Genomic DNA, 144,179 nt, shown 5'->3' with positions numbered 1-144,179 from the left:
TGAGTTACAACCTAAAATAGGGTTTAAGGACCCGAAATCCCGATTCTGTCCCATAACTGAAAAAGGGGTGGGGGGTTGGATCACCCAACCGGTCGGGTTGGGTCCACCCGACCGGTCCATGGTTGGACACCCATCCGAACTCCGATTTTGAAGATTTTTTGCTTGATGGAAAGGTCTTTCGACAATCTTCGTTTAGATACCTTAATCTCGTCAATCGGACTCTCTATCGCCAGTCTACGAACATTCCAAAATCACCATTTTTACACCATCGTGATTGATCTTCGCTCTTCTCTTAAACTCTAGGAGAGTTGTCGAGTCATCACAAGGTTCATTCACCAACATTGGGTCCATTTCCGAACCTTCGGGCTCGACTTGAATGGCTCACAGTTGTCGCCAACTTGAGGCCCAAGTTCACAGTCTTGAAATTACAGGTTAAAGGGGTAGAAATCCGGAGGATTTTACACAAAGTATACTTACATTGGAGCTCACATGAAATAAATCATTCCAAATTATCTCTCTATACTCTACTTGCGGTTGCCCATAACTTAAAGTCAACCGATATTCTGCATCAAAAGAAACACACTAATGAGCATATCAATTATATGACGTGAAAAAGATAAAAACATTAACATTAACTTGAGCATCCTATAGAATTGCAATCCCCCCTAATCTGCCAATAGAGTCCACACTAAAATAATATGAGTAACCCAACTTTCTTTTTAATCTATCAATTTCAGCATCCCTTTCTTGTTTTTTTTCCAAGAGAAGTACCATGTTGGGCCCAAGTTTCCTGCATAGTTTTCGCAAAGTATCTTACTAGGTAGGAGGTAGTAATTTGGTGAATTCTGGCATGCATGAAAGAGATATTTTATTTTATTATATTTTCTAAGAAATTGAGATTCATTAAGGTCAACTTAAGGGCAGGTCGACTAAGAGATTCGCTCCTAGCCCTAAGGGATTCAAAACTCTTAACCTCATAATGAGGTGTTGCTCTTTTTCCAACTAAGCTAACTCCTTGAGATTATAAAAAAAGAGATTTTACCAAAAAATAAAGAGTTTTTTTTCACAGCGCCCATATATTTCAAGCTAAAACTCTTGACTGCATACTTAAGTGAGAGATATTACAAACTGTCCATATTAGGCCACAGTTACTTTTCTGTTAACTTTGAAATTTAAATGACCATTTTGTCCACGGGATGATGGAAAATATAAGTTTTTCTATTGAGATAATTATTATTGCCCCCTTATACTATACCTTAATTACTACAATAACCCTACTCTTACTCAGGAGGCTAATACTTGGGTGGCTATTCATTCTAAGAATAATTAGTTGACCACTAAACAAGCTTATCTTTCTTTGTTTTGTCAAAGCAACTCTAGCACCAACCAAGCAACTCTAGCACCAACCATAGGTTCTCTGGTGGAAATTCTTTCGGAAACTTCCATTACACCCTAAATTTAATTTATTTTTTTGGCATATTTTTCATGCAAGTCTTCTGGTCAAGGCGCAACTGGCCAAGTGGACAATGGTTGATCCTATGTGTGTACTATGAGATAGCTATGGTGAATCAATTTGGCATATCTTTGTTGTTTGCCAATGGACGCAAAGGATTTGGGCCTCGGGATCATTAGGTCTTTAATTGGAGAATCTCATTATAACTGATATGCGTGACTTCTGTGATTTTATGTTTTCCCAGAATATATTGGATAAAGCTACCCTAACATGGTTTTTCTCTGTTTTTATTATTACCTATTATGGTATCTGGTTTGCTCGTAATGAGACTCTTGCCAATAGAACTGCACCCCAACCTAGTTGGGTTTTAAGTTTTGTAAACAAATGGATCAAAGAGCTTAGCCTCAAACCTCCAAGTAACAACTCTTTGGATACTTCTCATATGACCCCCTACCCTGATGTCTGTTGTTGCACCGCCTTCCCTTTAGTTGAACTTGCAAATGATAATCTCCTCATATGTGCAGGATGTACATCTGATAGAGGTGATTGGATAGGATGTTGTTGGACCATTGTTGTACACGGTACCCTACACCGATGAGTGGTTGGAAGATTCCATTCACGAAACCACTTACAACTGGTTATTTAGGGTCTTATTGAAATATTTTCTTACGCCACCTCTTCTAGTATCCACATCACAAAGATTTGGACAACATTTGATGAGCTCACACAATACATTCCCAAAGCTCAAATAGCATGGCTAATTGAGTTAACAGATGATAGTTTTACCTTAGCAAAGGCGAGTGCTAACGTTCAGAGCGAATCATTTCAAAAGAAGGAAGTCCAAGCTTGGCTGTGTAATCTTGCTCGAAATACCATAAATATGCCAATTTTGAACACATGGGAGGTTATTACCAGTCAAATTATGTAAATGCCCTTCGTAATATCACTTTGTTCATATAAAAAAAAAAAAAAAACCCTACTCTTTATGAAATTACTATTACTCTCCTCAGTTCTAATAGTGTTAAGTGTTAAGAGACCGTTACAGATGCATATTTAATGTCTATTTTGTCCATCTAAAATTAAGAAGGCAAAACACATCACTATCTTCATTTAAAAACAAAAAATAAACCATATCAAGTACTAATTTTAGAGTTGTATCCTTATTATTTTGAATTCCAAAAAAATACTACCTAAATTATTATTTTTTGCTAAGAAAAGAACTTCCTAAAATTGATAATGTCAAATTAGATAGTAAATAAATGAAAACTTAATGAAAGTAAGAATTTATTAAAATTGATAACATCAAATTAAAAAGTAAATAATAAAAACTAAAAAAATAACACCAAATTGAGAAGTAAATATAAAAAAGTTAAAAAAAAAAAAAAACAATGAGCTACCAAATTAGGGTTAATTTTTTCCCTAATTGCTAAGGTAATAATGTAATTTAATATAAACTACAAATAAGTAGAATAAAACCTCAGGATTATCTTGGAATTTTAAAATAAATAAAAATTGTCACATCTATCACTTAACTAATGGAGTTTAACGGTAAGAAGACAACAGTAATTACAGTTAAAGTCTAAGGTTAAATTAATAATTTAAAAAAGTATAGTTAGTAATTAAGCTAGATTATAAGGAGCAACAATAATTATCTTATTTTTATTTAACCAAATCTCACTTAAATTTTTAAATTAAAATAAAATAAAATAACCTTGGTTCCCTCCATTCACCTGAATTCGTTTTCCATATCGATTTCTCCCCCATTGCAGGCGAACTTATTCCTAGACCGCTTCCATGTCTATCACAGCATTGACCACCATCATTGCAAACCATAGGTATTCGCAATGAAGGTTTTGAACCTCATTCGAAATCCTAGTTTAACAGTGACGGATATATAGAGAGTTAGAGACCACCATAGAAAAAACATATTGAAATCCCTTAAAACGAATGCAATGAGTTCATCTAAAACGAATGTATTGTGGAGGGTATGCAACCCAAGAGCTCCTCGTGGAGAACCACACACACCCCCTCAGGGAATTGGAGAAGCCTTTGGGAAGAATCCATTACACCCCTCGGGGAGTTGAAAAACCCTCTGGGAAGAATCTTTTACACCCCTAGGGGAGTTGAAGAACCCTTTGGGAAGAATCCATTACACCCCCTCTGGGAGTCGGAGAACCCTTTGAGAATAATCCTTTACACCCCCTCAAGGAGTTGAAGAACCCTTTGGGAAGAATCCAGTACACCCCTCAGGAGTTGCAGAACCCCTCATGAAGAACCACAAACACCCTCTTGGGGAGTTGGAGAGCCTTTCCCTAAAGGATTCCTCGAGATTCACTCAGGATAGGCTCAGGCAATGAAATAACGACCAATGCTAAGTCCGAAGAGGAATGTTGAAGACAACCAAGTCAAAAGGGTCAGTTAGAAATAACCACCCATCATACCCACTCCGAAACATGGGGAAGTGGATGATGGAGTAACGACTCCATTAATCCAACTAAGAAAAAGAACGTGCTTCCTAAGGCAATTCGGCCCACTCTTCATCTAAATGGGCAAAATCAACAGAGGGGCCGCCTCTAGGTATCCACTATACAACCTCCATCCTAAGATGCGCAAGGTATGAGACTTTATTCACTATTATTCTCTACGCTTTGAGAACTCTCTCAGAACCTTCTATTGTTGCCTAGACTAACTTGGGCGTCGGAGGCGGTCCCTCGACCAACACAAGGTCAGGCCGCACTAATTTCCTTTGTGAGTGCAGGCATCACATCTACTCATATCGAGTTGGAGAAGCCTTCAAGAGGTCGTCCAACTGCCCAACTGACGTGAAAAAGGTATAGACACAACAAAATGTTAACAGATGTTGAAAGCTAAAGCATGAATTAGATGAGTTCACTTGAAACAAGGTTTATTTGAGCACATTTATGATTTCAACTTTCCTGATCGTTGAGGGAGCTGAAGGAAGCGAGACCACCATAGCGTAATAGTTTTTAGGGTTTTTAGCGAGAACGAACACAGCTTGTTGGGAGAAGGCAAAATGATCTTATCAAATTTCCTCTGTTGTGTAGGATTCAAATGGTGAGGAAATAGGATTCTAGTGGCAATTTATTCATTAATTTCTGGGCATTCGTAGGTCTGCTCTACCCCCATCAATGGGAACATGAAAAGAGGAAAAGATGAAATCATCCCTGGGAAGCTCCCATGCCAAAAATATCCTCTCATTACTCTCACATGTATTTCTATAATTGTATATTTAGTTGTATTTCAGATTCATCTGTATTGGAGGGTGGGGTTACTTAGATTGGTGTTCAATGCTTGCAGCCGCGACAGATTTCCAGTGGCTGGAGTCAGAGGAGGAGATCTGCGGTCGTGAGAGAGGAGTTAAGTGTCAATGGTGAGACAGGAGGAAAGTGTCAATGAGTTGCGAGTGAAGAGAGAGACGATGGGAGGGAAATGAGTGAGAGGGACATTAAGGTAATTTAAATGGGTGAGGGGTTTTCTTGTCCATCAACATTTAAAATTGAAAAACTTAATGGTCAAAATGTCAAAATTTTACGGTGAGGATAACTTATAATTTTTTTAAAAACCTAGTGTTAGCAATCTGTAATATTTTCCACTTAAGTGGACAATCAAGACTTTTAACCAAAAATAATTGGGTACCATGAATTTTATTTTATTTTTTGTTTATTATTATTATTATTATTATTGTTATTGTTATTTTTACAATATGAAAACAAATTTTTTGACTCAAACCACGAAAAGCCGAGAGATCCCAGTTACATAACTCGATGATCAAGGAGTACAAACAAACCAAGATGTCTCACATGGAGAAGCCACCACCTAGGAAGAATAGTTTAAGAAAAGAACTTTTCTAATTCTATATGCTTTTTTTTTTTTGGGTAAAGAATTCTATATGCTTTTAATATATAGGGAAACTGGCGATGTGGATATTACATGTGTCGCCGGCAAAGGTTGAACCTACGACCTCTCCACTGAGAAGTGAGGTTCTCAACCATTCCACCCAAAATTCTCACTGATTTAGTTCGGTAAACCAATCACCACTGACAATTTCTTGTACAACAAGAAGAAGGAGCCTCATCCCAACTAAATGGGGTCGGCTAATTAATAACTACTTACTGTTATCATTAAAGAAAGAAGCATATAAGGCTTGCAACAAAATTCAGTCTAAAATGGTGGTCAGTAAAGGCCAAAAATAGCACACCTGTTTCATGCATCTTGGAATTAAGCTACACAGTCGATCCCCTGTTTGCGTTTCTTCTTGTCCTTCTCAGTTGCATCTTGCAGATGCATCAGCAATGACAAAAGGGAGTTGATGTCAACATATATAAAGGGCACTGCTTAAATTGAATAAGGAACCGACCAAAACTCCATCTCCTTCCAAAGCTACCATCTACTTTTAGCTTTTCTGAACCTGAACATAATTTGAAAATGAAAATGTCATCGAATACTCCAAACCTAACAAATCAGAAAAGTTAAACCTCCAGTAATATTTATAAAAATAAACATATACAAAAACTTATTGGGAAAGCCAACAACATCGACCTCCTTAATTGGGGGAAGTTTTGACAGTTCCCACCCTGCCATCCAATATTAATGCTCTAATTCAGCTCTCATGGCAATTGAAATACAAAGCTATGAAAAGATTAAAAACCTCCCGGAGCTTCCCTCGTGTTTAATTGACTTAAATCCTCTTTGTTGCATGACTGCAGAAAACTATTTCTGTCTGAATATCATTGCTGCGGTAAGAGAGGATCTTAAACCCCTTCAGTTATACTTTGCCCCAGGTAAATATTGCTTTTGTATGACAAGAAGCTACTTCTCATCATCCAGACAAGAAATGGTTGTCATCACACCAGGCTAACATAATAATCCTACCAGCAGTAAGTGTAAACAATTCCAGGACCTGTAACAAGTGGTTGGTAAGGAGTAGGCAAAGATAGAATCTGAGGAGAAAGTGAAAGAGAACAACAGGAGAAAACAACTCTGCTACAATGTGTCTCCCCATACCAACCAGCATACATTTATATCAAGTCAAACACGACTACAAAAGGTATAGCTCTTACTAACAAACCTGAAGCCTAAACAGGAAACTTAGACAAGGAAACTAACAACTAAAGACATGAAGCAATGGAAAACACGATAGGTGGACTCCCCCTGTCATGTTATATAACTATAAAACCATAGAATACAATCACATAGCTCTTCCACTAAATAAACAACCACGACTGCTGTTTTATGTTTATCTTACATCATTAATGGCTTGGACCAAGATATTTCCACATTCACCTTCTCTGTTGCTCCAGTTCTAAAAGTGAAATCTGTTCAACCATTAGAGTTTGTACTAAACTGTGTACAACTCCAGCAGAGATTGGATCTGACAGGAACAGATATGCATTAGATCTGCATTTAAATCTCATAATTTGTTTTTTAATTCAATCTATATCTTTAACTTACTAAATGTTATAACCATTTACATCTCCAATTCTTATTAAAAAAAAAACACACATACTCCCTTTTCTTCCCTTTATTTGTCATACAAAACAAATGGCCATGTATATTCAGGTATGGGAAATGTTTGAGTGCACTTTTAGGGTCCATTCTTTACAAGCCCTTGGTGGACCTTATTGATTCAATGGCACCCCAATACCCTCAATACCCTGTTTGATATAAATCTGATTTGACCATTGAGAAAGGAAATGAAAATTCACCATCTATAAATGTAAATTAGGAGTTTAGCCAGGGTGGAGGAAAGATCTGAAGTTTTTTCTATTACATTGTTTTATTTATGTGCTTTTTTTATTTTTCGGTGGGTGGGGGGGAGAGGGTAACTTCGTACTTTTTTCAAAGTTTAAAATGAATTATCTACCCTGAGAACATGGGCTGCTGACAAAACCAATGAAAAATTGCATACGGATGATAAAAAGAGTTAAAATACACTTCTATTCTAAACCCAAGAAAATGAAAGCTTACAATTTGATTAAAATTGGAAAGTATTTAGCTAGTAGCATCCCAGCCCCATCAACCCAACTTGAAAGCAAGCATCCCATCTACTCACAACTTATTAGCAGAGGCAAGAGGTTTCTACAAGTGCATCCCAGTCACAAGGCTCCTGCTACTGCAGGGTCGAGGAGACACAATTGAGTGCAGCAATCACAAGATTCCTATGTAGGGTTTAAAATAAAAATATTCCATGCATTAGGCCCAAAACAGCAATTTTCATGGAAATGTATTGGATTTATCTGCCCACCAAACAATAAACATTCCCACAGCTTCAGCAGAAAAATGAGAGTTAAGGCTTGGACCATCTGACGCTCATAGCATCTCTTAAAGATCAGCGGGATTGGCTTAAAGAGAATCAACTTGGAGGTATCACTAGTATAGTTTGATAGAAGGTTTGACCTAAAATGATTCTACGTATAGGAGCATTTAATCAAACCCATTTACCCCACTGGAGGGACTTTACTGTCTTTAAGAATTGCCTGGGATGAAAATAATGGAGCATAAGCAATGGCAATGGTCCTATCACAATCTAATGCTCACTTAAGATTAAAGGAAGGTTTTATTTCACAAAATGATGTTAATCTATTGCGAAAATGATGTAAGCAGGTGCTAAAACTTACTGAGTTGGGATCAAATAACCAACCACCTCATCTGCAAGTTTTTATTTCTACAAATACCTTTCAAAATATTATTTAATCCATCTTCCAAATCTTACAGGCACCTACCTGCTTCCACTCTAAACTGTCGTGTGCTCACACACAGCAAAGAGAGTACTCCATACACAACACCTATAATATAACAAGATACTGTGTATGCATAACAATAAAGTTCAAATAAAGTCAAGGTATTCTATTATATGTTACTGAAATAGGCATAACAATTTGTGTACTGTATTTGAGGGTTCCACCCTAAAGTCAAGCAACTAGGTAAAGAATGGTTAAATAAAGACATCTTTTTTGCTAATAAGGATGTTTTTGATATTTCATTACTCATAATTAACCAAAAGAATGATGTGCCTGTAACTAAATGCTTCAATGTCTTCATCAAGGTACATAAAAACATACAGAAGAGGGCAGCCTTCATGTATAATGCAGCAGCCTTTCTTTTTACAACTGATATCGACAGTAAGAAAGAACAAAGCAGATAGCTCAATCAGACAGAATATAGAGCTAAAACTAAATCAAGAAATCGACAGCCACCCTAATTTTATTAATAAATTGAGTATACTCTCGCCCTGGAAAACATGTGAACCAGGAAAGACGAAGGAATATGAAATGCATATCTAAGTTACATGGGTAAGCACGCTTTTCAGGAAAATGCCTATTAAATCTTAATACATAAACTACATAAAGTGAGAAGAGAAACATCGGTTCACCAGTATTTCTGTAGTAATACAATCTTAACGCAAAATACCATTTCAACTGGTGTTTCAAGGTCCTTGGTTACTTCCTATTTACGGATTTACCTATAAGATGCAAAGCCCCATATCAAATTCAAATGTTTAGAACAGTCTTAATCAGAAACAGTTTCCAGTTTTATAGTAAAACCAAGGACTCAAGTATGAAGTCAATTTATTGTAATCATGAAGTAAGATAAGTGACTACAATTACTAAGTGGGCAAGGGATTGGGAAGAGAAAGTGCACAATATTAAGTTCTCGTGGACACATTTGACCATATGTTGGGATCATAATGCTGGGCACCATACCTAAACTAAAGCACAGCAGCAGTGGAGTAATTCTTGCATGAAACATTTATATTTGAAAAGTAAAAACTCATTACTATAAATCAGAGATAAGGCAGAAATACAAATTCTGATTTAGCTCTCAGCCCATTTAGAAGCAACAGTAGCGAGGAACGGACAGTTCTTAATAGTTCATATCTTCAAAGAAAGAATATAAAAGGGAGTATCCTGTGCACAAGGCTTCAACCACTACAGGGTCTGGGGAGGGTCATAATATACACAGCTTTTTACCCTATTTTGCAGGGAAGCTGTTTCCAGACTAGAACCCATTACACTTGGTCACAATAGAACAACTTTAATGTTGCAAATCAAGGCTTACCGTCTAGTTTCCATGAAAGAATAATTATGTAAACACCAACTTCCAGCTCTCTCTTCCTTACGTTATTTTATTGTTCTACTTATTTATATCGTTTCTTGATGAATTGGACTGATATCATTCTCAATTATTGTAGCATACATTACTAGAAGGATCTTATCGAAGTCCATAAATGATAGATCATACATCGAATTGCATTTGAAAAAGTTGAAATCATAAAAGGGATGACTGTTGAATGAAACATGCAGAAAGCAAGACTATGATGCCAATACTAGTACAAAATTGGCAGCTTTCAGCAAACAAGATCAATTATGTTTATGTTGAGTTCGAATCTCACTTAGAGTTCTTGATAATCAAGAATCCAAAGCCAAATTTCATCTACTCTAATGTCTTTCAACCTTTACCCCAAAAAAAAAATGTCTTTCAACCATTCACATCTGCAAAACTTAAGTCCTGGATTTTGATAATTGATATGCATTTCACCTTGATTAATTGTTTTATCCTGGTTAAATGTTGATTATTGATATATGTTACTGCCCTTCCCTCTGTTGAATAGAGAAACCGAAAACCCTAGTGTGGAATGTGTTCCTTCCTTCTTTGTTGGATGCTGGACATATGTTTGAGCAATCCAGAAAAATACTTGAGAATTTTTTGTAAAAATTAGAGTGAAACGAAGTGGATGGATGTAAGAAGCAACGGCTAAGGAAAGAGATAACAAAGGGGAAGGGGGAACCTAGGTTTTTTTCTTTTTCTTTTTCTCACCAATTGCATTCAATTCATTCTATTTAGATTCACATCATCAAGATTTAAAAGATCTAGTACCTGATCGGACCAGATATACTGAAACTTATGACGTTGCTTGGAGCTTCAAAGCTCTCAGATAGAGAACCAGTGCCACAAGGTTGATCTTGCACAGAGCTTCTCAGAGAGAGAACCATCTTGAGAGGTTGCAATTTCCATCAAAAACATAACAGTGCTGCAAGGTTGATCTTGCACAGAGCTTCTCAAAGAAAGAGCCACAGCGAGAGATTGAGATTTCCATCAAAAATTTATCAGCTCTGCAACATTGACAATCCCACGAGTTCTGATTAGTCCAAAATAATGGCAATATTAACCAACAAGTGAAATTCATTTCCATGTAAAATATATTTCCCCGCAAATCAATCACCTAAAAGGTAAAGTTTAATTTATAATTCAAAAAATTTGCATCAACCTTGCAACCAACGACAGTCATATTGATTTAACCTTGCAGAGTATCAAATAGCATAAAATAAACAAGGCCAATCAATAATAATAATAATTAAATCATATTAAGAGCTGATAGTAACTCATATACAGACATTATAAAGGGACCAGTCAGATGAAGTAACCCTGAGGTACAATAATTCCTACATTCAAAGACCTAAACTAGGATATCCCGAGTCTGATGGGTCATACAAAGCATCCAAGAAGGGCCTGTCAAATTTCAGCTTGTACAGTACCTCAAGAGTATCAATTAACTATCAGAAGGATTACTTTGCCAGTATAGACAAGAGCTTAGTTACAAAACTTAAGGTCACTACCCCCATTTTTTTTCCTAAGTTGCCAAATTAGAGCATCCACGAAAGATGGAAGTGTGCATTTCGTTTCAAAGTTTTATGGTTGTAATGAGTAAAATAACTTATAATATTTGTTGTTGATCAATCAATCTCAAGTCCCAACCAAATAAAAACAACGTGGCTCCTACTTTAATGGTATGAATAACTTCAAAAATTTAAGCTCTCTGATATGTTGCTGTATCAGCTTACATTCCATTTACCTTATGTAGGTACCTTTAACTTTGAAATCAACCTGCATTGTTGTTGTTGGACATCACCAATAATCCCCACAAGAGCATAGCCCATCTTTAAAATGGTGAAACCGATACGAGTCTCTAACCACAATCTCTCGGTTGACAATCTTGGCTATCAAAGCAATTGCAGCATGACAATCACTGCAAACCCTAAGATTCTTAATAACCTGGATTGTTGTTCCAGGAATTGTGTTCATGATCCCGAAGGCAACAGCTAGTTTCTCACTATGTACTTGCAGTACTGTTTCCTTCTCTTCCTGGTCCACATCATGGAGAACTGATGTGGTATCAGGTACATAGCCAACTTCTTTCATCTTCACAGATAATCTCTCAAGATATTGATAAATCTCTTCATGTTTAGGATGTTCCCTATCACCAACTAGAAATACATGAACCCTACCCTTTGCTTCCACCAAACTGAATCCAGGAGGTTTAGTCAGTCTATGGTCTTTCATATAAATCCTCATCCTCTCCACATCTTCCCACCTTCCAGCATCAGCATACAAGTTGGAAAGTAAGACATAATACCCACAATTATCTGGATCTAATTCAAACAATTTTATCGCTGATATCTCTCCGAGCTTCACATTTTTGTGAATCCTACATGCACTAAGAAGAGCACCCCAGACTGCAGAATCAGGTCTCACTAGCATTCCTTTGATCAACTCGTAAGCCTCATTAAGACAACCAGCTCTCCCAAGAAGATCAACCATGCAACCATAGTGCTCGACACCAGGATCAATATTGAATTCTTCACTCATGGTTTTCAACCAATGCCTACCTTCTTCCACTAAACCAGCATGACTGCAAGCAGCTAAAACAGACACAAATGTTATATAATTTGGCTTGACCCCAGCCCTTTGCATCTCATAAAAGATTTCAAGTGATTCTCTGGCAAGACCATGCATGCCATAACCAGCAACCATGGCAGTCCATGACTTCACATTCTTCTCCTTCATGCGATCAAATGCTCTCCTTGCCATACCTACTCTACCACACTTGCAATACATGTCAATGATCGAAGTCCCAACGTAGACATTGTCCTCCAAGTTCATCTTTATCACCTACGAAAGTAAATCCAGCAGCAAGATTAGAACATTAACAGAAGGGGACTAACTTAAACAGGTAGGGTTTCAAAAGGTGCAGATGCAAATGAATAAGACTGTAAAATCACCAAATGATGGGTTATTTCAGCTATTCAACACAAATAAGCAACAGAAGACTAAATAAATAAGGAAGAACCAAAATATCTTCAATTGAAGAAATTCCAATTACCTGATCATGTATACACTTCCCCAACTGCAGTGCTCCTGAATGCGCACACGCCAACAATATGGCTGAGAGGGTTACAGCGTCATAATTGAGATACCCATCCTTCAACATTCCATAAAATACATTAAGGGCCTCTGTTGACAGCCCATTCTGAGCATACACTGCAATCATTGAGTTCCATGAAACCGTGTCCCTCTCAGACATCTCATCAAACATCTTCCTAGCAATAGTTAGATCTCCACACTTTGCGTACACATTTACCAAAGTATTCACGACACCCAAATCTCCCTCAAATCCCCTCTTTATCAAGAATCCGTGAAACACTTGAGTGATTCTATTCTGTGAAATATGAGAACAAGCTGACAGAACCGAAACCATGGCAATCGAATCTATAAAAATTCCACTTTCTCTCCCACCATCACTCTCTTCCATTAAGAACTCCTTAAAAAGTAATAATGCTTCGTGGGCATCTTCATTTTGTATGCACCCAGTAATCATTGAAGTCCAAGAGACTACATTTCTTTGAGGAAGTTCATTGAACAGTTTCCTTGCATTGCCCAATTCACCGCATTTTGAATACATATCAATGAGTGCAGAAGAGACGAACAAATCAGGTTCAAAACCAAATATGATAGCTTGTTGATGGGTCTGCTTACCTGAAGTTAAATCGATAAGGGCAGAGCAAGCTTTAATGGTGCAAGGAAAGGTCGAACGATCGGGTTTTAGGGAGAGCTTTCGCATGGATGAAAAGGCTCGAAGAGCTTCGATAGAGTCCCCGCCCCGGGCTAACTCGGCTATGACTGAGTTCCACGATGACACGTTGGTTTTGTCGACATATTTGTTGAATAAGGTCCTGAGGTTGGTGTTGGTTGAGAACCATTGTTTCAGGAAAATTGATGAAACTGGTTGCAGAAGTGGTGTTGACGCTGAAATCCTCATATGATTCAATTATAGAATCTAAGGCAAGAACCAGAAAAATGACTTTAGGGAAAATGGTAACGGACATTATTTAATTTTGCGAACAATTCATAAATTATTCGACCAATCCGAATGATACGCTTTATTCGCCCAAATACGCACTTTTATCATTGATTCGATGAAATTCTCAGTTTTTAGCCACATAAATAAATTCGTGATTAATTCTACCTGAATCGAATTATACGCAAATAATTCGGCCTGTTTAATGACAATATGAAAAGAAATAAAGGCCCATCGGATTTTCATTGCAAAAATGTTTAGGGTTAATTTTTCTTCTTTTACCTTATTAATATCTTTTTCCATAGTACACTTTCTGCAAACAATGGGTCATTCCAAAATCATTAGTTTTGCACCAAGCCTACAATCTCATCCATTTGTTCTGTGATGATCTCTTCATCTTTGAGAAGGCCACACCCCAAAATGAAGAGCATATTAAACAAAATCCTTCTGGACTTCACAGAAAATCAAGCCTCCATGTGAACAAGATTAAATCGGCTCTCATGATGTGCAAACTAGGGGTGCAAGTTCGGCGTTGGCGGCCCTGACAGCGCTAAGCCCACCCTAAGCCCGAATAGGGCTTGTGCTAAAGATTTTGACCCTAAGGGCGGGTTAGGGCCAAAATATTCTGGCCCCGAACTAGGGCCAAGGGCGGGCCTGTGATTACTCTTTGGCCCGCCTAGCCCATCCCGGCCCGTCCCGTCCCTGATTTTGGCCCTAATCTTGGCCCTGAACTTGGCCTTGATTCTGGCCCTGATTCTAGCCCTGATTTTGGCCCTGATTTTGGCCTTGATTCTGGCCCTGATTTTAACCCTGATTCTGGCTCTTATTTTGGCCATGATCTTGGCCCTAATCCTGGCCCTAATTCTAACCCCTGGTCTTGGTCCGATCTTGGCCTTGATCTAGGCCCATGATTTTGGTATTGATTTGAGTCTGGACCTTCCACCCATTATGGAGAAGAATTAATTATAATCCACATGGAGTGAATATTTGACACGTGTCAAATTTTAAAAATATGATCATGTTTTGTAAAAAATTAATAAAAATAAATTATATATTCATTACCAATGTAATAAGCATCCACCTGATTTTGGTCCGATCCTAACCTTAATTTTGGCTCTAGTCTTAATGTTAATTTGATCCTGATCATGTATTAGATTTTTACCCTAATCTTCACATTAACATTGATATAACTATAAGTCTCAACTTTGACCTTTAGTCATTTTGATCATATTAGACTATGAGTTCACTTTTTATATTATTTTTAAGATAATTTTTATTTTTCGAACTAAGTCATTTTTAGTTGTTAACAAATGCGAGATAATATATTATAAATAATAAAAGCTAGTACATAGAGAATTAAAATCTCACAAATCTACACCCCAACGTCTCATCATGAATATTGACATCTTTCTTTTGCCTCCAATGTGATATTTCAGGAAATTTTTTTTTATTAAAGACAGATAGCTATATTTGTAACTAAAATATAATTTTCTTTAACTACGAAAAAAATATCAATACTAAATTATCGTTGATTTACTTGTTAACAAAGTTTTGAATATGATTTTTTTTTTGTTGAATAAGGATATCAATGGGAGGGGTTTTCAATTTCCATCACCAAAGTAATGGAGAGGTTTTCAATTTCCATCATTAAAACAATGAGAGAAATTCAGAGATCAATATAGAATTATGGAGTATAAATTTATTTATGTTTAAAGCAACACTATCAACTTATTGACTATTTTATAATTTTGTATGAGTTTGAATCATCTTATATTTCTATGTATTTTATTTTTAGTTTACTTATGATACTTTTATTTTTATTATTATTATTTTATGAATTTACATTTGATATTTTAGGTCCAAGGATAGGACCAATTAAGGTTAGGGCCAAGATAAGGTCAATCAGGGCCAAGGACAAGGCTAATCAGGATCAAGGCCAATTAGGGCCAGGGACAGGGCCAATTAGGGCTAGGGACAAGGCCAATCAGGGTCAGGGCTAAGGCCAATCAGGATCAGGGGTAGGGCCAATTTTGGGCTGGAATGGGCTTGGCTTGGCCCTGTAGGGCTTAGGGCCAAGGACAATAATCCTTGGCCCTGAACTAGGGTCAGAGCGGGAATGGGCTCAGATTACACCATATAGGGCTGAGCTTGGGATTGCAAAAGCTTGGCCCAGTTGCAGCCCTAGTGCAAAAAACCTCAGATTATGTCTTAAATATTTTCTACAATATCTAGGGTATGCTAATGGCTCTTTTCCTATCAGATATTTGGGCTTTTTTTTTTTTTTTTGGCTAACAACTAACAATCTTATATCTGTAGCAGAGTTTGAAGATTTGCTTACACACATAAAATGAGGTGGGACAAAACACCAAAACCTAGAAAGAGCAAACAGATTTGCTCCACGAGTAATAGTATCTGTAGCAAAGTTTGAAGATTTGCTAATAAACTTGAATTCAACAGAGGAGAAATTTCCAGCAAGTTGCTGAATTTTTCTAATATACTCATACTCACCCAGTCAATGGGTTGATTACTACCATTCAAAATATAAATAATAGACTGACAATCTGAAAATAAAATATCTCGATCAACATAAGAGTTTAAAGCGAAATGAAATATGTCTCTAATAGCTTCAACCTCCACAGTAGTGGTTGATGAGCTATTGTAGATCTTAGCCTGGGAAACTATAAAGCATCTAGTCGAATCCCATAAGATAGCTCCACGACCTCCCTGCAAAGTAGTTTTGTTCCAAGCCCCATCTGTATAAACTTGATGTATATCAAGAAAAGATATAGCATGAGGTTGATTTTTGTTTTGAAGATAAAAGTTTCTTGGTGTAGAAGAAACACTATTGAGCTTCACAAATATCCAATGTGATATCAGTCGAAGATCCCGAGTGGTTCTATGACTGAAAACTACAGTTGTTTTTGAAAGATTGATGTGTTGGACAGATACTAGTTCATAATCTTTGAGAAGCACATTGATTAATGACGCATTTTCAATTGAGGCTGGGGAGAATAACATGCTATCATCAGCAAAGAAGAGATGATTGATCATTGGAGCCTGGGGAGCTAACTTAATGCCCGGAAAACGAGGAATTCCTTGGTTGGATGTAAGTCTTTGGGTGAAGGTTTCTTAACATAGAATGAAAATATAAGGGCTAAGGAGGCATCCCTGACAAATTTCCGTTGGGGGGGGGGGTGATACATTAAGTTAAATCTCCATTAACTTTGATTTGATATTCCACTGTGGTTATGCATTGCATGATCCATTGTATCCATTGATCAGCAAATCCAAAATTTTCCATGATATGCTTAATAAATGACCATTCAAGCTTATCATAGGCTTTGCATAAATCCAACTTGATAGTCATATACCGAGATCTTGATTGAGATTTCTTAATGAAGTGAAGGTATTCATGAGTTAGGTATATGTTATAGGAGATTGCGCGGCCTAGTACAAAAGTGCTTTGAATTTGACTAATGGTGGACCCTAAAATGGGTTTAAGACGATTAGTCAACCACGTTGCAATAATCTTGTATGGTATTGTGCATAAGCTAGTAGATCGGAGTGTGAGAGCTCTTGTGGATTATTATTTTTTTTAGAATCAAAGTGATGATGGTTTTGTTTAGACTTCAGAGCATGTAGCCTCTAGAAAAGAAATGTTGAATGCCTCTAATTAAGTCTTGATCAACCGTATCCCAATTTTTTTGAAAAAATCTAGCAGGTAATCCATCAAAACCAAGTGCCTTATCACCCTTCATTTGGAAGAGAGCATTTTTAATCTCTTCAAAAGTGAAGGGATGACATAGGGTGGTATTTGTGGTGTCATTCATTAGCACAAGAGTACTAGTTAGGAATTCCTGAGGCTGTGTGGGAGAAGAGGAGGAAAAAAGTGAAGTGAAGTGAGAGTGGATTTCATTTCTAATCTGATCAAGTTCATGAAGCCATATTCCAGTGCTAGATTTTAGTTTGTGGATCGAGTTTTTCTGCCTTATGTGGGTTGTTGATGCATGAAAAAACCTGGTGTTCCTATCCCCTTCCTTGATCCATTGGATTCGGGATCTTTGGACATACTTATTACAACAAAGAGACCGACTCCTTTTGACTTGGCGTCATTAATTTCAAAAGTGGAAAGTCAACTCTCTTCCTGGAAGGCAAAATGCTATCTTATGCTAGTCTAGAACTATGAATAAATATATCATATATGGAACTATCTGTTATTGGATGCACTGGAACTCCGTTCCCATGTCAATCATTCACAATTAGTGACTCACCTCACTTGGCCGAATGTTTCATGGCACAAAATTGTTTGGTTTTCATACACTCAAAAGTGCAGGCGACTTCTCTCATTACGTGAATACCAACACCGAACTACTCTTCCTTGGACTGAGAATTGCATTGCTCATTGAACACTTTAAAGGGAATGACCCAATAAAAAATGTTCGACACTTCTTTTTCATTGTTTTTATTTTTCCATTGGTTGAGATTGTATGTGTTGTCATTGTTGGCAACCAAAATACAATGTGTTCTTAAAGGACATGACTTGTATTGAAGTGAAGGTCCCATAGAAGGCTTTGGGCATTCGCTATATTTTTAGAGGTTATTAACATTATTGCAATGGTTTTGAGTGTTTATGAGAAGATTTAAGTGTTATGGGTAAAGCTAAGATTCCTTAGGATAGTGGATTTCATAGGTGATTGCACAAAGATCATCTTTGATGAATTTTTGGGTAGTCATACAATTGTTTTATGGTTTCACCTTCAACTGAAAAAACGTAGTTCATGAAGTCTTATTTCCAATGCATTTTTCGGATTATGATTATGATATCAAATGAGGAAGTTATGATATTTTTTTATGAGAGTGTGTGATATAAAAGCAAATATGAATAGTGTAGACATCTGCTGAAATTTGCTCTCACATCTAAGGAAATTTGCTCTTTATGATGTTATATATATTCTAGGGTTTAAAAATAATTTTTAGAGAGTTTGGGGGTCTTTTTGAAAGAATTTCTATTCTTAGGGAGGAAACTGTAATTTTGAAAATATTGAATGGTGTGAATCTAATGATGATTAGAAGGACATGGATGAAGATTTGATTTTAAGGTCTGAGATTTATGCGCTTGGTTTTCAAGTGTCCATGACAAAAAGGATTCCATCTTGAGGTGTTTGGTTGGCCGAGAGTGCATATATGGTACACTGCAAAGTATAGTCATTAAAATGATCCATTGTATTGCATGTTTAAGAGAAAATCAAAATATTCTATCGAAATAATCTTATGAGGTCTTATATAACCTAACATCTAATGGCCTAGGTCTCACCCTCCATTTTAAAGTGGATATCCAACGACTGTGAGATTAGATTCTCTTTGGGACTCATCCAAAAAATGAAAACCAATATACATCAATGTTCATCCTCTTTAAAAGCCCAAATTTGAGCGAAACAGTTACGGTTTTTTAAGGTTTTTGGCTTGTAGATACTAAAAAAAACAAGGAGGAGAAGCTAAAAGCAAGATTGGTATGGAGAACAAGCTCAGATGCATATTTTGGTGAAAACATTAAAGAAGAAGATGAGTAATCTATTGTAATCTCCCTCATTTGAAAAGTTTCACCTTTAAAGTAGTTGCTTGTCAGGTTGATCTTTCTTAGGTTGTAGCCTTATACTTTTGTGGGTGCAAGAGTTCATCCTGGAGTGGGTGCTCCATGTTTTGAATGTATTGAGAGTGGGTGCTCTCTGACCATTGTTTTGATCAAGATTTAGTTGGAAAGTATTGAGTAAATTCGAAGCTCTATTTAGGGCATTACTCCATGGATGTAGGTAGTTTGGCCGAACCATGTAAATTTGGTGTCTTATATCTCTATTTTATTTTTGCATTGCATATATTGGAGTGCTTTGATTATAGAGTGGTGGTACATTGTTTGATAGACCCAGCCACATTGTAGTGTGTGGTGGACATGTCCTTGTGTAATGATAACTACATAATTATCTTGATCAACCTTGTCTTGAGATTAAAGAAGCGTCATATGAAGAGAATTTTAGAAGACACTGACTCACCCCCCCCCTCTCCTCTCAGTGTCAAAGTGGAAATAATAATTTCTGTCTAATACATATGGGGTGAAAAAGAACATAAGAATTTTTCAACAGAAAGAGCGCTCACCAATGACTTTGTTCAACCAAATATACAACACAGTCAAGTTTAGAGACTTTGCAAAACTAATCATTGACTCCCCTACCCTTCAATTCTTCTTCTCATCCTAGAATTTTCAAGCTCGTTTTGTGGCTAGTGAGGAGTCATTACATTACAGGCACCCTCCCCAACCAAGTTGGTATGTTTTCAATTGTGACAGACCACTTAAGGAAAATTTCAATGGGTTTGATACTATTGGACACTAGGTGCGAAATCTTGCCAACTTTCTATGTGAGTTTCGTGGAGTTCGTTGGCGCTGCTGCTAGTATGCAGAATCTGCATATGAATCCACAAGCTTCGATATTTGCTTTGCTATTCGTTGTTCCTTCTGCCACTTCTAGTGCTACTTCAGCTACACTACCTGGGTCTGCACGTGTTTCATGCCCACCTCCTTCAGTTGTTCCTCCAAATGTTGCCTCTGTGAAGCCTTTAGGCCATCTACCTGCTAGCTTAAGGCTACCACCACCTACTATGTTATCATCTTTGTCATTGATGACTGGGCTAGTTGTGCCACCATCGAGTGCACTGTGGATTTGACTGGTTTGTCATATTCTTTGCAACTCCTCCCCAATAATCGATTTTTGCCAGAGTTGCAACTTGCAAACCTTGAGGATCTTGAACCTGAGATCACAAAACATACTTCTGGCAACTGAATGTTCAAATATTTTGTCGAAGATTCAGATCTTCTTCTCTCATTCTCAGCACCACCACCACCACAGGACTTTCTTGCCATATTTGCTCATTTTTATTACATTTTCAGTTTTCTGATGATTTTTGTAAAGCATGAGTTTAGCATGCTCTAACTTATGTAAAGAAACTTAATTATATTAATGAAAATTCCCAATTATGCTTGTTTCAATTAATATTATTATCTATTATGCACTTTCTTATTGTTCATTATTGTGGTATGTGTTTCACTTCATTTATGGTAACTTATGCATATTCAAGGTTCATTTCACTTTATTGTTTCATTTACTAATACCTATTATTCACTTCTAGTGTTGTGGGCTACTTTTGGATCTATAACCAAAATTGCTCAGGTATCATATGTATTATTTTATATTGAGTCGTGTAACATTTGGGCTCAGATACCACCTCTATCACACAACACATATGGTATTGAACGTGCCCCAACACCCTTGGGTGTGATCCGCAACCACAAGATGAGGTTATGCTATCAATAATAAATAAGGCACACAATCCCATAATCAAGAGCAAGAATTAACATTTCATCAATTTCTAATAATAAAAAAGGTTTCAAAATCCCAAAATGAATACTAAGAGAATCTAAAATAAGAATACACGAGCAAAAGCAAAGTCAAAATGGTCTCATTAATGTTTATAATTCTTCTATCCCTAGCCATTTGAAAAGTTTAGCGACCCACCTAACTTAGCAAACAAACACAAACATAATCCCAACCAAGGCCACTATGCTTCCATAAGTAACCTATATTGGCTAGACTCTGTAGGAATAGTCCCAGCAGGAGTCTATGTGTGCCTCAGGGTATTCCCTTGAGGGTTCATAGCTTAGTTCTGTCAAAGTTGAACTCTTCTAGAGAAAGGTTCCCTCATGACCTGCAAAGTAATCTAAAGGACAACAAGAAATCCATAAGGAATGAGTTCTAAAGAACTCAGTACGACAACAACCACATACACAACACAATCACATAAATATAAGGAAAAGAATAATGAAATGATATGCTAAGGATGCATCTAGTGAATCAACCTTGCAAGTCTCTATCTAGCAGACATGCATTAAGATATACACTAGCCTTCTTCAGGGTAGGTCTCGTCACTCTGATCCCTCATGGACTGTCTACGTCTGTTAGGATCCTGAGCAAGCGGTATTGTTCACATCATCCACCATGGCTGGGGTATAGGTCCACACTCTCTCACCAAAACCATTGGTCTAAGTATGAGCATGTCGGGGATTCTAAATTCAATGCAAAGTCAAACAGTAACACACTACATGTGGTCCAGATACCTTTCCTCATACCTAGTGCCCTATTGGTCCAGTATCCTTCTCCACCTGGGAATGCTAATCCTCATGGACTAGTTACTATGTTGAACAACATTCTTTAAACCTATGGTCATCCTCATATGCTAGGGTGAATACCATTCATGTCTCCTCACAACACTTGAGCAGTCTTTTGGACACCCATGAGCCCAACTCTCAACATATGCAACCCTACCATGACATGATAATAGTGGGTATGTGTCTCTCACAGACTGGTTGTGAAATCCAGTCCAAACCTAGCCGTGATACCCTATTTGTTTTGAGATAAAGAAAGACTTGTTTGATGTTAGACCTTGATTTCAGTGTTATTATCTTTGAAAGCCTTAGGAGGTCATGTCCGACATTTTTCTTAGGGTAAATCCAATGTCCCGAAGTGAAGGAAGAAGTCCTTGTGGGCCCTCTTTATGGAAGACATGGTGTTTGACCCGAAACCCATGGACATTGACGATGATGCCCCTTACTTGAGTACATTGTCCGTGTTTAGTGAAATTCTGTGCATCGAAGAGGGTTGAATTAGTTGGTAGACCTAATGAGCTCTCAAGCCCGATCCAAAGGTAGTTCTTGAAACTAGACTTCTTGATTGACTTGTAGGAGAAAACCCCACTCAATTTGACCCCGTATAGCCCTCCGAATCCCTGTCCAAAGTTGTTGAACTATTGTTGAGTTTTCTGCTGAACTGTCTTTGGTTGATCCTCTTTGGTCAATCCCATCAACCAAGGAGCATCGACCAAGGCTGCCCAGATTCGAGTAAAAGATGCTTTTTGGAATATTCTCTCATCTATATATGTTAACCTCGTGTTTTGAACCGTATTACATTCATCTAAGCCACTGAGAACGAGAGTGGAGCTTCCCAAGGCACTCTCTTGGTATTTGTGAAGGATTCTTGCCCCCAATCATTGCAATCATTGTCTCTCTTCTCTAATCATCATCTACAAGGTATGATTCATCACTCTCACTCTGTATTCTATTCTTTTCTATTCATTTTCTTGCTATTTCAACCTTGGAGTCGATGCTGCAACCTTGCAACCATCACTCCAAGTGTTCACTCTTGCTTAACCTATAATCCTCTCCCATTTCCATTGATGTTATGCTCTCATTTCAAGCCTTGCATATGCATTCTTTTGATTCTCTTCTTAACTTCATACATTCTTATTCTAAACTGAGGTATATAGTGTGTTATGTTTATGTTTATTGCTAGCATATGATTCTAACCCAATTCTATTAGTTCCCCTAGCTAATTCATACATTTCCAATGCAAATGCATTTGATTTCAAGCCATCCTTTGATTCTTGTCTATAGAACTTAGTAGTACAATTTGGGGCTTTCTAATTAGACCTTTAGATTGTGTTGATTTCTTGATTTATAGTGTTCTTATACTATTATTAATTATCCCTCCAAGTTCCGGATTGATCAGAGCCCCGGAAGACCGATTTCGGACCAAAATCCCCAAATTCCAATATGCAGCCTGAGACTGTCTTGGTTGATCCTCCTGGTCGATCCCATCGACCAAGAGCATCGACCAAACATGTTGTTGAACTGTATCCTCTGCCATTTGGAGCCGTTCGAACTCCGATTTCCCCGATTTCTTCTCTAATATTTCATTTATGTTTGTCTAGGGTCTTATTGCCATCATTGGATCATTCTTGTGTAACCTTTGGATCATCATCACATCACAGCTTAAGGTAAGGATGGTTATCGCCATAAACACATAGGCTATGTGATTATGTCTTGATGTTCATAACTTAGTGAATATAGTTCCTTTATTACTTTTGAATATCATAGGACTGTTGTACATGCTTTAGAACAGTAATATTGTATTTATATATATATTCTTGTTATAATGATTAGTCGTTCTTGTTACTTATATATATGATGAATCATTGCGATGTTATGACTTAACTTCTATTATGATGATGTATCATTTGTATATGGTATGATGGACTTGAGCATGTGATTGCTTAGGTATAATTTGGGATTGGGAAGTGTCCTATTGACGCTTTTGTCCTTGGGCATCGGAGGGAATAGTATGGGATGTTCTCCGAAGGTGCCCATCGACACTTTTCCGAATTATTGGATGACATATATAGGGCTTGTCTAGTGGTGTTTAGCTAGGATGTCCCTGTCTTATTAGACCCGAATCGGAAGGGCATTGAGACTGAATGATCCGTGGTAAGGTATGGTTTGATGGGCGCTCAAGATTGGTAACCAACCCGTGAGAGGACATAAACCATACTACGGATACCCAAAAGGGGCCATTTATTGGTAGGGTTACAAATAGCTAGACTTGGGCTCACGGGCGCTCGAAGATCGGTGGGTCATATCCATGAGAGGACATGAGAGCTTCCCGTCTACTATTTGTGGATGACCAATAGGGTTGGTGAGTCCGGTGGATAATATCCGTGACTCTAGTGTGAAGGATACCGGAAAGGATCCTGGGATGGGAGGAATGGATGTATTTGGACCTGACATGACATGACATGACTGAGTAGATGACTTGCATTGGGCTAGCTTTACCTTGACATGCTCCAATACTTAGACCAAATGGTGATGTGAGAGAGCGATGGCCGAAACCCCAGCCATAGATTGTCCGAGAGGGATGCAGGACCCAATTCCCCCCGGTGTTGAGTGACTGAGACTTACCTAAAGAAGTATGGTGCTATGACTTAAAGCATGTCTACCTTAGAGACTAGCATTCATAGAGTTAGAATCATACTTGCATCATGTGTTTCATATCATATTGCATCATGTTATGGTTTGTATCATATGGCTTATGTTTTATGGAATAACTGCCTTGCTGAGTTCTTTTGAACTCACTCTTTTTTGCAACATCTTTTTTTAGACTTTATTGCAAGTACTACTACTGTTGACTATGACAATCAACACTCTGAAGACCAAGTTGGTGACTCGTACCACACTGGTTACAGAGAACAAGTTGATAAAGACTAGTAGTCTGAGATTGAGACTTATCTGTAGCAGATCGATTTTGCACTTGTGTGCTAGAGATGGGATATTGACTCATTCCCTTTTTAACCTTTTATTTGATTCATTAAGACCGTAGTTTAGTTTGTTCTCTTGTCATTTTGGGAATCGGTTGTAACCCTTATTTTAGTCAATCTACCTTCCGCTATTATTATAGGATGGGTTTCCCCCTCCTTTTCACACTTTGACTATTTATCTAATTTGTATCATTTCCGCACTTTGATGTTCTTTGTGATTCTTCTGAGATCCTTTATTGATTTTTATTATTAAATTATTTGAATACAAAGATTTGTTCTTGCTTTTGATTATATTATTGTGCTAAGTGGCTATGATCGTTCCTAAACTTGATCTGCGGGACCGTGAATCACTCCCCCGGGTAATTCAGATAGGGTACCCCTTGGTGGATTTAGGGCAGGATGTGACACTGGTTACCTTTATTGGACGCCCACAAGACAACATCTTTGCCATCACAAGTCACTCAACTTTAAATACCCCTGCCGAAAGGGTAGTAGCATGTAAAGAGTAACCTAACCATGCATCTAAACATCGCAGTCATGAAGGACAACAACTAAGGAAAGTGCAGGAAGCACGAAGGACAATGGTCTAGACCACAGTCCCTGATGTTCAAGGATAAGGATACTGTTGGAAAATGCCATGTCAGCATTGCCACATCCACCTCCATTAGTTTTGATGATAACAAACACAAATTACTAATGTCTACATTAAGTTGTGATTGTCCATGTCATTACTAAAACAAGCGGATCAATTCCGACTCATTGGACCAAACTTACTGGATGCTCAAGCCCAAGTCAATATCAAGTAATCTTGGATAAGGAATCAAGGTCAAGATCAAATCACAAGAAGATGCGAAAATCAAGTCAAGTTCAAGACTTAAATGGATTCGGGACTTGGGACACATCCACATGCACTCATATGTAATCACATTAAATTATATACATATCATGTCACTAGACTGACCTAGAACATACTAGGAGAGTGTATGAGGCTTTGGGTTAGCTATAAATACCAAAAAATCCAATCAAGTCACTATCTACACTTTCTTGTGCACTTTATGCTACAGACAGATGTCCGTCTGGTCACAGGAGTCAAATGGAATTTTCGTCTAGCTATAGCAAGTAAGACGGACGTCCTTCTGATCCTGACTTAGCCCAACGACTATTTTTAATGGTTAAATCTTTTAGACGGATTTGCGTCTGATCCAAACAGACGTCCGTCTGGACTGAAATTTCTATCCGATGGGAGGTTAGACATAGAAATTGAATGTCCTATTGAGCAATTAATGTCTCACAACTCTCAAAGCTCTCAAATTGGTAAACAACCCTTAATCATTTGCCTTCCAACTTCACTCAACTTTGAAGGACATTCCAAAGTTGTCAATCAAGTTCATTGGAGTAAAGTTTGAAGTGATTGAAGGCCATTGGGATTTCATTAGTGGTGCATCTCTTCCATTGAACATTTGTATCATTGCATCACACTCTCACAAGGAGTAAAGTTCACACCCCTTGTTAGGTAATGTCTTCCAATTCTTCAAATTGTATTGATTGTTCAATTATAGTCTAGATTGATTAGAATTGGTAGAGGGTGCTCTTGCTCTACTTAGAACAAAGATTGTAAAGAGTGCTATTAATCTATTGAACATAGATTATAAAGGGTTGATCTCTATCCATTGCATTGAAAAAGAATCATTAGTGGAATACTCTCTTGAGGCCAAGAGAGGAGTGGACATAGACTTGCAAAGTCGAACCACTATGACATATGTATTTTGTGGATTGATTGCATTACTTTATTATCATTGAAATTTACAATTTACTTTGTATTTGCAATTAAACCGAAAAATTAGGCAAGCCCACTAGTTGCAACCTATTCACCCCCCCCCCTCTAGGTTGCTTTAATAGATACCAATCCATGTATTCTCCAAGTCAAAGCCACACCATTCAACATCTCTCATCATATATTAAAGTAAAACACAATAAATATCATTTATAATTCACAATTAATGATTGATCATGCATACCAATAATTACGACAAGTTAAAGAGTTATAGACATGCTTAAAATGATAATCAAATTAGCACATCAAACAATCCAGCAATACATGTAATTGTGTCCTTACCTGACTTAGCAAAAAAATACTGATAAATAACCTAGATCCTCGCTATCAAATACTCCAGTAGGTCCCAGTAAACCCTAGAGTTATGTTCATAAAGTTAAATTTAACTTTCGGAACCAAACTGAGAAACAACCACTGTGAACCAACTAGTCACTTGGGCCAATTGTTTGAACTGGTTGGTTTTAGCGACCTCCTCAAGCAATCGCTAAGTTTTCTAGCAGTTTTTCAAGTCCGAATTATTGGTATGCATGATCAATTGCTAGACCTAAACCTAAATCACATTCCTAGAACACTACACAAGCCTCTCCAACCACAAGGAACGAAAGAATTGCTATGAACATTAATATCTTTATCTAAGAGTAATCACCATTGAAATAGATATGAGATCTATTCTCCTAGCAATTTGATAGGAAACGAAGTAAAATAATTATTCCCCATCTCCAATCATCTTCCAACAAAGATTTGTAAGAAAAACCACTCTCCAAAGATAAGAGAGTTAATAGAATAAGAGAGTAGTTAACTTACCTTCTTCTAAAATACACAAGTCAACAAAATCTCCGCAAGATTCTTCGTGAAATGAGATCTCCCTCTCCCACACGTGTTCTCTAATGTTGTAGCCGTCCTCAACCTACAACATTAAAATAAGACAAAAATAGGGTTTAGGGGGCTTAAATAGAGTGTCGGGGGGGCAAAACAGGCATTTTTCCCATACTGTTCCAAGTAACCACCCAGGGTGGCGGTGGCTTGGCCAATCAACTGCCTCAGGCAACCGCCCCTAGTACTTTTCAATACATGGGCGCCCAAGTGATCCCTAAAACTATTGCAAGCTTAAACATCATGTAGGAGGCTCTTACTTGCTCATTGACACCTTCCAACCTTGACTCTCTTGCATTGGATACCCACCTGCCCAAATCATCCAGGTTTTGACTAGATCTTCTTCCGATTCCAAATAAGGCAAGTTCTTCTCCATCTTCAACAAGATCCATGGGTTCTGGGGGTGGATGGCCCACAACTTCTTCGACTACCAGGCTCTAGTACTTGGACCTGCAATTTGGATTTTGGGTTAGGAGTATCGGGATTGTTACAAGCACATTTTGACTAGCGAGGTCTCTTGCATCTCCCTTATAGTGGCCTCCAAGGCCTGTTCTACCTCCATGACTGCAACATTCTTAGGGTCAAAGGGATCAATAGAGATCCCAAATTCCTCCCTGGGTTCCAGTTAATGGCAAGGGTTACCTGGCTCATTATATTTCTTAACCAACTTTCTCCCCATGGTGTATGACACAAAAAGACTCAGGATCGCTCAATGAAAACAAAAGAAGAAGGAAGGGAAATACTTAATGAAAGAGATGAGAATTGGGAAACCATCGCACAAAGAGCTTCGAAGCTGAGAGCACAGCACTTTGAGTTCATAAACAACAAAAGTGGGAACAATGGCTTCAAGATTTCCCTTACTAAAGCCCCAAGAATGATGGTTCAAATTTTAAATATATGGAGGGGATGAAATTGTACAAACGATTGAGATTAATCCGTCAATTTGTATTAACTAGAGCATATATAATTACTTGGACACGTGGCGCGTTTGGGTTCCTCTCGAGCCTTGCGCATGTCTCTTTAACTTGCAACAGTCTTGTCATCAATACAACCCTTTCAGTCCTCGGCAATCGTTTAGTTTTGCAACTGTTCGAACGGGACGCTTTGAGTGTCCAAATAATTTGATGATTTTCTCGCCTTGAAAAAGTCACTCCATGGTACCAGCTTGACAAAGGTGACACCATGGAGTGGGGGGCTTGTGTTGTGCGAATTTTGCACAATAGTCCTCAACTCAACGAACCCAGTTTGACTAGATAACTATAGACCACTTGATAGTGAGCGACAAATTCCTTAGACTATCCCATGCCGAGGACATCCTGAAGACACCTCCTCAGACTGAACCAGGGACATATCCAACTTCTATCTTATATGGCCTCAAGCGTACTGTTACATTAAATTCGACATTTATTGATAAAAAACAAACGCATTTAATTTGCCATACATATATTAAATGCATCGTACGTATCAAGGGATCCTAAGAGCTCGAGATATCTGCCTAGAGACTGCTTCCTGCCAACTTGTCAGGAGTTCAAGGAAAGCCACATCACATCCCCTTCTAGCTTTACCAGGTGCAAGTATGTCAACATGTTTGACGTGCCTATCTCATTGAAAGAGGAAAATTAGCACTCATGCATCCCCCAACGACCAAGGGATCTGGTAATGTTTATTAACTCTTGAAACCTACCCAGTAGTCATTATGTTTGGGTAATTACCCTCCCTACGAGAACTTGTGTTTTCCTTTGTTTGACTTAACCTTCGAAGGTAGCTAACCGACCACAGAGTTGGCCTCTCTCACTTGTTCACTTGGTGCAGATCATTGAGCCAACCGCAGGAGCAAGTATTAATCATGGGTTCAATCGGAGGCGGTAGATTCTAGAACAAAGGTAAATTTCTAAAGCCCAGCATGGACCAAGGGTGAAGCCTCATTTTATATTTAAAATTTTATATTAAATCGTACTCTATCCTTTTACTTTATCTTACAACCTTATTACTTGTTCCCCAGTCTATGATTAAATCGTACTCTATCCTTTTACTTTATCTTGCAGTCTTATTACTTGTTCCCTAGTTTATGATTAAATCGTGCTCTATCTTCTTATTGTATCTTGCAGTCTTACTCATCATTTTTCTTTGTTGAAAATCCTCTTATTTTTAATATTTAATAGGGGGAAGCAGTTGTGTTGCACTGGAACAAAGACAATTCCAATTTCCAGACTCAACCAATATAAAAGGCTTAGGAATACATAACAAGCAAAAAAAGTATGTCTATTATGCAAAAATAATACTACATGGTAACACGAATCAAGCACACCATATGCAATTAGATAAGATCCTCACGTCTACCTCTAAATATTATTAAAAATAAATAAACAAATAAAATAATCTTCATGTTTAGACATAGTAGATTAGGTCAGTTTACTTGTACTTCGAATAATCCATGACAAGAATTACTTGTACTTTCGACCAATCAATGACGAGAGAAAGGTATATATTAATAAGTTCCCAATGAGTTCAGACGAGCTTTTCATGCTAATAGACGGTCACATGACTAACAAGCATTTTCTTAAAAAATAAAAATAAAGTTTATAGATGCAAAGGCAAGCATTGCCCAAAAAATCCCATTTTGCTATTTCTAGTGAATTGCATCCCAAAAACTGATACCAAAAGATTTCAAACACAAGTAAGGAGCAATTTTCCTAAGCAGTATTACTAAGCTATTTTTTTTTTTTTTTTTTTTTGTACCGGTGCTTTTTTAATACTAGAAATGAAATGCCGTCCACAAGGGTCAAACCATGACCTCTCCACTGAGAGATATGGATCTTTACCATTCAATCAACCCTGCATTGGCAAACTACGCTGAACTTTTGCTGAGAAATTTTTTTTTTTAATACCTTGACCTCAGGCTACAACAGTGATCAAAGATCATTGCTATCTTTTCGTAGGGTCACCACCCTCTTCCCTTAACTGCATTCATATCCTAATGCCCCATAACTATATGATTTTGGAAGTCAGCTTGGACAGGAAAAATACATTTATAGTGAACATACAAAGATGCATTAGATGCTGGAGCTGCTTTCTTCTCAGACTGCTCTTTAGACATCATCAAAAGATGTCTGCTCCTGCAAGACAATACATTCCGACAGCAAAATCCGAAAGTCAAAAACAGCGGATCCTCCTTTCACTTTACTTCCTTCGTCTGCCTTTTCTTTTTTTCTGGGTCCTGAAGGTAACCTCGGTAGAATCCTCACCCTGGATAAAGTGAATAATAGGCCTGAATGGGATAAAGGAAGAAAACAAGGCTCTTTTCCCAGTTTCCTCTTCTGTGAGTGGGTCAAAGAAGAATGCCAGAATTCCCATGTTCCCCTTTCTTCCCTTTCTTTTCCATTGAAGCCTTTCAAAGACATTCCTCATTAAACATTCAAGAAATGCTCTTCATAAGGGGCCAAATCCCACTGAACACCATACGCAGACAACAGGATTTCCAGGGTTTTGTTTGATCTTCTTTATACAAAGGACATCAATACTTGGGTACAGAACAATTGAAACTCTCACCTGCATGAGCATGGAACCTATGCAGAATCAGATTTACCAATGCAACCCAAAACATTGCCCCTACGGCCGTACCCGACCTCTCCCTAGCCAAATCTCTCAATCCAACCTATAGCTTTCTCGGTGAATCAACCTGAGACAAGAAGTATCCCTGGAAACAAATGCAGCTGATTTCACAGTACTGTGTTAGAAGAGTCTGGCCATGTTCAGGTCCAGAAAACAGAGAAGATAAGCCATGTAAGCAGTATTGATGTTTCTATAGTTGTGAATGAAAACGTGCCTTTCAACAAACCAACTGCCGCAGAATAGGAAACTGGTAGCAGGAAATATGAACCACCTTCCATAGATTTCTGTAGTCTACTTGAGTAAATTAAAAAAAAAATTACATGCAAAGAATATGAAACACAGACATACATTATGGGATTTACCACTCCTATTCTACCAAGAAAAGAAAAAAAGAATTCACCGCTCCAGTTAGGGAAAAAAGAACTTCAGATATAAACCAATCCCTAAAAGGAAAAAAGAAAAAAATCCTAATTTTATCTGACACATCCTCTATCATATTCTCGTTGCTATTCTGAAAATTCGGAGGGAGACAGAAATCAAACACCTAACAGTGCGAGATTGCAACACGAATACCTGCTTCTTTAGCATGGATTCAAGTCAGGCTGAACTTGAACTGATTGGAATTTTCCTACTTATTACCATTGGTTGACTTCTTCTTTAACAGGCTACTAAACTTCTTAAGAAATGGCTTCTTCTTTTTTAGCAGCTGCTCCTTAGATGGAGGGTTTCCCCCTTTTCTCATGCTGTCCATTTGAGGTGACCCATTTACCTGGTCAAAATTCTCCCCATCTGCCTTTGAATCAAGGTCATCTTCAAAGGATTCCTGATCAGGCTCTTTCTCTGGTGAGAGATCCCTCTCCTCAATCTTGCAGTTATCCCACATCTTCACTTCCACCTTTATTGAATCATTACCTTGCTCTTTTTTCTTTTCCTCCTCTTGGGGATTCCCTTTCCCTTCGTTGTGGTTTGCATTCCCATTCTCCACCTTCAATGCCAGAGGAACCACCATACCCTTTTCCTGATCTTTGTCTTCCTGGGGTTTCACAAGATATGGAAATTCAAACATGTTCTTATCCTCTTTTCCTCCATTTCCATTTTCAGCTGAGAATTCTACTACCTTTGGTAGCAGATCATAATCTTTCTCACTATCAGATAGCTCCCCATTTTCCACCGGGATGTTCTTGGTAGAAGCCTCTTGAAGCCACTTTGACAATTCCTCAGCTTTTACAAGAGCAGCAGTTTCTCTAGTCCGGAGCTCCTCATTCTCCTGAGTGATATTTTGTAACTCATTCTCTTTGTCCAATAATCTCTCCCTCAGTGTTATGTTCTCAGCCTTAGCTTCCTCCATACCCTCTTTCAAAGAAATCAACTCTGATTCAGTTTGCTTTAGGGTACCCAGGATCCTGATTCCTTCCTCCTTTGCAGATTGAGCTTCATCCTTGGCTTCTTTAAGTAGACGAATAAGCCTATCATTTTCTCGTTTGGCAGCATAAATTCCTTCCTCTGAATTCTTTATAGATCTCATTAGATTGAGCTCTTTTCGTTCCCATTCAGCCCTGGAGTTCTTGAGTTCATGATTGGAGTAATCAAGAGCTTTTGTAAGAAGATCAATCTCCTGTTTTGACTCCTCAAGCATGGTTTCATTATTCTCCTTTTTTTTCACTGCTAACTTCAAATCTTTGATCTGGTACGCCGCATTTTCAAGCTCATATTTACTGGACAAAAGCTTCTCTTTGGCTTCTCTTGCTTCTGCAGAGACTTCATGCATTGCAGAAGCTAAGCTTTCCAATGCCTTCTTACTCATATCCTCCTCATTCCTAGAAGTTTCTAGCTCATTTATTAGTTTGTTCTTCTCAGCTAGAAGGTCTTGAACACTAGAAGCTGCAAGCTGCTCATTGTTAAGTGCCTGCATTTTCTCCTCTGTCATGGTTTCAAGCTCAGCCTTCATAAATTCAACCATCCGTTTCATTTCTGATGCCTCTTTCTTAGTTGTCTCAAGACGCTGTTCAGATTCTTCAAAATCCTTTCTCTGTTGCCCAATTGAGATCTCCATTGAATCCACTTTTGCTTTAAGAGAAGCAATTTCAGATTCTGCATCCTGCAATAAATTACTCTTCCCTTCTAATTGTTTTATCAACAGATCCAATGATCCCTCCATTTGGCCAGCTTCTTCAACTTTACTTTTTAAGTCTCCGGCCTTCTTCTGCCACTCCACCACCAAATTATTGGCAGTTAATTCAGCCTCTTTTGCAGCCTCCACTTCAATCCTAAATTCTTCAACCAACTTCTGCTCAGTACATTTTGCTTTGTCAAGCTCATGTTTCAGAGACTCCACTTCAGACTTCAGTTCTTCTATCATTGTCTGAGCCCTCTCATCAGCATCCCTCTCCGACTTCGAGTCAAGGATCTCCTTCACCCGAATCAGCTCTGCAGACAGAAGCTCCACCTTCTGGGCATGCATTTCTGCAAATTTAGCGGCATCGTCAGCATGACTAAGAGCCTGGTCTTTTGCATTAGCTGTCATAGCTAGTTCCTGCTTCACCTGCTCGAGCTCCTGGGTGGTAGAGAGCAAAGTAGCAACATCCACAGCATGTTGATTCCTAACAACCTCAAGTTCTTTCTGCCACTCTTCTCCTTGCTTTTGAGCTGCATCAATACCTGCCTGCTCCAACTCAACAGCTCTGAATTTCTCAATCTCAGAATTTTCCTCTGCTCGCTTCTGAGCAGCAAGGGCCTCACAGAGCTTCTCATTTGCCTCCTCAGCCAATCTCTTGGCTTCCTTCAAGTCCACGAGTACACGAGCTTTCTCCTCCTCTGAAGAGTCTAATTGCTCCTTTGACCTCTTAAGATCTTCCTGAACAAGATTCAGCTGAGCCTGTAACTCTGATCCCTTCAAGGCTCGTGGTATCTATAATCAACATAAAAGATAATGTCAACGAGATTTCACATAAAAATGGCAGGAACAGAATAGCAAAATCAGAAATTTTTAGCACTTCCAATTCCACTTACATCTGGAGGAGTACTAATCTTTGGCTTTGGGGATCTGCGATCAATGGCAGATTTTGAGTCTGCTGCTCTAGGGGAACGGTCGACCAAAATGCGGGGGTTTTGCAGGGGGGAAGGCTTTGCATCAGCTGATCTTGGGGAACGGTCAACTGAAACTCGAGGCTTTAGCAGGGGAGAAGTCTTTGAGTCAGTTGATCTTGGGGAACGGTCAATTGAAACTCGAGGCTTTAGCAGGGGAGAAGTCTTTGAGTCAGTTGATCTTGGGGAACGGTCAATCGCAACTCGAGGCTTTTGCAGGGGAGAAGCCTTTGACTCGGTTGATCTTGGGGAACGATTCTGTAGGGGCGTAGGATTTGCGTCAGCCGTTCTTGGGGAACGGTCGATCGAAGGTCGAGGGTTTTGCAGGGAAGAAGGTGAATCAGTGTCCGATTTAGCAGCGCCCCTGCTTAGTCTGCCAATCCTTGGAATTGCTGATGAGCTTTTGGGCTGTGAAGCTTCAGGTAAACTGGATCTGTTCATTACCCAAACAGTTACAAAATAAGATCAACGTCGATCAAGAAAACAGAATTGAACCCAAAAATTCGAAGACCCAAAGATGAGATTACCAAAACGTCAACGACATAAATCGAGCATATATCACCATGACAAAACAAAATCAAAAGAAAAGCAGGTAAGCCCAGATAGATTTCATGCCACCAAAAATGTAAAACTGCTCAACAATTTCTCAACAACGAGGAAGCATCGACGTGGAGCGACGTCAAACGGAAAATTTGTCATACAGATCGTCCAAAAAGAAATGAAATAAAAATTAAAAATAAACCCTTTCATAACTCCCAAACAAGAAAATAGATAGAACCCAGAAAAGAAATTCATCAATGCACATCCACCATACCGAACCCAAACTAATCAGAACAGATACAAACAGAAAAGGAAGGAAAACACTTCGATATATACAAACTCAAAAGAAATACATCATTCAGATCGGTAAGGATGAGATTACTTACTTGGATTTCGAAGAATTCATGGCTGCAGTGCAAAGAGCAACTGAACCCAAAAAGTTCTTGAACAGAAGAGAACCCAACTACTAAAATGGCAACATTTAAGAGATATGTTGGTGCTTTACAAGAACAGAAACATCACATAGAATGATCTTATCATTTTACAGGTATTTTCTCAGGGTTTGGCACTTGGGTTTGTCTCTGAATTCCCTCTTAGTTTTTGTCTTTCTCTCTTCCACTCTCTCTCTCTCTCTCTCTCTCTCTCTCTCTTTCTCCGTCTCTTATACTTTAATCATCATTTTCACAACAAAGCAATAACCATCGTGCCAACTTTACAACCTGGTCCTACAGGAAGAAATGCCCACGTTTTCCGATTTGAACAACCCCCAAACTGCTTAAAATTACATAATTGCCACTATACAGATATTCTTTTTTAACCGTCTTTTCTTTTTATGCCATTTTGGTAATAAGGTCATTAATAAGAATCCGTCAAGGTTATCTTCTTTAACATTCTCTCTTTAATTTTAGGTATAAATTTTTTTTTTCTAGGTTCCAAATTTTTACGGTGAGATATTAAAATTTTACCCCTTAAGAATTTTGGGTAAAAAATTTACTCCAAATTTTTTTTTTTTTTTGGTAAACCTCCAAAATTTGAGATCAAAGAAATTTATACATTCTTCATTTACTTTTTTTTTTTTCCTTCCAGGTCATGGTGTAAGGATTTTTATATATTTGATGAACAGAGTTATAAAATCAAGTTTCTTGAAAAGATAATATTATTTTAAATATTTTAAAATTTTCAACTTTTTTTTTTTATTAGATTTAGTTTTATTAGAAGATCTTTAAATAATCAAATGAGTTTTCTTGCCAGGAGTTTTAGAGTCTTTTAGTCTAGTAGATTCTAGTGTTCATTCCTACCAGCTTGCACTGTAAACCTTTTTTTACTTGTTTCAGGTCTTTAGCTGGAGAGCTTAGTATAATTTCAGTTTTGTAGAAAAAAATATATATATATTATCCTTTTGTCACATAGTCTTAATTCAATCAATCGTGACTTCAAAGTCTCTAACAAATCCGAATAATTTGAAATTAATAAATATATTTCTGTTGTTATTTATAAAATTAATAAGCTAACTAAAACCGTTCGAAAAATATCTGCTCAACACCAAACAAAGACTTCAATTTGACGTTATTACCCCCAACCCAAAACTTCCAATACTGATTGAATTAAAATCTATATTTGATTAAATGTAAGTGGGGTTGGCCTATGTGTCTATTTTGACAGCTCCTCAATGGCATTTTTCCAGCAGCCCAGGGCCTCCATTAAAGTTTTGGGACACTTTAGGACCAAATTGTTGACATCTCTTGATTGCAATTCTAGTTTAACCATGGTAAAACATGTTCGATAGACTTACCCCCTAAAAAAAAAACGTTCGATAGCTGAAATGTACAATCTTAAATGAAAGTTGATATTTCTGAGTTAATCAAACCACAAGAAGTGAGGGTATACTCAAGGAACAATATATTGGCGAATTTCGCCAATCTCGGTGGTGGGCGAATCGAACCCACCACCGAAACCAAAATTTGTTCTGTAGCTGTAAAATCGCTGGAAAAGCATAGATTTACCAGCGATTCGGTGGAGTTTAAAGAAAGATCTGCTCAAAACGATCTCTTTTGAAGTTGTGTTTTATAGTTTTCCTTTTCCCTCTCTCTCTCTTTTGATTTTATTTATTGTTGATGAGTTTTTTGTTCAATCCGATCACGAACCAAGTTACAGAATTCTTTATGCCTCTAGAACAAGATTCATTGCCTTGGATCATTTGAAATGACAGCGTCGATCTACTTCTGTGGTGAGATTCTCGCCTAAACAGTTTCATCTTGATTGGAATCAAAAGGCTTCAACGACGACTAAAACGACAAAACTTCTGCTTCAATACTATCCTTCGTCGTTGCTAAAGCGGTTCCTTCTGCACCTTCTCTATCTCAGGTGACCCACTCTACTCGCCTGGTTCCTTCTACACCTTCTCTGTCTCAGGTGACCCACTCTACTCGCCAAACACTTGCAGCAGTTTATAATCTTCTTTGTCTTCTCCGTCGCGACTTCTCTTGGTGGTGGGATTCTGAGAAACAGAGCAGTTGAGGACCTTTTGTCCAGCTAAATAAATGTCGGCGAAATTTCGGCAAGACTTCGTTCTTTGGGTATACTCTTCTGTTTTTTTGAGGAAAAGGAAAAGTTAGTTTTATTAATAACAGAACTAGGAGAGCATTCTCCTGTTAGGAACAACACTAGAACAACTAGAAAAAGAAGAATCCACCCAAATTTTGAGAACTGAATCCAAAATATGTTTGATCATGAGGGTTTAATTTTATTAGTCTTTGCATAAGACCGAGTGAATCCAATACATGAGCCATTTGAGAGTGCACTAATTTTTGCTTTTTTTTTTTTTTTTTGTTCTTGTAGATTTAATATTTGTTTGATTTTGGTTTATATTATAAAACTAGTATTTTTTTTGTGTGTGTAAAATATAAACTAGTATTGGAATATAGTGTTCTTTATTTTTCTTTTCATGAACCTTGGGCTACCATTTGGTCTTTCGGTCTACTTTGTTCTAGATATGGCTTTCATGTCATAAAAGCCCAGCTTAAACACAATGCAATAAGCAATATCGGTTTTGGTCCAATTTGATTTAGTTGGATAAAGCCTTCGTAACTAGGTTGGAAGTGAGAACAGACTCAAAAATGCCTTCGGATTAAGATTTAAATTGGAATTGCTCCACAGAATTATGTTAAGTTAAACTTTTGTTATGTCATATTTTCCTAAACCCACGAACCGGGATGAATCGTTTGGTTTGGTGAACGTTGTTTCGGTTTCGACCCAGTTCAAGGAGCATGGGAGAACTAGTGTGCATATTTTTTTTCCGCCAAATGACTTTTGTTGAGGCCACCATTACAACAGTGCCATGTGGACATAGAGATGTGACGGCATGGACGTTTAAAATATATATTTCTGAATGTTACTTCTCGGCAGAGATAGCGGGAAGATGGAGGACAGCTGGTGTCTGGCTAAAGACGCATCAGAGTATTTAACGTTCATCATATGGGTATTAATCCATCCTAATCTCTTTGGGACTGCTTCTTGATTATCTATCTAGAGTTTACAAGTGAACACGTCAAATCAAGGAGTTACATGGGTTTGGATTCTTGATAATATCTAAGCCAAGTATATCAAGCACGGAACTTATTTTCGCCGAAATTCGGTGATATCGCCCCTTGGCAAACCAAAACCAGGGGGCGAAACGAGATTAGTTTAATATTGCTGGAAAATCCATTCAGCAAAAAGTGTCGAAAAATCGCCGATTTTCCGGCGAATCACAAGAAAATGGCCGGATCTGAAGGAGAAGAAGAAGGAGAACTTCTACGACCTCTCAAAGCCCTTCAGTCTCTGCAATTGCAAGCCACACCCTTACAATTTTCCAGCGAATCACAAGAAAATGGCCGGATCTGAAGGAGAAGAAGGAGAACTTCTACGACCTCTCAAAGCCCTTTAGTCTCTACAACTGCAAGCCACACCCTTGACCCTCTCCGGAGTTCTGGCAACTCGCATTCCACTGGGTATTCCAGCAAAATTTTGCCATATCGCCAGGTTCATTGGGCAGTGAACTAGCGATATCCGGCGAACTTTCATTCCCTGATATCAAGCTCTTAACTTCTCCAAGCAAATTTGGACTGGGCTTCTCCAACAAGTTAGGCATCATGATCAATCTAGGCACTTTATTCGCATATGCTAATCTAAGGAGGAAAGAGAGCCTTCTCCAGGGGGGACATGAAACCTTAGTATAAAGGTCAAGGATTAAAGCAAGAAGGTAAGCCAGGAGTATTAGAGCATTAATTTTCCTGCAATTACCCAAGGAATCAAGAGTTTTCTTGGAGCTTTAACTCCTCACTAGGTGGAATTGTGTTATCCAAAATTTGACTAAATCGTTTAAGATGGCTTTCTATCCACAGAGGCAGCCCACTCTTTCGATTCTTAATGTTTGCAGAGCTTTGAAGCTGGCACAAATTATCTTTGAACCAACCTAGGAGCAGATCATATTTAGGAACAACAATTTTGATGCAACATGGTATGTGAAGGGAAACCAAGAAGTCTTTAACTCAGGAGACATCAAAGAAGTCATTATTGTTACTAGCTAGAAGTTCCAATGTTTTGCTACAATGCCTAAAGGAGAGCTTGTAGCTTTTAGTTTGCTAGGAACTCATAATCTTAATATTTTTGTCCTTTTTTTGGGTGAAAACAATAAATGATAAGAAATGCCCAACTGAATGATAGCAAGCAATCAATAGCATGGAGAAGAAGAATGGGCAAGCTATTAGACATCCAATTGATAGGATCCTTTGCATTAGAGAGTCACTTGCATCTGAATTATAAGTTTGTCATTGTATGATCTGATACGAATGAGGCAATCTCATTCATTTTAGACCCCTTGGTAAGTGGTCCAACGCATCTACATCCATTACTTAAAGACATGCAATTGAATTTTTGGACCCAACAAGAAAAAGGCTCTTTAAAAAAAAAAAAAAAAGATTAAAAATTCTGAAAATTATCAATGGTTTTGCTTATAATCTAGTTTGGAGAGGTTTTGTTGATAATTGAATGATAATTTGACTTCCTTCCCTTTTTTAGGCTGGCTTCTCTCTAGTTCTTGACATCTCAATAAAGTTCAAGTTTGTAATTTTTTACTTTCATGTTTGGATTACTGTATCTGATGTACTATTTTCTTTTTTTCTTTTCCATTAAACTGGAAGGCTTCCCATATGATATGCATCAACGCTAAAGAAGCATTTGGTAAGGGCACCCTTGTAGGCATTTGGCAAGGGCACCCTCTTAGTTCTTACTTGTTCATTTATGCTTTGGAAATCCTGTCTCAAATTTTGGAGGATTATCATGACTTGAATGGTTTCAGAGGTATTAAGGTGGCTTGTATTGCTCCTGATCTTACACATTTTTTGTTTGTAGATGATGTTTTGATTTTTTGTAGAGATTCTTTAGATGATTTAAATACCATTAAGGCTATTGTAGAGTCAACCCTATGCAATTTTATGGCAAGTATTTACCCCCAAAACAGAAAATATCAACCCTATGCAATTTCATGGCAAGTATTTACAAATGCATCTTATTCACCATAGATCTCATCTTAAGGATTTGCAATATGTTATTGATAAAAGGGCCAAAGTTTAAAATTTGGAAAGCTAATTGCTTTAGTTTTGCAAGAAATAGAGTAGTCATTCAATTAGTTTTGTCTTCTATTCCTTCTTTTTTTGGCTATGTTGTCCAATCAAGATCTGTGTGAAGCTTGACTGCTTTTCTAGCAAATTTTGGAATGGTATAATACCTTAGATTAATCTAATTGCTCATCAATTCCTTGGAATAAAGCCTATTTTTCTATTGAATTTGGAGGGTTAGGTTTTAAGGAATCTCAGGATCATGATAGAGCTTTATTAATGAAACTTTCTTGGAGATGGCTTTTTCATCCTCAAGCCATTAGAGTTGGACTACTTAAAAGTAAATACATTTTCAGTTGCTTTTTCGATTAAAAACTTTGAATAACTTAGGATCATGTTTGGAATAGTGTCTAATCTGTGGCTAGAGACATGAAATCAATTAATTGTAGGAAACAGGGGGAGGGGGAGTTTCAATCATGTTCCTCGATCTGAAACGCTCACTCCCCACTACTAAACATATCTCGTGGAAACTTATATCATAGTTATTGAAATATATATATGCTTTAACTATTGTTCTACCTCGTTTGTTTATGTTATTTCAAGAACTCAAATTTCTGCCTCTCTTAATTCTCGGTCTTGTGCTCATTTGTTTGCTAGGGTTTTCTCCAAAAAGTTGCATATCAAAGTATTAAGAATCTTGTGTCTTCTAACCCCTTGAAAAAGAGGTGGTGGAAATTCTCCTAGGCACATCATCTTCTTTTTAAATATAAGATGTTGTTTTGGAGAAGGATTTATTATGGTTTATAAGTTAAGGCCATGAGGGATTAGTTTTTAATTGGTGATTGTAAGTGTGTGTTTTGTTCTATGGAGAAGAAAACTTGCTCGCATCATTTCTTCATGTTGATTAGATAAATGTGTTTGGGTACTAGCCCCTTGGGGTTTTAGACTGAGTCATTGAAGGCTCCTTCAATCCTACATCTTTGTCTACAATTCCTTTCCAATTTTAGGTGGAAAAGAAAGTACTTGACTTGGTTTTTTTTTTTTTGGCTACTAGTTATTATCTTTGGAAGCTAAAAACAAGTAATTATTCAGAAGGAAGAAGGTAGCTCCTTTGATGACTTTAACATGTGAACTTGCATTGGATAGCTTTGTTGAAGTTGCAATAATCTTTGGTATGGGAAGATAGTTTCTCTTCCTCTTTGTATCCTTGTCTTTATAATTCAATGACTTAATGGCCATAGGTGGGTAGTTAGGACATTTTGATTGCAAGTGGAATAGTGGAGGGGTGCAACAATTTGGTGGAGTTTTTGCCTAAACCAAGAAGGTTGTGGCCTTATTGTCTAACAAATCTACTATTGTTTCAACTTTTGAGTCATTTTTTCAATGGAAAGGAAATATACTGAAAAAAAAACTAAATAAATAAACATATGAAACAAAACACGAATTATCTTGGAGAAGACATAACCCTAGGATATTCCAAATAGGAAATTTTTAAGGTTGTACCAAGTGGTTCATAGGGGATGCTACCAACCAAAATACTAGACATGTGCAGAAGTACAAGGAGCAAATTTGAAACAAGCTTAACTGACCTTGTTGTCTATCACAATTAGTCCATACTTTTTTAACTATAAAATTCCTTTGTAAACCTATTTTCCATCTTTTAATTAGCTCATCTAAGACAACTTTCAAGCACGATTCATATTTTTGTTCGCCAACCTCCTAGTACCAACACATTCCTTCTTTCACCATTACCATTATCCACTTCCATTCTTTTCGTTGAGGTTTCTTGAACCTTGCAATAATAAGAGTTTGATTATGTATTAGATTCAAGTCGAAGTGTTTAGGCAAAATTGTGTTCTCTGGTTGATCTACAGGAAGATCTTACTCCAAATTCAAACCTGTTGTAGGGAGCTTTATCTGTAATTCATTGACCCAATAGAGCATAGTGTCAAGTATCTTACCAAGTATCATAGATTCACAAAAGATGCCCAATATTGAGCACATCCATGACAAAGAAGCTTTATTCCAATGAAACTAAGCACGTGGACTAATATAAAAATCCAATATAGAGTTTAGCCCTTAGACATTCAACTCTAAGACAAAGAGGTCTAGCAGCCAAGATGTGTTTTGCATGATTTCAAGCCAAAAAAAAATGCCATATGGTTTCTTACGCGGAGGAGCAAATACAATATAAACCATTGGATTTTGTCTAAATTTTGTTTAGAGGATAGCACTAGGAATCCATTATAGGTGAACTTTCTATTGAAAAGTCTTATACCTAGGGCCTGTTTGGTTACATGAATCCAGAGATTTCAAATTTCTGGATTCATGAATTTGAGAATTATACCCGTTTGGTTGTAAAAATCTCTAGATTCATGAAATCTAAAGATTCACCTTTTTACACTAAAAACGTGAATCAGTAGATTTATGGGTAAGGGGTGAAATCCAGAGATTTCAAAAAAGCTATACATTTGCACATTCACAAAAATCACGTCGATCAAATAGTCTTTTAGGATGAATCCACAGATTTCATTCCACAACCAAACATCTAATTTTATAAATTATAACTCTATAGATTTGAAATCTCTAGATATTTGAATTCTCTAGACTCATGTAACCAAACAGGCCCTAAAAAATTCCCAAAATTTTATTTTCCTTACGTCTAAATTTGTCAATTCCAAAGACAAATGAGCAACAATTAGCCTAGTTGAGAATTAACCTGATTTGGTAATTGACCAAGCCCAAGAGTCTTCCACATCTTCAATTCTATTTTTGAGAATTCCAAAATAAAATGTGAGGGAATTAGAAACTATAATTGGTTGAGATCCCATTCCTCATGATTCTTACTTTTAGCAATCGAATGGATAGAATTGGCCCTATTAAGAGGGGAAGGACAAGAGTAGAAAGGGATTGCTTGGATTCAAGTGTCATGCTAGACTCTACCAACTTTTTTGATGAAAAAAGTTTTCAAAGAGGAAAGGACCCCTAGTGATACTATTCCAAATCCAAGACCCTTTCGTTTTCCAAATCTTGGGGTCAAATGGATATGAGAAAGGGAAGTACTTCCCCATAATTACCTTCTCCCAAACAGATGAGCAATTATTGATAAGCCTCCATGGAAGCTTATATAAGAGTTCCAAATTATGCACTCTAGCATCTCTAAACCTAGCACCCCTCCCCCAAACAAGCATGTCTAAAGAGGGTCTTTTTCTTTATTAAAAAAGGGTTATTGAACTTACAAATGTCTATTCCAAAACCTAAAGACTATATAATCTAATTTTAAGAAACAACCTTAGGGAATTCAAAGCAACCCATTCGACAGGAGGGATCGAGGCCAACACAATTTTGATCCTTGCCTTGCTATGTAGGAGAGGCAATTTGCTTTCCAAGCAGACAGGGAAGAATGCACCTTTATTAATAACAGACTACAAGTCCTTGATTTGGGATTTAGAGTTAAAAGATATTTAGTAGAGTTGCTCATTTTAGAAATCCCATAATCATTTCTCACCAAAGACCTCTCTTAAGGTGGAACATTAGAATTGAAAAATAAGCCACTTTATCAAACTCAATTTTTTACCCATACAAAATCAAGAATAAATCCAAAGCAGCTTTCATAGTGGATAGATCAATTTCAAGAGCACAACATAAAATAAAAACATCATCAGCCCATAAAAACACATACACACGCACAAAAGGTGAGACATTTCTGGGCCCTTCAAGTTATTTTAATTCCCTTAAAGCCTCTCAAATCCCTGTAAGCTCCTAAAATGTGAGACAACACCTCAATTACACTCACAAAAAATATGGACTCAAAGGACACCCTTGATGGAGAGGGGAAAAAAAAAATCAAATCTTGCATTTTGAGGGAGAAAGTTATGGAGGAAATAATGAAGGGAAATCCAATCCTAACCAACCCAAGGAATTGAAAAACAATAAGCAACAAATCACACTCCACTCGGTTATAAGCCTTGAACAGATCCAACTTGATAGCAACAAAATCAGTTTTTCCTTTTTGTTTTATATGTTTTAGGAAATGAAAGATTTTATGTGCCAACACAATATTGTGGCAGATTTGTCTACCATAGACAAAGGCTCCTTGATATAGAGAATTTAAATTGAATAAAGTTTTAGCCTATTTGCTGATAATTTTGCCATAATTTTATAACTTACATTACACAAGCGTATGGTTCGAAATTTGAACACCTAAGAGAAATTGGCTTCCTTGGGGATTAGACATATAAAGGTGTGCTTTACCCCAAAAGGCAGGGGCCCTTGATTAAAAAAAGAATTGACAATATAAAATTGAATGGTGTTCTAGAATCTTTGGTAAAAAAACAACTTGAAAACCATCGACTCTTAAGGCTTTAAAAGGGTTAAGAGAGTTAATAACCTCTTTAACTTCTTCCATAAAGGGGGAAGAAAAAAGTGTTAACCTATCATCTTCAAATATACAAGGGTAAAATAGACATTCAACAAAAATAGGATTTAGAGGGATTGAGGAAGAAAAAATATTTTTAAAGAAATCAGCAAACACAAAATATAATATCTCGAGGATTAGGGATTTCATATCACCACTAACATTAATAAAAAATATATATAAAAAAAAAAATCAATCTTATTTTTATGCAAATGAATTTTAGAAGCCATGGTGATAGAATATTGTGCTACTATCATCTTTATTGATGAAATTATTCCTAGTTTGGAAAGTGTCATAAAATCCACTCAAGTTGAAAGGCTAAAGGGCAAACTTTCCCTTCATACACATCCTCCTCCAACAGGCAATCATAAAACAAACAATCCTTCAACTTTTCAATTTTGCCAAAGATGTTAGAATTCCATCTTTTTAGTAAAATAGCCATATTAATTAATTTGGAGGGGAAATATTCATTTTGCAAATGATTACAAGCATTTGAATAATTAGTTGGTAAGACTTTCACCTCTTACTGACGAGGTCTTGGATTCGATTCTATTTGATAGTATATTATGTAATACCCCAACCTCAATAGATGTAGAAAATGATTGTTTATTTCTATTAGATGAATCGGGGTTGAGAATAAACAAAATAATGGGTCGTGGATTGATCCTAATGAAGAAAATTTCAAGGACTTGGTTAAAGGGAAAGCATTTATCCAATCAAAAGAACTGAAAAATCGATCCAATTTTTCTCAAATAAGTTCACATTTCTGTCTCTTTGACCAAGTAAAATAAGACCAAGGAAAATGAATTTCACTTATAGCAAAATCAAAATTTAAGTTTAACAAATCAAAGAAGATGAAGATAGAGGGAGTCCCTCCTTTCTATTTTAAAGAGGATAGGACTTAATTAAAATCTCCAATCAAAGAAAAATGTTTTGATAGGGATCTTAAAAAGCACCTCAAATCATTCTAGACCTAAAGCCTTGTAGAGGGTTAGGAGGGGCATAGACACCGACTACCCAAAAGATCCAAGGGTTTTAGGAGATATTCAGATGACAATGAAATAGACAAAGAGATTAGATTCTAAAATATTATAAGAAGGCTTGCATAAAAACTATATTTCCCCTTTTAGACCAGCAGATCCCTCACTATAAACTTAAGCAATCAAATTGAAAAGACAAAATTACAGATAATCAAAAGGAAGGAACATTTTACATTTGGTTTCACATTGAGAGATGAAATCTAGAGGCTTATTTTTAATGTGATGACTAAGGTATCAAAGAGTGAGATAGGAATAAATCCCTCGCATATTCTAGGTAACACAACTCAACAAAGCAACCAACACAATAGACAAAACCAGTATATACATCCAAACAATAGCTAGCATTCAACGATATAGAAAAAATGACAAAGGAAGCACAAGCAACAGATGCTAAGTGAAGATATAGAAAGGGGAGTAGTCACTACAAAATATTGCATCCTTAGCTAGGAATTTTGCTATGGTTTTTTTCTAAAAAGTGCAACAAAATGTTATTTTCTCCGGTTTTGAAACTGCGGTTCAATTGCGACAAGTAACAAAAAAAAAATTACCACGATTTTAGAATCCATGTGTATGAATGAATGTTCATTTACTGCACTTTTGTATAACCACCCTAAAAGAGAGCTTATTAACTGTGGTTTTCTAGAACCGTGTACAAAGTGCGAATGCATCACTTCACATTTGCTACACTTGCATAAGTGGTAATAAATATATTATTCTATTTTTCATGATGAATACTTTATAATTATTTAACTTTTGCTACAATTTCAAAAAATGTGGCAAATATCTTGTACATTTATTTTTGAGTAAATTATAGATTGCACACTTTAGTGAGGCTTAAACTCTAGGTTGCACACTTTAGTTCTATAAATTACAAATTGTACACTCTCAAAATTACAAGTTGCACGCTCATCACTTTCCATCCAAAATTTTGTCAAGGTGCGAACTTTTGGCAAATTTCGCCGGTTCACTCCTGGAAGAATCCGGCAAAATTCGCCAATATTTGGTGCACAATTTGTGCAGCATGAAGGGAAAAATTGGTATCCATGAAATAAAAAAGCAAAGCTACAAAATCGGTATCCGTAAATGAGAAAATCAAAGCTTAAAAGCCATTGACGTGTGACACTAACACCACATCATGATGAAATGCTTTTAATGGACATGTGTCAAGTGAGGAAATCAAAAGCAATAAATTTAATTACAAAACCAAACCCTAACATGGTATTATTGAAGGGTTTGGTGGTGGTTTTCGGTTTCGTCAATCCACTGTTGCAGACCAAGGTCGACGTTTGTAGGGCTTCTTCTTCAATTCTTCTTCTTCTTGTTGGTGATTGTTAGGAGTTTGGTCATGGACTCGTGGGTCTCTTTCTCTCAGTAATTTCAATTCAACTCTATGTTTGTTATTTTCCCTGCTGCTTCCATGGCGGATCTGCAAATCCTTCTCTTCTCCTTGCTTCAACATCGATTTCTTCTTGTTGGGAAACATTGACTAAAGCATTTCATTTTTTCTCTTTGTTTAGCTTTTATTGGGTTTGTTTTCTTATTCTATCTATGATTGCAGATAACTAGTAATAATGGAAGCTTGGATCAACGGAGCTTCGGTGATTCACCAGTATTTCAGGCGATATATCGCTAGTTAAACAAAAAATGACAAGATATCGCCGAAATCTCGAAGATATTTTGCCGGTTTGAGGTTCGCTTTAGGTTTCGGTTTGCCATGAACTGAAACCACCGAAATTCGGCGATATTGCATACCTTGGACTATGTTAAGTTAGGAGTGTAATGTCCATATTACCCTCATTATGGTAAACTTTCTCACACCATGCTTCTTCTACCTACATTTCACTGGACCACCATTGCTGGAAACCACCCCAACCCTCCCTTGCTGGAGACCACCGCCCTCATTGTCCTTGCTAGAAAATCCCTCTCTCTCTCCCATTTGCGTTGATAGCTAGATTTGGAGATTGGTTCTGTAATAGGTTGTTATTCTCAAGATTTGGATTGGCAACAACTCCACTGGTTCTATTTGGCTGGAAAAATCCAAGAGCAAGACCAATGTTTTCATTAGAATGTGAAAATTCTCCTCCAAACCCATTGTAGTCGGTCTTCCTGCAACCAGAGGATCTTCTCTCACAACCCTAGCTCTCACCAAGAACTCCTCCACAATTATCTCCCCTAAAGTCTGTTGCCTCTGTAGCAAATTCATTACCCTGATGTTGCTCCTATCATTGCCACCGTTATTATGTATCCTTCAACAACTCTCTCCAACTTCATCAATGGTCTTTTGATTGAGAGTCCGAGACAGAGTTAAAGAACCTTGCCTCTACAGATTCCCTCCAGGTAACACAGATTCCCTCCAGGTAACCCACCTTCACCAAAAGCAGAAGCCATGGCTTGAATCTCTTCAAGAATTCATCCATATTCATTGAGCCAAAATCCTTTCCAAGTCCACCCATGGAGTTCTGAAACTCATTGAAATAGATGGAAGGTTGCCATGATAGTGGAAATTTTATGGTAATTTAATTTTCCAACACCACCACCACCACTTCCATTCGGTAGTTGTCCATCGACAATGTTTTTGAAGTTCAAATTATCTCTCATTCTCAATTAGATTCAACTCTTCACTGCAATGATGCTCACAAAACCAAGATCATACAACCATTAGCCGGATAGAAGGGGAAACAAGTTTGTTCCTCCTCTCCGCTTTCAAATCCAGAAAACACCTAACCACGAAGCCTTAGAGTGGATGTTTATGATCCTTGCTCACCTTGAGCTAGAGTTTTACCAATGGGGTTAGATGAGTTGGCAACGAGAGCGAAACTGATCACCGATTGAGATAAAACCACTAATATCAAAATCAAAAGAAGACAGCTGGTCCAGGAGAGCAAGAAAGAAACTAAGAGACATAACACCTAAAAACATACATATCATTGTCAAAGAGTGGGGGGAGTTGAACAAGGTCAATCGATCTTATGCTTCTTGAATAGAGGAGGCACAACAACAAAACCCTTAGCAGAGGCTAGCTCTAGCGAGCCCTCCTCCTAGTTAGCCACTATAGAGAAGAAAAGGAAGGCACCACCATTATGAAACTAGAGACCCCAAGCTTTGACGATCCTTCCATGTCAAGTGCTTCCAGGGTTCTTTCAATTGAATAAAGAGAGTCCTCCCCATTAGAGCTACTCTTACTGGGCCTACCTTCCACAAAGACAAATTAAACCTAGGCCTAGATAAAATGGGCTTGAGCCTCAACGTGCCATCAAACAACTGAGGAACAAAAATGTTCTCAAAGTTAATTGAGCCCACCATCTTCTCTAGATCTTCTTGGACCATCTCTTGAGGAAGGGTCCTCCTTAATATTGAGGTCAACCAAATCTTCTCACCAGCACTACCAGCAATGTTTCTAGCAAGGTTTTGACCTCCATCACCCACGTTTGCGGGAGATATCTAAGTTATTTTCTACCAAAACTTCATGTCATGATTGAGTCATGAAGATTTTTTGGCATTATGACAAAGGATGAAGCTTGGTTGTAAATCAAGAAATCTGTTGTCAGTAAAACTTTGTAAATTGGTAAATCTCTATAAATACGAATTGGGCAAATCTTTTTCTGGGGTCTCAATTTGCAACTCAAATTGTTAAAACTTAACTGAACCAGCTCAAATTGAATCTTAACGGGCTATGTTTGAGCTGAGGGGGGCAAAGCCCGAATGATTTGGACTAGTTAGGGCCAGTCTGTGTGCAACCCATTAGCCCATTAGCTCTACTAAGATATTGTTTCGGAGTTTTTTTTTTTGTTACTCAAAATTTTGGAGGGATTTTAGTGAACTGCTTCTACCAAGCCCATTAATATATATATGTTTTTCTTTTTTGTTTGGGGATTAGTCTTAGTTTTTTACTAAGATATAGGTTGGAGATACCATTTTTCATTCAATAACATCCAAATTTATAAAATATCCATAGGTTCAATTTGAGCTATAATTCTCTAATATATTTCAAGTTCAACTAATTCGACAATTTCATAAAAATACATTTTCCTTCAAATGCTTTTTATTTTCTATTCAAAATCTATTATTGAGAGTGAATAACAATATTTTGCAAATGGGCTGTAAAGGTTTGCTAATGGATTAGTAATGATCTCAAAGCCACCCTAACCCAAATCTAAACTATTAGCATAAACCATTAATGAACCCAAATCCAAACCCAAATTACTCCAAACAAAAAATGGATTGAAACCATTATTTTGCAAATGCGCTGTAACGGTTTGATTTTTTTAATTTTTTTTTAATAAATGAAAAAATGGGAGGAAGCCAGTATATTCATGACCTGCTGACCACCACACAAAGGTTTTCATCACAACGGCTGAGATTTGAACTATAAAATGGGATCTAGTATGGCCGTGTGGGCCAATCGGAAATGGTTGATCTCAGAAAACCCTAAAACCTCTTTGAGATGACAGAGGTCAGACTCAGCTTATGAAAACCTCCGAAGAACTGCAGCTTCCCTTGCTCACTTCAGATCCCATGGATGAAGATTGCAATCACGGATCCACCTCCAAAGATTGAAACCACTATTGAATTTAGATTCTCATATACTTGCAACTGAAATTTTCAATTTTTTTCAGAAGTGGATTGATTCACACTAATGGCCACTAAGCTGCTATGTCCTTGGCAATCCAGGTTTTTCTCTAAGATTTCTGGATTGTCTAGCCGTCGAGCTTCTCTCACCTTCTTCCGTGGTTTATCTTCAGAAGATACCTCCTCAGTATCAGAGATCCCACCTATCGAGTCTCAGACTCAATCTACGGAATCTGATGTAGTCCCGAATGTAGTTGTGGAGGAAGGAAATGCAGTTGGAGGAGTTGAAGAAAGCATTACTCGAAGAACCCCACGTGGTAAGTATCCTCCAAAATCTGAAAAGTTAGAAGATGTAATCTGTCGAATGATGGCTAATCGGGAGTGGACATCCCGATTACAGAGATCGATAAGAGAACTTGTTCCTGAATTTGATCATTCTCTTGTCTGGAATATTCTGCACGGAGCTCGTAACTCTGAGCATGCACTGCAGTTCTTCAGGTGGGTCGTTAAGACTGGTTATCGCCATGACCGATCGACGTATCTGAAGATGATTCAAATTTTGGGCCGAACTCGGAAGCTCAATCATGCTCGATGCATTCTCTTTGATATGCCCAAGATGGGTGTTGAATTGGATGAAGAGCTTTTTATCGTTATGATCAGTAGTTATGGAGATGCTGGGATTGTTCAGGAGTCTGTAAAAATGTTTCGTAAAATGAAGGAATTAGGTGTGACAAGAACTATCAAATCTTACGATGCTTTGTTCAAAGTGATCATGCGCCGGGGGAGATACCTAATGGCGAAGCGCATTTTTAATGAAATGCTGCGTGAAGGGGTGATGCCCATACGTCACACCTATAATGTTCTGCTCTGGGGTTTCTTCCTTTCTTTGAAGGTGGAAACTGCACAGCGATTCTTCGAAGACATGAAGACCAGGGGAATCACTCCTGATGTGGTGACATACAACACAATGATTTATGGGAATATACGGGTGAAGAAGATGGAGGAGGCAGAGAAACTTTTTGTGGAATTGAAAGGGAAGAATTTGAATCCAACTGTTGTCAGTTACACTTCCATGATCAAAGGATATGTGTCCATGGGCAGGGTAGATGATGGTTTGAGATTGCTTGATGAAATGGCTTCTTTTGGAATCAAGCCAACTCATAGCACTTATTCAACCCTGTTACCAGGGTTGTGTGATGCAGAGAAGATGTCAGAAGCTCATAAACTTGTCGAAGATATGGTGAAATCACACCAGGCTCCTGAGGATAATTCGATCTTCTTAAGATTGATTTCTTGTCACTGCAAATTAGGTAATTTGGATTGGGCTGCCGATGTTCTCAAAGGGATGATTCGAATGAACATCCCAGTGGAGGCAGCACACTATGGAGTCTTGATTGAAAGTTTCTGTAAAGCAGGGGCATATCAGAGGGCCATCAAGCTTTTGGACAAGGTTATTGAGAAGGAGATCATCATGAATTCGTCAAGTTCGTTAGAGATGGAACCAAGTGCATATAATCCTATAATTGAGTACCTATGCAACAATGGGCAGACGGTGAAGGCAGAGGTCTTTCTCCGGCACTTGATGAAAAAGGGTGTTCAGGATCCAGTTGCATTCAACAATTTGATTCGTGGACATTCAAAGGATGGAACCCCAGATACTGCTCTTGAGATTCTTAAGATCATGAGTAGACGTGGGATTCCTTCAGATGCTGATGCATACAATTTATTGATTGAGAGTTTCTTGAGGAAAGGAGAGCCGGCAGATGCTAAGACTGCTTTAGATGGTATGATTGAAAGTGGGCTTATACCAGATCCTCTACTCTTTGGTTCAGTGATGAAGAGTCTGTTTGATGAGGGTAGGGTTCAAACTGCTAGTAGAGTGATGAAAAGCATGGTAGAGAAGGGCATTTTGGAGAATATGGATCTGGTTGCAAAAATTTTGGATGCCCTTCTAGTAAGGGGTCATGTTGAGGAAGCCCTGGGAAGAATTGAGCTTTTGATGAATAGTGGACATGTTCCCAACTTTGACAACCTTTTGGCTAGTCTATGTGAGAAGGATAAGACAATTGCTGCTCTTAAGTTGTTGGATTTTGGACTGGAGAGGGACTGTAACATAAGTTTCTCAAGCTATGATAAAGTATTGGATGCACTTTTGGTAGCAGGAAAGACCCTCAATGCTTATTCCATTCTGTGTAAGATTATGGAGAAGGGTGGGATCACAGATCGTAGCAGCTGTGAAGATTTGATCAGGAGTCTCAATGCAGAGGGAAACACAAAGCAAGCTGATATTCTTTCAAGGATGATGATGGGAGGGGAGAGTATCCGCAGTGGCAAGAAGGGGAAGAAAGTTGTGTCTAGTATGCATTGAGTTTTGTTGAATCACTTTCATCAATTTTCTCTTGTTGTTCAATCTAGTGATATACTTTGGGCTGTGGGTTCTAATATGAGAAATCATTATGGGCAAAATAAATTTGTAACAAATTTGATTTCCACCCCCCCCACCCCCCAGGGTTATGGTTCATTTCCTGTATCCATTTCTCTTGTTCTGTTTGAATCTTTTGTTCCTAACAGAGGCGTGCTCTAAAATTTCTAGTTATTGACCAAAGAATTGAAGGGATTTATCTTCATACTTTTTTTTAAACTCAATTTTTATCATCTATTACTCTATCTGTCTATATCATGAAAGATCAGATCTTATAATGTTTTAGTGTAAATTTTAAAGTCTGGGGGATGTTATACTGATTCTTTCTTTAGAACCTTCATTAACAGAGGAAATTTTCACCTGAGTGAAACAAAACAAGCAAACAAACACCTTCTTTGCAACCACTCCTCTGATGTATAATGCCTTGACATGATCCATCCCTTCCGCAGGGTGTTCTGTTTCGAAAAAATGACAGAATTCACCATGTAGACTGCCCCTGCTATGTGTGCTGGTTGTGCAGGGCCTGTTTCTACAGAACATAGACTCGAGTCAGAGCTTTCAAGACTGTCTCGGTGTGCCTGTGATGCCATGAACAAATCCCTAGGTGGATACATGAGCAATTGTGAGTGAGGTTGCAGGCAATTGATTCAAGCTCGGAAATGGCAATACCATGAGTATCACGGCTGGAGAGCTTGTTGGGAATACTGATGGTGAAACTACAAAGGGGTTTGCGTGTCGCTGTTGGCTAAGGAGGTTACTTCACCCACATCTATTAGTTAAGAGCATTTTGGGTAGTTAACAGGAAATGAATGAAAAAACTAACTGAGATCAACAGTGTTACTTTTATCAGAAATGCTGATAAATTGATACATTTTGGGGTCTGGCATTAATTCTGGAGGGTAAGTCAGGTGGTGGTGCTGAAAGTTTCCCTTGATCTCTTACATAATAATCTCCATTTCTGTGTTGATTATTGATTGGCCTTGATTGAGTGTGTGCTCAATTGTTTCCATCAATGTTGTTGTTCATATCTTTTAACAAAAATAAAAAATTGCAGTTTCTGATGGTATATTTGACTGAATTTGAGCCTGGAATTTACTCTTTCCCAGTCCATAACATCTCTATATATTTTTGGAGCCAGAATTACGGAATTCATCCTTCCATGTGGCAAAAACTAGGTGTCAAGACCAGGTAAGATTATCTGTTCTGAGTTGAGTATGGTTCTCATTTATCATTGGTTTTTTCCCCCTAAAATAATTTTGGTCCTGACCAGATGCATGGGAAGCTTTCTTATTGGTTTAGAAGATCTATTATTGTTGCTAATAGGTTCTTTTGTTGGTTTATTTTTGATGATTGTCAGTGTTGCAAGCAAGAAACCATTTGATGATGGGGGGCCTCGCTCCTGAAGATTTGCATCAATTCAATGGTCAATGGGAAGTATTTCGGAAGCCTCTGATACCATTACGGGTAAATTCCTTGGTCGAGTGTGCAATTCTCACCTACTTGCTCTTTTTTTTCGTGTTTGATCTGGGGCATCTCAGGGAAAAAAAGTCTTGCCTCTTCTTTGTTTTGGTTCAGTATTTGAAGTTATATACTTCTATTAGAATTTAAAACTTCAAGTCTGAAAACCAAGTTTGTGGACTTCATTACACCTTGGGGAAAATTAGTTTAGGTTCATTGAAAATATTAACAAACTAGTGGTTTGTTTTGGAATAAGGTGTGTTAATTCTGCATGATGATCTTAGATTATTGTTTGTCATATGTTTAAGTAACTGAATTTATTAGTCCTTTTTTTTATTTTTTTATTTTTTTAAAGATTCAAATTGCAAGTGGATATAAATTTCTACCCATCTAGGTGTATTTCAGCCATAGTTTGAGAACTGTCGATATCTTGTGAGACATCTTGCTATTTTGATAAGGTGAGATGAGATGGTGTTTGATGATATCTTGGTTACCTTGGTCATATCTTATCTTGGTATGATATTGCATTCGAAGTTTTCTTCAAGAAAGGATAAATGCATGTGCATTTACTATGGGAAAGCCTCAGGGTGATAGTATAGAATTCATACTGTTGACACTCTCCCCATCCATGACCCTCAGCAGTCCTCTAGGGCTTTCTGGCTAACAAGAACAAATCAGGCATCGTTAAACATCCCTACCCCTGAAGTTTGATCAGCAACAAGAACATTCCTGACCCTCAGCAATCCTCTAGGGTTTTGTGGCTAAGAAGAACAAATCATGCATTGGCAAACAGCCCTACCCTTGAAGTTTGAACAGTGCCAAGAATATCTGCTGAGATTAAATCAACAAGATCAGACATATATCCATCTCTGTTGAAACCCATCATTATTCACTTGAAGAGAGATTTAGTAGTGGTTGTGTCTAATCGTGAAATAAGTTTGTTTTGGGAACTATTAATCTCTGTGTCCATCCACAAGATATGTGTATGAATTGTTAGGGCCTTGAGGAATGGCTTTGAGCACTCTTTTATCCCAACTGCTGCAGGTATTTATCTTTAGTTAATTTTTATCCCAACTGCTGTGAGTTTATATCCCAATTCTCTCTCCCCCTACTCCAGTCTCTCTACTTCTCTGACCGTTCCCAAAGCATTCTTCAACCCCCTACTTTCTAACCCCATTCTGACTCTCTTGCGGAACCTGCCCTCTATCCTTTAACCCATTGCTTACCCACCCATGACCCTTTCTCCTGTCTTATCCTTCTAGTGCCCCATGCTTCATCCCCAACTGGGCATTGTGCTCTACACTTCCCTCTGTTTTGTTTGCTCGACCTGAAGGTGCTATAAGGTCAATGAAAGAAGGGCGGCTGAATCTCAGCATAGCCTCACCTCCCCCACCAAAATAAAATAAAATGAAATAGAATAAAAATCATGACTCTCTCTCTCTCTACTCCCTCCGTCTCCAGCGCTGATGCTCCACCCTATACCTTACCTCCTCAATACACTTCTTTCCCATCCTTATCCCAGCAGTTCCCTACCACAGCCAGCTCACCTGCATAAGTTGGGAGCAAGGACCATAAATAACCATGAAGATATTTAATTATGATAGAAGAGCATGAGATTTTTCTTTTGAATCTGGAAGAAAAAGTGGGTTTGTCCAAACTCAAGTGCTTTGCGTGTTACTTTTCAGATTTCAGCTAAACTTTGGTAAGTTTTAGTTGGCATGAATTGGATCGAGTTCGTCGGTTACCCTTGTCTTTGTTGCGGTAAGCCGGTAATGTCTTTTTACTTATTTTGGTAGGGTCCTCCTTGTAACTTGCTTTATATGCTGCTCCCTTTCCTTCCTTACTAGTTGCTTCCTTGGTATCAATTTTGGAGTTTTCAGCTATTTATTCCTGTATATCTATCATTTACTCTGCTTTGCTTGTATATTTTGGATTTATTGATCTGATGTAACAACTATTATCAATGTACATTACTGCATAGTTTTGATCTTTGGTTCGTTTTTCCCTTCCTGATATGGTTAGAACCTCTATCTGGATTCAAAGTATTACGCATATTGCTGTGTGTGCTTTTAATGGTTGACTCTGTCTACTAATGGAGATGAACATGATTCAATTAATATTTGGGTTATTAAGATATTTGATTATTTAAGATTTATTCATTGACTTTATCTTGTAATCTTCATTTTAGAATTCCGTTTGGGTTTTAATTAATAACAGGACTGTTTGGTTTTCTATTTTTTGTTTTTTTGTTCTTTTTTTTTTTTGGGGGGGGGGGGGTGGTTGACAATCATTGTTTTTATGCAACAGAATAGAAAAGATGATTGAAGCTAAAGCTTGTTTGATGTGCACTCTTCCCCTGTGTATACTTATAAGATCTAGTCCTTTTCCCCCTGCATTTCTTCTTCTCATTGGGGGGTTCACTCCTTTATTTATTTATTTATTTTCTCAGTTTTACAGACTGTGAAAAGCATGAAGAAACTGTTATATATTGTTCATTTTCCACTTCCCAACTCCCAATTCTATAACTTTTTGTGCAAAGAAGCATAGTTTTGGATGCATTTTTTGATTTATCTGGGAATGAGTTGTGATAATGAATAAATATAAAACACTTTCCTATGAAGCAAATAAGCATCTCAAGCATTAATTTCACCAAACAAGGTCTATATGGCTCTTTGATTACCCTTGACCTCTTTTTTTTTTTTTTTTTGAGGGGGGGGGGAATTATTCATGTTTTTCTTTTCAAACTATTTGTTGCCCCTGCTATGTGAACCGTTGATGTAGGACAATAGGGAAACGCCACAGATCTAGAAAATTCAGAGTTTTCATGCAGGAGATGTCACAATTGATACTACATCGGTACATCTCAAAAATAAAGTTCATAATCAAGGAAAGTTAAAATAAAATAATAATCAGTTTTCGATGATGTATCATTGATTTGTGTTTTGATTTCCTGTGGCCCAGCTTACCTTTGCAAGCATAAAACGACACCCATAATCTCCTCGGCGTGTATCCACATCAGAACAAATTCTAAGAACAGGAACAGCCAAGATCAAGGTAAGTTGTTCTCATAACATATTTCTTTGAAGCTGATTCAAGCTACCCGGCCCAAAATTATTACCCCAGGTCATGCTTGTAACACCATGATGATGGTGATCATACCAAGGAGGGCATCAGCAGAAGCTCAAGTACTAATTTCACTCACTTTGAAATATTTAAACCAGCAGATATTTAATTGACAAAGCTACAAGAAATAAATTCTATGAGATATTTTGCAGAGTGACTAATTCCTGCACTTCTATACGTTGTCTCATAGATGATACTCTTTAGGAGGAAACTAAGCAGCAGAAGAAGAGGAAACAAAAATTCTTCTGACTATTTTATAAACCTAGCAAACCTTTCAAGTTGATGGCATATTGATTCTTCTCTCTAGGCAGCAACCAAGTTGATGGATTATTGATTCCCTGCATATCAGAATTGGTCATAATTTAGGTGCACAATGTTACTTTTTTAGCTCTGTTGAACTTGTTGGACTGTTAGTGTGGAAGACTTGAATATAATATTAAAAGGGAGAACTCAGAATCGTTTAGTTTCTCTTGACTGGAAAAATTGAAGGGCACTACTCAAGAGTAATTATATAATTACCCCATGTGTCCTAGACTCTGATCTCACACTTCTTGAGCCACTTTTTTCTTGCGTAAATCTATGTTGTTTTCTTCCCTTTCAAACTATGTTCTTTTACAGCTGCATACATATATATATGTGGATGGAGGTCACCTTGATTCACAATTTTTGCTCTTGTCAACAATAACTCCTCCCTTGCTTCTTAGGTTGTTCAATTTCTAGGTGAGGGATGAAAGAAGCCTGCCTGGTCACACAAATGCAGAGGAAGAAAAGGGCCGCTCGAAGTCATGCAGTATGTATGGTGATGTTTTCTAAGTTTTCTTTCTGGCAATATTCTTTGATTTAGAGAGAAATTTGGCAGCTTCTACCGGCTGAAGTACTCGTGATAGATGGATGCTGCTTCATTAAATGAAGTGGTAAGTAGTTTGCTTGGTTTTTGTTTTTACATTTTTTTTTTTTTTGATACAGGATGCATGATTTTATACTGATTTTGTCTGTCATCTTTATTATAAAATATATATCTTTAATTTGAATTTACAAAGTTGGAGTTAGCTTATTGCTTGCTTGACCTAGATTTTCTGAAATAACTTGAACTTTTAGTTGGAGCAAATAAGAATGATACAAGAGAGAGGTGAATTGACTGGACTGAGATTTGATCCAATAATCAGTAGTTATATAGTGTACTCTGGTAGTCTGGTGTTAATATCCAATTTTTAATAAGAGTGATGCATTATTTGCTCCTTTCTGTCGCTAGGTTATCTGTTAGGAATTACCACCAAATGGATGGAGATGTTACTGACAATGCCAGGGCATGTGATACTTCATTTGAATGAGAGTCATCAAGGCCCCTTTGATCTGTTGCCTACAAGTTGAAACTATGTCTGAGTCCTCCTTGATTATGAATTATCGATCTAATGACTACCCTAAAGCATGTGAATCTAAGACTAAAACTATGTGTCCACTGCCCACTCACATCCATCCACTGCAACAGGGCTATAGTGTGCTTCAATGGCTACCAATTTTATTACGGAAAGTACCAAATTTCCTGAAATCCTAGGATTTCATCAAGGGCATCTTGTGAGATGGAAAGTCCTCGCAGATGAGTACAGACCAATGAATCCAAAGTGAAGAAAACAGTTGATCATCTCTGTTCAAGTTGAAATGTTGATGCATTTCATAGAACTTACAGGACAGATTTAGGGAACTAACCCATATGACAATTTTGCGGTGACCCAGATTTAGAGAACAATAAGGAAAAGTAGAGAAAATCAATAACTAGAATCAGCCAACTGATGAGACTAGAAAACTAATCGAAGGCTGGCCTATACCTGCTGTACTTGTGGCTAAAATATCATAGAAATAGTAAGCTTTTTAAACAAGGAAAACGAGGATACCATTCATTTTTCTGTCCTGACAAACCTACAAATTTGGATAAGTGTGTTCCCAGAAATGAGGAACACCTTTTGAAAGGTTGGCCTTGAATAAATAGCTGGATTGACTGAGATCTGATATCACTTAGAAATCACTGTTGCAGGGAGTGAAACCGAGAAATATGGGGTAGCAGAAAGATGCAGTAACTGATCTAATTCACTAGGAGTGGAAGTAATAATGGTATGAATCCAACCTACAAAATTCGAGTTTCATTACCTTGGTAGTCACCCATGCATTCCTTGTATGGCTTGCTGAAACGGATAATAAGTAGAAGGGAAGAAAGGGGATGTGGCCTGTTTCATCATCAAGGCCTGTTGGAGGCTTGACCACCATGGATTTTCTGCAGAATCACCAAAGTAGTTTGCATTTCATGAGAGAAACAGACTACCTTTAAAAAAATCGCAGGGCATGTTTGCCCCTGCTTGTGATTATAAAGTTTGAAGTGTGCCTACATTTTCAGGAACTCTCCATGTGTAGAAGAGACTTGACTAACAAGCAAATCTGAAATTAGTAATCTTCTAGAAAAATATCTACTAACTACTACATAAAAATAGAACCCAAAATAGTAACACTTAGAAGCTATCGACTAACTGTTAAGTACAACAACAATACAACAATAAGCCTTGTTCCCAACTAAATGCGGTTGGCTACATGGATTCTTGCCTTCTAATCGGTTTTTTTTTTGAGGCCATGCTAGATACAGGGCCTAAGCTATGCGTATGTTTTCTCGCCACTTATCTTAAGGTTATCTTAGGTCTACCCCTAGCTCTTCTAGTTCCTTCAATTTGGATTGTATCACTTTTCTGTACAGGGGCATTTATAGGTCTTCGTTAAACATGGTCGTGCCACCTCAAAAGACTAAAGAGATGCAAAACCATATCAAATACTCATAGAAGGTTTCCTAGCAAAATCTGAAAGACTTGTCACAATGCTACTCATGCTGCCTGGCTCTGATTTGAATCAGAATCAAATCCATGGAACAATTTGCCCTTTTTTCTGTTCACTTACTGCAATATATTTGCATAAAATGTTTCTAGCTTGTCTAAGTCAGCACCCTTTTGAAGTTTGTTGGTGATCTTGAACGTTGGAAATTTGGTACCCACATTCAGCAAGCACACATCTATATTGCGTTTTTACATTTGAATTTACTCGGTCATAATTGTAGATAGGGTGTACCTATCCTGATTTTCTTTGGTGAATTTTCTTGTTAATAAATTTTAGAGCAAATTGCACTGGCACCCCAAAATGAAGGCCTTAAAGCACTGACACCCCACTTTATGTTTAGAAAGCACACAGGCCCCAAAATTGGATTTTCATTGGATATATTTGTCCAATTTATCACTAAAAACTAGACCTGTAAACGGATCGGATTTGGCTCGGATATACCAGTATCCGAATCTGAATCCAATTAGCAAATCCGCTATCCGAATCTGAATCCGAATCCAGCAAAACTTTAGAGAAGGCATCCGAATTCGAATCCGAAACTTTATCGGATATCCGATAATAATCTGATCCGATAAACTATCCGATTATTGATTGATAATTGTCATTTTTTTATATTTTTTATTATAAATTTCTAATTTCCAATTACCGAATACCACTATCCGAATCTGATTACCGGTGTCCGAATTCGTTTATCATCCATTTTTAAAGGAAAAAAATGTTAAATACTTTACTCTATCCGGATAAAATTTTATCCGGATATTATCCGATCCGATAAGAAATTATCCGAATCCGAATCCGGTTGTTTAGTGGACGGATACGGATTTTTTCCGGTAATAAAAATTTCGGATACGGATACCTTTAAATAAATACGAATGCAAATTCGGAGGCGGATTTCGGCTATCCATTTACAGGTCTACTAAAAACCTTCCAGGCACTGTTTATTAAAGGGATATTTTTTAAAATAAACAGTGATTTAACTGTTTTCAGTGATAAATTTGACAGATATATCATATGAAAATCCAATTTTGGGGTCTTTGTGCTTTTTAAACATAAAGTGGGGTGTCAGTGTCTTAAGGCCTCTATTTTGGGGGTGCAAGTGCAATTTGCTCTAAATTTTAAGCACTTAGGGATTTAAATGATATAGATTTCTTTTTGTCAAAGTTTACTGTGCAGATTTTTTTTTGTCCCTGAATAAAAATTTAGCTATTTCTATGTTAAGAAGTGATGCATAAAATTTTAAAGTTTCTCCAAACTCATGATACTAACAAAAAATGGAAGACATAACATATATATGTTTTAAGCCTTCTTTTGGTCTGGAAATTGCTACACATAATTTGATTTGCATTTTTGAGTTGGTTGACCATTTACAATCATCATTTGCATTCCTTTAGACATACAAGCCAATTATTTGACCACAAATTTTTTCATGTTCCAGTGGTTATACACATGATATCCAAATAGCAGGATTGGATTTGGGAGTATTTGTTGGGAATTTGGCTTTTGAGGAGGATGCAAGCAGGTGTAGATACTGTAAAAATCTTGTTTATGATGAAGGTTTGCTGGGTTTGGTGATGTCTATTTGGAGAGATCCAATCTCCATAATTGCATTTAAGAAGTAAAGAATAAATACCGACTGTGCTGCTGTATGGCCCACATAGAGATGTTTTAGAAGGGGAATGGAGATTTTGCCATCTGAAAGGATTAATGCAACTGAAAGAAACTTTATAGAGAAACCCTGACCCAGAAATCAAATTTCCTTCTTAAAAGAAACCTAAATGACTCCATGAAATTTGCTGAATGTATTTAAGGCTTGTAGTGATCTTCTTATTGGGATATCCAAATCAAATAATTTCTTTGGCTTGCAGAGTTGATAAGTATTGTTAATATATTTATCATCCTAAGTATAACAGCCCGAGATAACCATTGAATTTACCTCTTCTGTAGTGATGAGGTGTCATTGGATGGACTACAGGAGGAGCTGGAAGAATGTTTGAAAGATGAAGTAAGTGCCTCTTGGGTATACTTCCTCTTTGTTATGTTCCAATGCCTTTTCATGCTACACTAATTGTTTGGTAGTACATTGGTAATGCTTTTTTAAGCAATAATCTGGTAAAAAGCATCCACTAGATGATATTGAGCTATACGTAAGATATTTGATGATATTAGTGGATCCTTCATAACTTGGGCCTTATTCAAAACTGGAAGCTCCTGTAGAACATTACAAAATGACAACTGACTGTTTTAATCCCATATAGGGTTGAGTCCCTATTATTTGGGTGATCCAGTTTGTCCGTTAAAAAACAGCCTCAGGTGTAGGGTTCCTTGATACACTAGCACCACTAGAGGTAGAGTAGGAGTAGGGAGGATCCTGAAACCGCACCAAAATCGTGGGCATAGTGTAGAGTGTTATAATTTTAATTTTGTCATTTATTTAGGTCACATTTGAAGTTGTAATTCCAAGCATATAGATATAGTTACTCAGTTGGGTAGTCGGTACATGATTTGATGAGTAAGATTTTTATTGTTGTTGTTATTGCTATTATTATTTTATTTTTTATTAATCCTGAGCATTGCTGCCTCTTGAATTAGAGATTCTAATTCCAATCCCCATTGCATCGAACTCCACACTTTTCCCTGAGTCTGCCGCAATTCCCCTAGATTACCCTCCTGTCTCCAAATCAGGTTCCAGAATCCCGTTGCATGTCTTTGATGTGTGACCGTTAAGTTGTTTCAATTCTGAGCAGCCAAACCTTAAAATTCCATCTCATTTCTTCTCCTAGGAAATCCCAAATTCCACCTAGATCAGACTAGCCATCAATTTTCTTGAATATTTGGATCGGGCAACCCTCTCTGCTCTAGGGAAACTTGATCCAAATCCCTGCCCCAAATTCCTATTATAAACCCTAGATTTCCCCAAGATTTTGTTTTCAGACCACGAAAACCAAATCCAAGTTTTCTGTTTCTTCAAATTAAGCAATACACTGTCATCCATGCAACAGCAAGCCTTCATTGATTGACTCCCCTACATCATCACAACCTAACACTGCCATCAACCCTATGTCCTCCCAAACCCTACCCTACTTTTGACCCAAAATCCTATTTTGATCTACCTGAGTTTACCAATTCATGCCAAATACTGGATATCAGCTTCTAGTTTTTCTCCTACCAACTTAATACTACATTATTGGGCTTTGAGAATCTGCCACACCTACCCATTGGATACGCAAGTTGCGCATATAAGTCCATTAGTCCAGTTTAATGGTCTGTTTGTTTAGGATTTGTTGTTCTTTAGAACTCCATCACTTATCCTTAACTAATGCAGTGGCAGGGACTCACGGAGTTGACCCTCCATTATAGTCTAGTGTATATTTCCCTTATATAAACATTGGAAAAAAGAATGCTGCCTGCCATGTGGTTCCTGTGCCCAGACACAGGAGTGTACAGAAGTGCCGACCTGCCTTCCATAAAATAAAATTGCATTTATGTTGATTCCCTTAGTCCCTTAAGTGCAGTCTCATGGGCCCCCATTCTGGTGCAGGTGGTACACTACCAGACAATGATCTCTTGTTCTAAGCACACGACATCAACTAAACCATAAAAGTATGTACCAGGAAAGAACTGCAAAACCGGCAAACATTTATCCAAATGTAAACCATTTATGATAGAATGATATAAATTGCTTTAGATGCCAAGGATTGAAGAGCCAGTGTAGTGAAATTTAGACCTAGTGTGAAACTGAACAAAGCCTTCTAGAAAAATGGGGTGAAGTTGGCAGAATTTCGCAGAGTCATATATTCGTCTTAATTCAATCACTGTTTCATTTCAGTTTTTTAGAAACTGAAGGGGAACCCTATGGAGGCTATTTACTTAATTAGGAGACTTATGGAAAGATATAGAGAATGTAGGAAAGATCTTCATATGGTATTTATTGACCTAGAAAAAGCTTATGATAGAGTCCCTAGAGCGTTAATTTGGCAAGTACTAGAGAAAAGAAGTGTTGCAAGTAAATATATAGATATAGTTAAGGATATGTATGATGGTTCGGTGACTAGTGTTCGAACAGTGGGGGGACAAAGTAATGAATTCCCGATAACAGTTGGGCTACATCAAGGGTCAACTTTAAGCCCATATCTATTTGCACTGGTAATGGATGAATTAACCAAAGACATTCAAGATGAGGTCCCCTGGTGTATGCTTTTTGCGGATGATATTGTGTTGATTGATGAGACCCAAGTGGGGATTAATACCAAATTAGAATCATGGAGATTAGCTTTGGAATCAAAAGGCTTTAAACTTAGTAGATCGAAGACAGAATATTTAGTTTGTAACTTTAGTCATGATCGGCCAGATGATGAGGTGGTGATACTTGACGATAAAGAGATTTCTCAGAGTGATTGTTTTAGGTACCTTGGTTCAATCATAAGTAAAAGAGGTGATTTGGAAGATGATGTTTCCCAAAGAATTAAAATAGGGTGGATGAAGTGGAGAGGTGCGTCCGGGGTCTTATGTGATCGGCGTATTCCATTAAAGCTTAAAGGAAAATTTTATAGGACCGTTGTTCGACCAGCTGTGATGTATGGTGCAGAGTGTTGGGCTGTTAAAAAGAATCATATAGATAAACTCAGTGTAGCAGAAATGAGGATGCTAAGATGGATGAGTGGCAAAACTAGGATGGATAAGATGAGAAACGATCATATTAGAGTTGGGCTGGGAGTTGCTCCCATAAGTGATAAGCTTAGAGAAAGTCGTTTGAGGTGGCACGGCCACGTTCAACGGAGACCTATAAATGCTCCTTTACGGAGAAGTGATATAATCCATATTGAAGGAACTAGAAGAGCTAGGGGTAGACCTAAGATAACCTTAGGAGAAGTGGTGAGAAAGGATATGTATAGCTTAGGCCTTGTATCTAGCATGGCCTCGAATAGAACTGATTGGAGGGCAAGAATCCATGTAGCCGACCCCATTTAGTTGGGACAAGGCTTATTGTTGTTGTTGTTGTTGTTGTTGTTGTTGAAGGGGAACCCTATGGAAATTGACTAAAGTTATAACCTTGACAAGGGGAGCAATGTAGAGAAGAATCCTTCTGTATTAGGATTCTCAAAACCCTGACAAATTGAAAAGTCAATGGACTGATTTAGAGGTTTAAACAGAATTTTGTTAGGGCAGTGATTATAAATTATAAGAACTATAGTTCCATAAGGATTTCAGAAATCGATTTGAACTTTTCATTTGCATTCAGAACTGAATCCAATACCGGAAACAGAGATCAATTAGTAGACTGAGGGGAACAGTCTGATCTTAAACCACAAAATAGTGTTTTAGCATAGCAGCAAAGAATCAAAGAAAGTAGGAGAACTAGTAGTTGCCGGGTAGAGAAAAGTTCAGAAACTGGCCTTTAACTCTCTGGAGAAGAAATAGAGAAGATAGATAAGTGACCAGAATTCATTTTATTGGGCTTGGAATTCCTTCAGAGTCTCCCTCCCCCCACCAAAATAAAAATAAAAATAAAAATCATGACTCTCTCTCTCTTTACCCACCGTCTCCATCGCTGATGCTCCCATCCTCTACCTTATGCACTCATTACACTCCTTTCCCCATCCTTATCCCAGCAGTTCCCTACCACAGCCAGCTCCCCTGCAGAAGTTGGGATCAAGGACCACAAAAAACCATGAAGACATTTAATTATGATAGAAGAGCACAGATTTTTCTTTTGAATCTGGAAGAAAAAGCGGGATTGTCCAACCTCTTGTGCTTTGCGTGTTACTTTTCATATTTCACTTACACTTTGGTAAGTTTTAGTTGACATGAATTGGATGAGTTCATCGGTTACCCTTGTCTTTGTTGTGGTAAGCTGGTAATTTATTTTGACTCATTTTGTTAGGCTCTTCCTTGTAACTTGCTTTATATGCTGCCCCCTTTCCTTTCCTACTAGTTGTTTCCTTGGTATCAGAGTTTCAGCTATTTATTCTTGTATATCTATCAGGTACTCTGCTTTGCTTGTATATATATATATATATATTTGTTCCCTTCTTGATATGGTTAGAACCATGGAGAAAATTTTGGTCAAAACCTTGACCAAGACCAAATTTCGATCGAAACCTAGTACGTTTTTGCTGGAAGTTTTGACCCTAGGTTTCAGGCCTTATGTGACCTCCAAATGGTTTGAATTCTTGCCTCCTACCTATTTAAAGCATAATAAACTCAGTGGAACTACTATTTTATCGGAAAAAGACCACTGAAAAGCTAACATCCAAGTATATACTACCACATGACAAGAAACGAGAAGTACTCGCTATATTAGCTTTACATAGTATGGTAATGGTTAGAAGTTACAAGTTAGAACTTGAAACTTACAAAGTTTCAAACTTTCAAGTACATAGACAAGTAGACAACAAATGAATAAAAGTGATAGACTGCCATTTTGCTAGCCTGCTAGTGCTAGGTCTAATACATTTGACCCTGTAATCTCTGCTACCCATAACAAGCACAATAGATATCCCATGACATGGACCATATGGTTGTCGAGGTAGTCGACAACTGCAACTCTATATGTCACCTCATCCACATGGCTAAGAAGTCCTGATGGTGGGAAGTCTGAATAAAATAAATCCTAATAGAGAGGGTGGTGGTGGTGGTTGAATGTTGAAGATTTGATCCACAAATGTATGTGACCCCAAAGAAGAACCCTAGTAGTCGGAAGGGACACCATAACGAGCATAACCATAAGGTCCCACTAGTGTTTGAATTTGATAGCTGAGGGAGGGACACGATAAGGTCCATAACTGGAACCAAAAGCAAAACCAACACTCTTAATAGCACTATTATGTGACTGGGAATCGGCGGGTCTATGCCATTTTGATCCTCTAGAAGTGGAGGCTTTGGAATCATCTAAGCTCATGGATCCCATAGGGCCCACCAAGCTTCTTGCATCAACCGAATGGTAAGACCCATATGATGATGTGTCTTCAGTACTATATCTGTGCTCTTTCCTCTTCCCTTTCTTGGTATAGTCGAAGTAGTACAACCTCTAGATGCAACTCCACCATGGTCTAAATCTTGTGTCGCATGAGTGAGCTAACTCTCATTTTTGAATCTTGGTGGTAGTCTTCCCCATCCTTGACTCTCAGATGGTGGTGGTGGTGGTCTCTCCCTAGGATCAGTCGAATCCTGATCACGAGGTCCATCATCATCCCCTCCATCACTTTCATCATCATCATCATCATCATCATCATCATCATCATCATCGTCATCATCATTATCATCATTATACTAGGGGGATGCCTGAGTTGCATCATCCTTGGTGTCCGACCACACAATCAAATCCTCACTCTCGGTGGATCAACAAGGTGTTGCTTGAAGGGATGGTTGGGCATTGCATGTGCCACCCCTTATTGGCCAAGAAGTCATCCACATTAGCCCCCATCTGGCTCGCAATATGTCTATTGGGACGACCTCCCTCCTCGTCTAGCAAACGACTCTTGACTATTCTTGATCTACTGAACTAATGGGTTGTCATCATCATCATCAATCTCAAAGATGTTAGCCAACTCGATCATCTTACTCTCTTTGTCCATCCCTTGTCTAATATGATTCCCCTCAGTCTCATATAATAGCGTATGTACAGAAGGTCCTCTAGACGCTTCACACCCAATCTGTTGTGCCTTTTTGAGTGGATAAAGCTGACGGTGCTTCAATTCCGCTCACACATGGTGGTATAACATGTATGTGAGAGCACTCCACATGCAATTGCACTCAAGTGGGTGAGTTGTGGCCATATTGTAACCACCATTCAGCTGCAACAAACATAGACTTGAAGTCAATACTTAATTATCTAACTGCAAGATAGCATATAGATAATTAAATATAATGAATTAACTTACCCTCAGTGGTGGATTCTCGTCCCGATATGGCCATAGAGTGACTGAAACTCCCATTAGCATCCCGAAATGCATTTATCTAATATATAAAGTAAAAACAATATCTAGGTTAATACTTAGTATGCGTTTGGTAACATTTTTGTTCTGGAAGACCAGTTCTAGTGTAAAACCGTTTTTACAAGTTTCTATGCTGAAAGATTGTTTTTTGTTTAAAAATGGGCGTTTGATAAACCCATTCTGAAAGTATTTCGAGAATAATATTAGAACAAGTTGATGTTTGATAAACTTGTTCTAAGAATGAAAGAAGAACATTTACAAAACATATTGTTGTTTGATAAACCTGTTATGTAAAACATGTTCCTACTATAAAAAATTTATGATTAATATCAAAATTACAACTTAAATCATACCTTGTACACATGATATAGATATAAAATCAAAATATCTGTGAAATAAATAGAATTTTTGGATTAAAATATTATTGCTTGACATATAACATCTTTTCAAACCAAGAAAAACTTAACGTCTTTGGTAAATTGATAGAATTTGTCTTATATATTTTGAAGAGCATTTCCAGTCATGTGTTTGTCGATCTATTGAAATTTGACAACTCTGCTGCATTGGTCAAATTTGTTCCAGAAGGCAGACCTCCACTGAGTGTTACAAAGTCCATATCAGGGCCTGCCATAGCAGATCTTGCAGCAACATTTTTAAATAAAGGGGGTAGGTTACCACCGCCAAGCTGACCTGTAACCATGGAATAACCAGCTAAACCATGATCAACGAATGTTGAATTTGAGCCATCTACAAGCTGACCTAAACGGCTAAACCGGAATGAACTATGCCTACACATCCTAACCTTGAGTTCCTTTGCAAAGCTTAACTACCCAGGGAGAAGCTTTGAAAGGGGCCAGGATTTGGGATTTGAAGCAAGACCTGCAAAATCAAGTGTGTTCTAAATAACAATGGTCTTGACCTCCCAAAAAAGGGGGGGGGGGGGCTTTAGTAGATGTATTTGAGGCCTGGTGGATTTGAACCACCATATCTTGGTTCTTTTCCAAGTGCTCTACCATTTTGAGGTAAGGACTCAGACACAGATGTAATACCCTATACAGTACAAAATCAACATCAAAAGGTAGAAAGAGTACAAGTGAAGATGATGAAAGAGTTACTATTTGTTAATGTGGCAGCATGAGGTGGTAGAAATATTGTTATTTGACCAGTATCTGTGGATCATTGGGGGAATAATCCTAAAATCCATCTACTTGTAGTGCATTTATCCTTTGGAGTGATGATTTAGACTTATTGCTTCAATAGGTAGGTGTGTTTTTTTTAAAGGAATAAAACAATCACTTCAATTTAATTAGATTCATAGTGGAACTCATTATCATTAAATAGAATCATTTTAGTCATTGTTTTAGGGTTTTCTTTAAGAGCATAGTCAAAATTCATATTTAATGGGTAGTCTTATAGACAACATTAACTAGTTGGTGGCTTTGGTTAATGAAGCAGGCCATAAATAATGCTTTGTCTATGGAACAGGAATCATGGTCAACTTCATCTCATTGTTGCATTCTCAGTACTGCAGCATAGTGACTTTGTGTTCTCATTGCTAGCTTTTTATTCTACTTATTCTACTTGCTGTTTTTATTTTAGATATTTTATTTTACGAGTGCAAACAAGGTGCCCACATAGGCTACAAGGTTAACAAGATGTCTTGACAACCATGCTAACACCCCAATTAAGGCTGGATGATCAATTTTTTGCAACATTACATCAATTCCTTCATTAAGTCATCCTCATCAGCCTCCAGTTATAAGGTTACCCCCCCCCCCCCCCCAAAAAAAAAAAAAAAAAAAAAAAAAAAAAAAAATAAATGGAACAAGAACAAAAAGTTACATCCAGGATAGGAACCACAAACTTGATATATCTAATTAAGGGAAAGAAGAATCCAAACAGTAGTCCAAACAACAGCAGAGAACACGATAAGAGAATCACACCAATCTGAAGATTAAAGATACCTGAGACTGAGTTCTGTAATCAAATGTCCTCATGGATGCCTTCTTGAAATGTTCATTACCAACTAGTTCCAAGGCAGGAACCATATATGAGATACCAAGGCCAATTCAGCTCAGAAAAAGAGCAAAGAGGGCTAAAAAGTGAGAGCAAACTAATTATCAGCTTAGTTAGCAGAACAGGAAAAGAAACAGGGGAAAGCCCTTGCGAACCACAGCAGAAATCGGTATAGGAGTTGCCTATTAATGCTTGAGAGAAAGGAAGGAAAAAAAATCAGAGGAACCCAAAATGAAAGGAGGGGAAGGCTCAACTGAAGGAACAGTGTCAAGTTGATCCTTCTAAACTGGAACCTGAATCAAGCCCATAACCTCCAGGGCAACTTTGGAGTAAAGGAGAAAGGATTTAATAATAAAGAAAACAAAAATCCTTCACAAGGTAATGAGAAAGAACAGGGATATTCACAAGAATTTTGAAAGGGCAAGCACAAGGGTAGAAAAAACTGAAGCTAATCCTTGATGGTAGGAGGATCATTCAAACTCGAAGGCTCACAAAACCAAATAGGTTCAAAAGACACGTGTAGGATCAGAAAGAAAAAAAAGCAGAGGCCAAGGGTTCGGCTGGCTCCAGGGTGGTATGACAATTAACTTAAAGCTTCTCTGAAGAGGACAAAGCCACATCAATCATGCTCAGAATGTCAGTAGACCCAAGGCTTGAAAGGTTCCCAACAACCAAGGAAGCACCAACCGAGGTGAAAAAACACAACGGTATACAATAGCATCTTCAAATTGGAGCCAATGCCACAGAAGATTTAATTTAGACTTCCTGATAAAATAACTCAAACTACAGAGCAATGTTCTATAGATTATCTTTCCACACCGATAACATATTACAAAAAATTCATATTAAAAAGTAGCAGGAGAAGCAGCTCTAGCTGCACATCAAATGGAGGAAAGCCGGAAAAGCACTTTTCTTATTAGCATGCAACTTAACACGAACAACAATAGGAGGAAAATCACCAATCTGAGCAACTGGGAAGGAAGTGGGAGAAAGGGATAGAGACATCGAGGATTTAGATGCCAAAGCACCATGGGTGCTCGAGACCTCCTTCTGCTCTTTGCTTTGCATAAAATGTGTGTTTTATCGGGACCAATTTTATTAGTTTTGTTTCTGTTCTTTGGTAAAAACATCTCCTATGTATTATCCACAATGCGTTCTTGAGACCACTTTTCTTACTGGTTTGTTCCTAAAGAACGGAAGAACAAACCGTTTTATCAAGCGTCTCTAACCCGTTCTTCTGTTCTCAGAGACCAGAAGAACGCCATAAACATTCTTTAAAATCTTTTCCAAACAGACCCTTAATGACTTAATATGAAATTCTGAATTGTGAACTATGAAATCACAATTTCACCTTTATAATGATGACTGCCTGTTTAGATGGATCTAGTTCCATCCTCTCCACCACAGTTTGGACAACATTTATCAAATCTTGCCTCATCCCTAGCATGTTTGTAGTGGTACTTGAGATTTAGATGGTATATTGGGTAACAAAAAGCAAGACTACAAGGGAATAGTGTGATAATAAAGTGAAAACTAAATCCACCACTAGACTTAATAATTCACCAACCTTGTATAGTGGATGCTGCAGCTGCCTCTCCCATCTATTTTGGATGATGTTGAAGATTTTCTTGTTGCCCTTTGGGTAGATTTAAGCAATCTGCTGTTTCATCTTATCTATTGTAGGCTATATGTGTGGTGGAGTAGGTCTTCTCTACTGATCTACCATTCTCAAAACATGCATCATGGGCTCAAGCATCTTCACAACAGTCCTCACATTAGTCTAGAAGGTGTCACTCAGTATTGTGTTCTACGCTCTCCCTCTTGTATTTGAAAAACCCTCCCAATTAAATCATTGCTTTGATGCAAACATGGTCCTAAGGCCAACCTTCTTACTCTCAAAGCTCTATAGTGCATTCCAATTGGTTGCAAATCTGGCTACGCCTGGCCTCACCAACTCACCATAACATTGGGTCCCTAATCATCTTTAGTGCATAGTTATGGTTATAGACAAAGGTGCTGACATGTTGGGCTTGCTCCACAATCTTCTTCACAAGATTGATGTGACCTATGTCCTTTAGCAAGAGGTCAATGTAATGAGCAGCACCTGGATCCAAAAAAGCTTATGTTTGTTTTGCTAAGAATGTCTAAATTACTAAAGAACCATCATCATAAAGTATGTATGTAAATGTATTATGTATTTAAAATTAGTACTAGAAGTAGAAGCATGTTTTGATACCTAGGGTTCTCCATCATCTTCGAACCATCTTTCTTATAGTTGGAGCCATTATCAGTTACAATTTGGACTGCATTTTCCTCTCCAACCTCCATCACCAATTGCTTTAACAATTTATAAATTTATTTTGCATCCTTCTTCTCACTGGATGCACCCACTGACTTGAGGAACACTGTCCTTTGTAAATAGTTCAACCTGAAATTGATGGTGAATTGTCTAGTATCACACATAATAGTCACTCCGTAATGAGCCTACATAGGCTTCAATCCCTCAATGTAGTCATTCAACTCTTGTTTATGCTTAGTCAAGTATACATTGTATATCTCATGTGGGGTGGGCCCTTGTATATCACTCCCAGCCATGTCTGTCTCCTCAATCATATTTTGTAGTAGGGCCCTTGGGTTGCATGTGTTGGATTGCTGTGGTATAATGTCCATTTGGATAAAGCCATCCTACTTTCTCCTTCACACTCCCCCACAAGTGCTTCAGCTTCTTTTGCTTATGCTTTGACCTCCTAAATAGTGTCGCATCATTACAAAGACTCTTATGATCAGTATCTATAGCATGTGCTGATGAAGCTCTACCCTGTGCTGGGGCCTATGGCATAAGAATCTCCTCCCTCACACTCTAACTCCTCCTCATAGGGACTTGGGAGCTACCCCCATACCTGCTGGCTCTCTAAAGGAGCCACAACCAATATCTCTCTGCTGCCTCCTCATATCATCTATCTTACTGCTCTATACTCATCCTCATCGCTCTCCTCATCTGTGTTGCCTCTGGGTCAGGGTCGATTCATACTCTGAGAGATCATCTGGATCAAAGTCGTGCTCTCCTAGATCTAGGAGGTCATCAAGACAAGCATCATGAAACTCCTCCTTCTATGTTTTCTTCTCTTTCCTCTTTTGCTATCCACCAACCAAGTATTGTGCCATTGCCTTCTTGATTTCTAAGGGCATCTTGGTGCAACCTGTTACATTCCTATCTTCCTTAGCTATATGACCCTTCAATTTAGTAGATCCACCTCCTCCTATTTGTTTCTTGCAATAATTGCACTCACTCTTTTTCCTAGTAGCTGTTAGTGGTCTCCCGTATTGCCAAGCTATGTCTGATATCTTTCAAAGTTGATATATGAAATACACACTAAGTATCTTAAAAAGCATCACAACATGCTCCAAAAATTACATTCATACTTCTACTAATATTCTCCTATTTTTAAATATAAAATAGAAATTAATTAGTACTTTAGTATTTAAATAAAATTTAATATTTTTCAAATAATTAAAATAAATAGTTAACAACCGAAAATATGATTCAATACCATCACAACATAGATCAAGTGATGGTGTCTCACATACATTAAGTTGAAGCTCATACGTCATGTATATATTTATTTATTTTAGTAATATACTTAATTTAGAAAATAATTTTTAAAAATAGAAAAAAAAAATGGTAGGAAGAACAAAAAATTAATTTTAACACTACACAAGCATGGATCTACAATCTAAACTAAACAAACATTAATTTGAAAACAATCCAACATGATTTGAGGCATAAAGAAAACAAAATAAAAAATGAGAAAGTTTGTTAACTTACCTTGCAAGAATCTCAAAAAGTCACCAATAGAAGACCAAATGTGGTGTTTGAATGCAATGGAGTTTCACAAAATAGGTGAAATGAGGGAAGAAAGCAACAAAAAGTGAATTTTTTTTTCAAAGGGGGTTGAAATCTCCACTGGCGATATTGGGAAACCTATAGAACTTGTGAAATAATGCAAGTTCCGATCGAAAGATGGTATTTTATTGAGGCCGAAACATGTCAATAGGAAAAATTTGGCCAGTTTTGACCAAAATTTCCTAATGTTCGGGTTGAAAAAATTACTGGGAGGAAATTTTTGATTTGGTTTCGTTTTCAAAAAGTGCAGGCATTTCGGTCGAAATTTCCCTAGTTTTGACCGAAATTTATTCCATAATTAGAACCTCTATCTCATTTCAAAGTATTACGCATATTGCTGTGTGTATTTTCAACGGTCGACTCTTGTCGCTAATGGAGATGAACATGATTCAATTAAAATTAGGTTATTAGGATATTAAATTATTTAAGGTTTATTCATTGAGTTTATCTTGCAATCTTCATTTTAGAATTCCATTTGGGTTTTAATTAATAACAAGATTGTTTGATATTCTTTAATTTTTTTTTGGGGTGGGGGGGGGGGGGGGGTGGGTGGGTTTGTTTAGTGAATGAATTGTATATGTTTACTATGTAAGTGATAGTATTTATACAAACTATATTATCTATATTAACATACGCCTGTATCTATAGTACTCTCAACACCCCCTTCAAGTGAAGCGGGGTAGACACCATAAGCTTGTCCCGAAGAGCAAGAAAACGAACCCGAGGCAAGCCTTTGGTAAGAAGATCAACAAGCTGATCAATGGTGGAAACATAACGAACAACAAGCTGATGTGAAGCAACAAGATCGCGGACAAAATGAAAATCAATCTCAACATGCTTTGTTCTAGCATGAAAAATAGGATTCAAAGTCATATAGGTAGTACCTATGTTATCACACCATATCACAGGAGCAGTGGGAAGGAATGCACCAATCTCTCCTACTAGGGATTGAATCCATAACAGCTCCGTAGCAACAGACGTAACAACATGGTACTCAGCCTCCGTGGAAGAATGGGAAACAGTTCTCTGCTTGAGAAAACTCCCAAGAGACTAGATGATTGCTAAGAAAAACACTAAAACCAGTGGTAGAACAACGATCATCGGGACACCTTGCCCAGTCAGCATCAGAGTACCCAGTGAGAGATATAGAAGACCGACAGGAGAAGAAGAGACCCATATCAATAATGCCACATAAATAGCGAAAAATCCGCTTAACCGCATTCCAATGAGCGTCAATGGGAGAATGCATAAATTGGGCAACGTGACTAATTGCATAAATAGTATTTGGACGTGTGTTGGCCAAATAGTGCAGAGCACCAACAACATGACGATATGCAGTACCATCAGGTAAAGGGGAGCCATCCATTAGAGAAAGAGTGACACTAGAAGCAAAAGGGGTAGCAATAGGCTTGGCATTGCTCATCTTGGCATGATCCAATAAATAGTGATATATTTCTTATAAGCTGAAAACAAACCCTCAGTAAAACGACTGGCTTCAATGCCCAAAAAATAGTGAAGATCCCCTAAATCTTGGATTGCGAAAGCAGTAGCAAGAGTTTTAATGAGAGAAGAAATAACATCCAAGATATTGCCAATGACAAGAATGTCATCAACATAGATCAACACATACAAGGTGACGGAAGAATTTGTATAATAATGCAAAGAAGTATTAGTGCGAGAACCAATAAAACCATGAGACGTGATGAAAGTAGTAAGCTTAGTGTACCAAGCACGGAGCGCCTATTTCAATCCGTATAAAGACTTCCAGAGGTGGCAAACATGATGAGGAAAGTAGGATCAACAAAGCTAAATGGTTGCTCCAATAAAACATTTTCCTCAAGATCCTAATGTAAAAAGGCATTAGAGACATCCAATTGTCTAATGGGCCAATTATTTGAAATAGCAATGGATAAGATGAGACGAATAGTTGTATGTTTGACAAAAGAACTGTAAGTATCTCCAAAATCAAAACCAGGGCGTTCATGGAACCCTTTGGCTACCAAACGTGCTTTATAGCGCTCTACGGATCCATCAGATTTCCTTTTAATTCGAAAAACCCATTTAGAACCAATCACATTTTGAGTTTGACTAGAGGGAACTATGACCCATGTACCATTATGAATTAAAGCATTGATTTCCTCTTGCATAGCTTTCCTCCAATGTTCAAAACGAGATGCTTGAGTATAAGTAGTAGGCACACTTGTATCTTCTCAAGGAGCTAGAAGATTTAAAGGAAGTTGTGGTTTTAAAGAACCAGTTTGTGACCTTGTAACCATAGGACGAGTACTTGCAACATCGGAAACCCCATTGTTAGCAATTAAGGGTGCGGGGCACAGAGTAGTTGTAGAAGCACTTGGTTCACTACCCCACGCTACACACAATATAGGATCCGTGGATGAAGGTGATGTTGTAACAAAACCTTGGTTACTAGCAGTTCAATAATGGGCTCAGTTGGAATATTTGATGAATGCTCAGCAAGAAAAGAATTTCTACCAGAATTAGAGTTGGTTTGAGGCACAACCAACGAACCTGAGGGTGTCTCTCTAAGAAAAGGCCCAGCTGGAAAGCCTAATTCAGGCCCATCAATAAGAGCTAGCAATCCAAGAGGGGATGGGGGGTTTTCATTAATTGCTGTTGAAGGCCTGTTAGAGCCATTACAAGAATGCTTTACAACCGAATTTTCAGATACAACTACAAAAGCATTTTTCGTAGGAATCCAAGTTTCAAGAGAAATCATTGAAGATGAATTAACAAGACCCTCAAACGGAAATTGTGATTCCACAAAGATGACCTGCCGCAAGATATAAGACTTCCCAGTGCGAGGTTCATAGCACAAATAACCTTTGTATGAAGGAGGATATCCTAAAAAGATACAACGTTGAGATTTAGGATGAAGCTTGGAACTAGAATATGGCCACAACCAAGGATAACAAAGACATCCAAAAACTTTTAACAAATCATAATCTGGTGACATCTGAAAGAGAACTTCCAAAGGTGATTTATTACCAAGTGCAGCAAGAGGAATCCTATTCATTAAATATACCGCAGTCTTTAAAGCAGCAATCCAAAAAGTTTGTGGTAAACGTGCTTGAAACATCATTGCAAGAGCTGATTCAAGAATGTGACGATGTTTTCGTTTAGCTATTACATTTTGTGGCAGTGTATACGGACACGAAATCCTGTGAGTAATACAAGCAGCAGCCAAAAACTGAAATAATTTGCAATTTTGTCCCCCCCCCCCATCAGTTTGCAGTACACAAATTTTAGAAGAAAAATAATTTTCAACCAAACTTTTAGATCAGACTTCAATTTCAGTGGATACACCCATGTATATTTGGTGAATTGATTAACAAAAACCACGTAATAACGAAATCCATCATAGGACACAAACAGAGCAGGCCCCCACAAATCAGAATGAACAACATCTAAGGGTCTTGTACTGGGTGTTGTGGAAGAAACAAAAGGAACTCTATGACTTTTAGAACACTTACATGCATTACACAAAGAGACAAAACTTAAATTCTTTAAACCTAAAGAGTGCAAAACATCCATAGTTCTTTGAGACGCCATATGACCAAGGCGCCTGTGCCAATCAATAGTAGAAACAACCAAAGCAACCGAATCCGCTTGAGGAATGTACTTTGAAGCAGCAAAAGTAACCGAACCTTAAGTTGGAGACTCATCAGATGCTGGTCAAGGGACGGCAACATTCAAAGAGACTAGAAAACACGGTGCCGGAGCTGTAGGCAGATTACGCAGAACAGCCATACCACACGGTGGTGGAAAGAATGACGGTGGTGGCTCAGAAGCCATGACCAGGACCTTGGGCTCACGAGAGCAGAGGCAAAAATCCGATGATACCACGTAGTGACTGAATTGTACGTTTTTATTATGTAAGTGACTGAATTGTACGTTTTTATTATGTAAGTGATAGTGTATTTATACAAAGCTATATTATCTATACTAACATATGCCTGTATGTATAGTCCTCTCAACAGTTTTGACTTTGTTGCAACAGAATAGAAATGATGATTGAAGCTAACGCTTGTTTGATGTGCACTGTTCCCGGGTATTCTTATAAGATCTAGTCCAGTTCCCTGTTCCCCCCTCATTTCTTCTTCTCGTTGGGGGTTCACTCTTTTATTATTTTTTTTTCACAGTTTTACGTTTTAGTTTTACAGACTGAAGGCATGAAAAAACTGTTTTACGTTGTGCATTTTCCAGAGTCCCAACTCTCAATTCTATCATTTTATGTGCAAAGAAGCATTAGTTTGGATGCACATTTTTTATTTGATTTTGCTGGGAATGAGTTGTAATAATGAATAAATATAAAAGCATTTCCCTTTGAAGTAAATAAGCATTTCACGCATTAATTTCACCAAATAAGGCATGTATGGCTCTTTGATTAACCTTGACCTCTTTTTATTTCTCATTGGGAATTATTCATGTTCTTCTTTTAAAACTGTTTTGTTGTCTCTGCTCTGTGAACCCTTGATGCAGGACAAATAGGGAAACACCAAAGATCTAGAAAATTCAGATCTAGAGTTTTCATGCAGGAGATGTTAAAATTGATACTACATCCCAAAAATATAGCTCATGATCAAGGGAAGTTTAAATAAAATCATAATCGGTTTCTGATGTATCGTTTATTTGTGCGTTCATTTCCTGTGGCTCAGTTACCCTCGCAAGCATAAGAAGACACCCAGAAACTCTTCCAAGCTGTGTATCTACATGAGAGAAATTTCTGAGAACAGGAACAGACAACATCAAGGTTAAGTTGTTCTGATAACATACTTCTTTGAAGCTAAATCAAGGTACCCCGCCCACAATTATTACCTGGGGTCATGCTTGTAACACCATGATGATGGTGATGATGATACCAAGGAGAGCATCAGCAGAAGCTCAAGAACTAGTTTCACTCAATTTGAAATCTTCAAACCAACAAATATTTAATTGGTAAAGCTATAAGAATTAAAGTCTTTAAGATATTTTACAGAGTGACTATTTCCTGCACTTCTATACATTATTTCATGAATGATACTCTCTTGAGGAAACTCAGCAAGAGAAGAAGAGGAAACAAAAATTCTTCCGGCTATTTTATATACCTAGCAAACCTCTCAAGTTGATGGATTCTTGGTTCTTCTTTCTAGCCAGGAACCAGTTGATCAACTAGTTTGGAAAGCAAGGATGGGCTTTCTATAGCTTTGACTTGAAGCTCTTCTTCTGGTTTGGCAAGACTCTTCATATGTTTTTCCGCCAAAATCTTCTACTGTTAAAGCTCAAGTAATCCCATGTTTTTAAATGGGTTCTTCCCATAATGGCTCGCTTTGCTGCTTATGGGGTTGATTGGTTGAAAGGTTACTGAAAACTGAAAACTGAGGTGAAGGGTACTGCAAACTGGGAGAAATATAAGGAGATTGAGGAGAAAATAAATTTAAGAGAGAGCTTGGGGATTGCAGGAGGAACTGAGAAGTTGGGGAAGGCAAAAGCAGTGGAGCATTCCCATGTGGAGAAGGAAAAGCATGAGTGGATGGTGGTGGCGGCATCGGAAGAAACCCTGGTAACTCCGGAGGTTGTGATGGCCTTGGACCTGAGTCAGTGATGGATTTCTGAAGGTGTCCCATGTAAGCAGAGATGGGAGATTCAGCTGTGCTGGGCCAACCCTGGTCATGCTGTGGAAGTGATTGCACTGGAGGTATCGATGGTTGTCGATCAATTGGAACAGTTCTAACAAAGTCGTTAAGAGGAGTTGCAGGAGGAATCTTCTCTCGGTTAATTGGCATCAATGGTGATGGACGGATCCTCTGCAAACGCGTACTTTGGGATTTAGGCAGATTCTGCTGTGGCCGTGGCAGAGATTCGTGGGAAGGTGAACCAGTTAACTGTTGGACGATGCTACGGAAATCATTCTTGTTTATGTTGTAAACCTGAGGCCCTGGTTGCTGCGTTGAGTCTGGGAAGTTTGGTCGATGCAGAGAACTCTTCTTGATGTTCTTCCCTATTTTGTTAATACCCAGATGCTCTCCATGACTATGCCTTGATAAATTTGAATTCTCCATTGCAGAAACTGCAAAAGATACTTTCTTCACTCACGTATGTGAAGCCAGTCAATGAAAGCTAACCCTCTTCGGTATGGAACCCAGAAGCCAATTAGTCATTTAAAGCTTACCCCAGAGCCAAAGTATTCGTTTGGAGCTCCTTTATTTGCCTTTCACACCGCCCTTCCTGATAAGGTGGAGAAACGAAATAGACGTTTCAGGAAAATTTGCTTTTGACTTTGAGATCTTTGAGTCTATCACTGCTGAGTAAGAAGGTCTTCTACTAATCTATCTCTTTGGGATCTGAGTTTACTTCAAATCTGTCTCCTGAGACCCATGAAAATGAAAAAAATTGAGTCAAACAAAAAAAGAAGACGAAAGCGTTCAGGTTTGAACTTCAACAGCAGCCAAGTAGGTTCTTGGGAGCTCTCCAATGACGAAACATAGAAAAAGAGAGATAGATGGTCAAAGAGAATAGTGGACTGGAGAATGAAAGGTAAGTTTCAGTGGAGTAATGGCAACAAAGTCATACCCATTGAATTGAAATCCAGAGAAGATGATTACTTTATTGGAATTTTCTACACGTTGGTGGCTCAGTGGATGAGAACAAGTCAAAGAAACTGATGGCTTTGGACTTCTAGAATCACAAAAGGACACATTGATGATTTGACTTAAACCAAACGATTGCAGGACCCACAGGGCTAAGGTGAATGAATTTGATCCAAGCTGAGTTCTTGCATTACTTGTTAAGGTGATGGATTGTGTTTATCTCTTTATATGATCAGCTCTGTGAACTCCTTTTGTGCCCAAGTTGGAGCCTGCTTTTGTGCCCAAGTTGGAGCCTGCTTTACTGGTTTTCGGTTACTAATGCATGTTGGTGGTTCCCACAGGCCACAACCTTCTACAGAACAGAATTGCATTTTTCTTGTATGTTCCCTTCCAAATTTACACAGCCTGCTACTCTTGATTCTTCAAAGCTGGAGCCATCTACATTTATCTTTATCCACTCCTGCTCGGCTGCCTGCCAAGCAATTTACGATTCTTTGCCTTTGAGCGTTGCTTCAAGTTATGATTCTGTTTTAATTGTGGAGCATATTTCAATGTCTGTCTAGCATCTTTTAACCTATTTCCATGAACACATTCAAGTTGTTTTTCTTGTTTAAGGTAAGGTTCACTAACCCTCTTGGCGCATGCTGCCATATCACTTTTAATTTACAAATTGGTGCTTCACTTCAAGCATCAGTTTCTCCAAAGCCACTCTAGTTAATTTGTGGCTGTATTTTTAGCACATTAGGTGGCAGCTTCTATTTAGAAGCATAAAGTTGAAGGAGGTCAGTGGTTCAATCCTCCGTTCCTTCACACCATTTCCCTTCGGCCTGTTGGGCCCCAGTTAGTTAGCTGTATATTGGTGGGAGTTTCATCCAAAGGCCAAGGGCCCAAGGATGACCGAGAGGGCTATTCTGCATCATAATCAAATTTGGGTTCGAGCACCAAACTGCTGCCTTGGATTGAGGCTTTTGTCTAGGATGAGTGAGGCCTCTCATGACGCATTGAAGCATGTTGGACAAGAAAACCCTTGTCATCCTCGTATTCAGCTCAACATACTTAGAAAACCTTGTCCCATGGCACGCCGAAACACCATTCAGTCTCCATCAATTTCTAATTATAGGACCTTGCACTGTTGCACATAGTAAAAGAGGTTGGTCAAATCCTTCACTTGAAAGATGACAAAGGCAGGAGGAGATGTGGTCAATAGGGGACTTCTGTTGGAACTCCCTAGAGCTTCTAGGAGGGGAATGTTTGAGTTCCTGAGATGTATTTGAGATGTAATGAGAAACAAACTTCATCACATTAAAAGGATTTAGGGGGATTGTTCTTGAAGTGCACTGAATTGCGTTCTTGCCAAGTAATATAACAAGTGATAATAGACATAGAAAACATCCATGGCAAAGAAATTTTTTCCAGAGTTGGTAAAAATGATGCAAAAGGGGGAGCCCGGGGGGCCGGGGGGGGGGGGGGCCCCCCCCCCCCGTTTTTCTTTACACTCCTAATTTTTTCTTATTTTTCTCCACATGTGTAATACACTAATACTACTATTTGCCCCCTTTAAAAATAAATTGAAAATAAAAGTTTAAGATAAAGATGATGGGTATAGATGTCATTCTTAATCATTATCTGATGTCCCTAGTTTTAAGGAATAAAATGTTAAATTCTTTAAAAACTAACTCATGATCCATGATCCAACCCCGATTTTCAAGGCTTTGCCCTGACTAATCCGGTGTTCGACATTAGCCATCAATTTTATTAGATCTAATCGTAATCATTTAATTTTATTTTTGAATCCCTAAACTTTCTACTAGAGTTTCAATTCTTACCATTAACAATTTAAATTTTAAGTTTCACTACTTGGATATTTAGAATTTCAGCCATTAATATTATTAGATCTAAATATAATCAATGGATTTTTATTGTTTTTTACTTAATTTTTGGAAATTGACTGTCTTTTCCATATTTAGTTAATAGACTTTAAATCTATATTTTTTCCTATAATTTCTCCCAAAATTTTTTTCCTGTTATAAATAATATTTATTTATGGATGTCCATTACCCCCAAAGAGATTGTACTTCCAATTGAAGATCTCTACTACCTTAGGATGCAATATTGGTGAAGATCACAACCATCTTATTACACAATGTTGGTAGTCAATATTTTCATTCTATTCACCTTCTATCTTGGGTGGCAATCTATCCTTCCATATCAATTCTAAAAATTTTAGTGATGATGCAGAAGTCAATGTTCACATAATAATCGGTAGTACAACATTGATTGGAAGCTCCGGAAGAGTTAATCTATTATATCTGGGAGATGAAATTGGCTATAAATAATTCATTATTTTGTAGTAGTCTCAAAGAAACTTATTAAGTTTCAAAGTTATTTGACAAAACGATTATCAGATTGAGACTACAAATAATGGTAAAAGTGAGTATCTATAAATCACTACAAAAGTGTTAGATATTTTTTCCCAATTTGTGTTACATGAATATTCGTATGGTTGAAACACATGCTTGGGTAAATCAACTGAACATTGATTCCGATAGTTTTATTATTTGGCATGACAGGTTGGACCATCCCGGATCAAGTATGATGCAAAATATTTTTTTATTGAAAATTCATTTGTCATCTATTGAAGAACCTTAATTAAGTGAATTTTCTTGTATTGCTTGTTCTCAAGGAAAATATATTATTAGATATTCACTAGCTAAAGTTGAGATTGAACATTCTCCATTTTTTAAACATATAGATGGTGAAATATATGGGCCCATTCACCTATCATGTGGACCATTCAGATAATATATGATTTTAGTAGATGCATCTATATAATGGTCACATGTATGTTCATTATGAACTCGCATTTGATATTTGCAAAATTGTTTGCACAAATAATTAGATTAAGAGCATAATTTATGGATTATAAGATAAAGACAGTTTCTCTTGATAATATTGGTGAATTTACATCTCAGGCTTTATGATTATTATATGACAACTGAGTTCACAGTTGAATAGCATGTTGTTCATGTTTATATCCAAAATGGTTTGGTAAAATCATTTATTAAATATCTCCAAGTAATAGCTAAACCATTGTTTATGAGAACAAATTATTATTTGTACGCATCAAGCCAAAATGTTGTCATAAATTCTCCCTATTACAATTGGCTAATGGTTAGAAACCAAATATTTCTCATCTTAAAATTTTTGGATGTGTGGCTTATGTTCCAATTGATCCACCACAGCGCACAAAAATGAGTCCTCCAAATAAAATTGGGAATATATGGTGGATATGAATCTTCTTATATAATTCAATATCTTGCCAAGGATAGGAGATTTATTTAAAGCAATATTTGTTGAGTATTTATTTTGATGAATTAGTTTTTCCAACATGAGGGGGAGAGAATAAACAGTTGGAAAAATAGATTGATTATAATGCATTATCATTATCCCATTAGATCCTCACACTGAACAATGTGAACTTGAAGTTCAAAAAATAATGCATTTACAAAATATTATGAATCAATTGCCGATTTTGTTGACCTGCTAAGAATTACTAAATCTCGTATTCCAACTACAAGTGCTCCAATCAGGATTTATGTCCCAGCAAGACAATTTATCAATACAAATGAAATTAAACCATGGTTAAAACGTGGAAGATCAATCGGTTCCAAGAATAAAATCCTAGAAAAAAGAAATGAGCAAATGATCAAGATGGTCATAATATGGAGACAATTGATTATGAAGACCCTGAAGGCATAACTTTCTATAAAACCCCAGAAGAGGTCCAAGTACCTGAAAATAATGAAGAGATCTCGATTAGTTATGTTTTTCGGAAAAGAGGGGGCCCAAAAAAAAAAAGGGGTGCAACAACTTTTTCTTTTTATTTTTTTTTGTTGAAAAAACAAACAGAATCGAGAATATAAATTTGGTGATGAATAAAAAAAGAAAAGAGGGAGGGGCCGCACAAAGAGAAGACAAAAAAAGCCCCCACCCCCCACCCAAAAAAAAGGGGGGGGGGAGGGGAAAGAAAAAAAAAAAAAAAAAAAAAAAAAAAAACGCCCCCCGGGGGGGGGGGCCCCCCCCCCCCCCCCCTCCCCCCCCCCCCCCCCCCCCCCCCCCCCCCCCCCCCCCCCCCCGATTAGTCGGGTTTTAGTTAATGTTGACTTTGAAGTTTGACCGTGATTTCAGTTTTTCTATCTTTGAAAATCTTAGGAAGATGTCTTTGTGGGCCATCTCGTAGAAGATATGGTGTTTGACCCAAAACCCATGGATATTGATGATGGTGTTTCCTTATGGAAACCTTACTTGATTTGGTGTTGAACTATTTATTTGTGAAGAAGAACTTGGTTGATGGACCTAAAGCTTAGTTGGACCTGGTTTGAAGACTTCCCTCCATACTAGGTAAGTAGTACGATGTATTGAAAGAAGCCCATCCAAAAATATTGAAGTTTGGCCCATTAAATCCTTTGTTTTGAATAAGCCGTCAGTGCAGTGGCATTTTGGTAAATATCTGTTTTGAAGGTTTTCAAAAGCTTTATTTCTTTTAATTTCGTGGTAAACTATTCCCACCATGTTTCTAAACCTCTAGATAGTGTGGGATCGACCTTTGAACTTCCTCTTTGGCAACCAATCAACCAACGGGTCGGTTTGGTCGGTTGGTGAAACCCTAGTAACTCTTGAACTCTTTGTGCTATTTAAAAGGGGGAACTCCATGTGTTTCACTCTCAATCTGTTTCTAAGTCTTTGGAGAACGTGGGAAGATCCCTAGATCCTCTCCTTCGAAGCCAAGGAAGATCCTCAAGCACGTTCGGTTCTTCTTCAGCGGTTTCTCTTCTAAAAGGTTGGTATGCAATCGCTTCTTCTTTAATTCATTCATTCTTCTCTACTTCTGATTTTCGATCATGAGAAGGGTATTACACTGCTGTAATAACCTCTTCTTTAATTCTTTTAGCCCTAGAGTGAATCCCCCAATTCACTCTATGATCTTGAAGCCATATGGCGATGATCCTTGAATTTGATTCCACCAAAGCTCTTAATGATACTTTCCCTAATTTCCTACCTATCTTTATTATTGTGGGGAAGGTCTCATATTATTACCATGACCTTCCCTTGTGTCCTCATGATTGAGGAGTTGATCCTTGTTTTTCTTTGAAACAATTGGCAACCCTTTTATTTTCTATTAATTCATTGGACCCTCCCCAAAACCTTTCTTGATTGTAAATTCCTTGCCCTAAGGGTGAATCTTTATTCTCCTTAGTCTTTTCGTGGATACACGGATTCTTGTTAGTAGATCCCTAATTGTATGATTTGAATTTGTTTCCCTTCACTTTAATTGAGAACCTTATTTCTCTCATTAGTAGACCCTTTCTAATTCCATTCTTTATTTTGAAATACTAATGAGATTTTCCTTTATCTATCTTGGGTTGTTTTTGTGAGAATTAATTATGGGTAACTCTCATGAGAGGTAACCAACTCTTATGAGAGGTAACCATATATGAAACCCTATTGTTCTTTTATTTGTTGAAACCCCCAACACCCTTTTCAGATTGTGCATTCTGCCCCCAGGTGAATCTTATTCGTTGTTCTCTTTCCCTTGGGTGATATTTGTGTTAACCTAAACTTGATCACTATATTTTCTTCATGATCCATGTTTAACTTAATTAGGATTTCTAATTATTCTTTCTTCGTCTTGTTCTTGTTTGAGATCAGGAAAAAGATGATGCATCCTTGCAACCATCTATTCCATGATCTCATTCTATTCTTTGAGATCTATGATCATCATCATGATCTTAACCCTAGCTAATAGATTCTTGAAACCTTAACCCTAACCCTTGAATGATCTTCCGAAACCTCTTGTAACCTTCCATGTGGGAAACCTCATGGGTAATGTTTCTGTTAACATAAACTAGATTTCCTATGATTTCTTGTTATTTTCTTGATAACAATCATTCCCTCTCTTTCCGTGATCATAACCTTTTCATGAGCCATATGTTATGATGAAACCCTAACCTCTTTGTTACAAACCTATTATGATTGATTTTTCGGACTATGATCTCCCCCATGTCTTCATTTGGGTTTGGTTGTACTTGGTCTTCAACCCCATGAGCAAAGCACCCTTGTATAGCAATATACTTGGGCGTTACTAGTGGCGGTTGATTAAACCAAGCACCGCCTAAGCACCGCCCGGTTCGCCGGAAAATGCCCTATTTTGCCCCCGTCGTATAAATAGCATCCTCCCCTATTAACGCATTATTATGTTCGGGATTGCTATTTTGGCGATAGGCTAAACGCGGGATTCAGGTCCAAGTGCCGTAATGATATGAAACCTTTTCTTCTATTCTTGTGATTCTTATTAAGGTAATGAATCTCCATCTTCTATTCTCTTCTTTTAACCTCCGATTGATATGAACCCATCCCCATTTTGTTGGTGGTTACCCATTTATTTGTTGTACTCCTTTCAATGTTCTTGATGAGATCCTGTCGAAACAATCCCCGATTTGTTTAATGGATGGATCCCATCAAGGGGAATGATTTGGGTAATAAATCTTTGTTAATTAGGTTTCTGTTACCCCTTTTCTAGACCTATTAAGCTTGAAATTCGGACTAAGATCATCCCAAAACGGATTGAAATCGGATGATAAAAAGTCTGATTTCGGAGTTGAAACTGTCTGAAAACAGGCGTCGCGTGGAGGTCCAACAACAACCCCACAACAACCCGGCAAAGAACGTGTAGGTTTGATTTTTGAATTGTTTGACTCTGACTCTTATACATCTGTAACCCTATGCCTAGGTGTTCTGCTTCAAATAAAAGTCTTATAATAGTTTTTGGATTGCAAGTTAGAGGACTCTACTAAATTATAGGTAAGGACATGCATTCTTATTTATATGCAATTACATATACATGATGATTCAGCTGTTCTATTACTATCTTTGATCATGTAACTTGCTGTAATTGTATAAAGCATGTGAATCTTATTGTATACTTGCTGTTAGTGGTGTTCTTTGATGTACTTCATCTTTTATGATATTGCACAACTGTTCATGGTATGATAAAGAGTGATTGTAGTGTAGTTGTGATGGAAGGGTATTCCTTTGGGATATCTTGCTGGGATATCGAAGGCCGGGAATGGGACACATCCCGCCGATGTCTCCAGCACTATCATGATTACTTGATGACATCAGGAGTCTAGAATTGCATGGCTAGGTACCCCACATGCTATTACCCTTCGCAGGGAATAAGCCGGTACCCGTACAATGGTGACGTGACTATGTTTCATCCAACACGAACCATCCCGAGACCGTGGTCCACTATTGGTCATGTAATGTAGGGTTGCATATGTTAGGTGGCTCATGGACGCCAAGAGCGGACCGGTGCGCGAGGAGTCATGAGAGCATCCGCCCCAAAATATGTGGATGACCATAGGGTTAAGGAGTGGAGTCCAACAGAGGTAGCCCCGTGAGGATTCTCACCCTAGGTTGCGAAGGATACAACCGAGTTGGTTGGTCCATAGGGGAAGTATCCGGACTTCAAATAGTATGTTACCATTATGACCTTGCATTGATTAGAAACCCCGACATGCGCCAAGACTCATTCCAATGGTCGTGGTGAGAGAGTGTTGACAACCCCCACCACGGTTAGAGCCGGGACTACCCCTCCCAGATCCACAGGTAACCAGCCTGCCGGATCGAGTGATGAGACTTACCCAAAGGAGGGCTGTGATATCTTAAACATTCACCATTAGAAACTTGCATAGTTAGATCTTAGTAGCATTCATATTCTGCATATCATCCAATCATTTCATATGTGCATCGTGGATTGTATTGACATATATATGAGAATTCTTATTCCTTAACGATTCTTGGAACATTCCTTCATTGTATGTATTATATAAACTGTACAGAGATGGTTGCACAACGTCGGAAGTTGGAGATGATTCGTATAAAAGAGCCTCTCTTAAGCATTGGCACAGACAGGGTACATGGACTTCAAGCATAAAGCCTCCGAAGATGAAGATTATTTAGTTATTCTTGCTCCCAACTCATATACATTTATTCTTGATTCTTCCTATTATTTCTGATATTTATTGGAGTATTTGGACTCCGTAACCTTTTATTAATTATTGCACTATTCTTGCTCTTGATTACGTGTATTTGTATTTATTATTATTGATAGACTAAAACCATGGATCAAATGGGGGAAAAAAAAAAAATTATTATTGTGCCTTTTATTAAAGGATATGGATCTAATTTTAATAAGTGTATATGAAGATGACTTAAATATCATTGGAATTCCTAAAGAATTTTCAATAGCAATAGATTATTTGAAGAAAGTTGAAATGAAAATCTTGAAAAGATAATGTTTTGTCTTGACTTGTAAATTGAGCATTTGACGAATGAAATATTCGTTCATCAATCAACTTATACAGATAATATTTTGAAGCGATTTTATATAGATAAAATACATCCATTGAGAACTCCAATGGTTGTGAGATCGCTCAATATAAAGAAATATTCATTCCGACTCCAAGAAAACAGTAGAGAATTTCTTGGTCCTGAAGTATCATATCTTAGTGCAATTGGGCATTAATGTATCTTGCTGATAATACACAATCGGATGTAGCATTTTCTATAAGTGTATTAGCAATATTTATTTCTTCTCCAATATGAAGACTCTGAAATGTTATAAAACATATATTTCAGTACATTCGAGAATTATTGACATTATGTTATTTTATGAATGTGAACATCAACTTACTTGTTATGTAGATGCAAGATATTTATCTAATCTATATAAAACTAGATCTCAAATATGCTATTTATTCACAAGAGAATGTTAGCTATTTTATGGCATTAAAAAAAACTATAGCTGTCACTTCTTCAAATCATGTAGAGATAATAGTGATTCATGAAGTATATTTTGTTAAGATCAATGATACAATACATTCATGAAACATGCAGTCTTTTACTAGAAGAAGGAATTTCAACAATATTATATGAAGATTATGCTGCATGCAAAGCTCAATTGAAGGGATGATACATCAAAGAAGATAGAACGAAGCATATTTCACCAAAATTCTTCTTCACTCATGATCTTTAATGAAATGGTGAAATCTATGTTCATTGAATTCGTTCAAGTGATAACTTGAAACGTTTATTTAATGAGGCATTGCATACTTCAAATTTTGAGAAGCTGGTATATGATATTGGAGTGTACGTCTTCAAAGATACTCAATGATATTTTTATCAGGGGGAGTAAAATACATGTTACATTCTTTTTCCATTCACCATGGTTTTGTCCCACTGAGTTTTCTTGGTAAGGTTTTTAATGAAGCAGCTACCAATACGTATTATTTAGATATGTATACTCTTTTTCCCTCACTAAGATTTTTTCCCACATATTTTTTCTTAGTAAGGTTTTAACAAGGTACATTATCTATTGATGGACATCCAAGGGGGAGTGTTATAAATAATATTTATTTATGGATATCCATTACCCCTAAAGAGATTGTACTTTCAATTGAAGATCTCAACTACCTCAGGATGCAATATTGGTGAAGATCACAACCATCTCATTACACAATATTGGCAATCAATATTCCCATTCTATGCACCTTCTATCTTGGGTGGCAATAATCATTCCATATCAAGATTATCTTATTGTGTGTGAGAATCATATATTGTATTTTTTGTAGACTCTGATATTACCATATCAGAGAAGATGGTAGTTCCATTATAAATATGTAATGACTAACTCAATAGAAGTGCTGAACTTATCTTGTTCTTTCTTCTTTGTATTCTATATTTTCTCTTTATTTTATAACATTTCCCACCTTTTTCTTTCATGGTTTCTTAAAGTTTTTCTCCCACAATTTTGACCTTTTATGCTTTATTTCAGTATATATACATATATTATAATTTACTTATAATTATGTTATCTATATTTTAGTCCTTCTATTAATTTAACTAAATTTTTAATGTGCATCCCACGTTAGAATGTAATAAAATAATATAGAGGTGGGACCCGTAGTGGGTCCCACATCGGCTCACATAATATGTATGGTGAAAAGACATTAATGCTTGTTCAATGAAGAGATGATCTAGATTCGTTATTCACCCCCCTAAATGTTCAATCCTAGCTTCGCCCTTTCCAGCATGTATAAGTAGCCAAAAGAAAACTTTGAATTTAGGAATAGAGAGCTGCGAGAAAAACTTCCACCAAGCAGTAAATGCATTACTCAAGGAGGGATGCTTAGACAAAACCAACACTTGACTAGCTAGCTTTAGATGTGAAAATTCCAGAGGATTGCATATCAAATTTCCAAAAATCACTAGTTGTAGTAAGAGAGATCGAGGGATTAGCAATGGCAAATTCGAAGCAATTATTAATATCCAAAGTCAAGGCATGCTGGTTGTCCACCATCTCAGCAACATTGGTATCCCTAGGTAGAAGATCAAAGTTAATCTCACCAATCTTATGATTCGAAATACATACCCAGGGATCAAACCAAAGTGACATATCTTTGTGATCCCCCAAATATATGAAAACCATTCTTGCAAACTAAGGTACAAAAGAGCATAAGCTTCTCCAAGTCTTTGATCTAAGGCTTTTGGGTAATTTGAGGATTAAATAAGGAGGTGGATGGAAAATATTTAGCTTTAAGAATCTAAAACCACATAGCATAGGGACTTATTAGAAGCCGCCATCCCTGCTTCAGGAGTAAAGCTTTGTTAAAATTCTCCATCTTCCTAAACCCGAGACCTCCCAACTATTTGGGTAAGCAACACTTATCCTAGGCAATGAGAGACAACTTCCTTCCATCTTGAGGAGGACCCTACCAAAAACATTGATAAATCCTATCCAGTTGTGCAAACAATTTTGGAGAAAGCAAGACAATTCATAAGATACAAGGGGAGGGATTGGATTAGAACACCTCTTCCTGCACATGACAGGGACTTGGATTTCCATGTCGGGAGCTCCCTATGCATCTTAGCAAGTAATGGTTTGAGATCCTTAGATTAGGCTCTAGAAGGTTTCTAAATAAACAACATTCTTGTTCATCTCTTTAAACCCCAAGAGCTGAAGGAGTCCAGTCCTGTCTGCAAGAGCCACATTCCTACTAAAAAATGCCTCACTCTTCTCCGAATTGATGACTTGGCCAGTAAGGTTAGAAAACAGTTGAATCACTACTTTCACAACTAGGACATCCTCCTTATTGGCTTGACAAAAAAGGACAAAGTCATCAATGAAGAGATGAGTAACCTCAGGGGCCCTCCTAGCAACCTTAATGCCTTTAAAGATATTCAAGGATCTATATTCAACCAGCAACCTAAAGAAGAGTTCCATCATCAGGAGAAATAAGTAAGGGCTGGGGGGGGGGGGGGTAGCCTTACCTAAGGGCATTGCTTCTAGTAAAACCTAGCAAATTAATAGAGAAAGATAGTGGAAATTAGATGTTCCGGTCACAAGAGTGCAATATCTATGAGGGAACTAGATGTTGGATTTACTTATAATCAAACACTATAATAAAATTTATGGGTTGATCCACCAAAATACTAAGCATATTTAAGGTAGAACAATCTAGAAATTAGAGTTCCTCATTGTTTTAAAATAAAAAAATTTAGGAAAAATTTTAGAGACACCCAAGAAAATTGGGAGTGACTCTCCCCAAAGTATTTCTTAAGTTTGCACCATAGTATACTCTGTTTAGCAAATTTTGTTTAGTCATAGTTGGATAATTTCATAATCCATATATTGCCCTTAATCTTTTGTGACTTTACAAAGTTCTCTTTTAAAAAAGGAATTTTAAGTTTCATTTTCTTTCTTCCTCCGTTCATTATTTTATATTATAAGATATAAGATATGGAATAATACAACTAAGGTTTTATTCATCATTTCCTTTCGCTCATTAATGGTTCTAACAAAAATGGTGGCCACTACCAATTGGGTATAGTTTTGGCATGTCTATGCTTTTAGCAAATTGTCTTGGTGTCTCGCTCTCTCACTTATCTTCTTCTTTTTCTTAAAGGTCAGATTCATAGGAGTATTTTGATTCCTCTTAGTACCTTAATTTAAGCTTTTCCTGTCAGTTATCAATTCAAAAGGTAAAGTTCGGTCACACTATTACTTGAGATGGCCATCAAATTAGACATGAGCAATGCACTTGACAAATTGGAATGGAACTTTATAGAAAAAACTTTGAAAAGTTTTGGCTTTCCAATACAATGGAGCAGGTGAATCATATTTTATTTCTCTTCTACTAACCTCTCAATTCCTTTAAATGGAGTTTCACATGTCTTTCCATCCAATTAGGGGGTTGAGGTATGATGATCCTTTGTCATTTTACAATATTTTGTTTTGTGTAGTAAAGTCCTCTCTTCTTATCTTGAGTTAGCTAAACATCAAAAAAGAATAAAGCTAACAAGATGGGGGGAGAGATTGAGCCGTATTCACCTTGCTGATGACAAACTCTGTTCATAGTGAAAGCAGAAACAAAAACAATTTGTAGCTTCTCATGGATTTAAAATTCACAAGCAGGGGTGGTGGCGCAGTTGGCTAGCGCGTAGGTCTCATAGCTATTTGAGTTATCCTGAGGTCGAGAGTTCGAGCCTCTCTCACCCCATCTTTTTTCTTCTGAATTTGCAGTAATTTTCACGGGAAGCAATTTACTATTTGTTCTAATCTTGTTCTTTGAGATTGGAGACAGTTTGTCACAACTACTTTAGAAGAGGCAAGCCCAGTAAGGCTCCAAGAAGCAAGCCCAATAAGGCCCATGAGAGACAAACAACGACCCACCTATCTCACCGACTATATCTAATGAAGAAGTATCCATAAGGGGCTCTAGAGTTTGTAACTGACTATATCACGTAGTAATGAAGAGTATCCAGAAGGGACTCTAAATTTGTATAATCCAATAGGACCCAATTTTGTAATACGGGACCATAATATATAAAAGGACAGTAGGGAAAAAAAAAAAAAAGTTTAATCTCTTTCCTAAATCTTTTTCTCCCTCTCTCTCTCTCTCTCTCTCTCTCTCTCTCTCTCTCAGTTTCTCTAAGCCTACGTCCTCACCAGATCCAAATTCCCTCAATTCAACATCGGAGTCTGACAATTGGTCCGACCTGCCGGATGGCCGACGGCACGTGATTGAGAGTAATGGATGAAGCTTTGAAGCAGCTGAATACAATCACTAATGAGCAAGGTGCGATGCTAACTACCCTGCATTCTTCGTTTGTTGAGCAAAAAGAAACCATGACACAATTGCAGACATCGGTCCAAGAACAAAAGCATACCATGTCTCAATTGGTGGCGCAAATCATGGCCCTTAGCGGACAGATGACTCAGGTGATATGAACGCCAATAGCAACTGAGCATTCACCATCGCTTCCATCAAATTCAGGAAACACACGAACCTCCGGATCAAATTTCCAATCTGGAAATCATACTAAATCAGTTCGGTTAGATTTTCCCCGTTTCGATGGGCGAAATCCCACCGGATGGATCTTCAACGGATGGATCTTCAAAAAGCTTCTTTGATTATCATGTTATTCAGGATGAGCAACGCCTGCTAGTGTCTGCATTTCATATGGATGATTCAGCTCTGGACTGGTTCCAATGGATGTACAAGGATAAACAATTACCCACCTAGGGAGCCTTCACGCACGTGCTAGAAAAGCGGTTCGGTCCATCAGCATATGAGGATCATCAAGCAGCCCTGTTTAAGCTAACACAAATCACCACTGTGGCTGAATACCAGAGTCGCTTTGAAGCCTTATCTAATTGAGTCTCAGGACTATCATCCTCGGCCCTGGTAAGTTGTTTCATCTCGGGACTTAGGCCTAATATTCGCAAGGAGGTTTTGGCATTTAGACCTCTAGATCTGAACGAAGCAGTAGATTTGGCAAAACTACAAGAATCTAAACTCATTGATACTAGAAGCAATGAACCAAGGCAAATGTATCAGAGACCCGTACCAATTTCAACCAGACCTCCATTGCTACCAACACCAAAAGCACCTAGCACCACTCTACCAATTAAAAGGCTTTCACCCACAGAAATGCAGCAGCGACGGGAGCAGGGTTTGTGTTTCAATTGTGATGAGCACTTTTCTCCTGGCCATCGTTGTAAGGTAAAACAACTCCTCTTGCTGGAATATGATGATGAAGGAAATTCCCAATTAGAGAATGAGTTTGATCCTGGAGAAAACCCCTACCTCTGACTCAAGCGGGATTGTGGAAGAATTATCTTACCATTCCATGAATGGCATCCCTTCTCCAACAACAATTTGTTTTACTGGGTACATACAGGGACAACCGGTGCAGATCTTAGTGGATGGGGGAGCAACTCACAATTTTATCCAAAGCCAAGTTGCGTGGCGCTCGGCTGTGCAACCGAAACGGTGCCTCAAAAGACTCTGATCGTCGGCAATGGAAACCGATTGGTATGCGAGGGTTTGGTAAGAGATCTACCACTGCAAATTCAAAATTCTCAATTTAGAATGGATGCATATATTCTGCCCATTTTTGGCGCTGATTTGATATTGGGGGTCCATTGGATGGCCCAATTAGGGCCCGTGCTGTTTGATTATCAGAAATTAACTCTTGAATTCCACCATTTGGGCCGGCCCATTAAGCTACAAGGGGGTCCATGGTTATTCCCTAAACAAATTATGTATCATGAGCTCAGACGCATGATAACCACTCAAATGGGTATGTGTTATTTCAAGATGGAATTAGACCAACCCATGGGGTCCATAACTGATCCATCTAACCCAGATTTGATTGCACTACTCACGGCCCATTCCACAGTGTTTGATGAATCGAAGGGATTACCACCAGTACGAGCACAAGACCATATTGTTACCTTGCAACATGGCACGACTCCAATCAATGTAAGACCCTACCAATACCCCCACTTCAAAAAAATGAAATTGAGAGACAAATTAGTGAAATGCTGGCTTCCGGTATCATTCGCCCTAGCACTAGCCCGTACTCGTCTCCAGTTTTATTGGTAAAAAAAAAGATGGGACATGGAGATTTTGTATTGATTACAGAGCATTGAATGCGGTCACCGTACCAGATCGACTTCCTATTCCAACGATTGATGAACTGTTTGATGAGCTCCATGGAGCACAATTTTTTTCTAAAATGGATCTTCGATCAAGCTATCATCAAATACGAGTCCAAGCTAGCGATATACCCAAGACAACTTTTCGCACCCACGAGGGCCACTACGAGTTTCTGGTGATGCCATTCGGCCTCACAAATGCACCCTCCACATTTCAAGCTATGATGAATAGTATATTTCGGTCCTTCCTTCGAAAGTTTGTATTGATATTTTTTGATGATTTATTAGTCTACAACACCTCATGGACATATCACTTACATCACTTGCAACAAGTCCTGAGTACTCTACAAGCCCACACACTTTATGCCAAGAGGTCCAAATGTTCATTTGGACAAACCTCCATAGCCTACTTGGGCCATGTCATATCAGCCCACGGCCTTGAGGTGGACCACTCTAAAATTGCAGTTATATGAGATTGGCCCACCCCTCAATGCATCAAAGAGGTATGTGCCTTTCTCGGGTTATTAGGATATTATAGTAAATTTATACGTGGATATGCTAGCATTGCAAGCCCATTAACCGATCTACTCAAGAAGGGGGCCTACACGTGGACATCATCAGCCCAACAAGCTTTTATCCAACTTAAGCAATGTTTGACGTGCGCACCCATCTTGGCCCTTCCGGATTTCACTCAGCCGTTCACAATCGAGACCGACGCATCTGGGGTTGGTATCGGAGCAGTCCTATCTCAGAAGGGACACCCCATTGCCTTCTTCAGCAAGAAACTCTCTTCTCGCTCACAAGCAAAGTCCACCTATGCTCGCGAAATGCTTTCCATCACTCAGGCAATACGAAAATGGCACCAATATTTATTGGGACACAAATTTTTTATCCATACAGATCATCGCAGCTTAAAGGAGCTCACTACTCAAGTGATTCAAACGCCAAAACAACAAGCATGGCTCTCCAAACTGTTGGGATATAATTTTGAAATTTTTTATCGGCCCGACAAAGACAATATTGCAGCTGACGCTCTGTCTCGAGTGGAACATCCCTCCTTGATGGCTTTTACAAACACTACCCCTACGTACCTGGATCAACTCCACATAGAGGTGCAACAGTCCAATGAATTGCAGCAACTGTGTCAAGCTCTACAGCAAGACCCTACAACGCATCCAGAATTTGCTCTAAGGGATGGTCTCTTGTTTTGACATAATCGGTTAGTCATTGCTTCTGATTCCCCACTACGACATCAATTCCTAACGGAATTTCATACAACTCCTCACGGCGGCCACGCGGGATATCTTCACACATACAAACGGCTTACCAAGAACATCCATTGGAAGGGTATCAGAGCTGATACCAAAATATTTGTTGCCAATTGCCATATTTGCCAGCAGACTAAGACAATTCAAGCTTCACCAGTAGGGCTCCTGCAACCGTTACCCATTCCGGACCAAGTATGGGAGGATGTATCCATGGACTTCATCACATGTTCTTCCACTGTTGGTAGGCAAATCAACAATCATGGTGGTTATCGATCGATTGTCAAAATATGCTCACTTCGTCGCCTTACCTGTCCACTACACCAGCCTTAAGGTTGCTGAATTTTTCATGACAGAAGTGGTCAAATTGCACGGCCTCCCTCGCTCCATCGTTAGTGATCGTGATCCTGTGTTCCTTAGCAATTTTTGGAAAGATCTCTTTCAATTACAGGGCACCACATTGTCAATGAGCTCAGCCTACCACCCACAAAGCGATGGTCAGACAGAAGCACTCAATCGCTGCTTGGAGAATTATTTGCGATGCTTTGTTCATGATTAACCACAACAGTGGCCAAAATTCCTAGCTTGGGCAGAGTATTCCTACAACACCACACATCATTCCTCTCTGGATTGCACACCCTAGTAGGCATTATACGGTTGTCCACCCCCCACACTCGTGCGGTACATACCCAGCACCTCATCCAACGCCATGGTAGACTCTGAACTGCAGGATAGGGATCGATTACTCTGTTCACTCAAGGAAAACCTTCGTCGCGCTCAGGACCGAATCAAGATCCAAGCGGATTGCAAACGGTGAGACAAGGAATATCAACCAGGCGACTGGGTCTATGTACGACTACAACCTTACCGTCAAACAACGGTTACTCATCGGCTTTGTCACAAGCTATCTCGACGTTATTACGAACCATATGTCATCATTTGCCGCATCGGCAAAGTCGCCTACAAACTGCAATTGCCGGAGGGATCACGCATACACCCTGTCTTCCATGTCTCCATATTGAAACCTTGTGTTGGGGAAGCTCTGTTAAAGAAACGGAAAAGGGTCATAGTATTTGAGTTGGAACTTCTAGGCGCATTACAACGTTGCTTTCCTTAAGACGTAATTCGCCCTCACATTAAAGTGCTATGAGGTACTGCGAACTGTCTCCCATGATACAAAGAAGCCCAACTTCGAGTTGAATCTCTCAAGTTTTGCTAAGCACTCGCAAAACTCAAGAACAGAGAAGACTTCGGGATTTTCTCTCTTGTTCTGCTGTTGTGAAGCTAGATGAATTTATAGGCATTGAGGTGCCTCTACTGAACAGTTCATGACTTTGTTCGTATGGGTGCACCTCTCTATAGGGATACGAATGCTGACGTTCAGATATGAGCCGTCGGATCGTTCGACCGCACGATCTAACGGTCCATATTGAACCATCAAAACTATATTTATGGATCTACTTCCATTGCCCTAGATCTACCGTTGATCATAACACACGGTTTAGATCGCCGCCGGCAGCGGCGCGGCGCCCGCCCGCCCACGCCGCGGGGGGGCCGCCCACCCACCCGGGGTCTCATTTAAGTTGAGTTAATAGGTGGACCATTAAACCGGCGCACCCGGAAACCAATGTGGGACTATATAATAATACACTTTCCTAAAATAAATAAAGGAAAGTTTTCCGCACTTACAAATCCAATAAAATGAAACATATTTTATTATAATAAAAATAATACAACAAGCTCCAGGCATGGCACCTCTTCCAGCAGATCCGACTCCATCACTCCGCCCACTTGAGTTTCTTGACAAACGCCGGCTACGTCGAGGAAATCACAATATCTCCCAAGTGCTAGTACAATGGGAAGGGTTATCTCCTGAAGAAGCAACCTGGGAGGACATCCAGCAGCTCCGCTGTCACTTTCCTGACTTACACCTTGAGGACAAGGTGTCTTTTCTAGCGAGGAGCAATGTCACGAATACTTTAGAAGAGGCAAGCCCAGTAAGGCTCCTAGAAGCAAGCCCAATAAGGCCCATGAGAGACAAACAACGACCCACCTATCTCAACGACTATATCTAATGAAGAAGTATCCATAAGGGGCTCTAGAGTTTGTAACCGACTATATCACGTAGTAATGAAGAGTATCCAGAAGGGACTCTAGAGTTTATAATCCAGTAGGACTCTAATTTTGTAATACGGTCTCTGAAGACCATAATATATAATAGGACCCAAGTAATGGGAAAAAAAAGAACAAGTTTAATCTCTTCCCTATATCTCTCTCTCTCTCTCTCTCTCTCTCTCTCTCTCTCTCTCTCTCTCTCTCTCTCTCTCTCTCTCTCTCTCTCTCTCTCTCTCTCTCTCTCTCAGCCTCGTCTCTCACCCTCTCTCTCTCTCTCTCTCTCTCTCTCCCTCACTCTCACCATCTCTCTCTCTCTCTCTCTCTCTCTCTCTCTCTCTCTCTCTCTCTCTCTCTCTCTCTCTCTCTCTCTCTCTCTTTGCATAAATGGATAACTTCATCTCTTTGCTTCAACAAACAACTAACACCCCACTAACATAGTTGAGTTTTTTGAACCAAATAGTAGTAAGTTCTTTCACTAGGGACTTGAGTCCAGTCCGAATTAGGGTTTCTTTTGGGTTCCATTAATTACATAATTTTTTTAGCTCAAGCTGACTATTGTTCATATGAAATTGTCAGCTGTTAGATGTCCAATTCAATCGTTCTTGTTAGAATGTAATTTCAAAATATCACAATAGAGATGAGATGAGATGAGATGGCACTTTTCAGATGCATTATAACATTACTTTGTTTAATATTTAATTTACCTATACCATTGGAAGATTACAATGAATAGAGTCTCTCAAGATACACGAGAACTCAACATTAATTGTATTTCAGATTTTATCATATAGAAGTAAACCTAAATTATAGAGAACTGCAGAGAACATTTAGTCCTTCATTTTGTAAAGCTAGAAGGAATATACACAGACAAAAATCCCACGACAATAGTCTAGATTGAACAACAACTATATGGGTTAGGATCTTGTGACATTTTAAATTATGAGAAGTAAAATTAGTTGCTAATTTAGGGGAATCTATCTTGTCAATATTCAAAGGTGAGCCTTGCTCCTGAATGCGTGATGGAGGTGAAATTTGGATAGAATTATCACCATCGAGTGATGGATGGTGAAATTCCCCCCCCAACCCCCCCCCCCAAACCCCCCCCCCCAAAAAAAACCCCCCCCCCCCCTTTCGGATAGAATTATCACCATCCAATTATAAATCTATAGACAATACTTTTCCTTCTTTCCTTCCTCTCCTCTTCTTTCACATGAAGACTAGAGACAAATTGAAATATGCAAATCTTTGTTTCCTTCTTACCTTCCTCTACCTCTTATTACATGTTTTTTTTTTGCACAAAGATCTTGTATTACCATCTTCATTTGATGACAATAAAAAATGGTCTTTAAGACCATCTCTTCGCATGACAACTCAGTCACTAATCTACCTTATTTGCCCTCTCCAATCTAGTAGCCAATTGATTGATAGTCAAAAGTAATCTACCTTATTTGTTCCTTCCAATCTGCTAGCTAATTAATTGATGGTAAAAATATCATTTATGTTAGCTAGCTAATTGATTGATTCTACACCTTCTTAATTGATTGTAAATACATTTTTTTTGTACATTTCATTTTAGGTTGACATTTTTTGTATATCTTGTATACAAGAATATAACATTTTTTGGGTTTGATCACTGTGAGGGAGACTGAGGTGGCAGCGGTGCTGATGGCTGTGCTGGAGACGGTGGCTCACTCTCAAATCTTCCTCGTCGACGGTGAATCCAATGATTATTTATTATTTATTTATTTTATAATATCTATTTTAGTAGATTAAAACTAAATTAAAAAAAAAATCCAAGGGACACAAGGGTATTTCCGTCACAAAATTTATTAACCTAACAGTTTCTATTAAGTTTGTCCTTATTTAATCATTTCTTGAAACCATAGGGGAGCCATATACAAAAAGAAACTTAAATTGGACTAAAAGTGACCCGGACCAAACTTCAGGGGGTCTAGATGAAAATTAGCCTAAAATGAATTATGCAACTACAGTAAGGTACATGATTAATGAATAATATTGGAAACAACTGATTCATCATATACATGCCATTGCATATAAACAAGATAGTGTGTCCTTACCTGTAATTAAGTAAAAGCTTATTGCAACCAAACCACAGTTACAAGACCTTCAGTAGATTTAGAGAACACCTAAACATAGGGTTACAAGAATACACAAGAGTCATGAGTCAAATCAAAGCCAACACAATTCTCAAATAGACACTATGACCCAGCCGGTTGCTTGGGTCAAGCGACTGCCCCTGTTATAGACAGTTTTCCAACTCCAAAATTCAAACTTTTGATTATCCAATTACAATCCGGTTTTGGGATGATCTTAATTTGAATTTCAATCTTAATCAGTCTATAACAAAGGTGCAAATCAGTAACTTAAAATTAACACAGATCTATAACCCAAATCAACTCCCTTGATTAGGTTCATCCTTTATTCGAATGCAGGGATTTGTTTTCGAATAGGATCTTCTCAAACACATTGATTAGGGAATAGAACTAATCACAACTAGGTTACCCCAACATAAAGGAGATGAATCTACATCATTCCAAAGATAAAGGAAGAGAATGGAGTGAAGGTGATTCACTTACCTCAACCAGATTTGCAAACAGAGGAGGGAAAAAGATCCAGATCGCAATCCACGCTTTCCTCACCTTCCATCACGTATCCTCTGCCTCCTAACCATCCAAAATCGCAATCCCAAATATAATAATGAATTAATAGGGCGAGGTTTGCTATTTATAGAGGATAGGGGGCAAACTAGGGCAAAATCCCTCAAGCAGCCCATGATGGTCACTTGGGGCGGTTGATTGGCCCAATCAACCACCTTAAGCAACCGCCCCCTAGTATTTTGCAGTACACGGGTGCTTTGCTCAAAGGGTTGATTCCGAACCTCAACCTAACCCTAAACAACACATGGGGGAGGTCTTACCTTCATTACGACATCTTCAAACACCTCCTGACTTCTACTAGGGATCCAACTTCCCAGTAAGGAAGGTTCTTCATCAAGAGAATCCAGATACTCCACAACTTATTTCGACTATGACCTATGGGTTATTGGACCTGCAATACGGATTACGAGTTAGAATTATGGGGGTTGTTACATGATGGGGTTACCTGGGCTCTTAAGAAAAATTGGTGATCCTTAGTTCGAAAGGTCAAAAACAATAGATGAAGGTAGAATAGTTGAGGGAGGTGGAAGGTAGAAAGGGGTAGGAAGGGTCAGATGTCTGAGGAGAAATATGGGCTTGCGTTGAAGGGATTAGAAAGGGCTTAAGTGAAGTGGGAAAAGGGAGTGAGGATTGGGCCCACTTAAGAGGGAATCATACTTATAATAGTTAGGGTTTGGTTTAGGTTGAGACAAAGTTTGGCATTGGATTAGAGGCTGGGAGTGGATTTGGGAGACAAGGAAGGAGGGGTTTTAAGAGAGGGTGGGTAGTTAGTGATAAGGCCTAGGGAAGTGGTTGTGAGGTTTAAGGGATGGGCTCAAGCGGGGTGAAGGAGGAGGCCCCATTAGGGAGAGAGGGCTGGATAATTCTCGAGTTAGGGGGGGGGGGGTTGGTGGTGGGGACCAATTGAGGAGATCGAGTGGCAAAGTAAGTGGTTTGGAGGGATAGAGGTAGGATCTGGATGAAGCAAGGAGGTAGGGGGTAGAGTAGGTTAGTAAACTGTTTATCGCAAAAGAGGTACGCAAGCTAGGGAGGGGTGAGCATATAGGACTGGAACCTAGGATGGAAGGCAAGGAAGGGTTACAAAAGCTAGTCGTACGTGTTAACTTATGCAAGAGGGTTTCCATATTAGGCATCGAGGAGGAATAGAGATAGCTTTAATGAAAGAGGGGTTTTCCCCACTCATTGAGGCTGGAGCACAACAATAGCATTGACGACCACAACACTTGATTTTGCAGGAGGGTTTGAAATTCTAGGGAGGCATCAAGACAGTGGTTGGTGTTGATGCAGTGGCAACAACATTCTTGAGGAAAAATGTGACAATAAGGAGCCTTCAAGCCTAATATTGAGAATAACAGTTGCAAAGGAGGGGTTTGATATCTTACCAATGACAATTGCGATGTTTGATGGTGCAAGCGTCGATTTGAAGCTTTTAGAAGATGTATGGAATTAACCATGGTTATAGGGCTAGGGAGGATGTGGAATTAATCATTGCAACATCTGTAGCTAAAAAGTAGGTATCAGGTCAAATGGAGTAGTTTGGAACTGTATTGATGTTGATCTAACAAATTTCATTCATGAGTATTTTGTTTCAAGGTACATGGATCCAAAATTGAAAACATCTTGTATCTATTTACTACCAAAATTCCTCACCCAGATTCGGCTGACAAATTCCGTCCAATTAGTTTGCGTGCATTTGCAGTTAAGGTGGTTTCCAAGATCATTATAGGTCGACTTCAAGCATTGCTCCTTGATATTATCAACCCAACTCAGTCAGCCTTCATACCTTCAATATTGATATCAGATAACATCTTTATGGTGCATGAGCTCTTTCACTACATCAAAAAGCACAAGAAAGGCAAGAAGAAATTTCTGGGACTCAAATTGGATGTGAAGAAGGCTTATGACAGGTTAGAATGGTCTTATATTTTTAGCCATATTACTAAAATTTGGTTTTGGTTCTCACTAGGTCTCTATGGTTATTAGTAGTATTTCATCTGTATCTTATAAACTCCTAGTCAATGGCAACATTGCCAGCTCCATCAACCCTTCTAGAGGTATTTGCCAAGGATTATAAAGTGGACCATACCTTGCAACATTATCTTGATATGGGTAAAGATTGAGTACAGACGAGTTGGGATCATCTACCCCTCGATGTGGAGAATTGTCCTTCATTCTTCTCCAGCACACATTTAGAGGGAGAGTTCACCTTTGATATTGGGGCGGAGTCAAGATATAATACTGGGATGCTAGATAATGAAACCACATGAAAAGAGGGTCAAGTGTTTGTATTTTACACATGAAAAGTGGGCAAGAAAGGTCTCTTAAGGGAGATTTAAAAAAATCAAGGGCAGAAGGGGGGGGGGGCAAGTGTTAGTATTTCACACATGAAAAGAGGGCTAGAGGGGTCTCTCTAAGGAAATTTAAAAAATTGGGCATTAAGAGCAAATATTGGTATTTCACATATAGGAAGAGGAACAAAAGGGTCTCTATAGGCAAATTTCAAAAATTGGGGGAGAGGCGGGCCATGGCTGCCTTGGCCTAGGATAGCTCCACTCCGGTCTGAGCATTGATAGCATGAACTAAAAAACCTCATAGGTGAATCTCTCCAAAATGTGTGAGGAAGAGGTATGGGAAAAAAAAATTATAAGCTATATTGTATCTAAAACACAAAGTATATTTTTATTGAAAAACAAAAAAAAAAAACCCTTCTCAAGAGTCCATGGCGAAGTCAAAAGGGAAAAAAGAACTTTAACAATCATGAATTGGAAAATAGTAACTACTAAATCCAATAGAGAAAAGAATAAAATATTCAAAAGAAAAGGAAGAGGATAAGAAACATTTTTGATAAGTCCATGGGGAAGTCTAAAGTAAAAGCACAAGAAAATCTAGAGGATATGGGATTCTTGCGAGAAATGAAGCACAGAGAAAATCTAGAGAATAATTAACAGACAATGTTCTTTGCAGGGCCCGGCCTCGCGGCCGCCCTCAGAGACAGAAAAGAGAAAGGGCAAACAACGGCGGGAGGAGAGGAATTAGACCTCCAAAAAAAAAATAGAGAATAGTGAACGGAAAAAATGTTTCAAGTCCAATTGAGTAAAGAATAAAATATTAATATTCCGAGTCACTAAAAAGAAGTAAATATTCATGTTCCAATTTCAAAGGTAATTTCTAATTCACATGCTTTGCTTTTTAGTCCCACATCGAAAAACTCCCAAAATGTTTGCCTCTTTACAAATTAAGCTCTACATTTTAATTATCAATTGCTCGAACTCAATAGCGTGAGCTTGTAACCAAGTGGGGCATCAAGGTGATTGAATGTTGGTTCAACTCTTGTTGGGCTGGGTTGGTAGGTGCAACAACCGGTCTACCCGGTCTAAGTTGGGAGTTGAGCTTTGTAGCTTGGGTGAAGGCTTAGGCTTCAGGGTTCCTAAAGTGGAGGGTAATGCGCCAAGGCTGGCTCACAGAGCAGCGAAAACCTCTCGCTCTTAACGGTGGAAGGATAACAAATCGATGTACCTTCAACCCATGATGCCCCAAGAGGATGGTCCCAATCGGACAATCACCTTTTTATACTCAACAACAATGATATACAAGTCATTTATATTTCTTCCATCAAATGGATCAAAACTTGAATCCATGTCAAGTCTCTTCATCTCCTCTTATTTTTGACATGTAGAAAGAGGCCGCCCCTCCATTTGACATTTTTTTCTTTTTTTTTGTGGGTAGAAAGATTATAACTTTATTCAAAGGGCAAAGCCGAGGAAGGCGAAACAAGATTAGCCAACTAGGGAGTGAAAATGGGCCATACATTCACCCCCATAAGCGATTGGCTCTCCAGGCTAGGTAGTCAGTTGACATCCTTAGGAATAAAACAGAACTTACAAAAGGAAATTTTGGATTGCAAATAGAGGATATCAGCAATAATTGGTTCCAAAACTGTGGGTCTTGGTCGCGTCGGATGTTGAACAAGGTCAACCACTTCCTTGTAGTCTAACTCGACAAAAACTTTGTCCAAGTCTTCAACCAAGCCATATAGACGTAGAGTGTCCATGGGGCTCTTTCAGATACTGCTGTGAGAATCCTCCCTTCATGGTCCCTTATGACCAGGACCAAACCCATTAAAGTTTTATCCTTGTTGTGTGTTGCATCAATATTGATTTTAAAATATCCTCATGGTGGTTTCTCCCAACTGAGTAGGCACCTGCTGTGTGAAGAGGAAAGGGTGTAGTCATGGTGGTTCCATCAAGTGGTCCTTCAATGTGTTGAATGGGCTTCTGGGCTTTCTAGAACTCTTGATGGGCTGCATGTGCCTTTTCGGCTACTTTAATTGGTGACCAAGTATGATTTCCAAAAGTTTGATTATTACGTGCAATCCATATGAACCAACATATGAAAGCACATAATCTGTAGAAACGTTGTTGCTCTTCCTTCCCCCTAGGTGCTGCAGTTTGAAGATTCTCTAACCATTTGTCAAATTGAAGAGTTGGATTTGTTGGAGGAACATGGTTTAAAGTGCTAGCGAACCACACCACACTTGCAAAAGAACAATCTAGCAATAGATGGGTAAAATCTTCATCCTTGTTACACCCTCTACAACATGCAGCTTCCACTAGTACCTTCCTCTGATGTAAGTTAACCGCAGTAGGTAGTCCATCAGCACAAGCTCTCCACAAAAAGAGCCTAATTACATGAAGGGTACGTATGCTCCATATACCTTTCCACACTTTCTTCTTTACTAGTGGCTGAGGTTTATACTTCTTATTCCTTCCGCATCCATGGGATGAAGGAAAGCAATAAGCATATCTTCACACCATCTTCTGTTTTCTGGGTCTATTAAATCAATACCCAATTTAAATCGCAGTTACTTGGCAGTGGATGTTGAATTTTGCCCTTCGGGAGGCTTGGCACCCATTTATCAAATCATATGTGTACTTTATCACCATTCTCCACCTTCCAAATTATATTCTCCTCTAGTATTTTTTTTCCCTTTGCAAATGCTTCTCCATGCCCATGATGGCTGCTATCCAAGAGAGGATTCAAGAAATTTTGTATGTGGAAAATAGATTGCCTTTGTAAACTTAGCCCATAAACTTTCAGGGTGTTGCCATAATCAGTGTGCCACCTTTGTTAGGAGTGCTAAATTCTGCCTTTTTGAGTCCCTAAATCCAAGATCACCCCGCTCTTTGGATAGGCACAATCTATCCCAAGATACCTAGTGTATCTTGGATTTACCTTCATCTTCTCCCAAAAAGAAAGATGTTGAACTTTTCCTCATTTCTGTGCATTGTTGAGGGGATTTTAAAATGAGAGCCCATGAATTGAGGTAAAGCGAAGGCCACAGATTTCAGCAATGTTTCTTTTCCTGCTAAGGATAATAACTTGAATTTCCAACTCTCCATCTTAGATTGAACTCACTCCATTAAATATGAGAAGGTTTTGGTCTTGGAGCCGCCAATTTCCGGGGTAGGCCTAGATATTTCATTGGTTCTTTTTTGTAAGCAAGGTAAGTTAAATTGCCGAAATTTGGCGGTTTTGGTTCATGGCGAACTGAAACCAGAACCGAAACTTGACCTAGCGAGATATAGCTGATTTTTCGGCGATATCTTGCTATTTCTCGTTGATTTTCGTGATATATCGCGATATATTAGCAAAACATCGATAACTTTGCCGATTTGTTGGGATTCTTAGCGATTTCTTGCAATTTTTAGGCGATTTCTCTTGCGATTCTACAACAAAATCTTTAGGATCAATGGACAATCTTACCAATTTTGTCCCAATGATTCAAGACTCAAAAGGTAATGTGCTAAATGTGATTAGGGAGGAGAATCTTCATAGAATAATTTCTGAAAATAATTCAAATTAGGAAGACATTTTATAGCAAAATCTTCAATTAATGACCAATCTTACCAATTATATTCTAGTGATTTAGGCCTCAATAGTCAACATGCCAAATGTGGTTAGGGAAGAGTTTATACATGAAATAATTTATGGAAACAATTTAAATTATGAAGTTATTGGGTAAGATTGCTCATTAATTGAAGATTTTGCTAAACTTAGCATAGAGTTTCTTTTCTCTCAACATTTGCAATGTGAAGTTCAGGTGCTTCACATGCTCTTCTTTGTTCTTTGAGTAAATCAAGATGTCATCGATGAAAACGATTACAAACTTATCGAGCACATCATGAAATACTCGGTTCATGAGGTCCATGAACACTGCAGGAGCATTGGTCAAGCCAAAAGGCATAACTTTAATTCATAATGTACATACCTTGTTCTGAACGCTGTCTTTAAGATATCACTTGACTTCACTTTCAACTGATGATACCTAGACCTCAAGTCAATCTTTGAGAACACAGCCGCGCCTTTCAACTAATCAAACAGGTCATCAATATGGGGCAGCGGGTATCTATTCTTGATCGTCAACTTGTTCAACTCCCGGTAGTCAATGTACAGACGCATACTACCGTATTTCTTCTTAACGAACAAGACCGGAGCTCCCCAGGGCGATACACTTGGCTGCACAAATCCTCTATCCAGGAGTTCATTCAGCTGTGTTTGCAACTCCTCTAGCTCGGTAGGCGCCATCCTATATGGAGCCTTAGACACCGGAGATGCTCCAGGAGTCAAGTCTATGGAAAACTCAACCTCTCTATCAGGGGGTAGTCCTGATAGATCGTCTGGGAACACATCAACAAAGTTACAAGCAACCCTTACATCTTCAAGTCTCTTCCCTTCTTTGACCTTGCTTCCAGGTGAAGCATCTTCCACCAAAGTGTGGACTTGCATCAACGCAGTCAAAGTCTTCTTGCTCACTCTTCCCTTCTGGCCTTGGAACTCGAAACTGAATTCCCTTCCAATCGAAACTGAATCTTCTTCGAAGAGCACAAGATCACAGCGTTGTAGGATGTCAACCAATCAATTCCCAAGATGACGTCGAAATCCCTCATATCAAACAACACCAGATTTGCCTTCAAGTTCAAACTGCAAACAAAAACAAGACATTCCTCTAACACTTTATCTAGTTTAACAGCAAACCCATCAGGGGTACAAATTGACAAACAACTAGATAAACATCTGGGTGCTAGGTTAGTCTTCATAGCAAAAGTAGATGAAATGAATGAATGAGATGCACCCGTATCAAACAACACAATTGCTGGAAAAGAAGCGACTAACAATGTACCTATTACAACTTCATGGCAAGGGTCCTACTCAGTACCAGAGATGCTAAATACTCTGGCAGAAGGAGGGGGAGGGGCGGGAACAGGAGCTGGAGCGCCTCTCATGATAGGAGCAGATACACCAGGCAAGGTAGACTTCTTCGGACACAAGCGAGAAAAATGTTCGGGCTGCTTGCAAAGGAAGCACACAAGGTCTCTCTGTCCAACAAAAGTGTCTGCCAAAGGGGGTCTCTGAAAAGCAGGCCGAGGGTGAACCATACCAGGCCGAGAAGGTTGCACAAATCCCGTAGGTCGAGCTTCACTAGGTTGGCCACGAGGACCCACATGAGTAGCATTGGAACTCTGACCCACACAACTAGGCTGGAAGGCAGGAGTGGGATATGGTGAAGGCCTCACAAACTGACACTCGGTGCGATCCACAAGACCGGGATGCCTAGGCTGCCAAGGCCTCTAAACACGCGCGTTTTCTCTTTCAGTAACGGGCATAATTGGGGATTTGGTCCGAAACTGATCTTCCGATGCTCCGATTGGCATGAAACTTGAAGGGCATGATTAAGGAAATATGGGGACACTACCCACCAAAAATTATCACAATCCAACGGTCCAATTGTGAATACCCAAATTGAAACCCTATGTTTTATATGCTAAACATCACACATTGAATTGGAATTGCTTGCAATAGTAAGAATTGATGGGGAATCAATTAAGGGGATGACAAGATTAAATTAGGATCATGAATCAATAGTAATTCAATCTAGCATACATCTACACTTCAAATTGAACTAAAGAATAGGTTGAAATGAAAGGAATCATGGGATTGTAATGTAGGTGAACATAATCATAGCAAGAATGAATTGAGATTGATGGAAATGAATGAGGAAGCTCATGGCCAAGTGTTTGCAAGGTTGCAGCACTTCAACCATGGTCCAAAGATCATAAATTTATAGAAGATTGAGTAGATTAGAAGAAGAATAAGAGGAATCATACCTTGAGTTGATGATTGAAATGGAAAACCAATGATAGGAGTCAAGGATCTTCACAAACACTAAGAAAGGGTCAAGAGAGTGTCACTCCTCGTTCTCTGGAGTGCCAATGATTGGGGTAGACCTTGATTCACGAGTTCCAAAAAGGTAAGGTCAAAATGGTAAGCAATTTTATAAATTTTCAAATTTCATAACTGCTGGTCGACTGGTCGTCGACCAAGCAATCGACCAAGGCTGACAGCAACCTTACAACAGGTATTTGGAAGGCCAGACTAATCCAAATTGAGTTGGGTTTTCTCCTACAAGTCAATCAACAAGTCTAGTTTCAAGAAATACCTTCGGATTGAGCACGGGGGTTCAATAGGTGCATCAACTAATTCAATCTTCTTTGATGCGCAGATTTTCACTAAACACTGACAATGTGCTCAAGCAAGGGGCATCATTGTCAATGTCCATAGGCTCTGGATCAAGCATCGAATCTTCAATTAAGAGGGCCCACAAGTCTCTTCTACCTCCACTTCGGGTCTTCGTACCTACAACAGTACAAAATCCGGGCCAAGTCAAGGTTAGGATAAGGCCGGATTTTACACTAGATGCATTCATATATTTGCATAACATTCATTACGTATATGGCAAATAACATTCATTACATATATGCTTACTTTGATCTGTTGTCGATATGTATATGAGAAGTGTTTTCCTTACTGAGTTCGTCGGAACTCATTCCTTTTTTTTGTATGTTACATTATATTATATTATACAGATGGGTTTACCGAATCAAGAGAGGTTCCGTATGACTAGAGCAACTTCTATGAAGAGAATGTGGTACCGTCAGTGGGAGAGGGAGATGTATGTCATAAAACTTCTTGCGGATGGATGGAGTGCGCTTATAGCACCCATTGACGACAAAAGGAGACAGGTCGCTCAACATTTTGAGAAGTCTTTGGAGAAAAGCTGGAGAACTCCCTATATTGTTAAAACTGAAGCAAAGGCTATAGCCCAGGAGCGAGTTACTGGAATAAAACTGCTTTAGTTTATATATTGCTTCAGCTGAGCTCAATAAATTTTGGAACTTGATTTCTTTCATTCTTCTTTTTGATTCATTCCTTTGGAGTATTTGGACTCTTGTAATCCTTTTTAATTAATTATTCGAACTTGTTCCTTCTTATGATTATTATTACTTGCATTTATTATTGATGATAAAATCGTGGATCCTGTGACTGATCACACCCACGGGTTGCCGGGCGGAACCGATACCGGTAAGTGGGGTGTGACAACAAAAGCCTCCAAGGATGTCCTTGTCGCACAATGGGGAGAGGTCCATATTACTAAAAGATAGGTTTCCCACAATTAGAGGAGACAGGTGGATGAGACATGATGGGGTTATCTAGGCTCTTAAGAAAAATTGGTGATCCCTAGTTTGAAGGGTCGAAAACAGTAGATGAAGGGGAAGAAGAGAATGGCTGAGGAAGGGGGAAGGTAGGAATGAGTAAGGGTGGGCTAGATGTTTGGGGAGAAATATGTGCTTGGGTTGGAGGGATTAGAAAGGGCTTAGGTGAAGTGGGAAAAGGGAGTGAGGATTTAGGCCCACTTAAGAGGGAATCATACCGATGATAGTCGGGGTTTGGTTTAGGTTGAGACAAAGTTTGGCATTGGGTTAGAGGCTGGGAGTGGGCTAAGGTGATAGCAAAGGAGGGGGATTAAGAGAGGGTGGGTAGTTAGTGATAAGGCCTAAGAAAGTGGTTGTGAGGTTTAAGGGATGGGCTCAAACAGGGTGAAGGTGGGGGCCCCATTAGGGAGAGAAGGTTGGATAATTCTTCATTTAGGGGGGGGGGTGTTGGTGGCGGGGACCAATTGAGGAGATCGAGTGGTGAAGTAAGTGGTTTGGAGGGATAGAGGTAGGATCTGGATGAAGCAAGGAGGTAGGGGGTAGAGGAGGTTAGTAAATTGTTTATCGCAAAAGAGGTACGCAAGTTAGGGAGGGTTGAGCATATAGGACTAGCACTTAGGATGGAAGGTAGGGAAGGATTACAAGAGCTAGTCGTATGTGTTAACTTAGGCAGTAGGGTTTCCATATTAGGCATGGAGGAGGAACAAGGGATAGCTTTAATGAAAGAGGGGTTTTCCCCACTCAGTAAGGCAAGAGCACAACAATAGCATTGGCGACGACAACACTATTGATTTTGCAGGAGGGTTAGAAATTCTAGGGAGGCATCAAGACAATGATTGGCGTTGATGTAGTGGCAACATTATCAAGGAAAAACAAGACAACAAAGAGCCTTCAAGCCTAATATTGGGAATAACAGTTGCAAAGGAGGGGTTTGATATCTTACCAATGACAATTGCGATGTTTGATGGTGCAAGCGTCGATTTGAAACTTTTAGAAGATGTATGGAATTAACCATGGTTATAGGGCTAGTGAGGGTGTGGAATTAATCATTGCAACATCTGTAGCTATAAAGCAGGTATCAGGTCAAATGGAGGGGCGGCCTTTTTCTACATGTCATGCATGAATTAAGAAGAGATGCAAAAAAGGTGATTGTTTGATTGGGACCATCTCTTGGGGCACCTGGGCTGATAGTACGTCGATTTGTTATCCTTCCACCATCAAGAGCGAGAGGTTCTCGCTGCTCTGTGAAGCCAGCCTGGCGCATTACCCTCCACTCTAGGAACCATGAAGCTTAGGCCTTCACCCAAACTACAAAGTTCAACTCCTAACTTGGAGAGGGGCAAACCGGTTGTTGCACCTATCAACCCAACCCAACAAGAGTTGAACCAACATTCAATCACCTTAATGCCCCACTTGGTTACAAGCTCACATTACTGAGCTCGGCAATTGATGATTGTACAGCTTAGATTTGATAGAGAGGCAAACATTTTGTGAGTTTTTCGATGTGGGACTAAAAAGCAAAGCATGTGAATTAGAAATTACCTTCTAAATGATGACCTTGGAAATTGGAAATTGGAACATGAATATTTTACTTTTTTATAATGACTCAATCGGGACATGAATATTTTATTCTTAACTCGATTGGACTTGAAAGTTATTTCTAAACAATAGCCATTTTTTCTGTTCACGATTCTCTAGATTTGTTTTTTATGCTTTTACTTCTAGACTTCCCCATGAACTTATCAAAAAGGTTTCTGATCTCCTTTTTCTTATCCAGTTTTATCTTCTTCCTTGTCTTTTGAGTGTTTTATTATTTTCTCTATTGGATTTAGTAGTTACTATTTTTCCAATTCATGATTGTTAAAATTCTTTTTTCCTTTTTGACTTTGCCATGAACTCTGGTGAAAGTTTTTTGTTTTTTTTTTAATAACAAATTACCCTAGCAGTTAAAATACTAAATTACCCTCAATTAAAATCATTGTTAAGAACCAAAATGATATAGTTAAAACCCAAATTATCTTTAATTATTAAAAGCCCAACTTACCCTCTTTTTTTATTAAAAAATAATAATAATAATAATTTAACGATAAAAGTTAAACTTAACCGAGAAAGTTAACAGAGGGAAGGTGTTTGATATATTTGCCAGGTAAGAGGGGATGTAAGTGATTATCCAACTAAGAGGGGGTGTAAGTGCTATTTGTCTAGCTAAGAGGGGAGGTAAGTGATATTTACCCTTTTTTTTTGTATGAAATTGAAAAGCTTCATTCATGAACTGGAAGGAAAATACAGACACAACAAAGAAAAGAAAGAAATACAAAAGATAAATGCATGAAAACACAAGGTTCGATCCGAACCAGGGAATTGAAAGTGACCAAATGTCATACATGCAATAGACAAGGTCATCCAGGCTAAGGAATGGGTCGAGCCCAATCCCTTAGGGACTGTTTGGTTACATGAATCCAGAGATTTCAAATTTCTAGATTCACAAATGGGAGATTTATATCTATTTGGTTGTGTGAATCTTTGGATTTATGAAATCTAGAGATTCACCTTTTTACACTAAAAACGCGAATCTCTAGATTTATGGGTATGAGGTGAAATCCAGAGATTTCATCCCTACTATAAAAGCATTAAACATTTGAACCATGACTCCATAAATGTTTTTCTAGGATGAAACTACAAATTTCATTCAAAAAAATTCAAGCTAACCAAACAGTTAATTTTATGAACCATGACTCCATAGATTTGAAATCTATGGATTTGAAATCTCTAGATTTTTGAAATCTTCAAACTCAAATAACCAAACATGCCCTTAGAAAAGTGGTTGTAACAACCACAACAACAATTACGCACAAGGAACACAACATACATATCCTCCATCACAAACGCCCAAAGAGGCGACACGTTTGTGGTATAGACACGCCACAAGGGCGGAAACACACTCCACAATGGCGGAGAGATAACATGCCTCAAGGCCGTAAACAACAGCCATGGCCAAGACCCACCGGCGGAGACCAGCAACACGAAACTCTCGCAGTAGCAAAGCTTCCAGATCCATGGGAGATACTTCCAGCTCTGGCATAAAACCTTCAAAGTTGCGGAATGCACTACTAGATTTCGCATCTACCTGAACTTTTTTTTTTTTTTTGTCCTTCTCTAAACCGTTCACGGGAGAGAGGGAGGTGAGGGAGTAGAACAGGGGTGGGGGTGGAGATGGACAAGGCAAACAGAGAGGCGGAAAGAGCAGACAGGGGTGTCCCACCGATTGGAGAAAAAGAGAAATCAGAGAAAGAGAGAGCCGAATAGAGTGGGAAACTGAGAGTTTCTTTTTTCTTTTTTTTGTTTTCTATTTGTTTTTTCTTCCTCTCTAAACCGGTCACGGGAGAGAGGGAGAGAGGGAGGTAAGGCAGCAAAACAGGGGTGGGGGTGGAGATGGAGAAGGCAAATAGAGAGGCGGCCAAGTATCCTACAGCTTCTAAAATGCTGAAATCAACTTCCATCAAAGTAAAATAAAATAAAATTTTCTTATAAAAAGAAAAAACTGAAATAAAAAACTAAGCCTACAACTTTTAAGACATTGATATGGGCTACTTAAGGAAAGAACATTACAAGCAAGATATAGTTTCTTGATTTATATAAATAGTCCAGCTTGCGTGAACAAGTTCAATAACAACATGAGATTAATTAGAAATTTCATAGGAAAAATTATCTCAATATATGCTGCTTCTAATGTTTAATTCTTGAAGTTCCCCATTATTAATATCTTGAGAGTAGTAAGTATAAATTGATTTCAGCCTCTCTTTTTTTCTTCCTTTTTCTGGTTCCTCTTTTTAAGAAGTTGATTTTAGTATTAAGAAGATGATGATAGTTTGGCGGCACAAGTAGTAAATTTGAACTAGATAATATGAACCGATTGAAGTTGAAAGTACAAAAAACAGTTGGATTAGGAAAATATAGGGTTAACTTGGATAGTTAAACATATCAAGGGAGAAGAAGAGGTGAGAGTTTAGTTTATTGGGGGAACCAGATGTGAAAGTTTGAGTAAGGGAATTTTAGTCAATAGAGTTGAAGTAGAGAGGAATGGCATAAATTTGCTCTAAATTTTAAAATCCTTCTTCTCCCTTTTTTTATTTTTTGGAAATTGTTAGTTCTATATTAAGGGGTGCGGACTATTACATATTGTTGATACGGAATCTCGCTCGTCCTTCCCTGTCATGAACCTGCAAGATACGAGCTTGACCTTGGGGGGTCGAGGTACGTCTCCGACGAACAAGTCAGTACCAATAATATGATCTCAACTATTCAATGGAGAACTCAAGTAATTGATCACACAAAGTATGAATACCTACCTCATAGTGTTTACCTGAGGTGTTTATATAGAGTATGGTAATAGAGTTATATTGGGAATATGACTCTAATGAGAGTTGCCATAGGAGATAACTCTTTAGGAGAGTTCTCTTACCTAACTAGAACTCCTCTGTGGTCGTTGGTTGGTAGGACTCTATCCTTGTGAGGTTACCTCACCCTGTTAGGTGGATGCTATTTATCACTCTTGTCGGTCCTACCATGAACCGCCTGGTCGAACTTCACTAAGTACTGAACCTGGTTGGATCGCTCAACTGCTGGTTCAGACCGGGAGCTATAGAATGACCATTTTAGTCATTAACACATATACTACTAGGAGCATCAAACTTGTGACTTCAACCTCTTCATTAAGAGGCGCCGGTCATTATCGACCTAGCAATCCTTTGAATAAAATCCTTCTTTTTCTTATGACTCTGCCAAGTCAAAAACACTTCAACTCTCAATTAAAAATAGAAGGTTGTGGCACTAAAAACTGGTACATGGAGCCAACATCCAATGAATGGTTTAGATCCGTGCCACATGTCCAAATTCCTCATACACGCCCTCCTGGAATTTCACATGATTCATTCTCTTCTCTAACATGGGCCCATTGATGAGTTTAAAAAGGTGATTGCTTAATTGGGATCATCTCTTGGGTACTATGGGTTGAAGATACAGTGGTTTGTTATCCTTCCACCGTCAAGAGCGGGAGGTTCTCACTGCTCTATGAAACCAGCCTAACGCATTACCCTCCATCCCACATGTCCAAACTCCTCATACAAGTATCTAGGGAAACCCTTATGGAATTTCACATGATTCATCCTCTTCTATAACATTGGCCCATTGATAAGTTTAAAAAGGTGATTGTTCAATTGGGATCATCTTTTGGGGTACTATGGATTGAAGGTGCATTAGCTTGTTATCCTTCCACTGTCAAGAGCGGGAGGTTCTCACTACTCTGTGAAACCAGCCTGACCCATCACCCTCCATCATACATGTCCAAACTCCTCATACACGTATCTAGGGAATCCCTTCTGAAATTTCACATGATTCATCCTCTTCTATAACATGGGCCCATTGATGAGTTTAAAAAGTTCATTGTTCAATTGGGATCATCTTTTGGGGTACTACGGATTGAAGGTGCATTAGCTTGTTATCCATCCACTGTCAAGAGCGGGAGGTTCTCACTACTCTGTGAAACCAACCTGACCCATTACCCTCCATCCTACATGTCCAAACTCCTCATACACGTATCTAGGGAAACCCTTCTAGAATTTCACATGATTCATCCTCTTCTATAACATGGGCCCATTGATGAGTTTAAAAAGGTGATCGTTCAATTAGGATCATCTCTTGGGGTACTACGGATTGAAGGTGCATTGGCTTGTTATCCTTCCTCCATCAAGAGTGGGAGGTTCTCGCTGCTCTGTGAAACCAGCCTGACGCATTGCCCTCCATCCCACATGTCCAAACTTCTAATACACATATCTGGCAAAACCTTCCTTGGATTTCACATGATTCATCCTCTTCTATAACATGGGTTCATTGATGAGTATAAAAAGGTGATCGTTTAGTTGAGATCATCTCTTGGGGTACTGTGGGTTGAAGGTATATTGTCTTGTTATCCTTCCACCGTCAAGAGCGGGAGGTTCTCGCTGCTTTCTGAAACCAATCCTGACGCCTTACCCTCAACTTTAGGAACCACGAAATTTATGCTTTCGCTCAAGCCACATAGCTCAACTCCCGATTTGGACCAAACAAACCAATTTTAGGACCTTCAAACTCGACATAACAAGGGTTGAGACAATGTTCAATCACTTTGAAGCCCCGCTTGGTTACAATCTCATGTTATAAAGCTCTGCAATTGATGGTTGTAAAGCTTAGATCTATGAAGAGGCAAACATTTTGAAAGTTTTATGATGTAGGACTAAAGATAAAGGCATAGGAATTAGAATTACTTTTTAAAACGTGGACTGAAGAGTAAAGCATGGAAGATGATTATTTTATCTTTAAAATTACCTTCTAAATCATGACTCTCATACATAAATATTTTATTCTCTCTTGATGAATAAATGAATCATTGACCCAAAAAAGGGAAAAAGAGGGGGGGGGGGGAGAGAGAAGGGAAGCCCGCTAAAACAAAGAAAATACATGCTCAACAAAAGGCAATAAGTTTCTCTTGCAACCATCATAGAGAGTGTATACTTTGAACTAAAGGAAAATTGTAAAACTGGGTAAAATAATCTTAGTTTTTCTCTCCCTTCTTTTTCTTCTTCTTTTTTAGAGATTTGAAATCACAAGAAAATATCCATAGCTTAAATGCCACTTGGTAATACAATTCATTCTCCTGTAACCATCGTGGTCCAAGACATACGAAAAGGTAGGGGTTTCAATCACAGATGTAACAACCCTCATAATTCTAACCTAGGATCCGTATTGCAGGTCCGATAACCCGAAAGTCCAGCAATAATAACTTGTGGAGTATCCGGATTGAAGTCCATTATCCATACCCTGAGTCCATGGATATGGATTCTGCTAATGAAGAACCTGCCTTCTTGGGAAAGTGGATCACGAATCAGATTCAGGGTGTGTTTGAAGATGTCCGAAACCAAAGTAACAACTCCCCACATGTTGTATAGGGTTAGGTTTGAGTTGGGGATCAACCCTTTGAGCAAAGCACCCAAGTCCTAAAAAGTACTAGGGGGTGGTTGCTTAAGGCGGTTGATTGACCAATCAACCGCCCCAAGCAACCGCTAGGTCTGCTTGCGGGATTTTTACCCTAATATTCCCCCAGTCCTATATATAGCAAACCCCGACATTTTTACGCATTATTCTATTCGGGATTTTTGTTATGGACAGTTAGGAGGCAGAGAACACGTGCTGGAAGGTAAGAGAAGCATAGTTTGTGAAGAAGATCCAAGCCTTTGTCAGATTTGCAAGTCAAGCGGAGGTAAGTGATCCCACACTCTCTATATTCTTTCCTCATCCCTTTGAATGGTGTGGATCTACTTCCCCTTGGCTTGATGGTTAGTTTTGTGTTGATTCTATTCCCCATCATTGATTTTGATTAGATCCTATTAAAAAATGGATTCTTGCATTCAAATTAAGGATAGATTTAATTGAAGGAGATGATTTGAATATTGAATCATTAGAATTTTAGGGTCTTGTTTCGTGCTTGTGTTGTAGGCTCCTTAAGGACGAAATTCAGATTTAAATCTTCCCGAAATTGGATTAAAATTAAGAGATCAAAAGTCGAAATTTCAGACTTAGAAGTAGTCTGGAATAGGGGCGGTCGCTTGACCTAGCCAACTGCCCCAAGCGACATGCTGGGTCACAGTAGCTTTGTGAAGTTGGTCTTTGCTCTGATTTGACTCATGTCTTATATATATATATTTTTGCAACTCTATATTTAAATGATCGCTGAGGTTCTCTGGAATTGTTGTGGGTGAGGTCTACTTGCATTTTAGTAAGCTTTTACATATTTACAGGTAAGGACACATTCTTATATATATATGCAATGATATGTTTTATAATGAACTATTTAATTCTTACATGTATCATTGCTCTTATAACTTGTTGTAGTTGTATATTTCATTAATTAGTAGTTGAATGTATGTTGCAAATGATGTTATGTGAAGTTTATTACTTTGTGATATAGGATTAATGGTTATGCTATAATGGTTGATGAAGTGATGTAATTATGATGGAAGGGTATCCATTGCTTGGGATATCAGAGGGTTGTGGTATGGGACACATGCTTACTGATGCCCAGCACTACTATAATTATTGGATGACATATCTAGGGAGTCTAGATTGCATGGCTAGGTACCCTTACATGCTACTACTATTTTGGTAGGGGAATTGAAGCCGAATGACCTGTGATAATACGTAATGTGACTCTGTTTCATCCTACAGTGGTAACCAGTCCATGTGGAGATTCAATAGTCCACTGTTGATCATGCATTGGTAGAGTTGCATATGTTAGGGTTTGGGCTTATAGATATCCAAGGAGCGGTCGGAAGTCGTGAGGGGTCATGAGAGCATCCACTTCAACAATATGTGGATGACCATAGGGTTAAGGAATGGAGTCCAACAGCGGTAGCCCATTCATGAGAGTTCTCATTCCTAAGTAGGGAAAAATACTGAATAGAGTTGGTTGGTGCCATAGGGGAAGTATATGGACTACATGTAGTATGTTACCGTATGACCTTGCATTGAATTAGAAACTCCGACATGCGCCAGTACTTATGCCAATGGTCATGGTAAGAGATTGTTGACCTAAACCCCCATCCATGGTTGATTTACGAGGACTGAACCCCTTTACTCGGGATCCTAAAAGAGGTAACCAATCTGTGATGGATCAGAGTGACTAGACCTACCCAGAGAAGGGCTGGTGTTATATCTTAAAGCATGTCAACCATGTAGAGACTTGCATAGTTAGATTCTAGATGCATTCATATATTTGCATAACATTCATTACATATATGGCAAATAACATTCATTACATATATGCTTACTTTGATCTATTGTCAATATGTGTGTGAGAAGTGTTTTCCTTACTGAGTTCATTCGAACTCATTCCTTTTTTTTGTATGTTACATTATATTATATTATACATATGGGTTTATTGAATCAGGAGAGGTTCTGTATGACTAGAGCAACTCCTATGAAGAGAATGTGGTACCGTCAGTGGGAGAGGGAGATGTATGTCATGAAACTTGCTACGGATGGATGGAGTGAGCTTATAGCACCCATTGACGACAGAAGGAGACAGATCGCTCAGCAATTTGAGAAGTCTTTGGAGCAAAGCTGAAGAACTCCCTATATTGTTAAAACTGAAGCAAAGGCTATAGCCTAGGAGCGAGTTACTAGAATAAAACTACTTTAGTATATTTATTGCTTCCGCTGAACTCGATAAATTTTGGAACTTGATTTCTTTCATTCTTCTTTTCGATTCATTCCTGTAGAGTATTTGGACTCCTGTAATCCTTTTTAATTAATTATTTGAACTTGTTCTTGCTTATGATTATTATTACTTGCATTTATTATTGATGATAAAATCTTGGATCCTGTGACAGATCGCACCCACGGGTTATCAGGCAAAACCGATACCGCTAGGTGGGGTGTGACAACAGAAGCCTCCAAGGATGTCCTTGTCACAGAATGGGGAGAGGTCCATATTACTTAAAGATAGTTTTCCCACAATCAAAGAAGACTGGTGGATGAGACATGATGGGGTTATCTAGGCTCTTAAGAAAAAATTGGTGATCCCTAGTTTGAAGGGTCAAAAACAGTAAATGAAGGGGAAGAAGAGAATGGCTAAGGGAAGGGGAAAGTAGGAACGAGTAGGGTGGGCTAGATGTTTGGGGAGAAATATGGGCTTGGGTGGGAGGAATTAGAAAGGGCTTAGGTGAAGTGGGGAAAGGGAGTAAGGATTTAGGCCCACTTAAGGGGGAATCATACCTATGATAGTCGGGGTTTGGTTTAGGTTGAGACAAAGTTTGGCGGGGGAATCATACCTATGATAGTCGGGGTTTGGTTTAGGTTGAGACAAAGTTTGGCATTGGCTTAGAGGCTGGGAGTGGGCTAAGGTGATAGGGAAGGAGGGGGATTAAGAGAGGGTGGGTAGTTAGTGATAAGGCCTAAGAAAGTGGTTGTGAGGTTTAAGGGATGGGCTCAAACAGGGTGAAGGTGGGGGCCCCATTAGGGAGAGAAGGTTGGATAATTCTTGAGTTAGAGGGAGGGTGTTGGTGGCGGGGACCAATTGAGGAGATCAAGTGGTGAAGTAAGTGGTTTGGAGGGATAGAGGTAGGATCTGGATGAAGCAAGGAGGTAGGGGGTAGAGGAGGTTAGTAAATTGTTTATTGCAAAAGAGGTACGCAAGCTAGGGATGAGTGTGGAGCATATAGGACTGGGACCTAGGATGGAAGGCAGGGAAGGATTACAAGAGCTAGTCGTATGTGTTAACTTAGGCAAGAGGGTTTCCATATTAGGCATGGACATGGAACAAGGGATAGCTTTAATGAAAGTGGGGTTTTCCCCACTCAGTAAGGTTAGAGCACAACAATAGCATTGGCAACGACAACACTATTGATTCTGCAGGAGGCTTAGAAATTCCAAGGAGGCATCAAGACAATGATTAGCGTTGATGCAGTGGAAACATTATCGAGGAAAAACGTGACAACAAAGAGCCTTCAAGCCTAATATTGGGAATAACAGTTGCAAAGGAGGGGTTTGATATCTTACCAATGACAATTGCGATGTTTGATGGTGCAAGCGTCGATTTGAAGCTTTTAGAAGATGTATGGAATTAACCATGGTTATAGGGCTAGTCGATTTGAAGCTTTTAGAAGATGTATGGAATTAACCATGGTTATAGGGCTAGTGAGGGTGTGGAATTAATCATTGCAACATCTGTAGCTAAAAAGTAGGTATTAGGTCAAATGGAGGGGTGACCTTTTTCTACATGTAATGAATTAAGAAGAGATGCAAAAAAGGTGATTGTTTGATTGGGACCATCTCTTGGGGCACTTGGGCTGATGGTACGTCGATTTGTTATCCTTCCACCATCAAGAGCGAGAGGTTCTCACTGCTCTGTGAAGCCAGCCTGGCGCATTACCCTCCACTCTAGGAACCATGAAGCCTAGGCCTTCACCCAAACTACAAAGTTCAACTCCTAACTTGGAGTGGGCAAACAAGAGTTGAAACAACATTCAATCACCTTAATGCCCCACTTGGTTATAAACTCACTTTACTGAGCTCAGCAATTGATGATTGTAGAGCTTAGATTTGTAAAGAGGCAAACATTTTGTGAGTTTTTCGATGTGGGACTAAAAAGCAAAGCATGTGAATTAGAAATTACCTTCTAAATGATGACCTTGGAAATTGGAACATGAATATTTTACTTTTTTATAATGACTCACTTGGGACATGAATATTTTATTCTTCTTGACCAAAAAATAAAATATATTTTATTCTTAAGTCAATTGGACTTGAAAGTTGTTTCTAAACAATTGCCATTTTTTCTCTTCAAGATTCTCTAGATTTGTTTTTTATGCTTTGACTTTAGACTTCCCCCATGAACTTATCAAAAAGGTTTCTGATATTCTTTTTCTTATACAGTTTTATCTTCTTCCTTTACTTTTGAGTACTTTATTCTTTTCTCTATTGGGTTTAGTAGTTACTATTTTTATTGTTAAATTCAGTTTAACTTTTTGACTTCGCCATTTGTCTATAGGTAGACCATTTTGTTCATGTTTCTATATGTGAAATACCAATATTTGCTCTTAATTCCAGATTTTTGAAATTTTTTTGAAAGACCCTTTTAGCTCTCTTTTCATGTGTAAAATACTAACACTTGCCCCCCTCCCCTTCTGCAATTGATTTTTTAAAATTTCCCTTGAGAGACCTTTGAGGTCCACTTTTCATGTTTAAAATACTAACACTTGACCCCCTTTTCATGTGGTTTCATTTTCTAGTCCCCCAATATTAAATCTTGACTATGCCCGATATCAAAGGTGAACTCTCATTCTAAACTTATGGTGGAAAAGAATGAAAGAAGGACAATTCTCTACCTCAAGGGGTAGAGGATCCCAACTCGTCTGTACTCAATCTTTACCCATATCAAGATAATGTTCCGAGGTATGCTCCACTTTATCAATGCTCAGAAATGGACTTTCTCTTGAATGTGTGATGAAAGACTCTAAGGGAAGCACAATCAGCTACCCATCAAGATAGAGAATCTAGACTCAGGACAAATCTGGTCCTCCATGGGTTGTGGGACCCATCTTTGGTATATGCGGCCGACATCCCACGAACGATTTGGGTTTGTTCCCTCCCGTGAAAGCTCCTCACACATTGTGACCTTCAAAATTTGGAAACCCTCCTTCCCAATTTTACGTAATTCCATCCCCCTTCCTTCGACTCTTCCTACTGACTGATTCAAGATTTTGAGATCAAATGAATAGGTTAAGAAACACTGGAGAGGCAATTCATTATATAACATCAGACCAAGAAGAGGTCAGGATAGGTTTGAAACTGATTGAGTTGCTAGACTATGAAAAGTTTGATAGGAACTATTCAATTCAATAAATTGGTAATGTAAAACGTTTTCAGATTCTCCCTAAATTACATTGGCTAAGGAACTTCTGAATTCCTCATTACTTCTCCAAAAGCTTCCGAAAGTAAACTCTCCTTGTTGGCACAAATCTCCTAGAACCTTCTCAATTTCAGAAAGAGTGAGCTCACAACTTTGATCGGAATTGAAAGGAAACCCTCTTGTCCTAACTGTCAAAAGATCTCCTTGGACACTTAACAGTTCAGATATGTATGAAACTCCATCTCTCCCCTGAGTCTTCTCTCCTTTCTTTCTCTTTCCAATTGTCTTTAAAGCAAATCTTTTTGAGATTACCACCAGTTTGCAAGGAAGTCTGAGCAGAAGAAAGATGATCTGAAGGATGAAACAGAAGCACCAACAAGAGATGACAATGCAGTCAGCAGCAAGCATGTTTGGATCCTCCATGATACAACTGGGATTGTTTGGTGGAGAACAGAAGAAGATGGTTAATAGGAGTTGTTTCTTGTATAGGGATTATTCCTTTCTCCTCTGTAGATGATTTGGGAAGTGTGAAGCAAGAACAATCTTGCCATCTTGGTATTACTTGTACTATTACATTACCCCCAAATCTAAAATCTATCTTTAAAGCTTACAAATAAGTTTTGATAATGTAGTCCAATCTTTTATGAAAAAGAAAAGAAAAGAAAAAAATAAAAATATTTATACACCCCTGGAATTGCAAATGAATAATTTTATAATCTTTAAAATTTATTATATTAGAAACGTCTACATGTCCCTAATCCCATTGAAAACAGAAAAAGACATATTTATCCTTGCTAAATCTTTTTACATATGAGTTGAAAAATGAAGATGTATTTAACCATGGTTCCTCTTCACCCTTCCCTCTTCTGTTGTTCTTTTCCCTTGAAATTCAAAAACGACTTGAAGCTAAAAGAGGATAGTTTGGAAATTTGAAAAATTAATATACTGATTCATCATTTGAAACTCATTATTCTAACAGCAAAGGTGCATTTGATATATAATGTGAAATATAAGAAGTGTAAGTGGTTTAGATGTAATGGAACTAATTTTAGAAGGCGTAAACGTAATAGTTTACAAACTTAAAGATTACGTATGTAATTTTAGGAAAAATGTATAAAGATTACTTTGCATACTCCCTTATAGTCGACCATCGTGTTCATTCTTTCCCTTCATTCATATCTAGTCCCCTTTTTTTGTGTAAATATGCATTTTTCATTTTAAGAGCTTGCATTTTGTTGGGAAAAACGGTCACTGTCATGCTTCTATTTAAATAATGGAGATATAATAATGGAGATATATATCAAGAACTAAATATAAAATAATATGTATTATAACAGTAACACATCTAAACAAATGAATATAAAATAATGCAATACATTTTTAACATAGAAAACTCTTACAATGTGAAGGGAAAAATACCATGGTACCATGGCCAAGTAATATTTTCATCATGAATTAGAGTTTTCTTTTGTATAAATTCTCCATTTTGTCTATCCAAAAGAAATTATATAAGAATTTATTTTTGGTAAAAAAATGAAAAATTGTCTGGTAACTTTTGTCGAAAATAAATTATGGAATAAAACAAAATTTTGGTATGTCCAAATAGAATTTGATAATAAAAGATAGTAAAAATTGAGGATGAAATTTTAGGATTTGGGAGTGATAAAAAGGAGAAACAATAGGATTTTCATAAAAAGAATGTATGTTTAATAATATACCCTCAATTTGCATTTGAATTTTAAGTGACTTGTGTAAAAATTAATAGAATGATTTTTGAACCCATAATCCATAATAGAAAAAAGTTTATCAAGGATTTTGGTTTTTTTTTTCCCCCCTTCTATTCTTTAAACAAAAAATAGAATTTAAAATAGACACCAAACAAATTAAAAGAATGAAAAATGTCAGAAAAATGAGAATGGGAGTTGACATAAAAAAGGCCCTTAGTAATGAAATTATAATATTTCTTCTAAGTACACTTAAGGGTGTCAACTGGTACGGTTTCGATAATTCGATACGGTTCAGTATGGTACCAACTTTGAATACCGAAAACCAAAACCGTACCTTACCGAATTTAAATGGTACTGTACGCTTTTGGTATTCACAAAAACGGTTTGGTACAGTTTCGGTATTAGATTTAAACAATACATTTAGACACTTATTGACCATGCACCTAGTGAGTCTAAGTGGATGCATAGGCATCAGGAGTAATGTGTATATATATATATATATAAATAATATTCTACTACCATAAACGTCAAATTACCTTTTATTTTTTCAAAATCTCACGCAATTCATAAGAAGATATTTGACATTTGTAATAACAAAAACTAGAATCAAGTCAAATACACAATATAGGATAATGCGTTCCTCACCTTTCAATGACAAGAATGATCTCCAAATGTCCAAAAAATCCACAAATTCAAGACTATAAATAAGATACAAGCAGCTTAAAAAACATAAAGACTAAGTTAGGTTTAAGTTGGGAATCAAAACAAGTGTCATACGAATCCAACCTGCACTCTCGGATAGGGGGCGAGAAGTCAAGCCTCCCAGGGCAGGTCGACCGCCCATGGTTGTCTGCCCTTTGGATGATCAAATTGCTCTATTTTGAGCTCTTTTCAAAATCAACTCTTTATTTATTATTATTATTATTTTTTTTTTGGGGGGGGGGGGGATGGTTTGGGACTTTAATCAGATAGTAGAATTGTCCCAAAAACATCTTCCAAACATCCCAATTAGTTCTCAATAAAAAAGCCCCAATTTGATTATCAGAGACCCACCTACGGGCATCTCAAAGAGGATGAATTGGGTTCAAATGGATAAGATAACATGATTCATCACTTAATAGGTTTGGAAAACATAATGGGGAACAACAACAAAATAGAGTTTTTAAACTCAAATTCCCGAAACTGCCCTTTTCTCGGTAGGGGGCAGTTGGTCAAACCAAATCATCTGCCCCAATCAACCAGCACTATATCTTTCACATGCTAAACCATTTTTTATGGGCTTCGAAGTGTAAGATCCTCTAAACATTTCTAGATCAATTGTATACTTTGCCTTAGCATTGAAGTCCTCTAACATAGGTTTTCGTGCATGCCAAAATCTCTTTTTTATGCCTTTCGGATTGACTTTCTTTTTCCTCTTGAAATCAATTAGGGTGACCGGGTCTTCTTCTAGTTCATCCAAGTTCATAAGTTTGATTTTCAAACTTTCGGTCTCAACTCGGATGGCCCAAAGTTGCCTTCTACTTGCACTTTGGGTTTGTAGACCTAAAATGATGGGTTATCGAGTTAGGATTTTAGAGGATTTTATACATTTGCCCTTGTGGTGAAACTTGTAACTGTACTTAACCTTCTTGCTCTTGCTACTACACGTGGCTGGCTTTTACACCAAATGGATGTTCACAATGTGTTCCTCCAAGGAGATCTTGATGAAGAGGTTCACATGGTTCCCCCACCAGGTTATCATCGAAAAGGGGAGAACCTAGTGTGTCGCCTACATAAGTCTTTATATGGACTCAAATAGGCCTCTAGACAATGGTTCGCTAAGTTCTCCACTACATTACATGAATTTGGATTCTCTAACCCCAAGCGGACCATTCTTTGTTCACATTGAGACATCGAGAGGATATTGTCTCTTATATGTGGATGATATTGTCATCACTGCTTCTAGCAATACTTTGATTCAATCTATCCAAGCCATGATTCACCAACATTTTTACATTAAGGACCTTGGTACGCTCAAGTGTTTTTTGGGTATTGAGGTTACTCATTCTACCAAGGGACTTTATCTTTGTCAACGGAAATGTGTGATAACTCTATGAAATAGAGTTAATTCTAGTTTATACTTGAGATAGCTTGATTTAATAGTATTTTATCTTTGTTTTAGTGTTAATTGTCATTAAATTTCATTTTAGTGAGTCCTAGTGTTTTTGTATTGTGTAAAGGTCTTTTATGTCATTCATGCATGTATTTCTCTTGAATTAATGGATGGAATTGATCAGTCTTTCCCTTGGTTCTGTAGGAAAAGAATCATAAAGGAAGATACAACATGAAACATAGAAGAGGAACAAAGAATATGTCTTCTCAGTTTGTTGTAGAGATGCTACAGCATTGCAGTAGCAGAATATTCCCAGATTGAACACACGTGGTACCACTTAGTGAAATGACTGAAAATGACTGAAAATGACTAACTAATTGGACTTTCTTCTTGTCACTACATGAAGGATCTCAGCCTTTGATATCAAAAGAAAAGGTTCTAATCCTACAAGCCACTTGTACCTTTTCACTTTGGGAGAAAATTAGGGAAAATAAAGAGGAGGAAGAAAGAGAAGAACGGGAGAGGAGAACCAGAGGCAGAGGGAGACGGAGGTGGAGCTCGTGCATGAAGAAGCTCTGTTGGAGATAGGAGGCTGGAGCATTGTGGAAGCATCTCCCAGTTTTCTATTTGGTTTTATCATTCTTACTTCTTCATATTCTAGCTGAACTTTGTTAATGGATACACTTATTTCTCTGTGTTTGAAGCTTAATATGAACTAATTTCTTAGTTTGTTGGGATGATGAGAGTACCCGAACCTATGATTTGAGCTGTAAGTATCCACTTTGTTGTAGCTCTGTTGTAGCAAAGTTTATGATCAATGTATTCACCATATGCGTTTTTGAGTAATTTCATTTATTGAGTGATCATCTGTGAGTGAATGTTGTGGTTTAGTTAATTGAAAAGTTAATTAGCACTAGATAATTGTTGAATAATGTGAGTTAGCTTAATTCTTATTTGGGTTTAGCTAATTAGTAGGTAGGGTAGGAATACTCACCTGCCTCACGTAACCATTATTGAAACTCGGGTGTAATTTGCATCCTCAGTTCAATTCCGCATAGGAATATGAGGGCTTTGAAATAGGATGTTAGTGCATAGGTGGATTAGAAGATACCCGTATGCAATTGTGTTACAGGTTCTTTGACATATGTTTTGTGCTGCAGTGTTGCTATAGCATCCACAACCCAAATTCAGGGGAGGAGAAATTGTTTCCCAACATTCATACCACTTCCTATATTTCTTTCTACTGAATATTCTCCATTTGGGTATACATTGCTTGGGATATCATAGGGTTGTGGTATGGGACACATGCATACTAACGCCCAGTAGTTCATGATTGCTGAATGACATATCTAGGGAGTCTAGATTGCAAGGCTAGGTACCCCATACATGCTACTACCATTTCAGTAGGAGAATTGAAGCCGAATGACCCGTGATAATAGTGACGTGACTCTGTTTCATCCTATAGCAGTAACCATTCTATGTGGAGATTCAGTAGTCCACTATTGATCATGCATTGGTAGGGCTGCATATGTTAGGGTTTGGGCTTTTGGATATCCAAGGAGCGGCCAAGAGTCATGAGGGGTTATGCGAGCATCCGCCCCAACAATATGTTGATGACTATAGGGTTAGGGAATGGAGTCCAACAACGGTAGCCAGTCCGTGAGGGTTTTCATTCCTAGGTAGGGAAAGATACTGAACCAAGTTGATTGGTGCCATAGGGGAAGTATCTGGACTGCATATAGTATGTTACCATATGACCTTGCATTGAATTAGAAACCCCGACATGCGCCAGTACTCATGCCAATGGTCGTGGTAAGAGAGTGTTGACCTAAACATCTGGCCATGGTTGATTTACGGGGACTGAATCCCTTTACCCGGGATCCTAACAGAGGTAACCAGTGTGTGAGGGATCAAAGTGACTAGACCTACCGAAAGAAAGGCTGGTGTTATATATTAAAGCATATCAACCACGTAGAGACTTGCATAGTTAGATTCTAGATGCATTCATATATTTGCATAACATTCATTACATATATGCTTACTTTGATATTTTGTCGATATGTATGTGAGAAGTGTTTTCCTTACTGAGTTCGTCAGAACTCATTCCTTTTATTTGTATGCTACATTATATTATATAGATGGGTTTACCTAATCAAGTGAGGTTCCATATGACTGGAGCAACTCCTATAAAGAGAATGTGGTACCGTCAATGGGAGACGTAGATGCATGTCATGAAACCTCTTGCGGATGGATGGAGTGCGCTTATAGCACCTAGTGACGACAGATCGCTCGGGATTTTGAGAAGGCTTTGGAGCAAAGCTGGAGAACTCCCTATATTGCTAAAACTGAAGCAAAGGCTATAGCCCAGGAGCGAGTTACGAGAATAAAACTACTTTAGTTTATTTATTGCTTCCACTGAACTTGATAAATTTTGGAACTTGATTTCTTTCATTCTTCTTTTTTATTCATTTCTTTGGAGTATTTTGGACTCCTATAATCCTTTTTAATTAAATATTCGAACTTGTTCTTGCTTATGATTATTATTACTTGCATTCATTATTGATGATAAAACCGAGGATCCTGTGATGGATCGCACCCACGAGTTGTCGGGCGGAACTGATACGGGCAGGTGGGGTGTGACAACAGAAGCGTCCAAGGTTGTCCTTGTCGCACAATGGGGAGAGGTCCATTTTACTTAAAAGATAGGCCCACAATCAGAGGAGACAGGAGGATGAGACATGATGGGGTTATTTTGGCTCTTAAGAAAAATTGGTGATCCCTAGTTCGAAGGGTCAAAAACAGTAGATGAAGGGGAAGAAGAGAACGGCTAAGGGAGGGGGATGGTAGGAACGGGTAGGGTGGGCCAGATGTCTATGGAGAAATATGGGCTTGGGTTGGAGGGATTAGAAAGGGCTTAGGTGAAGTGGGAAAAGGGAGTGAGAATTTAGGCCCACTTAAGAGGGAATCATACCTATGATAGTCGGGGTTTGGTTTAGGTTGAGACACCGTTTGGCATTGGGTTAGAGGCTGGGAGTGGGCTAAGGTGATAGGGAAGGAGGGGGATTAAGAGAGGGTGGGTAGTTAGTGATAAGGCCTAAGAAAGTGGTTGTGGGGTTTAAGGGATGGGCTTCAACGGGGTGAAGGTGGGGGCCCCATTAGGGAGAGAAGGTTGGATAATTCTTGAGTTAGAGGGGGGGGGGTGTATGTGGTGGGGACCAATTCAGGAGTTCGAGTGGTGAAGTAAGTGGTTTGGAGGGATAGAGGTAGGATCTGGATGAAGCAAGGAGGTAGGGGATAGAGGAGGTTAGTAAATTGTTTATTGCAAAAGAGGTACGCAAGCTAGGGAGGGTTGAGCATATAGGACTGGGACCTAGGATGGAAGGAAGGGAAAGATTACAAGAGTTAGTCCTATGTGTTAACTTAGGCAAGAGGGTCTCCATATTAGGCATGGAGGAGGAACAAGGGATAGCTTTAATGAAAGAGGTGTTTTCCCCACTCAGTAAGGCTAGAGTACAACAATAGCATTGGCGACGACAACACTATTGATTCTGCTGGAGGGGTTTGAAATTCCAAGGAGGCATCAAAACAATGGATTTTTTTATTAATTCCTTTAATTTTTTGATTTTTTATATTAATTTCCTTCATTTTTCCACTTTTTTCTCTTCTCACATGTGAAATGTCACTATTTGCCCTCCCCCCCAATATTGAGAACAATTTTTAAATGTAAAATAATGGGTATAAAAGTCATCTCTAATTAAAAACTAACTCCTCAATTCCTATTTATTCTCCCCACTTTTCTGTCTCAGATCTTTTCTTCCTATTTATTCTCATCTCTTTCTATAAACGTGGATTAAAGGAAATTTTTAACCAACGGGGTTGGTTCAAGTGGTAAACAACTTGGTCCACTTAAACAAGTTTTTGTTATCGAATCCTTGTGGATGCAAAAAATCCCCGCTAGAAGACTCAACCCACCACAGCCAGGTGTGTGACGCGGGTCGAACACCGGTTTCTAAAAACCGGGGTTGGCAACCCAAAAAAAAAAAAAAAAAAAAAAGGAAATTTTTGAAAAAAAAATCTTATTAGATATTCAAAATGTCATTTATAAGTAGAAATTTACTCCTCAATCCCTATTTATTCTCTCCTCTCTCCTCTCTATCCGCTTTATTTCCTATTTATTCTCTTTTATTTCTTTCTTCCTATTTATTCTTCCCTTTTTATAAGCGTGGGTTAAATAAAATTTGGAAAAAAATCTTCCCCACAATTAGATTCGCTTTTTCTTTCTCAATTTATTTATTGTTTCTCTTTTTTCATTTTTTTTTGTTATTCTTTATTTGATTTTATATTATAAATTAATAATAAAATGTCTATAGTTAATAAGGTAACCAAGTACCATTGGTTTGCCTCTCTTACCTAAAAAAAAATAAAAATAAAAATAAAAAAATAATAATAATAATATAATAATAAATAAATAAATAAATAAAATTGGTTTGCATCTGACTTTTTAGGGTTGAAGCCTAAATAGGTATAGGTAATTTGCATCTGCCAATGGTGGATTAGTAGAGCGGTTAAAAGCCCAACTTCCCACGGGGAGGTCCTGGGTTCGCATCCATCCGGCGGCACCTATATTAGTAATATTCCCCCCATCCTATATATAAACTCTTTGGATTCAAAAAAATAATAAAAAATAAAAAATTTGCATCAGTACAAAATGGATAAACTATTTGATTTTTTTGTACTTATCTTGTTGAAAAAAAAATATCATTATCAATAATTTACCTATTTTTATCAAATATGTGTGGGCCCCACAAAATATATGTGAGTCTATTTCTTAATACAATAAAATAATTCATAGGTGGGACCCCCAATGGGTCTTATAAGGACCCACACAATATGTGTGGCGAAAAACCATTGATGTTTCCCCAATTTGGACTTCCATTCTTCGGCCCCCCCAATATTGAATCCTGGTTCCGCCCCTGAGTGGCAACAACATTATCGAGGAAAAACGTGACAACAAGGAGCCTTCAAGCCTAATATTGGGAATAACAGTTGCAAATGAGGGGTTTGATATCTTACCAATGACAATTGTGATGTTTGATGGTGCAAGCGTCGATTTGAAGCTTTTAGAAGATGTATGGAATTAACCATGGTTATAGGGCTAGGGAGGGTGTGGAACTAATCATCGCAACATCTGTAGCTAAAAAGCAGGTATTTGGTCAAATGGAGGGGCGGCCTTTTTCTACATGTCATGAATTAAGAAGAGATGCAGAGGCTTGACATGGATTCAAGTTTTGATTCATTTGCTAGAAGAATATAAATGACTTATTACCTAATAGGTGTATATCATTGTTGAGTATAAAAAAAAAGGTGATTGTTTGATTGGGACCATCTCTTGGGGCACCTGGGCTGAAGGTACGTCGATTTGTTATCCTTCCACCATCAAGAGCGAGAGGTTCTCACTGCTCTGTGAAGCCAGCCTGGTGCATTACCCTCCACTTTAGGAACCATGAAGCCTCGGCCTTCGCCCAAGCTACAAAGCTCAACTCCCAACTTGGAGAGGGCAAACCGGTTGTTGCACCTACCAACCCAACCCAACAAGAGTTGAACCAACATTCAATCACCTTAATGCCCCACTTGGTTACAAGCTCACGCTACTGAGCTCGGCAATAGATGATTATGAAGCTTAGATTTATAAAGAGGCAAACATTTCCGGAATTTTTCGATGTGGGACTAAAAAGCAAAGCATGTGAATTAAAAATTACCTTCCAGATGATGACTTTGGAAATTGGAATATGAATATTTTACTTTTTTTTAATGACTCACTGTTTTATTCTTTACTCGTTTGGACTTGAAAGTTATTTCTAAACAATAGCCATTTTTTATGTTCACGATTCTTTAGATTTTATTTTATTATTATTATTTTTTTCTGCTTTTACTTTAGACTTCCCCATGGACTTATCAAAAAGGTTTCTGATCTTATTTTTCTTATCCATTTTTATCTTCTTCCTTTTCTTTTGAATATTTTATTCTTTTCTCCATGTGGTTTTATTAGTTACTATCTTACTAATTCATGGTTCTTAAAATTCTTTTTTGCTTTTTGACTTCGTCACGAAGTCTTGGGAAGGCTTTTTTTTTTTTTATTTTTTTTTTTAATCTAATAAAAATATACTTTTTTGTGTTTTAGATATAATATAGGTTATAATTTTTTTCCCATACCTCTCCACCATACATTTAGGAGGAATTCACCTATGAATTTTTTTAGTTCACTTTATCAATGGTCAGACCGGAGTGGAGCTATCTTAGGCCAAGGCCATGGCGTGCCTCTCCCCTAATTTTTTAAATTTGCCTATAGATAGACCCTTTTATTCCTCTTACTATATGTGAAATACCAATATTTGCTCTTAATCCTGAATTTTTGAAACATTCTTAGAAAGACCTCTCTAGATCTCTTTTCATGTGTAAAATACTAACACTTGCCCCCCTCTCTTCTGCCCTTGATTTTTTAAAATTCCCCTTGAGAGATTGATTCACTTTTCATGTCTAAAATACATACAAACACTTGAGCCTCTTTTCATGTGGTTTCATTATCTATCCCTCTAATATTAAATCTTGACTCTGTCCCGATATCAAAGATGAACTCTCCTTCTAAATGTATGGTGGAAAAGAATGAAGGAAGGACAATTCTCTACCTCAAGGGGTAGAGGATCCCAACTCGTCTGTACTCAATCTTTACCCATATCAAGATAATGTTGCAAGGTATGGTGCACTTAATCTAGACTCGGGACAAATCTGGTCCTCCATGGGTTGTGGGACCCATCTTTGGTATATGCGGCCGACAACCCATGAACGATTTGGGTTTGTTCCCTCCCGTGAAAGCTCCTTACACATTGTGACCTTCGAAATTGGGAAACCGTCCTTCCCAATTTTAGGTAATTCAATTCTATCCCCTCTTCCTTCTACTCTTCCTACAGACTGATTCAAGATTTTGAGATCAAATGAATAGGTTAAGAAACACAGGAGAGGCAACTCATTATATAACATCAGCCCAAGAAGAGGTCAGGATAGGTTTGAAACTGATTGAGTTGCTAGAATATGAAAAGTTTGATTGGTAATGTAAAACGTTTTCAAATTCTCCCTGAGAATTACGTTGGCTAAGGAGCTTCTGGATTCCTCATTCCTTCCCCAAAAGCTTCCAAAAGTAAACTCTCCTTGTTGGCACAAATCTCCCAGAACCTTCTCAATTTCAGAAAGAGTGAGCTCACAACTTTGATTGGAATTGAAAGGAAACCCTCTTGTCCTAACTGTCAAAAGATCTCCTTGGACACTCAACAGTTCAGATATGTATGAAACTCCATCTCTCCCCTGAGTCTTCTCTCCTTTCTTTCTCTTTCCAATTGTCTTTAAAGCAAATCTTTTTGAGATTACCACCAGTTTGCAAGGAAGTCTTGAGTAGAAGAAAGATGATCTGAAGGATGAAACAGGAGCAACAACAAGAGATGACAATGCAGTCAGTAGCAAGCATGTTTGGATCCTCCATGATACAACTGGGATTGTTTGGTGGAGCACAGAGGAAGATGGTTAATATGAGTTGTTTTGTATAGGGATTATTCCTTTCTCCTTATCTGTAGAGGATTTGGGAAGTGTGAAGCAAGAACAATCTTGGTATTACTTGTACTATTACATTACCCCAAAATCTGAAATCTATCTTTAAAGCTAACAAATAAGTTTTCATAATGTAGTCCAATCTTTTATGAAAAAGAAAGGAAAAGGAAAAAAAAAATTATTTATACACCCCCGGCATTGCAAATGAATACTTTTATACTCTTTAAAATTTATTATATTAGAAATGTCTACATGTCCCTAATCCCATTACTTTAAAACGAAAAAAGACATATTTATCATTGCTAAATCTTTTTACATATGAGTTGAAAAATGAAGATATATTTAAAAATAAGTCATGGTTGTTCTTCACCCTTCCCTCTTCTGTTGTTCTTTTCCCTTGAAAATCAAAATCGGCTTGAAGCTAAAAGAGGATAGTTTTGAAATTTGAAAACTTAATATGCTGATTCATCATTGAAACTCATTATTCTAACAGTAAAGGTACATTTGATATATAATGTGAAACATAAGAAGTCTAAACGGCGTAGATGTAATGGAACTAATTTTACCAAGCATAAACGTAATAGTTTACAAACTTAAAGATTACGTATGTAATCAACGGGGGTTGGTCCAAGTGGTAAGCAGCTTGGTCCGCTTAAGCAAGGTTCTGGTATCGAAACCTTGTGGATGTAAAAAATTCCCGCTGGGAGACTCACCCACCACAGCCAGGGGTGCGATCCGGGTCGAACACCGGATTAGTTAGGGCAAAGCCTTTGAAACCAGGGTTGGCAACAAAAATACAAAAGATTACGTATGTAAGTTTAGGAAAAAAAATATAAAGATTACTTTGCATACTCCCTTGTAGTCGACCATCGTGTTCATTCTTTCCCTTCATTCATATTTAGTCCCCTCTTTTTGTGTAAATATGTATTTTTCATTTTAAGTGCTTGCATTTTGTTGGGAAAAACGGTCACTGTCATGCTTGTATTTAAATAATGGAGATATACATCACGAACTAAATATAAAATAATAGTATTATAACAGTAACACATCCAAACAAATGAATATAAAATAATGCAATACATTTTTAACATAGAAAACTCTTACAATGTGAAGGGAAAAATACCATGGTACCATGGCCAAGTAAAATTTTCATCATGAATTAGAATATTTTTTATTTTTTTATTTTTTATAAATTCTCCATTTTGTCTATCCAGAAATTATATAAGAATTTATTTTTGGTAAAAAATGAAAATTTGTCTGTAACTTTTGTCAAAAATAAATTATGGAATAAAACAAAATTTTGGTATGTCCAAATAGAATTTGATAATAAAAGATAGTAAAAATTGAGAATGAAGTTTTAGGATTTGAGAGTGATAAAAAGGAGAAACAATAGGATTTTCATAAAAAGAATGTATGTTAAATAATATACCCTCAATTTGCATTTGAATTTTAAGTGGCTTGTGTAAAAATTAATAGAATGATTTTTGAACCCATAATCCATAATAGAAAAAAGTTTATCAAGGATTTTGGGTTTTTTTTCCTTCTATTCTTTAAACAAAAAATAGAATTTAAAATATATACCAAACAAATTAAAAGAATGAAGAACGGCAGAAAAATGAGAATGGGAGTTGACACCAAAAAGGCCCTTAGGCCTTAGTAATGAAATTATAATATTTCTTCTAAGTACACTTAAGGGTGTCAATTGGTACGGTTTGGATAATTCGATACGGTTTCAATATGGTACCAACTTTGAATATCGAAAACCAAAACCGTACCTTACCGAATTTAAACGGTACGGTACGGTATTCAAAAAAACGGTTTGGTATAGTTTCGGTATTAAATCGGTATGGGAAAACGGTTTAAACATGGTATCTAGTGCGGTACGTTTTTGGTACAAACAAATCCATGCCACTTTTGCTATTAGTTCATTAAGATCCTAATGAAATTGCGAACAAACAATTGATAGAATTTGATATTAACGGAGACAAAACAAGTAAATCTAAGAAGAGGAGTGAAGGACAAAAGAAAAACTGAAATATGGTAAATGTGAAGTGTTTTCATTATAAAGTTACATTTATATCCTTTAATTTGGTACGGTACCAATTTGGTACGGTTTTGGTACATACTGACGGTATGAGTACCTAAAACCGGAACCGTACCAAAGAAACTATTTCGGTTGTATCGTTCCGAATTTTGAACAGTACGGTGAGGTTTTAGACGGCGCGGTTCTGTATGGTTAAACGGTTTCGGTATGAAATTGACACCCTTAGGTACACTAGAGTTAACATAAACATTAGTAACAAAATAACACATATTTTTAGATACCAAGCAATTTACCAACTTAAACGGATTGACAAGATAATAATACTCTCACCTCAAACCTAGCATAGTAATGTAAGCATAAAAAGGCCAAAAATACATTCTCTTCTTTCTTCTATAGAGGTTATGTCATTAGAGTATAACAAGTCTAATTCCACTACTATTTAGTGTAGAATATAACTTTACCTAGATTTTCTCAGATTATTACTTATCTTGACTTTCTATCACAATACATTTAGCGGAGTCTATCTTGTCAATATTCAGAAGTGAGCTATGCTCTTGAATGAGTGATGGAGGTGACATTTGGATAGAATTATCACCATCCAATTAATCTAGAGACAATACTTTTCCTTCTTTCCTTCCTCTCCTCTTCTTTCATATGAAGATTAGAGACAAATTGAAATATGCAAAATCTTTGTTTCCCTAAAATTAGAATAACTTATTAAATGTTTTTCTTTTGCACAAAGATCTTGTAATACCATCTTCATTTGTGACAATAAAAAAGTGGTCCTTAAGACCATCTCCTAGATGACAACTCACATAACTAATCTACCTTATTTGCCCCCTCCAATCTGTTATCTAATTGATTGATAGTCAAAAATAATCTACAACCTCCAATCTGCTAGCTAATTGATTGATCCTATACCTTTTTAATTGACTGTAAATGCCTTTTTTATACATTTTATTTTGGGTAGAATTTTTTTTATATCTTGTATATATATGCATCTTAAGGTATTGCAATAAAGTGTGCCAATTTATTACCCAATGTGCAAGTTTAATATGGTATCATCCTAAGCTAATGTTCTTGGGAATCCTATCCCCATGTTATACTTATTGAGGCTTCCGCAGCCCCTACTACGCCACCTATGGCATCTTCAAGTTAAAGTGATCAACGGCTACATTCATTGCTTCCTTATGGTACTCATCCTTTGATAAATCTCATAAGTAACCTGATGTGTTTCAATACTACTTCCGCCACTACTTGGATATTGGGGTCAGGTGCAATAGATCACATCGTATTTGATCTTCTTTTTTTTTTCTTTTCTTTCTTCCTACCAATTCAAATCCCAACCCTCACTTTTTTTATTGCACTTCCTGATGGGTAGTCCATGTTCCTCATGTTGGTACTGTTTGTTTACTACCTCATTTGCTAATCCATAATGTCCTCCATGTGTCTTCTTTTAAGCGTAACATTATCTCCATTAGTAAGCTAACAGCTACCACCAATTGTTCTACCACATTTACTTATGCTTCTTGTGTATTTTAGGACCAACAATCGATGAAGATTATTGTAATGGGTAAACATTTTGGCGGTCTCTATTACCTGAACTTACCTTCTCCTCCATCTTTTGTTGTCTCTGCTGCCCATGGTAGACATTTTGACCTTTGGCATTGGGGATTAATCCACCCTAGTTTCAGCTCAACCTCTTCTTTCAAGTGTTTGGATTCTAACATTTTATTATCAAATAAATGTACTTGTATTGTCTGTCCTTTGGCAAAACACATAAGACTACCGTTTCTTAATAGCTCCATTTATACTTCCTCTTGTTTTGAATTGTTACATCTTGATGTTTGGGGACCACATCGCTTAACATCTATATTTGATGCCTGTTATTTTTCATAGTTGTTGACGATTACTCATGAAGTACGACCAGAGATCAAAAGCTGCTCGAAGAGGTCACTAATTGCCCGGAGCCCCGAAGGGCTCTTTCACCACCAAGAAGTAGTTGGACCCATATAACCACTATCCCTATTGGATGTGGGGACGGAGCAAGCAGTAACTATTAAGCTGGAACCGGCACGCTTTCTATCCAGTTAATGTGCCAGCTCCAATAATGAGGTGAATCATTTCATTCTTCAATTTTTTGCTATGGTTCAAACTCATTTTAACACCAATAAAATGCATTCATTTCGATAATTGAAGTTTTTAATGCACCCACCAATCAATTTTTGGCCTCCCATGGTGTTCTCCACCAATCCAATTGCAATTCCACCCCTCAACAAAACGGGGTTGTAGAACACAAACACCGACATTTATTAAATAGTGCACGAGCTTTACGTTTCCAAGCTCATTTTCCATTTGAATTTTGGGGGGATTGCATTCTTACTACTTGTTACATCATAAATCATCTTCCCATCCTTGTACTTCATGGTAAGACACATTATGAGGTATTTTTTAATAAGACCCAACCTTTTCCCATATGGGTGTGTTTGGTTGTTTGTGTTTTGCTAAGAGCATGACTCCATTACATAAATTTGATAAAAGGGCCTCTCCTGGAATTTTTATTGGTTATCCTTATGGAAAAGAAGGTTATCACATTTTGATCTTTTGTCTAAAAAGATAATAGTCAGTCGTGATGTTATTTTCATGAATATATTTTTCTTTATTCTTTCCTATCTTCCACATCTCCTGTTGGTTCCCTTGTGTAACCCTAACCCATTCCAGAAACTGCATCTAAAACCTATAGTATTGTCCACGCTCTACCAATGGAACCTAGTCAACCCACACTTCCTACTTCCCCACCACCCATTGTTCTTAGTGATAGTCTGAAGCGATCACAACGGCCCCCAAAGTATTTACAGGATTATGATTGTGCATTACCCCCATCCCAATCATCTTCATCCTATCATGGTTTAGGTACACCACACCCTTGTTTAATTTTTTAAATTATTCCCATTTCTCCCCACCCCATGTTGCTTTCCTAACTTCACTTTCAGATGTTGTTGAACCTACGACATTTGTTGAAGCAATGAAAAGCCAAGAATGGCTGATGTTATGCAATCTGAAATTGTAGCCCTATCCAATAACATCACTTGCTCACTTATTCCATTACCACATGGCAAAAATCCCAATGTCTCTAAATGGGTTTATCACATTAAACAGAATTCAGGTGGCACCATTGAGTGTTACAAAACTTGTATGGTGGCCAAAAGATACAATCAAATTGAAGGTGTGCATTATCATAACACATTTTGTCACACCCCATCTAGCCAGTTTCGGACATACCCGAATATCCGTGAGGGTGATAACACTATAGGATCAATTTCATAGCCAATCCATAACAATACAATACCACATAACATAATCCAAGAGCAACATAATTAAAGTATTAAATAATTAAGTTATTACAGTCATCCTCAAATCATAATCAAAGTCAATGAATTTGAAATCAGAGTGTAAAATAAAGAAATTGTTTAACAACAGAAGTCTAAGTATTGTTATCAAAGAAAGTTAAGAGTCTAACTAGCGCCCTACTTAACAAACAACTACATAATGTAACTAATCCGGACTAAGGCAACTACTTCCTCCATCGACATCTCCAAAGCCTTAGAAGGGTTGGACTCGTTAGCACAATCCAAGCAAGGACACAACTCTCCATGTACCTTCATGTCCTCCCCCGCTGGTTCCTCATAATACTCTATCAATGGGCTCTAGGAAAAGGAGTCTTCATAACCTGTAGTAGAATCTAAGAGAAAATATATATAAATGAATGAGTTCCATAGAATTCAATGAGATTAACATAATCATAAATCGCGCATCCATCACACACATAAATATGTCATATAATATAATGAGATAATAAATTAATATGCAAGCATGATCCTAGACTCTAACAAATGTAGTCTCCATGGTAAACAAACATTAAGTCACAACATTAGCCTCCTTTGGGTAGTCTCGTCACTCTTCCTCACGACACTCAAGCCATTTTTTGGGTTCTTTGCGGTAATAGGATTAGGTCACATCATACTGTGGCTAGGGATTAGGTCACCACTCTCTCACCAACACCATTTTGTTTGAGAACTGGCACATTTCAGGGATAAGTCTAGCCCACATGCAAGGTCAATTATGTCTCGTGCTACATGTGGTCGAGATACCTTTCCTCATGCTTAGTGCCTTTTTGGTCCAGTATCTTTCTCCACCTAGGAATGCTATTACTCATGGCATTCAAATTGTCTTTTGGACTACCATTCCTTAACCCTATGGTCATCTACATATATTGGGGCAGATGCCTCACATATCTCCTCATGGCACTCAAGCCGTCTTTTGCACGCCCTATGAGGCCAACCCTGACATATGCAACTCTATTGCTACATGATAACAGTGGCATGTACGATGGTCACAGGACCAAGCCACTTGTCCATCACAGTCACTCAACTTTAATACCCCTGCCAAGAGGGTAGTATCACTCATCAATGTTACTAACCAATACATTTAGACACTTATTGACCATGCACCTAGTGAGTCTAAGTGGATGCATAGGCATCAGGAGTAATGGGTGTATATATATAAAATATTCTACCACCAAACTTTCAACACATTACATTCACAAATCATCTAAATGAATTGAATAGTAATATAAACATAAACGTCAAATTACCTTTTATTTGTGCAAAGTCTCATGCAATTCATAAGAAAATATTTGACATTTGTAATAACAAAAAATAGAATCAAGTCAAATACACAATATAGGATAATGTGTTCCTCACCTTTCAATGACAAGAATGATCTCCAAATGTCCAAGAAATCCAGCAATTCAAGACTATAAATAAGATACAAGCAACTTAAAAAAACATAAAGACTAAGTTAGGTTTAAGTTGGTAATCAAAACAAGTGTCATACGAATCCAAATTTTTTTTTGTTGTTGCCCGGTGCATGGGGGTTGGTTTGGGACTTTAATCGGATAGTAGAAATGTCCCAAAATATCTTCCAAACATCCCAATTAGTCCTCAATAAAAAAGCCCCAATTTGATTATCAGAGAGCCACCCACGGGCATCTGTAAGAGGATGAATTGGGTTCAAATGAAAAAGATAACATGATTGATCACTTAATATGTTTGAAAAACATAATGGGGAACATAATGATCTTTCAATTCATCCCAACTTCTACAACTACCATCAATATTATAGACATCCATCCTAAATACTATGAAAAGTAGTTAGAATGAAGGGTTTCTAGGTCTTTTTACCTTCGCATGCAATTATCCTCCCAAACCGTGCTTTGGCATTGCTTCACATGCAAGAATTTCCCTAAATTACAAGCTCTTCTCCTCTCCCACACTTTTAGCCTTCCACTAGCATAACAAAATTCATTTATGAGGTGACAAAGCAACAAAATAGAGTTTTTAAACTCAAATTCCCGAAACTGCCCTTTTCTCGATAGGGGGCAGTTGGTCAAACCAAATCACCTGCCCCAATCAACCAGCCCTATATCTTTCACATGCTAAACCATTTTTGATGGGCTTCGAAGTGTAAAATACTCTAAACATTTCTAGATCAATTGTATACTTTGCCTTAGCATTGGAGTCCTCCAACATAGGTTTTCGTGCATGCAAAAATCCCCTTTTTATGCCTTCCGGAATAACTTTCTTTCTCCTCTTGAAATCAATTAGGGTGACCGAGTCTTCTTCTAGTTCATCCAAGTCCATAAGTTTGATTTTCAAACTTTTGGTCTCAACTCGGATGGTCCAAAGTTGCCTTCTACTTGCACTTTGGGTTTGTAGACCGAAAATGATGGGTTATTGTCTGTGAAATTTTAAAAGTAACCGCAAGCGCATGGTATCGTGTAGCTAACGGGTCGATCTCAATGAGATATGCCACTTATAATTCAACTTCTTAATAGTAATACGAGAGTGGAATGATTCAATTTTTGTTAACTAATTAACTAAACTAAATGATCCTAATATATACGTCTAATGCAATCGAATTGAAACGAACAATAAATTAAACAAAATCAATGCATAAATAAAAGACAGGAAAATGCAGATGCAACACCACCCGTCACCAGAAGCAAAGGCACGACTGTAGGTTTGCTCCGGTTATGTGGTCCGAGATTATGAATGAATAGGCAGAAAGTAAATAACAGAAAGTAAATAACAAAGCAATAAACAAAGCAATAAAAGGAAAAGGAAATAACTAAAATGCAGATGCAACACCACCCGTCACCAGAAGCAGAGGCACGACTGTAGGCTTGCTCCGGTTATGTGGTCCGAGATTATGAATGAATAGGCAGAACAATAAATAATGCTGAAAGTAAATCCTAAATTAAGAATATGGAGGGGTAGATAGAAGCGGGAATGGAGGGAGGAGAGAAGATTAATAAAGAAGGTTACTTACTTGCGAATTGAACAAACGATTCGAATCTCAACCAACCCTAACAACCAGATCTAGATCTAGAATGATCTAAATCTACAATTGCTAGACCCAGAGAAAAACGAATCTAAAAAAAATTGAAACTTGAACTTGAACTTGAATTGCATTACATAAAAAAAAATTAAACCTAAACATTTAATCTAGAAATTTAAATCTCACTAATGCAAGCAAAGAAAACTAAAGAAAACTTAAATAAACTGAAGAGAGAAGAAAGAATGCTTCTACTAAGCTCTAGAACACCTCCTCCTTTGATGGAATATGATCTTCTTTTATAGAGTTTACATGAGATATGAAGCACGGCTGAATTTGAATAAAACTCAGGGTTTCTATCTGACTCAGCCAATTAGGGTTTTGACGTAGTAATCGCGCCGACTTAGAGAGATCAGATGCATAATTCCACCGTTGGATTTGAGGTTTAAGTAGTCGTGAAGCTCTCCTCCAAAAATCAGCACGATCGGACATCGGATGACCGTTCGATGAAGGGTTTGA

At 38.0% G+C, this 144,179-nt stretch overlaps 5 protein-coding genes, 5 non-coding genes and 1 pseudogene across 11 annotated transcripts; 3 read left to right on the top strand and 8 right to left on the bottom strand.

The window, feature by feature from the left end:
- Positions 1–5,288: 5,288 nt before the first annotated feature.
- LOC149024038 (Tetratricopeptide repeat (TPR)-like superfamily protein) lies at positions 5,289–13,579 on the bottom strand. 2 transcript variants are annotated; one of them, XM_089144418.1, is made up of 4 exons: positions 12,636–13,579; positions 11,328–12,424; positions 10,352–10,587; positions 5,289–6,374 (listed from the first exon to the last, which is right to left on the bottom strand). In XM_089144418.1, the coding sequence occupies exons 1-2, from the start codon at positions 13,569–13,571 to the stop codon at positions 11,381–11,383; spliced, it is 1,980 nt and encodes a 659-aa protein (XP_089000544.1). In that variant the 5' UTR covers positions 13,572–13,579; the 3' UTR covers positions 5,289–6,374; positions 10,352–10,587; positions 11,328–11,380. The 2 variants fall into 2 exon arrangements, with proteins under 2 accessions (XP_089000544.1, XP_089000543.1); XM_089144417.1 differs by having other exon boundaries at positions 5,289–5,882.
- A 17,799-nt stretch (positions 13,580–31,378) lies between these two features.
- LOC149024037 (WEB family protein At5g16730, chloroplastic-like) lies at positions 31,379–35,384 on the bottom strand. The gene is made up of 3 exons (XM_089144415.1): positions 35,133–35,384; positions 34,132–34,639; positions 31,379–34,030 (listed from the first exon to the last, which is right to left on the bottom strand). Exons 1-3 carry the CDS (start codon positions 35,150–35,152, stop codon positions 31,751–31,753), a joined length of 2,808 nt encoding a protein of 935 aa, XP_089000541.1. The 5' UTR covers positions 35,153–35,384; the 3' UTR covers positions 31,379–31,750.
- Positions 35,385–50,197: 14,813 nt separating this feature from the next.
- On the top strand, positions 50,198–53,115 carry LOC149024036 (Tetratricopeptide repeat (TPR)-like superfamily protein). The gene has a single exon (XM_089144414.1). It carries the CDS (start codon positions 50,437–50,439, stop codon positions 52,735–52,737), a length of 2,301 nt encoding a protein of 766 aa, XP_089000540.1. The 5' UTR covers positions 50,198–50,436; the 3' UTR covers positions 52,738–53,115.
- A 25,978-nt stretch (positions 53,116–79,093) lies between these two features.
- Positions 79,094–80,505, bottom strand: LOC149024035 (protein HAIKU1-like). Its single transcript, XM_089142871.1, has one exon. It carries the CDS (start codon positions 80,157–80,159, stop codon positions 79,398–79,400), a length of 762 nt encoding a protein of 253 aa, XP_088998997.1. The 5' UTR covers positions 80,160–80,505; the 3' UTR covers positions 79,094–79,397.
- Positions 80,506–93,221: 12,716 nt separating this feature from the next.
- TRNAM-CAU (transfer RNA methionine (anticodon CAU)) lies at positions 93,222–93,307 on the top strand. The gene is given in 2 exon segments: positions 93,222–93,259; positions 93,272–93,307. It is a non-coding gene; the product is annotated as a tRNA-Met (tRNA).
- An 11,764-nt stretch (positions 93,308–105,071) lies between these two features.
- On the top strand, positions 105,072–105,376 carry LOC149024033 (signal recognition particle RNA). Its single transcript, XR_016171970.1, has one exon.
- Positions 105,377–112,501: 7,125 nt separating this feature from the next.
- On the bottom strand, positions 112,502–112,804 carry LOC149024032 (signal recognition particle RNA). Its single transcript, XR_016171962.1, has one exon.
- Positions 112,805–117,262: 4,458 nt separating this feature from the next.
- Positions 117,263–117,566, bottom strand: LOC149024031 (signal recognition particle RNA). The gene has a single exon (XR_016171977.1).
- Positions 117,567–122,197: 4,631 nt separating this feature from the next.
- On the bottom strand, positions 122,198–122,469 carry LOC149024030 (signal recognition particle RNA; annotated as a pseudogene).
- A 952-nt stretch (positions 122,470–123,421) lies between these two features.
- Positions 123,422–124,225, bottom strand: LOC149024029 (uncharacterized). Its single transcript, XM_089143398.1, has 2 exons — positions 123,836–124,225; positions 123,422–123,640 (listed from the first exon to the last, which is right to left on the bottom strand). The coding sequence occupies exons 1-2, from the start codon at positions 124,223–124,225 to the stop codon at positions 123,422–123,424; spliced, it is 609 nt and encodes a 202-aa protein (XP_088999524.1).
- An 8,756-nt stretch (positions 124,226–132,981) lies between these two features.
- Positions 132,982–133,283, bottom strand: LOC149024028 (signal recognition particle RNA). The gene has a single exon (XR_016171938.1).
- Positions 133,284–144,179: the final 10,896 nt, after the last annotated feature.

Source organism: Hakea prostrata, chromosome 2 (genome assembly GCF_041222555.1).
Source record: "Hakea prostrata isolate BN-2017 chromosome 2, UWA_Hpros_2, whole genome shotgun sequence".
Classification (NCBI taxonomy): Eukaryota; Viridiplantae; Streptophyta; class Magnoliopsida; order Proteales; family Proteaceae; genus Hakea; species Hakea prostrata.
Note: the sequence above shows the minus strand (reverse complement) of the source record. Positions and strands in the feature narration are given on the sequence as shown.

What these genes read in the sequence shown, in the direction of transcription:
- LOC149024038 (XM_089144418.1), bottom strand. Translation starts at nt 13,571, where the DNA reads ATGAGGATTTCAGCGTCAACACCACTTCTGCAACCAGTTTCATCAATT. An exon ending in GGAAGTGTATACATGATCAG is followed by an intron (nt 12,425 to 12,635) that starts GTAATTGGAATT and finishes TTACTTTCGTAG; the next exon opens with GTGATAAAGATGAACTTGGA.
- LOC149024035 (XM_089142871.1), bottom strand. Translation starts at nt 80,159, where the DNA reads ATGGAGAATTCAAATTTATCAAGGCATAGTCATGGAGAGCATCTGGGT.
- LOC149024029 (XM_089143398.1), bottom strand. Translation starts at nt 124,225, where the DNA reads ATGGAGGATCCAAACATGCTTGCTGCTGACTGCATTGTCATCTCTTGT. An exon ending in TCAGAAGTTCCTTAGCCAAT is followed by an intron (nt 123,641 to 123,835) that starts GTAATTTAGGGA and finishes ATCTTGAATCAG; the next exon opens with TCAGTAGGAAGAGTCGAAGG.
- LOC149024037 (XM_089144415.1), bottom strand. Translation starts at nt 35,152, where the DNA reads ATGAATTCTTCGAAATCCAA. An exon ending in ATGAATTCTTCGAAATCCAA is followed by an intron (nt 34,640 to 35,132) that starts GTAAGTAATCTC and finishes GGTAATGAACAG; the next exon opens with ATCCAGTTTACCTGAAGCTT. An exon ending in AGATTAGTACTCCTCCAGAT is followed by an intron (nt 34,031 to 34,131) that starts GTAAGTGGAATT and finishes TGTTGATTATAG; the next exon opens with ATACCACGAGCCTTGAAGGG.
- LOC149024036 (XM_089144414.1), top strand. Translation starts at nt 50,437, where the DNA reads ATGGCCACTAAGCTGCTATGTCCTTGGCAATCCAGGTTTTTCTCTAAG.